Below are 117,451 nucleotides of genomic sequence, written 5' to 3'. Positions count from 1 at the left end.
GGTCTTTACGCACTGTTCACTTGCGCAGAAATTGTGCCTGGCGCGAAATGTTTACCGCTCTAGTACAATCACCCATTGTGTTAAAGAATGATACTCACCGTGTTTTGTAAGTACAAGTGCTTTGGACAGCTTGAAGTCGAAATCGCTGTTTGTATACTCTCGAGAAATGATTCTGCTTGTCCTCTCCTGGTCCTTTATTCCTAGGTTCGCAAAGTCAGGAGCCTTTTTTTTCAATTCCTTTCTTCCTTTATTTCTTTATTTTCACATCAGATATACAAAACGTTTGCAAAAACTGCTGGGACAATAGCCGAAGCTAGTATAGGCCTAATATACACATTTGTTATTAAAGCAACAGAAGATACGAACATGAAACTCGGTTATAGATGATCAGTGAAAAAACCCATAAAAAAGACATAAAAATATTAACAAACATAACCCTCAATCTTCGAAAAGTAGAAGCGCTTTACTGAAAACAGGAAATTGTTAGAAATTTTAATTTCAAGTGGTACACTATTCCATACTTTCGCCCCACAATATTGAATTAGGCGCTGACCATAGGCGTTTCGGGTTACAGGGTAATTAAAATTAATATTGCTTGCAGTTCTAGTGCTTCTATAAGGCAACACGAAAATATTAATTGAAAGCGGGTAATTATTTTGTATAATGTTATTTACTACCATCGCGATTCTCATTTCATATAACAAAGGAAACTGCAAAATCTGTAACCTATTGAACTTCTTTTACTGTCGAGTGGGCTACTGTAAGGCTGGTCGAAACAGAACAATGGAGAGGCTTTTACGTCAGTAGTTTTCGCTTTCGATCAGTTACAAGTGTCTTTTGGAAACGAGGCAACGAGGGAAGAAGTTGTAATTGAATATGCTAATCCTGCAAGCCAGTTCGCGCATTCAATATCCGAAAGCAGATATTATACATTGAAAGAAGAATGGTGGGCATGGTGCCATTCATAAGTGGAACATGTAGCAAATAACTTAAGAAAATTTTAATGGAAAGAAAAACTCGGTCTCTTAATGGACGTAGATGTATCACTCAAGCAGTCACAGTACTTTTATCTGTAAAAAACGCGTTAGGGCCATTCCATTGAGCTATGTGAATCTACACTGAAGGGTGAGGTGAATAAGATAGCTATTGCTTTTACTTTGCGGAAACAAAAAATTACAGTTTCTATCCTTTGCTTTAAATGTACATGCGTAGCAGGGTTTAACAGTTTTCAACCTTGATACTTATCTAGCAAAAAACTTACTGCCTTCAAAAAATTTAAAAAAATATATATTCATCAAATAACTATGAAAGCGCTACCAAATCAATGCACTACGGAAGAGCTGGAAACAGTAGCCCTTAACTAGTGCTTGTAATTAAAAAGACTACAACAAAGAAGCATGGTAGGTCAAATCAATGTTTTCCAATAACATGACTGCTTGCGATAACTCGCGGTATTCACAAGAGGGGTGCCATTGTGACTTACCTTGGCTCTTCGAAGAACACGTTTGCTGGAAGCGCTCGATGTCCTGGCTTGATCTTCTGGTTTCTGCGCATAAATGTGTGGTAGCAAGTAAACATCGATAAGTTTTTTATACTGTACTTGCCTGCCAAATACTTTTCAGCAACCTGAAACTGCGAACAATTTAACAGACAATTGTGAAATAGCGTCGATGACTCAAAGCAGCTGTTGCGGGCCCAGCTGTATTCATTTATGGGAAATGAATGAGCTGGGAATGGAGTAAAGTTCTGTAATGTCGGACAATACTGAAGCTGAACGTTCAAAAATGGATCGGGCGCGAAGCGATATTGTCTGGTCCGAGGTATATACTGCTCACTACCGTTTCACATCTCTCTGAAAATATTCAGGGTTGAATTCGCAGCATGAAATTGCAAGGCATCTTTGTCCCTCTTCTTTACTGCTTGTTTCACGTGCATGGTGAGTTAAAATATTTCTTGTACTGAACGTTTTCTTTGTGGGCAAAGTTCCTGTCGTAATCTTTTGAGATGCGCCAAGAACGAGTTCGCGCCCTACTGAATATTTCCATAATTTCATGTGATTAGATTTGGACCACAGAGTGTCCACAAGAAGGACGTGGAGTCAATATAGACTATGTGGAAAGTGCATATAGAAGTTTACGGGGTCCGTATGCAGTCGTGCACGCGATATGGAAGACATATAAAATCGTATCGAAAGTTTATGGGCACTATATATAAATATATATAAGCATATAAATGTGTACATACTTCCCACTTCATATGGACTCCATGTTCCCATAATTCCTTATAAGCGACTCATATGAAATGTTTCAGTTGGGTGGAGAAAAAAAAACATTAACAGCTTGTTAGCTACATAGAGAGAAATCAACAGTTTAATCTACGACAACTCGTTCTTTTCAAGGCTGATAATTTGCCCTTCTAGACTTCATATGCCTTCATACTCGGTAGGTTCTACACTTGAGGCTGCTAACATCTAGGAACACCGTGAAAAAAATATAGAAGTTTACTCTCTTTCACACGGTGATCTCGCTTATGGCAATGCCAGTTCACACCGAGGCAGAAACACCTCTACTACTCACCTGCTGCACCTTTCATGAGCCAGCCACAGTTTCTTTATCGATCTTCCGTATTGGCGCAAATTCTCTTTCCGCATCGCAGCGGCCAAATTCTGTTTGCCCTTCGTTGCTCTTTCTTGTCTTAGGTGACTGCGTTCTCAGTCTAGTCTTGGACGCAATTTAAGGTCGATTGCGTCCATCGCGGTATACTGCTGAACGCCGTCATTGACCAACTGCTCATCCAAGGTGACATCGCTTCCTGCATTATCCGAGCCAGTTTGTCTCATTTCATTTTCCCACCTCGATCCGTACCTCTGACGCATCCACTTTTCCTTTCGAGGCCAATCTTTTGCTACATCTATTGGTCCTAGGCACTGCATATCCCACTGAACTCAATGTCTTCCCGTCGATTTCTACTCGTATGGCACTAACTGGACACAGTTCTCTCATGCATCCAGCTCTCTTTCTGTTGCAGCGACTTGAGTGATCAGTGCAGTCTACGCACCGTAGGAAATTATGGCACAAAAGACCATGGAGCTAAAGGAAAAGGATATGCGATCAACTAAAGATGTGGTTACGGTCGCTTTGTATACAACCTCCACACTGCATTGTGACGTAACGCTCCTTATTTACGTTTTTATCACATCACAGTGTAGAGCACTCACCGTGATTTTCTGACTCAAACCGCTGTCCTGAGATCAGCTTGTATAATACGTCGACCGGCTAGCAAATATAGGTACCGCGTATACGTCAAAAGTGAGCAGGCAGACATGAACGCCCCGAGTGCGGGAGCGTAGTGGTGAGGTGGCACTGCGTTCGCCGGTGCTTGCTGGCGACGAGCGCTTGCTCCGAGATTACAGCTTATAACGTTGCTTCCAGTCCTCACGCTCACTGCGTAGTGTTCCTCATCCACGCAGCAAGTGTGAGGGCGCAAAGCAACGCCACCAGCGGTAATTTCGGCGCAAACGCCGGCTCTCACTGTTGTGAATCTCGTGAGGCTCACAACGTCGCATATTCAATTAACTTATACCTGGAATCGTATGCTATCCTTCGCAGACTTAACCTCGCCCAAGTAACGTAAAAGTATCTAAATCCGAGTCACTGGCGTCGGTTAAAGGAAAGCCCTTTGTTAACAGCCGGGGGATTTTTTGTGTTACAATAGCATCCAACACGTAGCATTGTGTTCTTGCAGCCCTGCGTAGCATTGGCTGTTGAGCATGGCTGAACGGACTTCATGCTGGCCACGTGGCAGCATTTTAATCTAGGAGAAATTTGAAAAGCACCGAATGACACTATGTAGGTGCACGATAATGACTCCACGAGGCCGAAATCAGCCCAGAACTTGCTATTTACCACGTGTTTTATAATCCGGGATGTTGGTAGCACAAAAGAAGGTACATTCGTTAATTATACTTTGCGTTCACTTTTTCGCGCTTCCCAGTGAGACCTGTATGCTGTGTGATGTCAGTACAAGTTAACTTGGCTCTGCACGACCAACACTATAAAATGAAGCTTAAGAACGTGCTGCTTGCTCGAATTACACAAGCCTCAGAATGCCTTTTATCGTCATTTAGCTGCAGTCTTAGCACTTGCTGATACGTGTACCTGACTTATTTGATTTACCATTTTATTTTCACTTAGATTAAGTAGCTCCCACCAGGAACCCTTTGAAAGCTGCTTCTGCCATGACAGGCGCTGCAACGACAGTCAACGCCATGGGAAGTAGCATCACATCATATTGGCGATTTTCATGCACCGCCATCGACTAAAGATCGAAGTTGCAAAAAGGACTCCGTCTATGAGCAGCCTACGCACATTACCAAGTTTTTTTTATTGCAAAATTGAATCACGTTCTTTCATTTAAGGTGAGCGCTTCAGACTACAGCGCTTTGTTTTATTCGCTGTAAAAGACATAACCAATCAAAAACTAAAGATCATCATCAACCGGTGTCTTCAAAAATCCACCGTGCAAACACACCCGACTACTATCGTCGCCCGCATCCAGGACGTTTCTAGCGATGTCGAGATCAGAAGCGATGAAATTCTATATACAGCGAGAAAGTCAGGAAAATGCAAGTATGTCTTGGGTTTGCTGTTTATTATTATGGGTAAGCAGGGCTCTCTGAAATCGTTCCACCCTTCCAAAATTTTTTTAGCCTATAGACTGACTTCTGTCTATAAAATTTATAGACTCTCTATAGACAGGTCCTAGAGACGTCTATAGACAATACAAATTCTATAGAAAGTTTATAGACAATTTATGGTCATACACTTTACTAATTTATCGACTTTTGTATATAGACAGCCTATAGATAATGAATCGACAAAATATATGTCTATAAGAAAACAATAGTCTCTAAGAAGTCTATAGATTGTCTAAAACGGTTCGCGATGGTTTAACCGTCGTGCGCTTAGATTTCAGTCCAGCAAGCTGAACCCCAGTAGCATTTGCGTGTGGCTGTCACTTCAGTCGAGCAAGGAGCGTCGTTGTTTGCACACTGGTGAGCAGACTTGTTTACAGCGCAGGAGCGGTGTGCTACGGATCAAATCTTAGCGCGCAAGTGCTCTGTTAAGGGCAATATGCTCGTTCTTTATCTTCTTGTAGCTTCGCTTCACCGCAAGTACTTGCAGTGAAACACAGGACCTGGTGGCGGTGGTGGTAAAAACGTTTATTTCCTCTGAAAAGAGGGAGTTACATGCAGGTTGCTCTGGGGTCAGGCTTAGTGCCCTTCCCCTCACAAACACTAGGTGGAGTCCCTAGTACGGGACCCCAGTGGCTTCCGCTGCCGCCGTTGCTCGTTCTACCATCGCCTTTAGGGCTTTCAGGTCGGAACAGGCGAGTAGGGTCGCCTCCCAGTCCTCCCGGGTGGAGTTTGGGTTGGGAGAAAAGGCAAGGTTGGAGGGGCACGCCCACAGCATGTGGTAGAGGTCCGAGGACCTCTCCCCAAAGTGCGGGCACTCCCCGGAGAAGGCAGGGTCAAAGTGCTTTAGCGAGGCCGAGCACATCATGGTGTTCGTGACGCGGCGGAGGAACAGGCGTTCTTCCACTCTCGTTAATTCTTTGCACGGGTTGGGGTACAGCTTATGTCTATCTTGGTATAGTTGAGTTATTTCCCTGAAAGTGTAGGCAGGCGTGGCTTCCGCTAATTCGGCAGAGGAGGAGGGGGACGAGGTTGCCCGGTTAGAGAGCGCGCGGGAGGCTGCGTCTGCTGCCTCGTTTCTTCCTAGCCCCGAGTGGGCCGGAGCCCAAACTATGAAGCGGTGGGATAGACCTCCTGCGTACGAGCTGTTTTGCAGTAGCCGCTAGGCCAGGTGTGGGACCTAGCCCTGTTGGACGTTCCGACACGCCCTTCGCGAGTCGGTTATGATTGTCTCTGCTGCTTGGGTTACGTTTCGGGATTTAAAGGAATCCTGCAAAATTTCGCATCGTTTGCGCTGAGGGAACCGCTCGAGTACTCCAATACAAACTGCTCACGTTCATGCGCTCCGGCGTTAACTAGATGCCATCGAGTCAAGGAGCTCCCTGGGAAGCGCAATGGCCCAGTTAGTAGATGCAGGCTCTTGTTCCTAGTTTTGTAGCGAAAGAACCACGAACTTGCGATTTCGCTGTGGTGGTGCTCCGAGGAGGCACAGAGACCGACCTTGAGCCGTTGCCTAGCAACCGCTGCAGCTGGCGGACGCCGCGCGCTCGCCGCGCCATCTGGCATGACGTCACACCGCGCGTCTCGCCGTGGAGCCGCCGCCACCGTTTGGTACGAAGTCACACCGCTTGCCTCGTCGTTGCGCTCGCCTCCGCTCGCTTCGCCAGCTGTGTCGCATGCCCGATAACATGTCGGAGGATTGAAAAGGAGAGCTCGCGTGCACCGCAACTACAGTTGAGGCATTTCGCTACGTATATCCTGGCATAGCCGAGCTAAGCCACTGCCAATGTTTTTACTTCCCGGTAGTCATTTCCGAGACGTAAAACAGATGAATTTCATTTTACTGATCGGATCTAAAGTGCAGACCTACCTCTTACCGGCGAGTTAACTCGACTGCATAGCCACTTGATTTTTTTTTTCCCGTTGGCTCTTACTTTCGCAAATGAGCTTGTCTCTCACCGCTTCGGTCTCTTCAAATGTATGTTTGATTTGGCGGACAGTGAAACACCGACGTTTAGAATGAGCAGACGCCAATGCGAAAATAAAAAAAAACGCAGAGAGGAAAAAACATAACGCCTCCGCTTAAACTGCACCTTGTCTTACGGCCAGGTACAATTCTGCAAGTATTGCGATTTCACTGCGACCGCAGTTAAAATTAAAACCAGCCATTCAATTAAAACATTTAATTAAAACCAAAGTAAGCTATAAGGGCACAGAGTCCTTACTTGTAAGAAATAAGTCTCTCTAAAAATAGCGCGAACAAACAGGGGTTGGCGAGTGGGCAGGAGTGGATTTTACAGGAAATCTGCCCTCAAAGAAAAAATGGGTGCGAGGTCAATTAGCTAAAGCATAGAATTTCATTTTTTGCGCATAAAAACACCATTATTGCATCGCAAAAGCATGAAAGGCGGCCGGGACACCAGCTATGATTTTCTCAATATTGTTCCCCGGAAGATAAAAAATTTGATATGCTTGGTCTTATACAAAATGCCTTGTGATCATTAAAATAAAACGTAAGAATGCCTAGTAAACGACGCGAAACACGAACACAACAAAAACGGCGAAAGCACTTACTACACCGGGCTTCAGACCTGTATGGGACGTAACTTCGCAGCGCTTCGGTTCCAGAGAGAACGCTTCCTTACAGGCGCAGTGAGATACCATTCGAGCGTCATATATATGGGGTTTCACCTTGCCTGAAACCCACAGGTTTCTAATTTTATTTCGCATTGCATCAAGCCCGCCTCCCGAGCGTTGTGCTCAAGCTTGGCGTGAACTGCATCTCTTTCTTAGTTTTTGTTTGACGAGAAAAAAAACAAAGTTGATATTTTGGTGCCAAGCAGTATAATATCTGTGCGTCACAAGTGGATACTACACGACTTAATAGATGGCGGCAATGCACGCCAATGTTCGTGAAGTCGCCTTTTCCTTCTGGCATGAACCATCCGCACTGCCTAGATGTCGTCCCGATCGACGATGAGAGCCATCGCATGGTCGATGAAACGCAACGTCTGACAATGGTAATGACAAAGCAGCGCGTCAAAGAAGGAAAAAATAAGCTTCTTCCCGCTACACTGGTTGAAGGGATGATAGCGAATTGCTCACTTTGTCAGTAGCCGAAGGCTGCAGTGCATAGACTTGACGAGATTTAGGAAGCTGACTTTTCACCTGTATGCGGCTTCTAACGTCGATAGGGTCAGGCGCCATGGCGTCAAAGTCGCAAAGCCATTTCGTCGTAGCTGCTGGGCTGTCTTCTCTTCTGGTTTAGCCTTGAGACGGGACGGGGCTCAATGGTGAGGTTCGGTTGGATCTGAAAGTTCTGGTGAGGTGCCCGGAGCCGCAGTTCAAGAATTATCAACCGGTGACCAAGGTAGACGTAAGGTGCCGAAGCTTTAGAGCCCGGAAACTGCTGGACGCCAAGGCCGAAAGATACAACGCCGTCGCAAAAATAGACTGCAGCATTCGCGGTTCACACTGTGCCACTGTCCGTGTCGTCGTCCTCTCTCGTAACATCGCTCTATTGCCGTACAGCAGGAACTATGTTGCAGAACTGTGCAGAGGGTTTACAGGTTAAGAACGAAAGCTAGACCTCGAGCGGGAATTTTGGTGCTTCTTAAATCGAGAGTGCCATAGCAATTCACACACCAGTGCTCCGAGTGCAACGGCAGAGCCTCCCAAATAGACGCCGAAGAACAGCATTACGTTGCCTGATACTTCCTCTTTGACGCTGGTTTCCTGCGGACGATACTGACTCTTCCGATGTGGCATTACAAGGCCAGCTTCAGCAATGGCGGAGACAATCCATGCGTGGTGGTGCCTGCATAAAGATGAGTGCGAACCTTCAGATTTTTGTCGTGGTTTAACGTGCATCCCAATTATTAACACTCCTTGTTGACAAACACCATGGCTTTTAGGTCCATGGGCTAGTGGGGACAGAAAGGTTTCCAGTGCATGTTTGGTGTCAATCTCGGTAACTCAGGCTGTGGAAATGGTGTTAATAATGCCTCAATTGCGTTTTTGATGTTTTGTTTTGCTCTTATTGGTTTTTGTGTCCTTGATTTGTTCAGTGACGTCATGACTTGGGAGTAGTGAAATCCAGGGAGTAGCTAGACCATCCCTATTACGGTAAGATAAGGAAATATATCTTGTCCACGCAGCCTCTACTATTCCACCAATACTCATTTGTGCACAACGAATGCATTCGCACTGCCCATCTCAGCCCCAGGCCGTATCATACTTACCTCTCTGGATTAGTTTTGAGGATGGCCGACATTCGAGCCACCAGGCCACTCTGGTCCCCGGGCACCAGGTTCCACATCGCTGCGGCTGCTATCTCGTCCTCGGGGCAAATCGAGAGTGTCACATAGGACCCGTTGCGCGAAGTCTTGTAGCACTCAGAAGGCAATTTGTACACACCACACTTGTCCCCGCAGTTGGAGAGAGCTTGAATAATCAACTCGTTTTCGGCCACGCAGTTTGCGTGCTTGCAGGGAGCCGCGATTGGGCCCTTCCAGAAGGCAGTAAGGCATAGCTTCACTTTTCCCTCTCCAACCTGGGTCCTGAGAGTCGCCAAGTCGCGAACGCCGCTGCTAAAAACAGGGACGCTATGGATTGCGATGACGGTGGTCTGTACGTAGTTTCCGAGAAATAACATGCCCATCGCCCAGGAAGCGAGCACAAACGCATGGTAGATCGACTCGTATCGTGCAGAGTAAGCGGGACTGCGTCCCAGAAGTGTGCTTATTAGGAACATCACAACACGGGACATCCAAAAGCGATGACTGTTAGATGCAACTTTGCTCTCTCGCCATAGAATGAGTAAGATGGAGGCTCCGAGAAATATGAGCGCAAACACAAGACACAAGAAGGATGTCCAAGAGTCAATGAATGTCACGCGGGTAGCAGTTCCTCGTAAGCTGAAGATGCAGAGCTGCGCTGGTAAGTACTGGGCCGCGACAAAGAACGTAGAGGTGTAGTTAAAGAGAGTTGGGTAAGGAAAAGGCATAACGTCAGCACTCTTGTTTACAATAACCATCCAGGGAACGTTTCCGGGGCGAACAACCACTGATATGTTCCTTGTTCGGTACGCCTCTAGAAGAGCGAAAACTTCAGGACGGATGTCAGAGGCCTCCTTCGTTGGTACGCGGAGGTCTAGTTTCTTGTATGTTTTGGAATAAATAGGAGCGGGGATGACGAAAACCATTTTCTTATTTCTCCTTTGAGCGGATTTGTTGAATGCCTCTTTCACAAACAGTTGAGAAGCTGAGACTGTCTTCCTAACGTGACAACGACGGAAACGGTCTGCGGAAGTGTTAAAGCCGTCCGAAGTGACGATGACTACCTGACAGAGGTATGGGCGCATTTTTTGGAGCGTCTGTTCTGCTGACTTGGATGGAATGAACAACTGCAGTTGATGGCGGGAGGCTAAACCCAAAAGCCTCTGTTGGGTGTCAATAGAGTGATCCCAGTACCGAGGTACAAACAGAACCTTTTCCGCTGACAGAAACTCTGTTGTTGGTGGCAGTGTTGGAGACATCGAGTTACCAAATTCCCTGTGAATTGCTTCTGGAGTAACTTTGATCAGCCTTAGTGGGACGGCCGAGAGCTGCATAAAAGAAGCGATATCAGATGTCATAGACACCGGCCAGACGACGATGCATATAGTAGAGGAACCATTCGAGGCCGCAAGTGCTGAAAGCATCGCTATGTCCAATAGTGTCATGGCACTCGATAGACAGGTGAAGGCGCTTAGGAAAATTAAAGGATGGCGCATCATGTAACTCTGAGAAAGTGAAGTGAGAGCACTGCTTAATGATTCTCGGTAATTGTTACAACTGTCTATTTTTTTAGCAGAGGTTGGTACAAACAGTGAGAACTAAGAAATATATGTAACACGGAGCCCTCTGAACTGCTTACATCGAAATATTTTCCTTAGACAGCAAGGATTTGGGGCGCTCATACCCTGAAGTTTCCCTTACCGGCGTCCCTTTCTTACTCACGCCGCAACGGTCGCCAAGCGAGTGTCTGAAAGTGAACCCGTTGCCTGAAAAGAGCTAATCGTGTAGAGCTTTGTGGTGACTAGAAGCTTAACTCTTCGACCAAAATCAATACAATTGTTATTTGCAGACTTGAAAAGTGCGTGCTCAATGTTCTCCCCGAGCGGGGCTTCTGGCACAGTTTACAGTGCACATTCGCAAACTGTAATGTCTGCAAACTATCGGAAGGATAGCATTGACGAAAAAAGGCAAATTCAACGCTGCTATTTGTCTGACAAACTTACAGGTGGCGTTATTCTGTGAAAAGGGGTATCCCGGCGTTCCTTTCTTACTCACGCCGCAACGGCCGCCAAGCGAGTGTCTAAAAATGAAACCCGTTGCCTCAAGCGAGCTAATGGTATAGAGCTTCGCGGTGACATGCAGCTTAACTCTATGACCAAAATCGATAGAATCGTTATTTGCACACTTGAAAAGTTCGTGCTCAATGTTCTCCCCGAGCGGGGCTTCTGGCACAGTTTACAGTGCACATTCGCAAACTGTAATGTCTGCAAACTATCGGAAAGATAGCATTGAAGAAAAAAGGCAAATTCAACGCTGCTATTTGTCTGACAAACTTACAGGTGGCGTTATTCTGGGAAAAGGGGTATCCCGGCGTTCCTTTCTTACTCACGCCGCAACGGCCGCCAAGCGAGTGTCTAAAAATGAAACCCGTTGCCTCAAGCGAGCTAATGGTATAGAGCTTCGCGGTGACATGCAGCTTAATTCTATGACCAAAATCGATACAATCGTTATTTGCACACTTGAAAAGTGCATGCTCAATGTTCTCCCCGAGCGGAGCTTCTGGCACAGTTTACAATGCACAGATTTTTACACTACACTTAATGTTGCGGCATTTACATTGCCGCCTTTCTTTTCTTGCATTTCCTCCACGCCTCTCCCCCTCCCCTCTAAACAAAAAAGATATCCCGGAAAAGAAACGCACGCTACCTACTCCGCTTCCTAAACGCCAAAGCCTTCCCAAGACCATCTTTTAAGTCCTTTCGCTCTCAAATCGAAACATCGGCTTTCATATCGCTGTAAAGCACGGCACTTAGTGGGCTGTAGGTGTTTGCAGCGCACACGAAACGAGGACGGACAGAAAAGGGAACGAAGCAGTTTCGTGCCCTTTTCTGTCCGTCCTTGTTTCGTGTGCGCTGCAAACACCTACAGCATGAAAAACCAACTAGCCCAAGAAAAGACGATTCACTTAGTGGGACTGAGGTTGAAGGAGCCACAGTGGAAGTTTTGCTCATTATTGAAGAAATCCTCGCGGAAGACGGCAAATAAGACAGAGATCCAGACAGCCTTAGAGAAGGTGCGTACGGGCGTTGTAAGTAAATGGTTTTCACGAAAAAAAGAGTACTTCGCAAGACCAAGCTCCATTAGACGATTGCGATGCCGTCATTCAGTACCAGCAGGGCGATAAAACAATCGATAATCTGGAATGAGCCAAACACGCGTGATACGAAGGCACGCACCCTACATTCGAGAAGGGACAGATGCAGTACCTAAAAAAAAAACACTTTACCGGAAGTTCCAAAACGCCGGCTACCAAGGAGACGCAAAGGACGCAAAGACCCCGTTTGTAACCTTTGTAGTCATTACGGTAGCGAATTTCAGAGAGGATGAACACGAAGAAAGCCTTACAGGAACTCTTCCATCGTAAATGTCATCGATGAGGTCATGTTTGTTACAAGCCCGTAAGCCTCCGCGCGGACAGCCTAGATTAAGAGTGTGCAGTCTCAAGTCCATGACCTCGCTCATTATCTCGTCGGAGTTGGCCTTGGCGAAGACACCTTGAGTGAGCAGGCTAAGGAAGGAGGCCTTAATGAAACCAAAGCTATTGTCGCTGTGTCTCCGCCCCTTCGATTGGATTAAAGCTGGGGTATTTTTGTTTACCTCCGCGAAATAAATTTCAGTTTTCATTATTATTAAAACCCGCCGCAGTGGTTGAGTGGTTACGGCGCTCGGCTGCTGACCCGAAAGACGCGGGTTCGATCCCGGCCGCGGCGGCTGAATTTCGATGAAGGCGAAATTCTAGAGGCCCGTGTGCTGCGCGATGTCAGTGCACGTTAAAGAACCCCAGGTGGTCGAAATTTCAGGAGCCCTTCACTACGGCGTCCCTCATAGCCTTAGTTGCTTCGGGACGTTAAACCCCAACAAACCAAACCATCCTTATTATTAAAGATTATGCCAGTAGACTCATTTGTGTGCATGGATTTCAGGAGTAACTAAAATTTGCCCCCGTGTTGCAAAGAAACAACAGCTTTGGGCATGCAGATCGGCAATATCATCTGCATCTGATCGTGTGTTTCACATCGACGTGACTTTCACACGAATAGTTGAAAACAGAATAATTTCGTGCAAGGCGAGTGGCAGCAATTCAAAGTACTAGTGACAGCAGAATTGGGTAACGAAGTTCCCAACGCCACAAGTTACGACCCGCTAAAAGAAGACAACCAAGTTGAATTCATCCAAACTTCACGTTCGAACTCTAAGATATGAGGTGCGAAATTTTAGTACGAGTCTACGAGGTAATTTACTGCGGCAGCATACAGTGAACATAATGCTAAGTGCGAGAAACCTAATATATGCCAGCAATACAAGGCGAGACACGAGCGTATAATCATGGAACGTTATCAAAGGTAACCGAGCGGGGAATAAGCTTTGCGGAACGAGATCCTATCTGATGAATCGTCTGGCTGAAGGTTGGTTGCTGCGAGATTGACGCTCCCTCTCAAATTCGGGTGAGTTTCGGCTGGTTTCTAGCCACATCAAGGTCGCAGTGGCAGTACTGTTAATTACTATTCATTCTATAGCTTTTCGCACTCCGACAACTACCCTTGGATTGGCTCATACATAGGCCCCACGTTAGGTCCACGTTAAGGCATACATAGGTCCACGTTAAGGCTGCGCCGTGCGCCCCAGGGCTTGGAATTTTTCTCGTCGCGCTGTTTTATTACATGCACACGCGGCTGTCCCGCAAGTGTTCTAGAACGTTTATGGTCACAGATTTTTGAGAAGCATTACCCGCGCCGGGCATACATGAAGATGATTATGACTTTGAAGACAACTCCGAGCATTCAGTAAAGGTACTGCGACAGTGCACCTATTCAAGTGCTTACCTTTTGTCGCTAGGGTCCCAGCGACGCTTGCGGCTTTTACACTCCCGTTGTGGTTTTTGCAGAGAAATTGCGACAGTGAGTAGCGGTGGTTATTCTCGTTATTTATTCGGCTCGAGCCTCCCGTGCCCAATTTCCCCATGATTTGTCTGTGAAATATATGTGCTGCACGAGAATGCACGCCAAGTAAGGGAACGTAAGAGAGGGAACGTAGAACCTGGTCTTTCTGGCGAAACATTTATATAACGTTACCATAACTCTTCATCTAATCGCAATTACTGACACGTGCTGGCTTTGGCCTCCGCGCCCGGTAGACGCCGTAAATGATTCGGTCGAGCTCAGCGAGCGCAATTACGGTTGGCCAAGCTCGAAATTTGTGAAAAGCAGCGAGAGGGTGATCAGTCATCTGACAATTGGGAGAAAAACTAGGGGGGGGGGGGGGGGGGGGGGGGGGGCCTTTTTAGCGACATTCTCTAAGAAGAAACTGCGGTAGCATTTAGGTTGCCTGATGTGATGTCTGTTGTTCTGTTGTTCACCGACATTCGCCTCCTGCAAAATGGTATTGATGCAATAGCTGCATGATGTGACGGAAGGCTCATGCCTTTAAACCTTGAAAAATGACAACTCGTCATTCTCTCGGTCACGGTTCCGGTTGCCCCAACAACATCCTACAAGTACATTTTGTTACATCTGACACCGTCACTGCCTTGGTTAACTCACGCCTAAACAATACGTTGCGATGCTTCACGTGTCTTGGGTTATCTCCACCGAAACCTGAAATCAGCATCTCCAGATGGAAAAAAACTGGCTTATCAAACATCTAATCAAATATGTAATCTATCTGGCATCCATCTCAAGCATACCTTTCCGCCGAAATCGAGGCCATCCAAAATCGCGCGGCCAGATTTATCACCTCAGAGTGTTTAAAAAAAATCGTTATCGCTACACTCAAACGGTCTCTTTCCCTCCCATCGCTTGAATCACGCCGCATCATCTCACGTCTTTGCCTGCTTCACCACTTTTTCCACCGTCCAGCTTCAAGACACCCACTCCTAAAATCCCCGATAAGTACTTCAAGTCGCCTTAGCCACAGCCACCCAATAGCCGGTATCAAGACCCGTACATTAGTAATGAATAGTTCTTTTTTCCTCAAAGCATTACCGTCTGGAATGCCCTACCTAACGGCATAGTTGTATGCTATGATTTAAAGTCCTTTCGCATGAAAACACCTGTCATCTTCAGAATATGTGAACACTCAAATTCAAATTCTTTATTTCTGCCTTGTAAACATACAGACAGCGGAGGCGCAGAAAAAGCTGAGAAAACAGCTTGACTAAGCCGCAGCCCCCTTTCGCTTGGCAGCAGCTTGACAGCAAGACTTTTAATACAGAAGGTGATAACAAGTATACAATACACTCTGTCATTTTACCGTGTATTGTCCAATGACTTTCTTTTGCGCTCACTGCCACAAGCGCATTTTTTTCTTTGTATGCTTTCACTGCACTTGTACACCCTTTCTCCTTTTTCTTTGTTTTTTTTTCTCTTTAGCTTTTGTAGTTTGTAGTGTGTGTTCATTGTATGTGCATTTTTTATGCTTGTTTTATACCAACTTTAGCCCCTCCTTATGTAATGCCCTTGGGCATTTAAGGATGAAATAAATGAAATTAAATAAGTGTCTAAATGTTATCGCAATTTTCCCGCCAAAACTCTGGTTCACACCGCCTCCATTGCCCTTGTATGGCACGCATGAGTCATCACCTCAAATCGATTATCATACGGCATCATAATAACCCAACCCACTAATCCGTCTCAACAATCTTGTTGGGTGGGACTACTTTCAAAATTTTGAGGTTCTTAGGAATCTTGAGGAGAGGCCAATTTCCAAATTATGGGGTCCTCATTTTTTCAAATTTGGCGGTGCCCTATGATTGGTTCACTCATAGTCACGCGGTGTTGATGAGGTCACGATCCTCCCAGTCGCATTTATAGATCGCGGGGAGCTCTCATATCCCTACAAGCGCAGTGGTACAGTGGTAATGCAATGAGCCCCGGAAGGAAGCTGTTTCAAACACAACCCCCGGTGGGGCCTGTAAGACCCACGTTGTCCTTCCCGAACTGTCGTCAGGCTCATGCGCTGCACCGGGGCGGGCCGGTGGCAACTGCTTTGAATTTGGGTATACGGTAGGCAGTTTGCTTACAATCCGTGACCTCTCCTCCTCTTGCTCTCATTAAAATTCCTTTCTCTCTCTCTCCGTGGCCAGGTTACAACCTTCCACAGTGGGGACGTTGTGATTACGGCAAAAGGTCACGTCACCTCTCTCGACTAATCAGATAGTTTTGTGAGAAATTTAAAATTTCGGAGTGCTCTCTGGCAGGTAAATTGGAGCGACGAGACCTTGATGACGTCATCAAGGGAATTGAACAATGAAGTAATTCTGTTAATGAGAAGCCGCTAATTTTTTTTCTGAAACAGCAGCCAAACTGCAGTCACATTAAAACTGTAACAGCGTAGAGGTAAAGTAGCCCTTTTTTCTGATTTCAGTTCGAACCGGCTTGTGGGAGGAGCTAGCTCAAAATCACTTCAATGAGCTAAAGGTAATTCAACCTTTAAAAAGCAACAACCACCTCCTACCCTGCGCCTTTCCTCGATGGTCGTCCTTTCCACTGGACTAACACCGTCACATGTCTTGGGGCTTTTTCTTTCTTGCTTGTTTTATTTTCCTTCTCCCCCACGGCTCGCAAATGCGATATCTATTGCGATCGCTCCGGAAGGCGTCTCTGCTAGTTCAGCACCGCGTAGTGGTAGCCACGGTAGAGAGGGAGATAGTAAGCGGCGGTGCATGAGGAGGAGAGGTGAGATGCTTTTACATTTAGATTATTCAGGGACTTTAATTAGCCCGCCTTCGCTGGGAATAATGCTCCGATTTAAAGCTCTGAATCCTCCCAACCTAACTGACCCGCCACTCCAGCCTAATGCCAGCTTAGAACTCGACCTCTTCCAATGCCCTTACTGCTCTGGCTATTGCCCTAGTTCACTGATTCCTCTATTCCACCTGGGCGTGCACTGACTGGCTGACCATCTTGCGCTGGTGGAACGTGCCCAAGAATAGCTCGCCGTGCAATTTGTTGCCGAATGAGAATGCTATTTCCTATTTGCAGATTGGCGATGGGTTCCTCTTTTCACTAATTCGCCATTGCTATTGTGACTGCTCTGATAACGGCAACCCCCATAGTGCCACGTACTTGAGTATATCTTGAGTATATTGATAAAATGACGAAGCAGTGCATAAGGAGTCTGGGGATGGTTTCTGTTGAGGTTGCGGTGGGTTTATGGTAAACTATTAAAGGTCTAGAACAACCATTACTGCGTTTGGCCGCGGAGTATATTGGACCTGTCCCGTTTTCGTTCCTTCAATCCAGATTGGCCTTCTGCGTGGCCAGGGAAGTGTTTGGTTTATGGCTTGTGTGAGTTTAACGTCTCAAAGCGACTCAGGCTATGAGGGACGCCGTAGTGAAGGGCTACGGAAATTTCGACCGCCTATAGTTATTTAACGTGCACTGACATCGCACAGTACACGGGCATCTAGAATTTCGCCTCCATCGAAATTCATCCGCCGCGGCAGTGATCGAACCAAAGTGTGTGGATGTGCGCGTAATAAATTTTACGCTCCACTACCTATTGACCTGCTGATCGATGCACGTATTTCGTAGATCATTCTCTTCCAAAAACAAGCGGCGAAGCACGGTTGAAACCTGTGGGAGAAAACCTGAGACGAACTTCATGCTCTTGCTTTGAGGCATCTCGATGTCTTCTGTGGTGTGCTGTTGGCACCGTCTGCCCAGCCCAATAGCGACGAAGGTAGGAGTAACGTGTGCCATATGCCTGTGCATGACGGCGGTTGCACCTACACAAAAGCTTAGGCCACGTTACACGAAAAAATAGTAGCTAGAATTTCTCTCGTTTATTAACCTCATAAACTAGCTGCGGTTTAACTACTGTTGACCCGGGTTAGAGAGCGAAAGCTGTGGTAACTGTGGCAGCTGTGGCAACTAGACACGACTTGGCGTCTGCAACGCTAAGTGCGTTCCAGACAACTTAGCTACTCGCTTAATTGGAACATCTGTAATTTACGCGCTCATAATTAAACTATTCATGACCGCACATGGCGCGTTGGGATTTAAGTGGGTGCCGCGTGATGGCGTTACGACTGCATTCCATGCACGAATAAGATTCAAAGGAAATGTACTTCGCTACTAGCTTAATTGAGATATCTGCAATTTGCATGCCCATAATTGATTTATTCATGCACGCCTCAGTGCATGTCTGGAAGATATGTTTCTTAGACATCTGTTCATTCATTAGACGCGCCTTCATTCGCTTCCAAGAATCGAACAGTCCGCCACGACTGTTCGACTCTTGGAAGCGAATGAAGGCGCGTCTAATGAATGAACAGATGTCTAAGAAACGTATCGTCTTGATGTACTGAGGCTTGCGTGAATAACTTAATTATGTCGAAAGTCATATTAGCTGATCAAGCTGGTGGTGTGCTGCCACTAGCTAAGTTATTTGTAAATAATCTGTATATAGCCCCTTGTGTACATACAAAACATCTTATAGTAAATACCATGTTGGAATAAAAGAAAAAGCAGTCGGGGCGGTGGGGCTGTCTCTCCGTCTCGCATTTTCTTCAGTTTTTTTTTATTAATTGAGGCCACTTCCAGGTCATATCTGCGCCGTAACATGAGCTTTTAAGTTTGTACGCGAGAAGTGAAGCTTTCGCTCCAAAAAAAAAAAAAATATTCGGCAAGCTAGGCGTTCTATTTCGAAGCATACACTGTCCTTTGTATGCCAGCGTGATTTTATTTCTTTTATGTTCATTTGTTTCAAGGCCTCTGCTTTTTTTATTTTCTCTTGTCGTTCAAGGAAACCATCAATTTTGTGTTCGTGTTTGCTTGTTGACTGTCTGCTTGACGCACGAGCGAGTACGTGGACAAGTGCCACCATGTGCTCGGACAAATTGTGAAGTTATTGTCCTGTGCCGCAGCCTGCCTAATTATGTCTTTTTAAGTCAACTGTCTTTATTAGCAGCACCTTGATCATTGCTTATTGCGGCGTTCTTAAGTCGTTGACTGTTTTGTATTGTTCATTTATGGCGTTATTTGATTGCTTAGCATTCAGTTATTACGCTTTATCTTTATTTTGCATGTCACGTTAGCATTTTTGACCACTTCACTGTGTTCTGAATTTTTTGTACTTTGTATTGTGTGTTTCAGTTGCGTCGTGTTGTGCTGAGTATTTGTTCAGTCAGTTGTAGTGACTCCTTCTTGTGAAAAGGATTAGCCGGTGCCTCTCTCTAACACCAACGTCTCCTTTCATGTACGCGTAAACAAACAAACAAACAACAAAACTCCGTGTTAATCACTCCTGCATTTTCGGTCAACCGCACTGGAAAATTAACAGACACTAGTCACGTTAGGCAAACGTTACAACATCAAGTATGTTGCCCAGTTTTGAGGTAAGCGCGTCATCCCAGAATTCATTCATAATTTGCGGAAACAACTTTCCCAGCACCGCCGCCACCGTGGCCATGACGTCACCAGCACCATCCAGGAAGAGAGACGCTTTGTTGACAGACACGATGGTAGGTCCACTGTTGTAGGTGAGCACTGGACCGGATACACCAGGGCGGTTAAACCGGGGATTCACGACCTTTACAAGAAAGAAGTAGACGGACGAAAACGCAATGTCAGCAGTATAAATTTACGACTACTCAATACCTTTTTCTATACTTTTTTTTTTTTAAACAATAAAGTCACACTAACGTTATCACCCAACGTTTTAGTTTATTTTTTGCTCTACTGGTCATGTAGCACCGCTGATAACAGTAGGCCTTGACAGTACTAGACAAAGAACGTTTCCGCGCAAAGAATGGAAAACTTTTGCACGGATAATGTTCGCGTCATAGCTCACATGATCAACGAAAGTTTTGTAGTCACTGCATGTGCACCTCTTATTAGTTGTGTTATTTGGGCCTTTTACTAAGGAAGAGCTCAACGGCTAGGAGCCCCACCCCCTTTCGAGAGGCACTGAACAATGAACTGCCTAACAGTTATTTTTCCTTGACTACTGAATGCGAGGCAGGGTGATCAAACAGCCGCAAACTGTTACGAATTTAAAAAATTTGTAAACTTGAACGCACTTGAATGCACTCGAAAATCCGAACCGCTATTTAATCACGCCAGAGTGACGCTCATACTACCACATCGCCTGCAGGCTCTCCACTTGTGCCTTTTATGCAGAAGTACACCGGGCCGCCGAGCTTAAAGGCTAGAAATGCAATTTTCTCATTGGATTTGTACCGACAAGCACAAATGATTGTAATGATTGTAAAAATGTCTTTACTGCAGCCCATTGAGCCTTTTTACAGCATGTTGACCTAATGAACAAATTTGTTTGCTTCTTTCGGTATTGTATAGGAGTGGTCGCTATTTTCAAAACGCATACATCGAACAGACTACCCTGCACTACGTAACTTATCCGTACTTTTGAGCCTAAGCCTTCCTTAATTGTTGAGTGGTGTCTCACTCTGATGCAGAAAAACACTAATATCCATTGTCGCCTCTGCAGCGTCTTTGCAGCCTTTATGCGTGTTTTCAAACTACTACTGTTTTGGTCAAAAAAGAAATACTGAAGAGCTCACACTTTCAAGTCCTATAAATCAGGTAATAATTTGTCATATAGCTACCATATGCGTTATTACTACAATTGAAGTCTGTGGCATATAACTACCTCGTTATTGCAAGCTATACAACGCTTTCTTACGTAGTTTACACATGAAAAAAAGGCTGTAGAATTCTCTAACTACTAAACAGTTATTTCTCTGACAGACTACTAGCTTCTAAGCAACAGAAGACAGTAAAAGTAGAACTAGCGACAGCTACTACCTTAAGAAGTGAGGGAACAGCACTGCAGTAATAAAAAATGCAGTATGTTCACTGAGAATATAGGTAGCAGTTGTTTGTCGCATGTGTTCCTATACTCGTAGTTCGCTGTGTTGACGTGGCGTGACGCGGCATATGTTCAGTATGATGATGCCTGAGTATGCCTGTGCAGTTCCACTCCCCGTAAATGTCAAATAGACATTGAGCACAAAAGCCTTCATTTTTGGGATCTTGGTAAAAAGTAGCGTTAATCTCTTTGCGACAAAATTGTTCGGCAGCAAAGGCGCGATTTATGACAGTTTTGGCAGTTCTGCCAGCCACTCAGTTAAAACTCGTCATAAAGATAGCAAATATGTTGTCGGAAGACTACATAAGATATGTACCTTTAAAAGTATCCAGAACCATCACATTTATGGCACGTTTCAGAAGTTGCCTCCGGAAAAAAGTAAAACTCTTGCTTTTTCATGCATTGTTTGCTCCCATTTAAACTACTGTCCATTACTGCCCACTGTCCCCTTAATAAATTAAGTTTTTAATTTTATTTTCCAAGTTATTAAATTTCCGCAAATGGATGTTTTTTTTTTATATTGCTGCACTAAAAGAGCTAATAGCAACGAAATACTTGACGTTCAGAGCTTTTATCTGTCGTTCTCACTGGTCAGCCTCTACAGGGCCGACGCTACGGTGCTGAAAGTCGGTAGGAGGAAAAAAGAACCGCCACTACATCGAATTTCGTCAACAAAAAAATTAAAGACCTCATGTGGTGTCAGGACCGGTTTCAATTGAATTGAAGACTACCCGGGGCCACATAGACTCGGTTGGCAACATGTTCTCAAGAAATTTTCCAGGGTAAGGACGGGGTAAGGACGTTAGTGATAAAAAAAGATCAAATAAAGAAGATTCTAGCCTAGAGCAGACGTGCTTTTCCTCATGTCAGCGATGACCTTGCAAAATGTCCGCAAACCGAAGTTGGCCGCTCCAGCTTACCTCGAACGTGGCCGTTACTCTAGCTCCTGCTAGGGTGCCGAACGTTCCGTTCTGGACGGAGCACGTCTTCCAACGCGCCCAGGCTTTAATCTGCTCGTCCTTCGGCGTAGCCAGGTCGAACTGCACGAGCCTCGAGCCATTGTTGCAGTACGGCAGCGGAGGACCGTAGGGCCGTAGTTTGTTCAGTCCACTGAAGATTATGCTCGAGGACACCAAGCCGCCGATGTAGGCTTCCGGCCACGACTCGTGCTCGGCGTAATCCACGGGAAGGTGGCTGACGACTTCGTTCACCATGCTGCCGATATCCAGGCCGGAGAAATCGCACGCCTCTGGAAGGCAGGAAAACGGTTCACAAAACAAAATTCGACAAGGGCGGCAATGCTGGGGGAGCAAACGAGGTCAGCTTACGCAAAATCATAATTACAAGGAAAAAGACTTGCTGTCTGGAGACCGCAACATATATTTTCTTTCGAATTAAAATGCAGGAATGGTCGTGCAGCTAATGCAAGCTGAATACAACAGGCAATAATAGCTTGTTTAGGTCATTAAGAATCTAGGGCCCAGATTTATTGTATCTCATGCTATATTGTCAAAATAAATATTCGAACTAAAATGGAAATTAGTTATTTTTTATGCAAATCAAACAAGCGGACTCCTATTCTGCGCTGTGCTCTGCGCTGATCTGCCACGTAATGAATTCGCGATAGCTAATTTCATGGCGTATTCAGCAGGTGATGGACAAAATTTACCTCAAACCCAAAGGCCCACGCAGTTAATTTCTGCTTTTGGAGCCCTCGAAGAAAAGTAAACAAAACAAGTGTCTTTAATGCTATCGTCCCAGTAAATGCAAAACATGCGCTATAAATTCCGGCGCAGTACTTCCACCGCGTTCAATTTTTATTGACACTTTTTGCACCTTACTCTTCATAATATTTGCATGCCATTAAAAGACTGCTGATGTTCTACGTGCAGCTCTGAAGGCGGCCGCAATCGCGCTCCACAGGAACACCTTGGTTAATCTTCCTAGCGCTTTTTACGGCGGTTGAAGCAATATGATCGAGAGGGCTACGCTTGAAGGTCGCCACCGTCCGCTTTCCTCCGGCCTCCCATCAATGCAAGTCTAGCGCCCTTGAGTGGATGACAGCCAAGCGCACTGCGCTGTGAACGTAATACAAGTCGTTGCTTGAAACCGTCAGGGCCCCAGGGCCTGCAGCGCTTCTCGAGCATGTGTGCGCGCTGCCTCTGTGTGCTCTGTGCTAAAGACCTCGATGCATGTGCGTTCCCGTATTCTAGATTAGACTTACAGGCGTCACTTAATTTTGTTATTGCATCCTCAAGTTCCACTGCGTCTCTCATAGCCTTAGTCGCTTTGGGACGTTAAACCCCGTAAACCAATCAAGTTCCACTCCTTTCTTTTTCTGCGGTTGCCTTTTTCTGCGTTCCCAACGTGACAATGCAGACGTGAGGAATGCTCCTCGCGCTGACCATCGCGCCCTGCCTCACAACAAGCTATTCCATTTATGTGTGTATATGTGAAGGCACATTTCTTTATCCCAACGAAAGAGCTAAATTATGTATATGCGATAAACGCAATACGTCCTGAGGAAGTAGACAAACCCTAACGCACCATTCACCAACAACAGAATCTTTCACTCAAACCCTTATATCATTCCATGCAGCATTCGAATACAAATCCTGCCATTGTCCCTAATATTTTCTGTGCTCATGCGCATAAATGCGCCGGAGAAGATCGGTAATATCCGTCCTATAACAGCATAGAATGGTACGGCCGCCTGCGTGAAAAGCATTACGCTGTAGCCTGAATAAAATCAGCGCAAGAACTCGCACTGTACTCACGTGGTGACGTCTTCTCTTGTGACCAAACACAGGGCAGTGTGATATAGGGTAAAATCAAAGCAGTGAGTCCGGTTAGTTTCATTTTGTTTTTTTTCTGTGTGAAAAAAGAGGATTGATACTAATTAGTGCAGATATGAGTGCACAAAGGATAAAATTAATTATACAGATATAATGAAAATGTAACTTCAAAATGACCAAACATTTGTGGCTTCCAGTAAGCACGGGACATATAATGTTTTCATACCTATCATATCTCAACTAAAATTTGTTCTCTGTGAAAACAGCAAATTTTCCAGTCGAACCTTGCGATGTTTTATTACATCGCGTGAATGAAATGCTACCCTTGATGCCTCTGTCTGCGCAAGTTACTTCCTATGAATGCACAAATTGATCACTAACATCGTTACAATACAAAATAGAGAAGTTTATATGCTTTTGGATTATTTTTGGGATGTTTGCTGTTGAGCATGAAAGTTACTACATCGGGTGATAGATTCCTCGGGCCCTCGTTCTGATATGTTGACACGCCACTGCCACATTACGGTTGGGCACATCGGGAGAGGTCCTCCTACGATGTACGATTGTTATGATCTGTCGAGAATGCATGATTACAGAAACAGGGAGAAAAATTGTAATGGTCTTTCTCGCTGCTCTACAAATATCCCTGGCATTTCCCCGACAAAGTACTCGGCTTCCTCACTTCGCTGAAAGAATAACCTTGTCCTTTCATGGCAAATACACTCGCTCATGCAAAACTCCTTTTTTTAGTTCTTTAGAAATATCAAGAAGGTAAATGGGCATGAGTGCACACTTCATATCAGCTGTTCACCCGGGTTCATTATTTTGCTAGTCTACCATTGGTTAACCTTGACCTTTGCACCACAACCGGCGCCTGAAGCCCTTCGCAATTACATCACAGTAGACAGCTTGCATTAGTAATGCCTAAAACAATGTATATCTAAAAAGAATCAGCACAAAATGTAACCGCTGAAAGACGTAATAACTTCCATAACAGGGGCATCAACGACAAAAGGAAAGCACCAAGCTGCACACTCTAAGGTAAGGAAAATTGCGTCTCACGTAAGTAAGCAAGGCCACACGAGCGTTGGTGTACGTTCATCTGCCGGCAGCGCCTGACTTGCTCCGAGGCCAGTGTACCTCGAGCATTTATCGTCGCCCGAGCGGAAGGACCGACACGTGCTAAGGATGGGCGCCTCTGCTCCACGTGTGCGATGCGCCAGACTTGCTCTATCGGCGTCGAGGACGCGGCTACCGGTGAGAGGTCGGGGTGCGCCGCGCTTATTACTCGACACGCTCGGTTCCTGCTTCCTACAGCGGCTGTAACGCAGCGCCTCTGTCTTGCCAGACACTTGTCGATCGCTGCTAGCCGTAGCGGGAGACACCAGTTTTATTTCCTTCGAAGGCTGGGGTTTCCCTGCGATTAGCACTTTATTTCATCGATCAAAAACGCGTATCCTTGGAAAGGCATTTTCATCCTAGAAAGGAAGTTCGGAGACATATGAACGATTTGAGCAATGCCTGCAGTAGCTGCGGTATTCTCAGTACACTCAACGTTAAAACCTTTCCTACCTTAGGCAGTTCAGCAATACCCGAACCACTCCTGGATTTGTCTTTCTTACGTATTTTCATCAGGCTGTTAGGATACCATTGAAAGGTTTATTGGTTTATTGAGGTTTAACGTCCCAAAGCAACTCAGACTATGAGGGACGCCGTAGTGAAGGCCTCCGGAAATTTCGACCACCTGGGGTCCTTTAACGTACACTGACATCGCACAGTACACGGGTCTCTAGAATCTCTCCTTCATCAAAATTCGGCCGCCGCGGCCGCGATCGAACCCGCGTCTTTCGGGTCAGCAGCCGAGTGCCGTAACCACTGAGCCACCGCGGCGGGGCACTATTCATCATCATCATCATCAGCCTGACTACACCCACTGCAGGACAAAGGCCTCTCCCATGTCTCTCCAATTAACCCTGTCATTTGTCAGTTGCCGCCACTGGGGCACTATTGGAAGGAGACTAAATGGAGCTACTCTCGAATTTCCGAGTGTTATGTTTAATACCATAATGACTTCTAAAAAAAACAGCCACTGCTCTTACTGGCCCCTGTGTATTGCATGAAAAAAAATAGTCAACAAAAAAAAAACAAATTCGCATTAAAGGCCATAAAGAGTACCTGTAGTGAAAAACTTGGTAGGTCTTTAACGTAGGGGAAACTAGTAGACTTGCGATAGCATGCGTTTAGCCTTGTTGGATCACGGCTTTGCTGCTGTGTCGCCGCATGTCTGGCGGCAATATTAGACTAGGGCTAAGCTCTGACAGAGGATAAGCTGACCTGATCTGTTCTCGCCGCAGATGAAAGTTGATGAAGACGACGATGCGCAATACACAGCATGAGAGGATGTTGCAGTTGCAGTGCTCATACGCAAGTATTGCCCGCACGACCACTGCTGATGTGGAGGCAGCCTTAACTAAGTCCGTTGTTGCTGCGGTGGAGAAGGCTGTTGCTGGCGTACTTGACCGCATGATCAGTACGTTCAGCGATGCCTTGTCCCAGGTCATTTCCGCGCAGGCTGCTTCATCGGCTTTAAGTAACCTCAACTCGTCTACCTGTCCTCCCTCCTCTGCCACTGCTGCTATTCAGCCCACCACCCCTTCTGCCTCCACGTCCGTGGGTGTAAATGACTCTGACCAAGTCCCCCTCTCTAACGCTTGTGAGTCAGATGTTGAAATGACTACTCCATCTCAGAAGCGTCGTGCTTCCTTTTCTCCTTCGAAATCTGACCATCATCATGGTAAGACTAAGAAAAGTTCGCCTGGAATTTCAAAGAAAACAGATGTGTTGAAAGAGGCTGTTGCGGCTACGTTTTTAAAGCAATAATCACGCTCTATATCATCTTCTTTCCCCGATTTACAGCAGCTTATACTTATAGTCCAGACATTATTTTAATACAGGAGTCGTGGCTCAATCCTAATCGCCCATTTCCAATTAAAAATTTCTCTGTTTTTAGAAATGATCCCCCAAACGGCAGGGGTGGGGGCTTACTAACGTTGGTTTCAACAAAACTGTATCATCGTGCTAAAGTGTCTCACAAAATTATGAGACCTGATTGTGAGATACTTGCCGTTGAAATCATTATTCCGCAGTGCGCCCCTGTTACGGTGGCAAATATCTACTTCCCCGCAGGAGTCCGTAGGACGGATGAGCTCGATGCGTTACTGCGCAACAGCAGACGAGTAGTTCTAGCTGGCGACTTCAATTCTCATCATGTAATTTGGGGTTTCAGATCAGACTTTAGCGGGAAATTACTTTGGTCTTGGATGTCAGCAAACGGCGTGTGCTGTTACAATAGTCGCGCCATAACTTACATGAGGGCTAATTCTCGATCAGCTATTGATTTAACGCTAGCAGTTAATGGTACAGCGGTATCTTCGTGGTGTACAGTTGACTGCGGTACGTCCAGTGACCACTCCCCAATCACTTTCACTATTGCGTGCAGTCCAGTCAGGGCGACTGGTTCGCCACAAAAATTTATAAATACTACACTGTTCAAGAACCTCCTAGGTGAGGCCCTCTCGTCTGTTGCCCCCTCCGATAAATCGGACGGGGGCCCTCAAGTATTAAATTCTGTGTTAGACGCCTCTCGGCGAGCAGTCTTTACAGTCCGGTCAGGCGTTGAAAATAATACTCCTTCCAGTTAGTGGAATGACGACTGCGAAAAAGCCTATCGTCAAAGGAAAGCTGCATGGAAGAGTCTAACGCACAACCAGTGCCCAAAGAACTGGATAAATAACAAATTCTTTGCAGCCTCTTTTAAAAGAACAATATCTAAGGCTAAGGATGATTACAATGCCAGCCTGAACACCTATCTGTCTAATCCTGTCAACCGGAAATCTCTTTATAGAATCATGGAACGTACTCATGTGCTGCCCTCTTCTCACATCTCTCAGTCCTCAGTATTGCCACCTCGGGACGAAAAAGATAAACTAGAGTCCATAGCTCAAGGCCTTGCTGTGCGTTTTCGAGCTCGCACTACCTTTCCATCAACCCCGTTTCGTTTGGGTGGAGACTTCACTAAGGTATCTGTATCTGATTTAGCGTCTGTAGTTAATTGCCTGCTATCTGCTGCCCCTGGGATTGACGGAGTAACAGTTGGCATGCTTAAAATCCTAATGCAAGACTTTGCCCCGTACCTTTTGCAGATTGTGAACTGGTCTTTGGAAAAAGCCTGGATTCCACAAAATTGGAAAACAGCGAAAATTATTTTACTGCTGAAAGAGCAGGGGAAGGATTTTGGTCTCGACAATATTCGGCCGATTGCTCTCACATCAAATTTGGTTAAGCTTGTAGAGCGGGTAGTCTTCAGCCGCCTCACGAGTCATATTCTGAGTCTTCAAGGTTTTAGCGAGGCTCAGATTGGCTTCCGCCGGGGGTGTTCGATTTGGACCGCGCACATAGACTTGGAGAGCCGTATTAAGGTTGCTATGAGGCAAAATGAGGTATCAGCTCTGGTTACTTTAGATATTGCAAAGGCTTACGACAGCGTTGAACACAGCATTTTGCTTCATAAACTGGCTAATGTACAACCTCCTTTGTACCTCTTTGCGTGGATAGGAGAGTTCTTAAAGAATAGAGCGTTCTTTTGTTCTAAGGGTACGTTAACTTCTACAACATACGCCCAGTCTAGAGGTGTCCCACAAGGCTCCGTTCTTTCTCCGTTATTGTTTAACATACTAATGCGTGATATCCCTATTCACCCAGCCGTAAAAGTTTATGTGTATGCGGATGATATTGCTTTTTTCGCTTCTGCCAAAGACATTCATATCCTGTACCAATTACTGCAAGAGTATTTAAATGCTCTGGAAGTTTGGCTAGACAGCATAAAGTTAACTTTAAATGTGAACAAGTGTGCCGTCCTTGTTTTCCCACAAGCAACCCCTCTTTACATCTCTCTGTCGTATCACTCTATCCTCATCACGCAAGTCGATTCAACAAAATACTTGGGTATAATATATGACCCGCATTTAGACTGGCGGCCACACATTAGAAGCATTGCGCTTAAGGGTGAGCGTGCCCTTGGCCGGTTGGTGAGGATCAGCAACAAAAAATTCGGTATGCGACGAGACACTCTACTAGTTCTTTATAAGACCTATGTACGGCCAATCCTTGAATTCGGCTCCGTTCTCTTTTCTGGGTGCCCAAAGTACAAGCGTGAACCCCTGTTTGTTATGGAGCGGCGCGCTCTGCGCCTTTGCTTAGGTCTGCCTAAATCAGTAGCTAATGCTGTGCTGTACTTGGAGGCGCGAATACCTGATCTCAATTCCCGGTTTGAGCTTATCACTGTGCGGACATTTTTAAGGTCTTTGGAGCCTTTTCCTGGATTGGCTAACCCTATATTTACAACGAACCCAACTCTCTTCTTTGGTACTCCCTGGCCTCGGTATAAGCTCCCTCAGGTGGTGTTCACTAACTCCCTGCTGTCAAATATTTCTGTATCAATGAGATCTTTAGTACTAGTCAACCACAGGCGGACTGACACGGCAGTCTTCTTTGACAACACCCTCCCAAGGAATGCTAAGAACCTGCCCGCCAATATGTTAAATGGGCTCATAGAGGAGTACCTAGACACTTTTCCTAACCATATTGCCGTCTAGCCGCCGCGGTGGTTCAGCGGTCATGGTGCTCGGCTGCTGTCCCGAAAGACGCGGGTTCGATCCCGGCCGCGGCGGCTAGAATTTCTTTGGAGGAGAAATTCTAGAGGCCCGTGTACTGTGCGATGTCAGTGCACGTTAAAGAACCCCAGGTGGTCGAAATTTCCGGAGCCCTCCACTACGGCGTCTCTCATAGCCTTAGTCGCTTTGGGACGTTAAACCCCATAAACTAACTATATTGCCGTCTATACAGATGCCTCCCAGCAAAATGAAAAGGCCGCTATTGGTATTTACTCAAGGGCTCTTGATTGGAGCTACTCATTTCGGGCCCCTGACTATACCCCTATTTTTGTAGCTGAGTTTCTGGCCATTGAGTTGGCCTTAATAAGGATTCCCTGCAGTATCACTCGGGTTATTATACTCTCAGTCAACCTTTCTGTTTTGGCAGCGCTCGAAACCTCGAGTGATACTCCTATGAGCCGTTCCCTTCAATTTTTTATTCCTCCACATGTTTCAGAAGTTCGCTTTCACTGGGTCCCTGGGCACTGTGGCATTGTTTCTAATGAGAGGGCTGATTTTTTAGCAAAGCCTTCCCTTGATGATCCTATTGTCCCTTTCGTCCCAAATACTGTTCACTTGACTCTAGCACGCTTTCAGCGATTCCAGCGTTTCCACACCTTGAGCCATGAGCCTCTCCTCGCTGCAGCGGATTTTCAACACCTGGCATTTCCTTGCAGTGTGAGGTGTCCAGGCAATGTGAGGTGTCCATGACCCTTTTGCGCTGCAGGATACCGCGGCTAAATCTTTATTTATGCCGATCAGGGCTTTCGATATCCAACCTTTGTGATTCTTGTGGCGAAATTGAGTCTATAGAACATTTTTTCCTCTCCTGCCGGCGGCTCGCTGCTCTCCGTAGAATTTACTTGGAGATCCCCCTCGCTCGGCTTGGGCTTCCTCTATCTATTCCGATTCTCTTATCCTTCGGGGCAAGCGCCAAGGGATATGCCCTGAAACCAGTGTTCGATTCTATTCACGATTATATAATTTCATCTGGTAGATTCCTCTGCTAGAATGTGAATTCAAACTTTTCTTTCTCCGTATTTTTTGTTTTGTACAAATTCTAGCCCTGCGTCCCAAAATTTTAGATTTAAATATACTCCACTCCCTGTACATGAGTGTGTTTGTATCCGCTATGCACCCTGGCCAATCCCCCGCCGTGGGTATGTGCCATTCAGCCCGAGGACATCATCATCATCATCATCATCGTGTTGCAGTTTAGCACGAGGTGTGTTCGGCTGCGGCGATAGCACAGTGCTGTCGTGCAGTGGCCAGCGAAGCTGATCTGTTCGCTCCACCGCGGGTCGAAACCCGGTAATACTTTAGTTTCACCACGTTGCCCAAGGTCACCTTCCCATTCGCTACCGCTGTCGCGACTCTCCTCCGAACCAGAGCTTGCCCGAGTTGTTCGGATGCTTCACACAATTTTTTTCTTTCAGTGCGAAGTTCTAGGCTATGTCGACGGGGTCGTGGCATCAAAAAGTATCCGCGGAACCTGTCCGCAGCAGTTGTGACGTTCTCAGAAGAGGTAGCATTAAACGAATGGCTATGATCGGTACAGGATGGTGTGAGCATGCTGCGCAAGAAAAAATATGTCGATGAGATGATTAGTTAAAACATTAAATCCAGAAATTTAGAAAAAACGTTGAAATAGCGCGGACGTCGTTATAGTGAGTGGACGGGAAAACAGCCATGGACGGCGAAATAGTGGAAAAATCGGCAATGACTGAAAATAAAGTCAGAAATTAATTGAAATATGTTTGACGAGTAATAACTAATCGATCAAAATGTGTCATTAACATGCAATAATTGTTTAATTATCAGCAAAAACCACTGGACGGTTGAATAGGCTGGACGGGGATACAGTAAGTGAATGGGAAACCAACCACGGCTTCAAATTTTAAAAACCAAAATGATTGATCGAGATAAAATAATGTATAATCAGAGTAAATAAATCGATATTTAATTAAAGCATAAGATAATTCCACTACTTCAGTAGCTAGATTAATTAACAAACAAAACGAAAATGACAAACACAGCCAAAGAGAGGCGACGAGTGCGAGGAGGCGCAAATGCTTTCATATTTTCCCAATGCGGGTCGCCGCAGTGACATCTAATTTTTTGTTGCAACCATTAGAAGTAGTGTTTTCGCAACAAAAGACCCCAACGTTGCATTGCCGCACGACTTGTTTCGTCATGAGGGCACTGCACACAAAGGTTACACGAAACCATCGGCTCGAAAGAACTCCATGTGGTCGAAATTTCCGGAACCCTTCACGGCGGTGTCTCTCATAGCCTGAGCCTCTTTGGGACGTTAAACACCATAAACGAAACCAAGCCGAAATCGCAAGCTAACTTTCGCACGGCACCTGAGTTTTTTGTTGTTTTTTTTAAGGATCAGCCGCTTTTAGCCCATCTTGGCAAAATATTGAACATTGTCCCAAAATGCTCACGAAGTCGATGTCCAAATCAGTGCATCAACTCAAACCGAAATCGGAGCAGAAAATACAGCCTTCTCTATCTTAATGTGCGTAACATTCCTTGCTTCGCCATGAAGCTGCTTTGGACGCCTCTATTTCTTGCTTCGTCGCCGATAGGCGCCGATAGTCAGCAAGCGGCGAAATACTTCATAGTGCAAGCTGCTAGCATCGCTGCCGAACGCCGTGCTAAGACCACCGGCACGAAACGCTTGTTCGGCCGTTTAAGTGGTATATTTCCATAAAAGTATCTTACAAGTTTCCAATATTCAAAATTTTTGTCCCAGAATGTAGGACATGGCATTTTTCTGGCACCCAAATATATGTCGTCGTCATCTCCCGCGGGTCCAGTGCTTCCAGATGGTCGCCTCCAAAACTAATGCAGCCTTCGAGCGGTTAACAACGTCGCCTATGTCAAGAATGGCGCCTTTTTGTAGCTCCAGACAAAGGTTATCGTAGCCAAGCCCTGCCCATACCATCGCTAAGGTCGTAACCGACAGGCCAAGCGCTGCGTCACACGAACCGCCAAAAACCTGTAAGGCATCCAATTGACCTATAATATACACAGCGCATCGATCACCCTCAATGAATTTCTTGCGCCCCCCCCCCTCCCCCTTCCGCAAAAAAAAAGTAATAGCTGTTATTTCGGGATGTATTTGTAAAACGTTTTTCCTGTATATTTCTCGTAACTCCTCTCGCACAAAGAAGCCATGTGAAGTTTTCAAAGTTTGTTTGCTTTGCCGCCGCTCTATGTTTTGAAAAATAAACCTTGAGGCGACGAATGTCTGAAGGCATTTTATCGCGCATGATAAACAGGAACAACTTCCTAGAGCCGCACATAAGAGCTTCGTTCGATCTTACGGTGGCAGCAGAAGCGCCTGGATTCGAGGAGTACATTTCGATCCATGTTTACAGGTGCTACACGATCCGTTCTTGTTCTTATCAGTCATGTCACGCTACACACCGTTATATTTGCGCCGCTGGCACGTTCCCCCTGTATCAGCGGAGTCCACAACAATCTGAACAAGCCGACCCTTTTCTCAGATTTTTGCATTGATCACCTGGAGAAAAACACCTGCACGAATCGCTGAGTCGTAGTGCAACTTTGTCCACTATAAGGCCGATACGTTGCGTAGCAAGCCATCAACGAGTTTGCAGGAAACAATTACCGCCACGTAAGTTGTGTGCAGCTTCATCTGGGCTACCAACAAGAACTTAGAGATATTTAAGTCTTGCGGCAGTTCTTAATGCATATTAATGCCGTTCATTAATTAACAATGAGTAATTACAAAAGGAACTTGCGTCAGTCAGAGCGTACATGAAGTACTGGATGCCTTAAATCTAATTAGTTAACAGGCACAAGGGATGACAAATATTTCTCCTGCGTAGACACAGCGGTATTGCTTATTTTTCAGATGTATAGATTGTCTGCTAAGGAAGAGTACTTATTTTCTTCAAGCAGGCAGTAAGGTGGGCGCCGGAGACGGGACGGCCACCTTTATCTGCACTACAGCTTAGAAAGTTCCTTATCCTGCGAAAAAAACTTCCAGGAAGCTGACTAGAGCATGTCGGATTAGTACGTCGGATCAGCTAATACATATTAGTGTTGGCAGATGAAAAAATGCCCGCAGAGTAAAGCTTTAGGTGGCGTTCCGTTTATCTGCACTTCGGCAACAGAGGAACGTCACTGCTTTGGGTCAGTTGAATGATTATTTTTCCTGCAGTGTTTTCAAATTTCCCTCGCAGGGCTGCAAACGACGGGCGCTTGGAACCACACCAAAGCTTCCTCACTGCTGCTTACCAGACGCCGGTTATCATTTCTGAAACGCTTCCCGACGACCTTCGAACTTGTCTACTTCTTGCTGGTCAACGTTGGGAGGGGAAGGCAACACCGGCTTAGGAACAACTTCAATCTCACTGAAGCGGCAAAACCGCCTGCGTTAAAACAGTCGACGTCCATCTTCCATTGGCGATAAAAAGAAGCCGGTGATCCGTTCTCTTTAACAGCAATATCGCCAATATTCATTCTTGTTCAGTAGTACCATGAGCCCCTTTCTGCACTTTGAACTCAATGTGGAATTCACAGGAGCAAGTAGTTCCGTTCGACACATTTACTGATGACGTAATCATAGTTCGCTGCCAGAGCTCTTCCTGCTTCCTCCATTGAGGGGAACTTCTCTTAAGTGTTACCTTTAAGTCCACAACGTAACAGTAGATACGGCAAAACTCCAAGTTAATTTGGCAGAAATCATGCGCTCCGCGTAGGTTTTGTGAAGCGAACTCTGCTTCGACTCTGGACAGCGCCATTAGGCGGTGCTTAATGCTACATTCTCACCATATCTATTCACCGCGGGTTGGACAGAAAATAAAGGAGCCCCTTAAACAGTGAGCAAGCAGGCTTCTTAGACCGCGCTAACACACTGACGGGGTAAATAAAGACTTAAGCACCGCATGTGAAAAAATTATGTAAACCAATTAGAAGTTCCTGCGGCCTCATAATGGTGACACCATCATGGTCGATCGTGCTTGCATCAACAGCACTGGTCTTACATCATCTTTTGGTTTTAGAGGCAGCTTCAACATACATTGAGCCTGTGATTCCAGCCCTCCGTTCTCGAATTGGAAGAAATGCCCACGTAGCCTTAGCAACTTGCAAAGGCTTCTGGGACTCCACAGACATTCGCTGGATGCAGCAGCTCCTATGGCTATCGAGTCGGTGGGCGCTGTCAAATCAGAAATTTCACGCCATGCTTAGGTGGAATGTCTTGCACAGCGTCAAGACCAGCGTCATAGTACCGACACATGGCAGGCACAGTTCTACCTGTCTCGAAGCAATCTTCATGGACGAAGGCTCTTTTTACCTGGTCGACTGGATTGTGATCGGCGATGGTGAACACGATAGCAGAAGACTGAATCATTCGTCGCCGCTCCCTCAGGGACATAGGTTCGAGTGCATGGGGGCTGCTTACAACGGCTACAGCGACGGAGAGCCTAATGATGTCGTCCACGTGTCCAACGAAATAACTGCAGCATCATTTTTCTCCCAGGAGTGCCTCACACTTTATCACTTGCAACAAAGAGGGAAAAAACTCGCGACATCCCTCAAGAATCACGTTATTCGTATTGGCTGCTATAACAAAATTTTGTACCAAATAAGTTATCCCTGCACCCATGTGAAATCTCAAGTCATTAAGAGTGCTTTGCATTTTTATAACGTTACTATTGAGGTGATCTTGTACCGCGATCTCGCAAACATAATGAGAGATATGACCAGAGGGAACGTAGACGTCCTGTTGGATTTGTTCGATATGTCGAAAGGGAACGGAGACACCATGTCGGATACTTTTGGAGCGGCGGACGGCAGCCTGTCGACATTCAGCATTCCACCTGTGGTCGATTACTCGTACGAAACGTTTTATTCCCGACGCGGTAAAATGCAAGCTACAAGTTTGTATGAAATCATCATAGAATCTAAACGTGCTTCATACCTAGTCCTCACAATCTTAGTGACCGCCCTGCTTGCGCTTGGTATAGCGGATATTGTGGAATTCCGATTCACTAAGATCAGCACAACTCTAGACTCCGCGATGTTCCTCGTGGCGTCATTCTTTGCCACATCATCGCCCATGCCTGCGACTAAGCGCTGGCCTCTTAGCAGACACCTGGTGTACGGATTCTGGCTACTCGCCATTCTACCACTCTCGAACTACATTAGAAGCGAGTTAACATCCCGGATGAGCATCCGGTTCCCTCTAGAGGGTCTCGACACGACTGAAGAATTGGAGGGTGGCCTCGATGGAGGAAGTATCCACTTGTGCTTGATTTCAAATTCTGTGAGTGAGGCGTACCTAGCAGCAAATATGACTTCGAACGCCCTTTATAGCAAGTTGACCTCACTCTACTGGAAACAGAAGCAAGAAAATACGTTGAAGAGGGACACCATGGCAGACTGCCTCACGTGCTCCCAACAAGAGGCCCACATTTGCTTGACACAACACTTGCCCGAATTGTACGTCAAAATGGTGGAGCCAAGAGCTGTACAGTCGGTGGACAATTTGAGGCCCCTCTTTGGCATTACGCCTGTTCGAAAGAACTTCCCCTTTGCAAATGACTATGCGTTTTTACTGCACAGGATCTTTGAAACGTCACTGCGTGATCATACCGATGAAGACGCACACATCAAGCATCGGCTTGGCCAACTCTACGATATGTTGACAAGCAATCCGCGCTCAGAGCAGATTGAGGATTTCAGCCGCTTTTTTTCTTGCTTCTCAGCCATTCTAGGAGCTGCTGCAGTTCTGCTTGTGGTTGAAGTCCTTGTTGGCCGGCATCTGAATAATAAGAAGGTGAGTAATGTTTCTGTAATGTTTCAGAATGACTTTCTTCGTCATACAAAAGCGCAATCATTTGATTGTTTTTTCAGCAGACAGCTCACTTTCCACCATTAGTGCTTGTTCCTCTTGAGTGCACGCTAGTGATGGGGTTTCCGCAGTTTGTAAAGTCGCCGAGAGTCATTTTGATTGTTGCATTTTCTTTCTTTCCATAACGTACCCATCATAGCGAAACTGCCGGAGTTTACGTCAAGACCATCTGCTCACGCATGCCACCAGTGAGCCTCATGTTCGTGCGCTTGGCCAAAGGAGCCCACGTATGACGTCCAAGAGAGATGTTCGCAGGAAAGAAGCCGCGAGAACTCCCGGCAGTTCCGGCTGCGTGATATCCACTCAAGCCAGGTCACAAGGAGCCATAATACGACTAAGCAGTTTTACCTCAGAGCAGAGCAGAAGCCTGAAGACGGGCCGAACAGCAGGGAGCAGATCGAGCGCGACGAGGCGTCGTGCCTACTTTCAAGTACGTCGACCAGTATCAGATTAGCAGAGGCAATCAGGGGGTATCTTACCAGCCTACAGACCAAGAAGCTCTTAAGCGGCGGGACATAAAGGCCACGCGGCATGAAAGCATTGCAGACTCCTTGCCAGAGGAGAGGCAAGAACGAAATGGCGGTTGCACTTGCCATTACATGAGTAATTATTTTGCTGCTCGTCGGAATCCGTAGCGACCGCTTCTTTTTAGATTTTTATGCGTGATGCAAATGATTTTAAGTAGGAGAACAGCTCCGGGCGTGGAAGTCGTGGGGAGAGCACACAGAGGCAGCTGTTTCATGCAGTCAGGACCAGAGCGAGAGTCGAGGGAATCTCCAGACGCATGTAAGTTGGCTGTACGCCGGCTAGAAGACCTTTAGAAAATCCCTCCTTTTAGGATTCCGTGTGATAGATAAATTTTTAAACCTAGCGGAACAGCTTGGGACATGAGTGTGGACACGAATACACGGAGGCTTTAGCTATCTCATTTAGCCACTTCTATTCAAAGAGAAGACCGTACCTAGAAAGACGTACGGGACTGTGAAATTGCAGGTATTGGTGCGAAAAGGACGAAAAAAATCTGCGAAGCAGTTTAGGCAAGAGCCCGCGTACGGGTCTTGAAAAGTTTGTGAAATTTTCATGTCTTGCTTTCTTGAACAAAAATTCTCAATATTAGAATATTGTAAGGAACTTTTATGGAAATATCCAGTGTACATTCTTTCAATGCTTAGCGAAATCTTTCACCATCACTTCAGCGCTCGCATTCAATAGTGAAGGCTGCAATATAAAACCAACGAGGAATGTTTTTGGGGGTAGCGAAAATGTTAAGAACAAAAGAAAATGCAAGCCCGCCGACGGGAGCTCTGCGGAGATATGAATTGTTATAGCGAAATCTCTTATTACATGAAAAATTGCTGTTAATAAAATCTCACTCCTTGGAAAATACTTTTATCCTGAATAGTTGGGTGCGTAGGTCCTCGAAGAGATTTTGCGGCACTTCCGGCTTATTTATATTGGCAAATATAGGTAGACTGCAAAAACATTTTAGGTTTCTAGGACGCTAATAGCGATCTCATTGTACCTTTGGCAAGAAGTTCATCACCATTAGCCTTGCTGTGCACCCTATGGCACAAAGGCTTCTCCCATATCTCTCCAAATAACCCTCTCCTGAGCAATCCGCGGTCACATTTCCCCGCAAACAAAATATCTCATCCGCCCATCGCACTTCCACCCTCCCTCTCCTACTTTTGCGTTCTCTCGCAGTACACTCAGTTGCCGCTAACAACCATCAGCTATAATGCTTGAAATTTCATGCGGCGCTCATCCCCATTTTTTCCTGCTTTTTTTAGACTAGAATACCAATTCCTTGTGATTGTTCCTTGACCTCAACTGTTGTCTTCCTCTCACTTTTCCTTACACAATATCATTGTCCTTTCTGTAACACGCTGCGCTGTTCTCAAGTTAACTTCAACCGTTTTCGTTAAGCTTCATATTTAGTTTATCTTCTTAGAGCTGATTTCAGTGTGTTCGTGGTTTTTGGGCCGTTTGTGTTTCGTGTGTATTCGCCTCATCATATTATAGCTGTTTACGTAACTCACACACGCAATATCGTCATGTATTATGGCAAAATAGCGATTGATTTTTTTGTTCATTGTGTACCATCCGGATGTCAAAGATGTCAAAGCCATCAAAACTAGAGCTGGACAGTCGAACGCGGTAACGAAAGACGCGGGTTCGATCCCGGCCGCGGCCGTCGAATTTCGATGGAGGTGAAATTGTAGATGCGCGTGTACTGTGCGATGTCAGCACACGTTAGAAAAAAAAACAGGCAGTATGAATTTCCAGAACCCTTCACTGGGGGGTCGCTCATAGCCCGAGTCGCCTTGAGGCGTTAAACCCCATAAACCAACTGAACGCGGTAAAAAAAGCACCCGAGTGCTGTGGGATGTCAGTGAACGTAAAGATCCCCAGGTGGTCGAAATTATTCCCGAGCTCTTCACTGCGGCGCTCTTTTGAAGCGAAAGCTACATTGGCCACGAACTTGCGACCGACCTTGAGCCGTTGCATAGCAACCGCCGCAGCTGACGGAGGCTGCGCCATCTGGCATCACGTCACACCACGCGCGTCGCCGCAGAGCCGCCGTTTGGTATGACGTCACACCGCTTGCCTCGTCGCTGCAGTCACCTCCGCTCGCATCGCCAGCTGTGTAGCATGCTTTCGCTACGTATATCCTGGCATAGCCAAGCTAAACCACTGCCAATTTTTTTTTCTTGTTTCGCTTTCACTTTCCTCCATTCCATGACTGCTAGCGTATCCACCTTGAACCATCCGTTACTGCACCATATCATCTCCAGTGAAGAGAATTTTATTTGGACCATAGAGCATACAAGGGACAGCCGTCCCTCTACAAAACAGAAGAAACACTACGGCGACCGATGTCGCCCGATGCAAGGCACATACATACACTCACAAACAACGCAAGTGTCCGAAACACAAAGTGTCCAAAGTAAAACGTTCAGGAGGGTCCATACGCGCGGGAAAGCACGCGGGAGGAAGACCGCGCACCAATTCCGCGCACAACACTAGCGCGCAACACTTAGTATGGCAGGAGCCGCACTTGCGAAGAAACACAGTGAATGACCGCCACAAATATACCGAATGTTCCCGGCGATACATAGTCTATGCCACTATTCCGAACGCTCAAAAGCGCACTGCCCCTTTTACCGAGACTAATGATTTTTTTTCTCAACTTCTCAGTGGTCGAGACAGCTTTTATGAGATACTGCTGCATGTTATATCCTGCGTTAACCTTTATTGATTAGGTGACAGTTAATAGAAACGTAGCGAAATGTACAAAATTAACGCATACAATTTTATGCCCGCACTCCAGAAAACAGCTCCGCTTTACCAAAACTAATGGATTGCACTTGACTGCCTAGAAGCGGGAACGCGAAAGTCAGGTGTCCACCGAGAAATGCGAGTCAGTTACTGCGCCATTTCCTTTCCCCAAAAACAATTTATTATTTTTTCCTGCGCTTTCTCCCCCATTTTGCTCATTATTTTTATTTTGTTTTTATCACTTTTATTTTTCTTTTTGGTTTGCTTTTATTCCTATTTCTTTGTTTTTCAGTTTCATTTATTGATTATTTATTTCGTTCTTTTTTATTTTTTATGAGCCATGAAAGGACTGTTTAGCAAGTTAAGTAAATTGGTAAATTGGTTTTTGAGGAAAGGAAATGGTTTAGTATCTACGTCACATATCTCGGTGGACACTTGAACCGCGCCGTAAGGAAAGGGAGGAAGGTGGGAGTGAAAGAAGAGAGAAAGAGGTGCCGTAGTGGAGGTCTCCGGAATAATTTCGACCACATGGGGATCTTTAACGTGCACTGACATCGCACAGCACACGGAGTATCTGTCCTCGCTTCGGCGAGCGCGGCTACGGCCGCTTATCTGTTTTTTCAGCAGCGTCCGCTCCGGCGGACGCAGTTGTTGCTGCAACGCGTGTCTTTTCTTTCCTTTTTCTCTTTCCTCTCATCTTTTAACTCTCCTCTATCTGCACGTGGCAGCGGTGGTGGCTTGGCTGGAGCCAGTAGGCAGGCCCGTGCAATTTCCGTGCATCCTTCTCTCCCGTGCATCCTTCTCTCAGTCACAACAACAACTACAACAGCACACGGCCGCCTCTTGCGTTTCGCCTCCATCGAAACGCGGCTGCCGTGGTTGGGTTCGAATCCGGGTACTCCGGCTCGGTAGACACTCTAAATTATATATGTAAATTGGTTTTTGAGGAAAGGAAATGGCGCAGTAACTGTCTCACATATCTCGGCGGACACCTGAACCGCGCCGTAAGGGAAGGGAGGAAGGTGGGAGTGAAAGAAGAAAGAGAGAAAGAGGTGCCGTAGTGGAGGTCTCCGGAATAATTTCGACCACCTGGGGATCTTTAACGTGCACTGACATCGCACAGCACACGGGCGCCTCTTGCGTTTCGCCTCCATCGAAACGCGGCCGCCGCGGTCGGGTTCGAACCCGGGTACTCCGGCTCGGTAGACGAGCGCCTTACCACTGAGCCACCGCGGCGGGTACTCCAATGTATGGATTGTTATCTGACTAGTGTTGGATTGGCTGTGGATCTGTCTTGTCGGACGAATGCCACTGATGAGCCAAGAAGTGCTTTGGTAACAACTTTATTCATAGTCCTGCAGAGCTTTCGCCGACGGGGCCTTAGGTCTCCCACGTGGGGACGTCGAGGCGCTGCCTCGCCGTCGCCGTCGCATTAAAATTTGGTGAGGTTTAACCCTTCTACACCTAGTTATGTAAAGCCAAAGCTCTGTTCCATTGCTTCGCAAGTATAGCTTCTCGTCGCTCGTCGGTTTGGTTTGGTTTATGGGAGTTTAACGTACCAAAACAACTCAAGAATGAACGCGTTATGAAAAAAAATTACCGACGATTACGTTACTTCCTAATGCGAAATTTGAGCGCAGCAAATAAGCTGTTTCACCTTTTCGATACATTGAGGCAAAGAAATCGAGCAACACATGTATGCGCTATCACAGAATTTTTTTTTTTTTTTTTCACACGTATTCCTTTAACAAAGACTCCACTAACAGTTCTTGACAGTCATGAAGGAAGCTTTGTGGTCGGAGAAATAGACTGATATATGTTCGACTTGGTACACTAATGCTTGATTCTCAAAGACGAGATCTATACAAGTGCCTCGCGAGGTTGTCACAGCCGTGGGACGCGTTACGAGCGAGAGGAACGGGATGTTCTCCCGCATAAGTGTTAGGAAATTGCTGTTTGTCTTTATGTCAACATTAAAGTCCCCCACTACTAACATCGGTGTGGATCGATGGACGGTTAATGCGAGTTGCAGGAAGTGCACGACGTCTTTCGTGAGTGCGGTAGGGGCGAAGTAGGCAGCTACTACCAGCAAGCCGTTGGGCAACTTTGCGGCGCACAGTTCGCCAACTTCATGTGACGTGCCAAACATTTCGACTGGTTTTGCAGAGAGACCTGTGCGCAAGTAGATAGCGACTCCCGCCGCTCTGTTGTGGTCTCTGCGAGCACCACAGCAGTATAGGAAATCTATGATTTCGAGAGGCTCTTCGGGATCCATCCAGGTTTCAGCAAAGCAAAGTACAGAGGAATGGCGCAGAATGTGATCGTGGTGTACGTCCTTGGCATGTGCGGCAAGGGAGCGTACGTTAAGAATGTGGTTGTGAATGATGAATCAAGTGCTGCCAGCGAATGACGCGTCCATTGGCTGTCTGCGTGTGTTACTGATGTGTGGTTAACATGTTAAGCTTAGCCTGTAAGAGTGGAACGCGACAGCGTCTTGCAACGCTGCCAGGGAGTCCACAGAACGCCATCGCCAATTCGGCTGTACGCCTTGCTGGACGGTAAATTTATTTTTTGAGGAAAGGAAATGTATCTCTCTCGCATATCTGGGTGGACACCTGCACCTCGCCGTAAGGGAAAGGGGGAAGATGGGAGTGAACGAAGACGCCGTATTAGCTGGACGCGCCTTTGTTCATTCCAAACCATTCAGCTGGCATTACGGAGTGGCTAGCGTGCTCGTATCGCACTCCGGAGACCCTGGTTCGATTCCCCAACTCGACCAATTTCGTTCTCGGTTTTATTGATTTATGCGGTCTAACTAGAAAGGTTAATTAGGCTATTTCATATTTATATTCTTGCATTTCTATCCATCGTGTTCTGTCATTAACCTGTCAATTGTTGGAACTGTCTAGGATGTTCGACACAACGTATATGAAACGAGCAACGTCTTACTGAGTGGGGAAGTGCGTGGTGGTGGAGGGAACGCGGCTTCGTACTTATCTGTTTTTTTCAGCAGCGTCTCCTTCCGCGGACGCTGTTGTCGCTGCGGCGCGCGTCTTTCTTTTCTTTTCTTCTGACCTCTTCATTCTCCTCTGTATTAATTAGGCTAATTGATTAATTAATCAATTAACTAAACTCAGTCCAACTTAGTTGCAGCATCACTATACGATCCCTTTGATTGGTTGCATGGTTACTAGCCAAAGTACAATTGGCCCCATTTGAAATTCGCGCACTGTGACGTCACGAGCATTTCGACCAATTGAAAAGCGTGACATTGGGGGCGGAGCTGGTTACGAGGCCGACGCCGACGCCGACGACGACGCGAAACCCAGGAACGGACGCCAAAGAGCTGCGCTCTAAAAAATCGCTGTGGCTTAGCTTGGTTACGCCCGGTAATTGCGAAAGCAATATCCGTACCTACGCCATGGTACAGCTGGTAGTGTAGCTGGTGGTGGTGCTTGTGGTTAGACTTGTGGCGATGCATCGTTTATACAATCCAAACCAATGCAATCCAATCCAATCCACTGCTATCCAATCTAATCAAATCGAATCCAATCCAATGTAATCAACTCTTATCTAATGTAATCTAATCTAATCCAATCAAATCAAATCCAGTCCAATCTAATGTAATCCAATGTAATCCAATCTAATCCAACTAATGCAATCAAGGTCAAATGAAGGTCAATGGTGGTCACCGCCGCGGCATGATGGTGGTCACCCTGCAAAGTGCCAGTAGTATTACTTTCGCAATAATAGTCGAACTTGGGTCCGCGTGGCGCCCATTAAATCAGTGATCAAGTTGGTGTGAGTCCTTTTCGGCAACTTAAAAGTGTCTTCGTTGTATCAATGGCGACGGCAAACTAGCTAAAAAGCAACATGTTGTTGTTGCGACTGAGAGAAGGATGAAAAGGAAATTGCACAGGCCTGCTTACTAGCTCGAGCCGAGCCACCACCGCTGCCTCGTGCAGACAGAGAGTAGCAAGAACCGCGTCCGCCGAAGCGGACGCTGGCTGCAAAAAACAGATAAGCGGCCGAAGCCGCGCTCGCCAACGCCTTTCCGCAACATAAGCATGGGATCGTGGACACTCGATTCTGACAGCCACTACTACACGGAGGCTTGGTCCACACCTCTTCAGTGGCAATGCTGTATTACATATGCACTCAGCCAGCAGGTAACCGAGCCAGTTCCTGTTACGGCCTTTCTACTTGCCATTCTTTATATCAGCCTTGTTCGGAAAGTTGGAGCTCGGCAGAAGCCCAGTTCTTCCCTCCTTGATGATTAGGTAACGGCTCTACAATGTGTTTTTTTTTTTCTTGTTGGTGCTGCCACGCCAACAGCTGAAGCACCAATTTTTAACCTGCTTGCTGTCAGGAAAGTGACATTCCAATACGTAATGTTGCGAGGTGGCCACCTGAATAATGAGGCGTGATGAACGGTGGACAAGAGATTATTGAAAAAATTGAGGGGGCACATTGGCTCTCTAAAGTGCTGCAAGGTGTTTCCTGAAGCACTGCTTGTCTTTTATTTGTTTTTTTATTTTTCATGTTTTATTTTGTTATTTAGTTTCTTTTCTTATTTTGATTTTTTTTCTGATTTTTTTGTTTTTGTTTCTTTTCTTATTTTGAGTTTTATTATTTTTGTTTTTGTTTCTTTTCTTATTTTTTATTTATTTTCGTTTTTTATGAAACCCATGCATTCGCTAGACGCGCCTTTATTCATGCCCAAACCCTGAGCCTTCGTGGCGGAGTGGTAGCGTCTCCACTTCAAATGCCGAAGGCCCTGGTTCGATTCCCAGCCTCGACACAGTTTCTTTAAGTAGTGACGCCGAAACGCGGACACACTTGCTAACATTCCTTGGTCACGTCAGTATGAGGCATTAAAGGCTTTCGCCTTAATAACCGCTGACCTGCCGTTAGCCCTCCATCCCGCGCCACTGCCAGTTTCGTCTCCTTCGTCACAATACTCAGGGCCAACGAGTTATCGTACTGATCCTAAATGAAAGACACTGACGAAGTTGAGAGCAAGATGGTGGGCTTGAGATAACGGTAGAACAGAGGTGGCAAGGTAGTGTAGCGCTGGTAGCCACGGTGAAAGAGATAAGCGAATGTGTCCTGGTCAACGTAGCTTCCGAGCCGCTGGTCGCCAGGAGCCCGCGGCCTAGGCCCTCGGACGTTCTGAACGGCATAGGCAGGGGTACGGTGTCTTCACATGTGAGCGGCGTCTCGAGTCGGTGGAGTCGTTTGGTCTAGTCGGTCATTGCGTCGGTTCCAGTTCGTTGTGTCGAGTGGTCGGGGCGGGATAGCAAGGGCGAGGTCGGTTCGGGTCTGGCAGGCTGGAGCACAGCCGCATGGCGCCGAACAGGAACCTGTAGCCGACGGAAGGAGGCAGACAAAGCACGGTGACAAGGAGGATGTGATTTGGGCGTCACCCTGACCCTCAAGGAAATGTTACGTGGAGGCCAGCTAATTAATGAGGCGCGATGAATGATGGACGAGAGATGTTGTTCATCTCGTAGAATGGCGTATACCCACACAGGTTGAATGGCCGCTGGCCTAGCACGAGCGCTCCGTCCCGCGCAACTGCAGCTTCATCTTCATCATCACAATATTCTTTGCACTCACCGGCAGTACCGATGCCTCAATTTTTTTACTGTTTTAAGATTTTAAGAAATGCATTCTCTGTTTATCGTTCTGAGCCTTCACAGTGTCTTTGTTAGGTTTCTGAAGTGTTTGAACACGTGTTTCAGGCCCTTCTCGCATGTGAATATCACTCGTCACTACCTGCTTGTAGTGTTCGCGTTTGTCCTCTTGTTGCGTAATAGTGTTTTGTGTGCTTAGTTGTCTCGTGGCATGAATAAATATCTGTCCTAACGTGAACTCCGGTCTCGTCGTTCCTTATTACCGTTTTGCCCGCATCACCTGGAACACGTGACAACACCGGAAGAAAAAATCGACACCAAAATCAATGCTCGCGTCAAGACGACAGGAGCAAGGGAAGACACTAAGTAGACAACGCAGACACTTATGTCACTTATGTCACGCAGCGAGCGCGTAATGACAAAAATAAAAAATGGTGAAGCTTATTGGCTCAGGAAGTAATATATATTATTCAAGAAAACTTAACTATGGAAGAAAAAAAGAATATACATATTGTGTTTGTCGGTGCAAGCACCATGCCTGTAACAGTATCGCAGTTAGCAGCATCAATCTGTGAGCTGCAATCCTCGTTTGCCGTTATGTAGTTTCCAAGACCGCGAAATTTTTTATCACTATTCCGGCCATGCTTTGATTGCGGCCAAACGATAAAACACTCGAATTGCATGTGATCAGAGTGCACAATACTGAAGCCGGGCGGTTAAAATCAATGTGCATGTCTGTTATAGGTCACACGCAGGTTTTTGGCAGTAAACTCCACACAACATAGAATGAAATCCTAAAACATTTACTATGTCCGAAACCGTAAGCCATCTGTGTCGTGCAAAACAAAGGGGATGTTTACACTTAGTAAAAGTAAGAAATTAGTAAGCGTAGCATGACACAAAATTTCTTGTGTTTACTAGATCGACACATTCAGTGAATAACCATCTTCTATTTGGAGTACTCTGAATGCTTTCAACAATCACTGGAGCGTTGGCATCAAAGTTTATGTTCGAATGCAATTCTTATGTCTTCAGGTTGGGTCCCTGATTTCCAATACAAACAATACAATTTTCAATACAAACACCAAGCTGCAACAGAGCAAGTATGAGCAAATCAACATATACATGCAGCTACACCTTGGGTAATATACAGGGTCTGTTCTGAAAGTAGTAGGACTGGTTTTTTTCTGGGTGAACGGGCGGACGAGAGGTGGTCTGCGCGTGCAGGATCGTTGAAGGGGGATATTGGTAATGCTGGGGAAAATCGGCAGTCGGCTCTCGGCCGTTGAAGAGAGGAGGTCGCTTGTACTGTGAACCCCTGTCGAAACGTCTCGTCACGCAGAATCATCGAGCGTTTACTGGATCAGCGATACGCGATCAAATTTTGAGTAAATCTTGGTAAAACGGGCAAAAAGACTCACAACATGATTAAGGAGGCCTACGGTGACGCTTCCATGGGTAGATCAGGTGTTTTTTGAGTGGCACAAGCTTTTCCGAGAAGGTAAGGAAAGAGTGGAGGAAGACGACCGCTCCAGACGCCTTTCGACCAGCAAGACCAACGAAAATGTGTAGCGAGTGAAACATTTACTTAACAGTGATCGTCGAAGGAGCATCAGAGTGATTGCTGATGACTTGAGCATTCCTCAAACCCAAGTTTTTAAGATCGTGACAGAAAACTTATCCATGAGGAAAGCGTGCTCGAAGTTGGTGCCGGGAGTGTTGTCAGAGGAGGAAAAGGCCAACCGGTAGGCTCTTCTTCTTCATGTGAATGAGGACCCCGATTTTTTGCCCAGCATAAGGCGGCAACGCTGCCTCAGCCCCTCTACAGCCTCGACTTGGCCCCGCCAGACTTTTTTCTATTCCCGAGAATAAAATCTACGCTCGAGGGGAAACATCACGGATCGGTAGAGATGGTTCAACAGGCCGTGACGAGGGAGCTAAACAGCATTCCGGTCCAGGCGTTCCTGGAGGCGCACGAAAACTGTAAAACTCATTAGCAGCAGCGTGTAGGTGCGGAAGGGTGCTACCTTGAAAAATTGTAATCGTTTGTACTATTCTCTTGAATAAATTTTGTTTAAAAAAATGAGTCCTACTACTTTCAGAACAGACCATGTATTTCTTGAATGATTGGACCACTTAGAAAACATATCACTCTACAGCATTATGTGGCTGCTATTTGTTTCACTGTGCAGCTACTTCATGGAAAAATAAATGTCGGAAAGTGCAAGTTTCACAAAAAAAGTGGTAGGGTTTTAACGTAGCCAAACCCGGCAGACGTTCGAAAGAATGTGTGTAGCCTGGTTGGTTCATTCCTCGGTCCTTGGTACGTCTGTCGACGATATTTCACTGAGCGTAAGCCTTGATCGATGTTAGGCTGATCTGGTTTGTTCGCGCCGCAGGTGGAACTTGATCAAGACGACGATCTGCAAAGCACATTGCGAAAATGTGTAGGACTTTAGCTGGAGGCGTAAAAGGCTGCGGCAATGACATCGTGCTTTCGTGCCGTGGACAGCGAAGCTGGTCCGTTTACACCGCCGCGCGTTGTAGACCCAGTCGCTGCAAAATCTATATTAATTTTGCACGGGCTCTTGTTATTCTAGGTCTGGACAAGGTCACCCTCAACTCCATCCGCCCATTGGCTACACCTGGCGCGATGCTCCTCCGAACTTGCCCGAGCCTCCTTCCATTGGCTGCAGCTGGCGCAGCGCTCCTCCTAACAAGCTTACCCGACTTACTCCGGTGCTTCAAACAAGATTCTTAGTTGGTACCATGTTAAGTACTGATTTCGCATCAAAATCTTTCAAATGACAGCCGAATATTGTTTTGAATCTGGCTTTGCAGAATTAACACTTCTGAATTGGATATTTCGGCACTTATTTTCATGCACGAAGCTCATTGGATGCTATTCTATCGCTATTGCAACTGTCGTCATGACGAAGTGATTTTTATATGTCCTTCGGTAGAGTTTTCATCCTGTATCGGGGGCGCGCGGTGGTTCAGTGGTTATGGTGCTCGGCTGTACATCCTAAAATAAGCGGGTTCCATCCCAGCAGCAGCGGTCGCATTTCTATGAAGCCGAAATTCTAGACGCCCGTGTACTGTACGATGTCAGCGCACATTGAGGAATCCCAGGTGGTCGAAATTATCTGGAATCCTTCACTACGGCGTCCCTCATAGCAAGAGTTGTTTTGGGACGTTAAACGCGTTAAAGACGCTGGCTCGATCCCGGCGGCGGCGGTCTTATTTCGATTGAGGCGAAATGCTAGGGGCCTGTGTACTGTGTGATGTCAGTGCACGTTAAAGAGCCCCAGGAGGCTTAAATCATCCGGAGCCCTTCACTACGGCGTCCTGCATAGCACGAGTCACTTTCGGACGTTAAACTCCATTAACTTGCAAACCATCCTGCATCATGGGTATCATCATCGTCATCATCATCATCAGCCCGACTACGCCCACTGCAGGGCAAAGTCCTCTCCCATGTCTCTCCAATTAACCTTCTCCTTCGCCAACTGCGGCCACCGTATCCTCGCAGATTTCTTAATCTCATTCGCCCAACTAACTTTCTGCAGCCCACTACTAGGCTTGCCTTCTCTTGGAATGGGTATGAGCTCCACCTTGTTAATGCTAGTTTTGTAAGAGTGAGAATGTGTAATTTTTTGCGGGTGTTTATCACCTAATTTCTTTTTTTACGGCTAGAAGCCTACAGAGAAGCGTACCATGGAATCCTGTTTCAAGGTAAATGCCTCCAGCCAGCTCTTGGTGAGCCTCAACTTCGTACACGGAGACCAAAGACAGAGCAGAGCACACCCAGAGGTATCTTCGCCAAAAGAAAGCAGCGCGGAGCAGCTTCTGTTACGGTTGCACCTTTTGCCGGTTCTCGCGGGCGATAGCTGAGAACCAGTAACATTATCCAGCAGCGCCACTACAGTGATGTACGGAAGCTTTACCACTGCAACCCGGCGGGTTATACACCGAGCAAGCGGTTTCACCGCGTTGACGCGTATACACTTCGACCGCTTACGGAGACGGAGTACCGGTTAGCGCTCGGGGAGCTCTGGATCTGTAAATGGTCACGCAGAGACTGCAACACCAATCAACGCAGGGCAATGTTTTCTTCCTGACTACAAATCTTCTATTTCTTGCAGTCAAGCGCTAGAAGCTCCTCTTGCTGATGAGACCAAGTGTTCGCGTTACATCCACAGTGGCAATGGCGTCCGGAACAGGCGCGTTATCAATCACAGATAGTGCATGTATTACAGGATAACAGGGAAGCACAACGACGAAGCATCGCCTTGGATATAAAAATTTTTTCTCGATAGCGATTTTATAAGGGAGTATAAAAGACCAAGAGTGAAATCTGAGAGGAATCTTAGATAGTTTTTCGATGCATGACTTCACAAACCACACTACATTTCATAGTCAGCCCAGGAATCTGTGGCATATAGTTTATTGACTAGTTAACAAAAGGTAATTTTGCCAACGTAGGCTTCACCCTTTTGCCGTATCCGTGCATTCGGACCTTTTTGGAAACCGGCATTCCATTGCCAACAGCTTCCAACATTCCACATTCAGCATCAGCTTTTCTCTCCATTTTCTGAAATCACTTCCTTAACTCTTTTGGGGAGCATTGTTCGACACTTCAAAGTTTGCCAAGCAAGGACCTACTTCAAACCAGCTTGTCTCTGCATTTCGCAAGTAACCAATAAAGTTTTTCAAGCGTCAGTGTAACATGAACAAAAAGAAAAAGTCTTCTACATCAGTAAGTATGCTTGAGGTATTGTTAGACAGGCAGAGAGATAAACTGAACTAAAAATGAACTTAGTTTTATAGCCAGTACTCGAAGGCACTCAAGGGTTTCCACAGAGCCACCATAGATAAAAATAGAAAGCTCGAACGTCATAAGCAAAGAGTGTTTGGTGCGATCTACACATTCCTTGTTTACTATTCCACACTGGGGGAATTAAGAGATGAAAGAATAGTGGTAATCGAAATTTTAGTTGACGGTGTTAGAATTAGTGAGCTACATTCCATGCGTCCACTGCACATCCACAAAAAAAAACAGCACATATCATCCGCAGCACACAGAGCCTTAACACACGCTTCAGGTTGTTTGTCATGACTTTGTACGCACACATGCGAGTGGTGTCTCTCCTTTTGAATTGCTTCTTTCTATTTTGCTTGACTTGCACTAATGTGTTTCTTTCTGGAAATGCTCCAATAAGGATATACATAAGCGATCTCTTCCATATAAGTTCGTGTTCCGCGATGAATTAGTGGCGAGGCCAAGGTCCTGTTCTATCGACCTCAACCTGAGGTCTGTCTGTCATTATTTGTTAACCGCGAAACACTAGATACAGGTGACCCTCCTTTCTCTGTGCCTCAATCTGCGCTCTGTCGTTGCATGTCGTGTTTTCTCCTGTGTACCAATTGCGTCCTGCAGAGCTCCTGTAAGAAGGAATTCTCAAAGTTATGTAAAAAGGCAAAGCCAATGACAGGGTCTTCGTAGTAAATCTGAGCAGTCAAGCCGCCGATGTTGGCTATTGAAACATCGTGCCGCGATTGTTACATTTCTCAAACATTTTACAACAAAACCCTTTAAAGACGACCCTTGCACTTTCAGCCATTCTTGACTCGCTAAAGGTAAATATTGGATGATATATTTTTTCCAGGGATTTCATACCTAGTAAACGCTTTCTCAAATGTCCCGAAGTGTTTGATCAGCCCACGAAAACCTCTTTTTATGCAGCCGATCTACAGCCTCCTTCAATCTTGAAAATGAATCAGAATTCGCTCGTGATTTAGGCCCGCTTGTGCATCTTTGATAACAGACTGCTTTCAGTGTTGGAATTTAAATATCTTGGTGTATATTTAACAAGTTCAATGTCTTGGCTTCGTCACGTGGATTTCGTTACTGCCAAAGCCTGTCGTGTTTTAGGCTTCCTGCGACGTAACGCTAAACTTTTCCCTTTAAAGACAAAAGAACTGCTGTATAATACAAATGTGAGAAGCATACTTGAGTATGCTTGCACAGTCTGCGATCCGAAATCCTTTCTTGACGTTCAAAAGCTAGAAAGAGTTCAGAATTTCGCCGTTCGTTTTGTTTTCAACAACTATGGGCGATATTTTAGTGTAACGAGCGCGAAAAAATCTTTGGGTTGGGACTCCCTTCAAAAACGTAAAAAAGTTCTGCGTTTAAAATTATTTCATTACATATTTCATTCTAGAACTGGAATAGACAGAGCCAAAAATATAGCCAACCCTGATTACGTGTCTTTACGAAGAGATCATCCACTTAAAGTTAAAGGATACAGATGCCGGACTGACCTTTTTAAAATGTCTTTTTTCCCCAAAACGGTTTCGGAATGGAACAAGCTGCCTGAGGATGCAGTGTCCATATTATCAAATGATTCATTTTCTTCCATGCTGTGACATTTTTATGTATAATAATTTTGTGTTCTTACTATCTCATTGTTATCTTTTTTTTGTAACCACCTGCATGAGGTAGCATTTGAGTACTTTTTTTCAACCCCCCCCCCCCCCACTGTAATGCCAGACGATGGCGCTGTGGGTATGATGATAAATAAAATAAATAAATAAATTTGACCCCTAATATTCGATACTGAAAAACCTTTTCACCTTAGAAGGATCTGTAGTCCAATAACTTCTCGTGCATTTTTCGCGGCAATTTTTTTATCATCGGAACTCGTGTACAGTTATTCGTACAAAGCAAGAGCTGCACGCGAATTTCTTAGCACTACGTTTTAAAAGCAGCAATCGCATTTGAAACACGAAACGCCCACTGCAGAGCTGGAACCAGTTGGCTTCAGGATAATAGTAATAAACACAGAAACAAAACAAAAGCGTCTTTGAGCCCGCGACGATTCCGGGCGGACTGAAAAAAATCAGAGCTATGCTTTACCACACGGCCTGTCTCGTTATGGAGCTGCTCCAGAGAGATCCACTTTAAATACCAAGCTACCTTTCGCGAAATCAGCTGCTATTTTTTTTAGGCACAAAGGTTTTGAACCACTATAATCGGCCAAATAAGTGAACATCATCCCGAAATGCATGATTAAGCCGGTGCCGAAATTGTTGTTGAAGTTCCAGCCCAACCTCAAGCGGAAAATGAAGCCTTCTCTATCTCAATGTGAGCAACGTTCCTCTCTTAGCACTAGGGCTCCTAGAACGTCTCGATTTTTTGCTTATTCGCTGAGAGGCGCCAACATTCGGAGCCGTTGAAATACCTCAAATTTCGAGCTCCTGGCACTGTTGCAGAACCCTCCTCTGAGACCGCCGGCACGAAAAGTTTCTTCCACTCATTTTCTTGGTATGAAGCGCAGCAGTAGTCAAGAGTAGCTAAAGAGAGAGGCAGTGAATGAACCTGAGAGTGAGCTTGCCCAAACCGGGTGATATCATTGGCGTTCAGTAAAGGAAAGCGTTGTGGAAAGGTTCTAAAACACTCCGAAACTTTCTATTGCAATGTTACCCTGCTGGAAAGAACCCTCCTACCCGAGCGCCCATAAACGATTTAGACGAAAGCCTGAGAGAACAGCTCAGATTCGATTCCCAGTGCACCATACCAAACGATCCTCGGCACAACGGCTCACACTGCGTATCGTAATTGGCTCTACATTTTTCCTCCACCCAAGTAGATTTCGTCGTCATCGGCCGTAAGTGCGTACAGGGCGCTCAAATAGTCACCTGTAATATTGATGCATCCATGGACATTCGAGTGTACCGACTGTGTGAAGAGGTAAACGAGGTCGCCTATATCTAGAACGGCAACTTTAAGTAGCCACACACAAAACACGAATTAGCCTACATGGGAGTAAAAAAAGAGTATGGTGTGCGTCTAGTGCGCTGCCACTTAGGGTTAGGAAATTTCACCTAAGTCCTGGGGCAGAATCATAAAAGGTTTAGCGCCAAGACTTAGACACGGGTAGAAAACAACACGGGCACTTACTCGAAACTGTTTAATGAGTTGAAAACGGTCGACATATATAGCCCTCCATAAAAACCTTGCGCATTGTTATGCGTCCAAGGCCGCAAGATGTGCACAAAAAACCCTGGCCAGAAGAGGAGTGAAAGGAATTTCTTCTCAGCCTCATAAAGCAAAACTGATGTGTCACTGACACAGCTCGAACCCGCATTTTAATGTAAAAGGCTGTTTATTGTCTCCCTCTACCTAGATTCTACACATTGTGGAACCCCGGTACACAACTGTGGCAAGCTCCGCAGTGCTCTACTACCTCGCTCACCCTCATTATTTTCTTTTTTTTTCATGTTCCCTAGGTCGATCATGCAGGCAACGCCTCGTCGGTCCAACGCTGGAATTTCTGCAGGACAAGGGAACCTTGTTGACGGTGTTGGTACCACACTTTACGAAACGCTTACCATGCCTCTTTTGAATGCCAACAGTTTATTTTTCGCAAGTAATGTGGCACCTTAGCTGAGCAAGCTTTTCGGGGGCATGGAACACCACCGGTACAGTAAACCAGTAAGACACTTGTTTTCAGGCTGTATGTGACTTTGTGGATGTAGGATACCACACAGGCCTCTCTTTGCTCTTCGATCCATTTCTCCTGGCGCCACCCTTCATCTTTTATGCGAAGCATATTAACGTAGGTTTCGGGCCTTCGCGCGACGCCCGGCGGTGGCCACCATTGACACTGAAGTGGGGTCACATGACATGACGTCACGTGATGACGTCACACCGGCTGCAGATGAGGCCTCATATCGCGCCGTCGGTCGCCTCCCGGCGGTGGCCACCATTGGCCTTCAAGTGACCTTCAAGTAGGTCACGTGACATGACTTGGCGCCGTCGCGCGCGACGCGGCGGCGGCGCCCCCATCGCTGCATCACGTGATATGTGACCTCACGCCAGGGATGAAGCGGCGCGCGCCCGCCGTCGCGTCAGTCTCTGTGCCCGCAACCGCGCCAGCGTCTTTGCGCCGGGCGTGTATGCGGTCAAGATGCCTCCAAACGCTAAGTACGACGATTAACCTAAAACCAACCACGTCTCCGTTACTTAGCCCCATCCACACTGAGGCAGCTGCTTAACATGCTTCGCATCCACTGGGCTTAACCTTGATAAGCCTCCAATTTTTTTCAGAAGATTTTCCACCACGGGGACCAAGTCCGGCTCATGGTAGCCGGCGACAACGTGACAGCCCAACGAATTTGATTTTATGGGTTTTAACGTACCAAAGCGACCCAGCTATAACGGACGCCATAGTTGAAGGCTCCAGAAAATTTCGACTACCTGGGGTTCTCTAGCGTGCACTGACATCGCACAGTACACACGCATCTAGCATTTTGCCTCCATTGAAATCCGACCGCTTCTTTCCGGTTAGCAGCCGAGAACAATAACAATTCAGCCACCGTGGCGGCTCCAGCCCAACTGATTGTTAAACCTATCTTCTACCTCCTTTACACACGCCATCCTCTCAGAGGACTCCAGGGAGAGGCTTGCGATGCCGCTTTTCACTATATCTGAGAGGGCATAATTATACAGCAAGAAAGTATTCTGCGCACGACGGAAATGAGCCCAGCAAATGTTCCCATATACAAGCTTTAAACGAAAATACAAAACTGCAGCAGCCCGTTATCCGGCAGTTAAAAGATAAAAGTTAGCCCGTTTCCATGTTTTCTAAAACCATCTAAACACTCTCAACTGCACCTTTATTCCAAATGGTGCGTTTCTTGTCTTCAAAACTGAAAAGTTGTCCATGCAACCTACACTTTAAGGACTTTTCATGAATGCAGTGATTAAAATAATTGCGCATAGAGTGATCAATTAATGAGAAAAATTTTTTTCGATGTATGGGGCCATGCAAGACCTGATGCAAATACATTTGTTTTGCAAGTAAGATTGAACGCCGAAAAAGATAAAGGTGTTACAAAGACAAAAATCTGAGAGGGTAAAAAATTATATGCCGTGTACCACTGGAGCTTTGGAAAGATACACGGCCACTTTCGTTGAGGAAAATAGTTTAGGATGCGGCACTAAAAAAAATGGCTGAGGCTTAGCTAAGGTTAAGCCTAGTCAGATGCGAAGCATATTGATGGCTAGGCTTGGTAAAGTTCCTCGCTTTGTTCTTCAGTTGTTGTAGAACGTTTCCGCCGAGCCGCATATTGAGCACGCCGCTTAGCCAGACGTTCATCCCGCTCTTCATCGGTCTCTGTGGCACGCTGAAGCTTTCGCTTCTCGTTCAAATCAGCCCTGCTTCTAGGCGGCATCCCAACACCTGGCCGCCTCGTAAGTGCCCGGAGAGCGAGGCAAGCTCAGCTTTATACCGCTGCTGTAGCGTCACGTGGTCAGCTGCAGCGCCTCTGATGTGGAGCCTCCACCGCCGCGGCCGACCGCGCGAGCCGGCAGCCCATCTCTCCTCTGCTGTGACGTCATGTTGTCGCGTGGTGTCACGTGGTCACGCTAAAGGTCAATGGTAGCTCCACCGCCGCGCTCGACGGGCTGTAGTGTATCTCTAGTAATATGCTTCACATAAAAATATATCTTCCATCTCAGCAGAAAACGTATAAACTGTCTTTTTCCTCCTCGAAAAAATAGGCTACATGTCGTGAAAGCGGCGATCACTTACACTGATTACAAGGGCATTAAGACTTTCCTCAAAGAACCTACTGACGCAGTTTTGCCAGGTAGACCCTCACTCACACTTATACGGAATGTGGCTTCATGTCAACCACCTAAAAGTGATGATGCATCCAATCATCCTATAGTACACACCTTTCATCGATAGAATTCAATGCATTCAAGCTGAACAAAAAAGCCAGCGTAATTTCTTGATCTCGTCGTTTTGTGTGACACATTTATATAATATTCCCTCAAGCAGAGAAAGAAAGAGAAGGGCTAGGAGCCGCCTCAAGTTTTCAAGGGGAGTTTCTGTTGCCTGTCGCTCCAAGTTTGCAACGATCAAGCTCTAGGCGACGACTGCCCCAGAGATCATTTTGCGTGCACGATCTACAACAACAACTCTTCACAGCCCCTCATAAGAGCTTTCTTCAATAACAAGGTGGCAGCAGAAGCACCTCAGTTCAAGGAGTATATTTCGATACTTGCTTACCGGCGCCGCAAGATCCCTTCCTCTGATCCCTGATGTCACGCCACACGCCGTTCTATTTGCGCCGCATGCATCGCCTGTCGCTGTCAGCGTAGTCTGAAATCTATCTAAACAAACTGACCCATTTTGCAGATTTTTGTATTGATCCCCACGTGAAAGACACCTGCACCAGTAGCTGATTCGTAGCGTCACCCAGGAACACTCTGTTCACTTTGCGCCGGACGCATCGCGTACCAGAAAGCAAGGACATCAAACAGTTTCCAGGAAACTTTCCGCTCCAAGTACCTCGCTTGTAAATAGTATAAATCAATGTTTTGCACCCCCACCACCATCCCGAGCCCGATTCAGAAAAAAGCTCAAAGAAAAAAGAGCTCAACTTCGATTCTAAATGCGTCAGACCATTCTATCGTAGGCGCAACGCCTCGCATTACGTCTCCTAATGGGCGTATAGACTTTTCTGGCAATCAAACGTATCTCATCATCATCTCCCATATGCGCGTGCCCTCCTTCCAAGTGGTCGTCTGCAATACCGATGCAGCAGTGTCCATTCGAGTGGGCCGGCTATGTCAACAGGTAAACAAGGTCGTCTAGGCCAAGAACGGCAGCTTTGTGCAGTCGCATGCAAAGGTGTTGACAGTCAAGCCATCCGGATTCGTCGCTAAGGCCGTAGCCGAGAGGGAGAGCGCTTTTTGGTGTCAACCGCCAAAAAGCGGTAAGGCATCTAATCGGTGTATATTCTGCACCGTGCATCGATCGACCTCAATCAAATGCGGCTAAAAAAACAGCTGTTATTTTCATATCTGTTTGTAAAACTTTTTGCTGCATGTTTCTCGAAATTTCTTTCTCACAGGGAAATTGAGATAAGCGCTTGGAGCTATGCGAACTTCTTATAGTGTGTTTAATTAGCACGCGGCTCAATGTTTTCAATAATAAGCATCCAAGCGAGCCCTCCCCCAAGTCTATTTTTTCTGCAAGATCACCAGGAACAAGTCCTCAGAGCCACGCAGAAGAGCTTCGCTCGGTCTCAACGTGGCAAGAGAAAAGAACCTAAATTCCGGGAGTAAATGTCGATGTATGTTTACAGGTGTCGCAAGGTCCTTTGTTGTTACAGACAATGTCACGCTACACGCGCTTTTATTTGCGCCGCCTGCACGAACTGTCGCCATCAGCGCTGTCTGCAGTGTATCTAAACAAACAGACCCTTTTCGCAGCTTTTATTATTGATCACCTGGGGAAAGATGCCTTCACGAGTTGCTGACTCATAGCGTCACCAAGGAACTCTCTGTCCACTTTGTGGCCGATACACCGCGAAACAGACGGCAAAACCCTCAACGAGCTTGCAGAAAATTATTCCCTCCACGTAGGTGGTGTGCCGAGGCATGTAGGTCACCACCGCGAGTTTGCAGTCATTCAAGTCCTGCGGGAATTTCGGATGCCAATTAGCACCAGTCATTACCCGAGAGTGAACATTTACTAGACGAACTTGCGTCCCTCATAGGGAACACGCATGTTTGCAGCTTTAAACCCCCTTACTTACGGAACAAGCACTTAGGATGCGAAATATTATTTCTGCCGTGTAGACAGAGCGGTACCGTTTTTTACTAGATGCATAGATTATTCGCTACGGAAGAGTAATCTTTCTGCTCGTTTTTGTTCAAGCAGCTGCCAGGTAGGCTGAGTAAATCTTGGATGACCAGAGACGTGATTACGATCTTCATGAGCACTACAGCATAGAAAGTTGCTCATCCTGCTAAGAAACGTCCAAGAAACTGATTATGGTAGAAAGAATAATTTTCGCATCGCCCATTGCAGTGCGATTCGTTTAAAACAAACCCACTGAATAACGTCCTGGCTTGCTTTTAATTTCTCTGCATTTTATTTCTTTGCAAAATATTCAGGTCATTTTGGCGTCTTCAACGAACGATTTTTTGGCTGCTACAGTTGATCAATGGGTCATGTTCAAACTTTTAAATATGAAACCTGAATATTATGCCAAATTATGACGGGATTCTGTGGTATGGATAAGAAGCATTCGAAATTTCACCAAGCTTTGCCACTCTCTCTCACTGCGCAGCACCTATATTCGACGTCGGCGCTCTATAAGTTGGATATAATCCCTAATACTTCATTCTGAAAAGCTCACTGATAACATTATATATCATTCACTGTGCTGCTTCTCTCAATACGAGACCATGGCAAGTGGGTAATAAGTGCAACAGAAAGCTCAAAATAAAATTTATTTCAACAAATATTTCCTGTTTGCGCTAGCACTGAGCCCGGCGCTAAGCATTCGGAATGCAAGCACCACTCGCAACCAGCGTAAACCGGTTATAAGCAAGTACTGAGAAATTTTTTATGCCTTTTTATTTAGACTACTTCCGCACCACCTCAACTGAATCCCGTAAACATGGAAAGTTAGATACAAACGCTTTTTTTTTTTCAAAGTCTTCTTCTGCCTTAGTGGCATCTCGATGCAGAGAAGATTGTCTAGACCTTGTGATACCAGAGCCAGGAGGCAATCCAAACTCATCAGCAAGCAAAAACAAGAAAAGGAAAGTTGAAAATTCAAATTTTCTCAATATCTTCAACATAGGCCAAAATAAAAGGACAATAAATCGTTCAAATTTCCACAAGCTACACAAGACGACGATGAAAACATCGGAATAGCCTTTTTTTTTCTCGCATTCCTATTAATTTTTGTCAATTCCCCTTCTTTTTCGTAAAGCATAAGGTTTACAGAAAAATAAAATAGTTTACACTCGTTTTTTGTGACACTTTCTGGCGATTTATTTTTACGATAATCGTTTTTCTTGCCTACCAAGTGGTACTTCACCACGCATTACAAACTGCATCGTCATCGCTATGAGAAATGGCCACAAAGACGCAGGGAGAATCATGCAGGAAGCAGCGGCCCTCACGTTCGAGGTCAGTCGTACTAGAACCGCCATTTATGGACTTAGATTCCCTCTCGTTCAGTGTTCTCATCAACAAGCCCACGACATACTGTTTCAAATAGGCGTGAGAGTCAGCACAGTGGGCGTATCGTAGTTCTCAATTCGCGAGGTGCTTGTCCCGCCCCATTGAATACTGGGCTCGAAGGAGGGCTTCGACAACTTCATTTCAGATGGTAGAAGTGCTTTGCATAGCATAGACGTTAGATTGGCGTAACTGGTTATTTATAGAGAAACTGGTCACCTAGTATACGCAATGCCTCACGACCTCGAGTGAACTGGAATCGTGGAAAAAAGGGAACAGAATCTCAGTCCACAACAAAGGGGATGTTAAGAACTTTGATAATTACTGACCGATGAGCTTTCTCTTCGTTTCCCACAAGGTGCTCACAACAGTTATTGCTAATACAATCGGACCACTTTGGACTTTAACCAACTAAGGAACCAGGTAGAATTTTATGAACAGTACTCGACAATAGACCATTATCACAGTATCACTCAGATGATAAAGTAAGGCTCAGAATATAAAAACCCAGTCGGAAAAAGGACTTATTGCTCATCTGAATATTTTTGCTCATCTTTCTGCCTGAAGTCCGGATATATCTTGGTACTACTCACTCTTCAGTATGCGCTATCTCTGAATGAAAAATTATGTCAGAGTAATGTGTACACACACCATGTTGTCGGACAGAAACATGTCAGCCGTACTTTTCAATTATTTTTTTTCTAGTGTAAGGACAGCTGTTTTCCAGCTATGGTATAACCTCAGGTAATATAGTGTCTCCCGCCCATTTTCGTCTGCTATTCCAATACAACCAGAGATATGCTTACTCTTGCAATTTTCCCCTTTCTATACTCCAATCTGTATTAACGTTCCTTCGTTACGATTTCATTAGCCTCCGTGCCAACTCTTTTAGACGAATTCACTCACTCGAATTCATTCTCCTCCAGACACCGCATTTATCGCCTTTTTATTTTTGTTCTCCAGATTTTTACTAGGTTCTTTGTTACCGGCACATAATTTACCTATTTTCCTTCCCCTCTAGATCTCGTCCAGACATATCGCGAGCACTGACAGACTCTGTTCTCACCTTTTCTGTCCAACTCTACAAGCAACTGCAAACGGAAAACAAGCAGAGGGAAAACATCTTCTGCTCGCCATTCAGCATTGCAGTGGCCCTCTCAATGGTTCTCGTCGGAGCACGCAAAAATACAGCCGATGAAATCTCCGCTTTGCTTGACGTCAAAGGCAACAAGGACAAAGTTCACGAAAATTTCTCCAAATTCCTAGCTAACCTGTCAAGTTTCGCGCCGCATGTAGTCTTTCACGTCGCTAACCGGATTTACAGTGCTCAAGAGTTCTCGGTGCAGACGTCGTACCGAACGCTTCTAGAAAATTCGTACGGGGCAACTATAAAGTCTGCTGACTTTAAGAGCGGCCACGAAGCTGTTAGGCTTGAAGCCAATGCATGGGTGTCTGAACAGACCGCGTCTAAGATCCAAGATCTTCTAGCCCCGGGGAGCGTAGACGCTACAACTGTGATGATTCTGCTGAATGCCATCTACTTCAAAGGATTTTGGGAGACGCCTTTCGAGGCAAACGACACGAGGCCGCAGGACTTCCATTTAGACTCCAAGAAAACCGTTCGAATAGACATGATGTACCAAGAACGTGAGAGCTACAAGATAGGCCACTCCAAGGAGTTGAAGGCCAGAGCTTTGGAGATGCCGTACATGGGTCTGAAGATGTCCATGGTCTTACTCCTTCCAGATGAGGTTGAAGGTCTTTCTTTTCTCGAGAAGCAACTCTCCCAACGCAGACTGAGCGAGCTTTTTGGAAGCATGAAGATAGACAGCAGTATTGAGCTCACTGTTCCTAAGTTTAAGCTCGAACACAGCATCGGTCTGAACAACATGCTAAAGGCCCTCGGAATTAGGGACATGTTCACACCTGACAGTGCAGACCTCTCAGGGATCTTCGAGAGCGGCAGCCCGGCGGTCTCGGACGTTGTCCACAAGGCGTTTGTAGAAGTTGACGAAGAGGGCACGGAGGCAGCGGCCGCGACAGGGATGGCATTAATGATGTGCTGCGCCATGGTTGGTCCTCCTCCTACCCGATTCATAGTAGACCATCCATTCATGTTTTTTATCAAGACCAATGAACCAGAAGTGGTTCTATTTGTTGGTTCTGTGCGGAAGTTGTGAACTCTGCAGGTGATACTTCTAAACTGTACAGCGAGGGACCAACTTTTTGCTCCGTGAAACAAACAGCGTTTTTTCTCCAGTGGCAGTTTCTTGCGTCCCATTTTGCCTTCAAGAACAATAAATCAATCACATCGCAAGCTCCTAAACTGTGAACCAAAGTCTTTCTCAAAAACATAGTGATTTGTTTCTTTAAATTTCGGTACGTATATGTTTTGCTGAGAGTGAAGATAGTGCAACTGTCACCATTGTTTTCTGCACACATATACTGCTAGTCTGAATTGTATTCAAGAAGGAAATTTTTCCAGTAATAAATAATCACATATTTCTCGATTCCTTCTGCTTTCTCCCTAGCTCTAGAATGTCAAGAAACACGTCGTGGGGGGAACATCGGTTTTGAGGTCGTTGGTTAGCCAGGACTCAAAGCCTCGACAAATTTTCCGTCGCAATCAGGTTGCAGTTTTTTCTTTTCGGGGCGCCAGCGTCAAATTTGCGATAAAAAAAACATTGACGTATGGTCTCAAAAGCCAGAGCAAATCACCACAAGGTCGCGCTTGAAACCAGATTTTAAGCTGCAAAACAGAGGCTCTGTATATAGACGCAAAAATTCTCCTCTGCGCTGCCGCGTGTGCCTCTCGCTTTCCTATGTCCGCATACCGAACGGGGTTGCTGAAGCACCGGAAGATGACATACACTACCAGTGGCGCGAAGATATAACTAGTCGAAAAGGCTGCTGTTAACAACCAGGAGCGCAGAAAACTGCTCTATGCATCTTCATTCGAAGCTCTGGTACTTACGCTCCGACAGTTCACAGTGCTATCTGATAAAGCGATGGCATCAGGGACTCAGTTTGCTCGTCAGCATCTGTAACAAGCTTGAAGAAGGGGTATGATGACGCATAGATTGTCCTCAGTGCTGAAGCTTAAATGTCCAATGTGCGGTGAAGATGTTCAGTCCTTAAACTGAACATTTGGATGGCTACTGCTGTCTGTCACAGTTAAAGGTTGTTATTCAGAAGCGCTTACGCTTATATTAGGTGTCAACAAATATAACCCGTGTTCACATACCACATATTGGCACAGAGACAGAAGCAAGCGCCTACAGATCAAGACATCCAAGCAGGGACCTTCGGTACAGAGTATTTTCCAGTGTAGGCAACGTTAGCAGTTAAGCAGGACTTACATTTAGCTTACATTTACTAAATTTACCTACGCATAAACAGGCTTTGAGAACCGAAGAGGAGAAAGAAGAAGAAAAGACTTTATTGGACACCAATAGGGCGTTTGGTGGAGGGCCTAACAAATCTCTTGTGTGCTTTCTTCTCCTGAACCTTTTTCCCGTTTTCATCTTTATTAAAATTTATTTCCTTCTCTTTTTCATGCTATGCCCCTTTCTCTCGATTTTAATTAAGTTTTCATTATCACGCAAGGCAAGAAGGTAAGGTCCTCTTCTATCGCCCTTATTCTGCAGTATTAGTAGGTGGTGGCAAAAATATTTTTAAAAACATCCGTCCGTGATTAGCGCAGTCCTCAATGCAGGACCCCGATGGCTGAGGCGGTAAGGCGCGCCCGCTCGATCAGTGATTGAGGGTCGCCCGGGTCTCAGCCGTACAGGGCAGCCTCCATGAAAGATAATGAAGGGTGGGAGACAGGTGTTTCCTCTCCTGGTCGGTTCAGGAACTACCACGCTGAGTTGGTTTTCGATTGCTCCACTGCAGACAGCATTCTGGGTATTGCGAGTGGGAGAAAAGGTAGTTGTGAAAAAAGTTAGGTACGTCAGAGTCTGGAGCCCCATTGATGGTTTTGTGGGGTGGTGGAAGTGCTCTTCATTTGATTTGTAGTACTAGGTTAAGTTCATGTGAGTGGTTCTGAGCTTCGATGCCCCGCAGGAGGGTCTGTGACCCCTTATTGTTTTCTTTGTCTGCAGTCCGGCTTATGCAAGCTGCTCAATCCTCTTCCTCCGCTGATGCTTGGCTGGTCAGATCTCGGGCGAACGTGTCTGCGCGCTCATTGTTACAGAGACGGGCATTGCCCGGGGCCCAAACATTGTGAACAAGGGGAAGGTTGCTGGCGTGGCGGTAGAGTTTAATGTGCCTTGCCTGTGCGGATAGGGTACCCGATGCATATATGCGGCATGCTGCTGGCCAGTCGGTGATGACGGTTTCTATAGCGTAATTTTATTGCGCATTTCTTTCTCCGCTTCAGTAGCGTGATTTTGGTACAGTTGTCGCATCGCAAGTGCAGTGGGGGCCTCTTTCATGGTTTATGTCGAGTTCGAACCCCTGATGAAGCCATTGACTTGAATTCCGCCTGTTTCGTCCGACACCTCGACTCTGATGGCGTCTGGTTGTGTAGGGTGCCACATACGTATACAAGACGTGAGGGTCCACCCCTAATTCCTGAGTAAGTTCTTGGAATTGCGCGCGCCGCTTGGACATGATCTGTTCTTGGTGCATGTTAATTTTTTTTTTAAATAGAGCTACCAGTATTATGGCCCGTTTTGTAAGTGGCAGTGCTACGGTTTTCTGCGTTAAGTGGGTGTCTGACACGGGCTGGCGTAGAAGATTGAGAAGGGCTCGTCCAGCTCCCGTGTTTCGGTGGCGAATCAAATGTCCAGCTTTCTGTGCTTCGCTCAGTTCCTACAGCGAACTGTGCACACCCAGTGGAGATGCTTTCGAGTGTATGTGTGTGCGAGCATGAGTATGTCGAAGACAACGTGTTTAATATGTTATTCTGGGCATTTCCTGTAGTAGCATGCTAGGGTAACAACCAGGCAGACCTCTTCGCTATTCCTTAAAGCCTCTCTCTCACTTTCTCTCTCTCTTTCGGGGCATTTCTACTGGATGTTACACTGAGCTCAAGTTGTTACCTGCATTCGATGGCTTGTTTCTTTCTCAAATTTAATATTTCTAGTTTTTATTTTGTGCCTGAAAAAAGATGCTTTGTTAGAGCTTTTCCGCCTCTTCTTGATAAAGAACCGAATGTCATTGCATTCTACTATTCATGCAGTGATCATCATTCTGATCAATAGTCATCCCAGATATACAGAAGAAGAAGAAGCATGGTTGAAGAGGCGGTTGCGGTGCAGGATTCCCAGTTTAAATTTATATCTATACAGATGTGGGTGGTCACCGACTAGCCTGTGCGACTCATGCGGGGACATTGAATCTGTAGGCCATTTCCTTCTCTACTGTCCAAAGTTCGCACATCAGGGAAAGATTTACATGGAGGTCCCTCTCTCCAGGTTAGGGCTTTCGTTATCTCTGCCGGTATTATTATCGTTTGGGGCGAGCGGTAAAGAATTTGCATCGGGTTCAATTTGTGGGATTTTCCATGATTACATAATTCAACTCTTAGGTTGATTTTCTAACTATTTTAAAATTCTTGGAGCTTTTTTTTTCACCAAAATGTTATTGGTTATTTAACTTTAAATATTCTTCTGTCGTTTTTTCATCGATACATTTTTCAGAATTCACGCTTGACTCCAATATTATGTCGCAATCGTGTATAAAAATTTCCTTGTTTATGCCACTACACCTTAACCGATCCCCCCATGTGGGTATGTGCCATTCTTAAGAGGATGAAGAAGAACAAGAAGAAGAGGTGACCACCGCTTTCAGTCGCTGTCCCTTGTATGTAATTGATTGTCCTCGCATGCAGCTCCCCTTCCCAGTTGGAGCATCACTGATCTCTTTAAGAGAACTCGCATCCAATGCTGCAGAACCTGCTCTTGCTGATTCATTGCGGAGTGCCCTCAATGTCGGCCGGTGACTGCAGCGAGGTCCGGCCCGTGAGGCCATCGCAGGGAGAGCTGCAGCCACCCGCGACATCAGGCCACCGGGGTCTCAAACTGATTTTGCGGATGCACAGCCCGCCCTTGCATCATTTCTCACCCAGAGAAGGTAAGCCCGAAAGAGTGGCGCTACTCAACGCACTGTCATTTTACTAGCCGACACCCGACTCTGTACATGTGAACTTCGCCGCAGATCTAGAGAATTTACCGCTACTATGCTCTCATTAAAAAGCAAACGTAAAGGCAACTTGAGTATCTTCCTCTGACGGGGGCGTAAAGTGTCAGCGGGTGCTTCGCCACTCGTCAACCCGCCCGCATGATGGCGCCCACTTTGGGACCCAGCATGACCATATCAGAGAAGGCCATATCAGAGATGATAACCTTAAAAACATTGTTTTTGGACAAGTTGTCGGAACAAGAATTTTAGATTCCAACATAAAGCAGAACGTTTACATTAGTGTGCTGCGGTTTTTTTTTTATATGTAATAGGACACTAGGGCCTGCCCCGTCAACAGAAAAATATTTGGCCCCATGTGAAACTTTTTACCTTATCTGGGGCTCACAAATGCTCTTATGCAGAACAAATTGTTCTCATTTGACAACTCAAGCAGAGCGAAACAGTGGAGACGCCTCTCGCCGCAAGTCATCTAGCGCTCGGAAGCGGTTTGCATCCAATTCCCTGATGCAACATCAGCTGCGACATAGAAACTCAAATGCCATGTTTCGTAGAACGTGACATAGGCAGAAGGGAATTACGCCTTCAACAAATCGAACAGCGCATTTATTAGCGTGTTCGTTCGTCCTATTAGCCTATACCACAGGTGCCAGTTACAATTAAATGCACCGGTGGAATAGACGCGTTGCAAGCATTTTCTGCGAACAAAGCTGCGTTTTTTTTTTTCACCGAAAACAATGCGTTCAGCAGTGAACGTTAGCCGGTATCCCCGGTGCTTATTATTTTTCATCAGAGCATGTGATGCCATTTCACTCTTGGTCGAAAATACAACGTCATTCCTAATGGACGTGACCATTCGCAGCTGCGCAAAATCCTGAGTTCGCAACGTTCACGGCGTACCCGCACCCTCCTCGCTATGCCAAGGCTGCAGATTACGCGCTGTCATCGCCGGCACAGGCGTCTAGAAAGCGGCAGCAGGTGCCCACGCGCTCCTTGAGCTCCTCGCCCATGAGCGGACATCCGAAGGAGATCTCCACGACCACCATCTACGATGTCAGCGCCGTCTACCTGTTGCCTCTCTGCGTCTGCAATTTCCTCCTAATTGTCGGTATGTTTGCTCTGTCTCGCACAATACTGCCAGTTTCAAATCTCTAACGCATGTTTATTTATGTTAGTAGAAGGAAGTGGCAGAAAATATACCCGGAAATGGCGATGTATTGATACATCGTAGCGGCATATTACAAAGTACAGCCCCTGATAAGATTCTTATGTGTCTCCTTAGCAGTTGAAAGTTTCGAAAGTTTTATTTCAGGCAGACGAGACACAAATGTGCAGGTCTGTCTAAGAGGCTGTCAAAAAGGCATGGATGCCTGACGAGTGTCAGCCTCTCAATACACACAACACCTCAGCATACGGTGAAGGGAAAAAAAAAGAAAATGCGGACATGAAAACGGTTGCAGGCACTGAAGGATAGGTGAAAAAAAAAAACGAAAAACATGCAGCGATACAAAACGTCATGCGAAGGTGAGAAACTGGCACTCAAAAAGCAAGAAATGTACCAAATCAAGTCCTTTCAACTATAACATTAAGTAGGAATTCAACTTCTTTTTGAAAACCCCTATGGACGATGATTGATTTACAATTGTCATGATGGCTGGGTGACGATTTAACAAATCTGGTGTAACAAAGGATTGCTTTTGCATGCCATAATTTGTGCGTATTTTGCATGTGTGGTAAGCTGTCCACCTTGTGTTGTAGCTGTGTTCCTTTAGCAGATATGTCTGGAAAAATTCAGTTTCAATAAGCTGGACTGCGCGGAATATGGCAATTGCAGTTTTTCTGTTTACCAGGTTTTCGATTGTTAGCACATTGTTAATCGTGAAAAGTGGGGCAGAATAAGTCCTGTAAGGTGCATTTTCTATAATGCGTACTATTCGTTTCTGTAATGTATATAACCTATCTAAGTTGGTTTTCGTTGTAGTTCCCCAAACGGATAAACAGTATTGAAGGCGTGAATGCACTAGACTGTAATACAGCTGTATTTTCAGTTGTTGGCGTAGTAGGTTTCTTAACTTATTAATAATACCGATAGATCTCACAATACTGGTTTTTAGGCTGTCGATATGATTTGACCAGTTCAAGTTTTCTTTGAACAAAACTCCCAGAAATTTATGAGAAATGGAGCGCTGGATGGTTTCACCGTTATATTTTAGAGCTATTTTTTCATCAATATGCTTAAATGTAAAATGGTAAGCAGAAACTCATAGATACTCAGTGTGGAGTAGTAAACGGAGATGTTGATCGACAACTGCCCTTTTGGTGTCCAGGTTCCGCCGTGGTATTCTTGGCCAGCCTGTACGCCACATTCGAGAAGGACGAGACCGAGGTGCCCTCGTCGGCGCGCAGCTCGTTCCTAGCCACGCTGCTGCTGAACTTGGACACCGTGCTCATGGTTGTCTCGGGCTCGCTCTTCCTCACGGCCACGCTGGGCCTCCTGGGCGCACTCCGGCAGAACATCTGCCTGCTAAAGGCCTACTCCGTTGTGATGAATGGGCTCACGGTGCTGGCCCTCTTCGCCGCTGTGCTGGTCGCCGGCATTCCCTTCATGGCTCGAAGCATGCTCACTGCGCATGTCACCGAGGACTTCGTCGTTCACTACAGAGACAAGGCGGACTACCATCAGGTGATTGTGCGTTACCCGCTAAGCTTGAGACATCTGTCATAAATGCGTAAATAGTTCGATGAAATCACTGAGAGTGCCGCCGTGGTGGCTCAGTGGTTATGGTGCTCGGCTGCTGACCCGAAAGACGCAGGTTCGATCCCGGCCGCGGAGGTCGAATTTCGATGGAGGCGAAATTCTAGAGGCCCGTGTACTGTGCGATGTCAGTGCACGTTAAAAGAACTCCAGGTGGTCAAAATTTCCGGGGCCCTTCACTACGGCGTCTCTCATAGCCTGAGTTGCTTTGGGACGTTAAACCCTAATAAACCAAACCAAATCACTGAGTGCAGAGTATTAAACGTGCATGACCCCATTTCGTATCAGTTGGAGACGCGGGGTTAAATCGTCATTGCCTAAGTCACCTAGCGATTTCAGTCCCTTGGGGATCAGCAATGGCTTGGAGATAAATCGTCAGTGCTTTCGGTGGGAGCCAGCTTTCCGCTTTCCTCGTACCCCACACCTCTGGGCTTTAATGCTCGTGGCCAGTTGCGTCTGCAAACCATCCGAGCTGCCAACAAATTCAGCCGCAACACTCCTTGGCGAAACTGCAGCTTTGGTTCTCAAAAATTAAATCATTATCATCCTACAAAAACACTCGCTGAAACAGGAAACGACTTGTTTTCATTTGGTACCCCATGTGAATATTCGGGCAGCCGAAGGTTGTATTGACGCGTAATTTCAGCAAAAAAAATGCAGAAAGTACGAAAGTACAGGTGCTGATCGCACTTGCGGGAAAAGGTGCTGCGTTTCTGATTAAATTAGTGCTGTGAAGCGATTGAGTCCGCAAGAAAAAAAATTGCTTTTAAGACTATGCTTTTCTCATTACAGCGTGTTACTGGAGCAGTTTTTGTGCTCTCGCTTCTGGTGATGAAATGAAGACGCTCCACATGTGCGAAGCGCGCTCGCAGGGCCCCTCGCTGCCGGTGACATCACTGATCACGTGACCCTGCAGTAGTGGTCACGTGGTCACGTATTACTGGTCATGTGACGGCGGCGTAACGTCTACGTATTGTAATGTGACTACGAGATGAACGCCTGATGTGTTCACCCAACGATAGCGACGCCATTCTCGCCACAAGTGACGGACTAAATATTTCGCGGGAAAATATGCACGGTCCGTGCTTAAGATTTTGTGCCGAGTGGACAACTTCTATACTGCGTAAGTCAAGCAGGAAGCTTCTCTACATCTAGTGGAAACCTTCTGACAGCATTTCAAGGTCGTTAAGAACTTTTTGTGGGGCGAGTTGGTGCATATTGTTGTAGGTACGAATTGCGCACAAAAGACACACACACAGGAAAAAAAAAACACACGAGGGAGACTGAAAGTCTCCCTCGTGTCTCCCCTTTCAGTCTCCCTCGTGTGTTTTCTTTTTTTCATGTGTGTGTGTCTCTTGTGCGCAATTCGTACCTACAGCATTTCAAGGTCCTTTGGTCTTTTATAGTGCCATAATGGCTCTATTATGGGGTTGAAGAGAAAAGCCTTTGGCCTTAAGACTTTTGACCAAAACTGTACGTACTGCGGGCGCGAACAATGACACTACCGTCTGGTATCCTTTCAGGGCTCATGTACAGCCCTTAGGTTCACTCAAAGCCCAAAGAAAGTGTTCCGAAATGATAAGCGAGTGCACATCTGTTGAGAGCAAAACATTTAGGAGAATTTCCCAATGTGGTATAGATTTCAATCAAAGGAGTGACTCCTCAATAGCATCCATACGGCTTCGAAAAAAAGACAGTAAAGTTTATTCACAAACTCTGCATTCGAAGTTCCGGGCCGCCTCGACTTTGTCCTAACGTCTGATAGCCGTCCGGATTATTTTAGTTGGTAGAGCGACGCTGCCAGAAACACTGCTGTGGTCCTGGGTTCGAGCCGCGGACCAGGACGAATTCTTCCTCGACCGCCGTTTTGACAAATCTTTAAACTTTTCTTTCAAGTCTTCTTTCTCTCCTCCGACGGATGCTAATGATTAATTACAAGCTAATAGTTCAGAAATTCGCCTTAAACCTAGACGCGTACAATACTTCACGCACCGCCACTTTGTGCGCAGGTCATCGACTACTTGCAGAAGTCTTTGCAATGCTGCGGCATGTCTACAGACGGCTACCGAGACTGGCACGCAAACCCATACTTCGCCTGCAACAGCAGCAACCCCAGCGCGGAAAGGTGCAGCGTACCGTACTCGTGCTGCAAGCAAGTCTCCTCAGACGGGGCCCTGCATGGAAGTGTAGACGAGCACGGCACCACCACGGAGCTTCCCGTGCCTCTTCTGGCGCACAGCCGACTCTGCGGGCGCGGAGTGCTGAAAATGGCAGAAAGGGACGCATGGAAGGTGCGAGGATTTTGTTTAGGAGTTAGAAAAATTAAATCCAAATCCTTCATGGCTTTCCAAATTGGCGTTGCTCTATAGACTATAGACTTATAGACCTTTTAGGTCACCTTAAGAGGGCAATGCGATAGCGGTGTGTTCTGGATCCCCTGCGCAAGGATGAAAGTTCATGAAGACGACATCCAAAGCACATCTAGAGAGACTGCCAGTTAAAGACGCGAGCCGTTTGGCTGCGGCAGTAGCTAGTGACGCAATGCAGCCGACAGCCCAGCTGCTCCGTTTGCCCTTATAAAAATGGTCTATAGACTTCTTATAGACTCTATTGCCTTCCTATAGATATTTATTTTTGTCTATTCATAGTCTATAGGCTGTCTATGGACAGACATCTACTAAAAGTGTACGGCCATAGATCTACTGATTGTCTATAGTCTGTCTATAGCATTTGTATTGCCCATGGACTAGTCTATAGGATTTTCTGTTGAGAGTGTATAGACTGCAGACAGAAGTGGGACAATCTGTAGACTGTCTAAAAAAAAATTTTTAAGGGTGCTCCGCCACGGCCTCGATTCCCTCTCGCGACTGTAGAGTTTTCATTCATTCATTCATTCATTCATTCATTCATTCATTCATTCATTCATTCATTCATTCATTCATTGCTTCATCCTGCCACCCGACACACTGGCGCGCCTGCTACGCTTGCTGAATTTTCCAGTGTCTCTAGCTTGCTCTCCGGCAGCGATGACGATACTGTCGCCACCTCACCGCTCCTCCAGCCATAATCGTTTTTCAAACTGGTATTGCTCTGTTGTTGTTGTTTTTTTTACGTTGAATCGTGTCATTGACTTTTGAATCCTCTCCCTGGGGGCACATATAGAGGAAAGTTATGTGAGAGAGAGTAACATTGTAACTCAAATTTAAAAGCTTATTTTAGTTCAAGGACTCCAAAACTTTGTGCTAGTGAGATAGCTCGTGTTAAGCGCCTTCCTACCGAAGTTTTGCCAGAAGTTGTTTTCGATTAAACGAAGTGGCCTTTTGCTGCCCCTTGCAAGCGCTTTGATCTTAGTTTTCGTGAAAGGGCCACGCATGACTTCTCGAGGACTCTCCTGTGATAGTGTCATAAGCTAGAAAGCGAAACGAACATCTGCGCAGTTTTAATGCTGTCTTCAGTAAAAACAATATCGCCTGGAATTAGTGGCCACTTTATCAATGTGGCAATACTTTAGGTTGTGGGTTATCCCCATTCCAAGGGTTTGCATTACCTTGTTTGAGATATAAAATTGGTTTTAGCTCATAAATTGAATCTGAGCTAATTTTTCAAGTGAGTAAGGAACATGAGTTTGTTTTTAAAATTAACCGAATTTGCAAATCCTCACATCAGCCAACAACCTTCTGAAATGTATTATATAACAATATTTCCTCCAACGCACTTTCTATTTAAGAGTACAGCTGATAGTCGTCTACAAATAGGATTTTTACGAAAATATCTTGCTCAATATCAGTATGTGAAGTAGGAAACGACGCCTAAGAACCGAGCCCTGGGTAACGCTAGTCAGCACATGACTTGAAACCTGGGGCGTTAATTAGGCATGAAAAGTAGTATCAAAACCTCATGACGTTACTATGGTCTCTCTTGTAATCGACAGTAGACCTTAAAGCAGTAATTGTTGGTCATAGGCAATGAAGCAACGACTAGCCACGACAATAGGGATAATTAGTGATAATGATAGTTATAGTGATAATGGTAGCTTTGAAACGGTAGGGGAAATTACTAAATTTTTATAAGGGTCAATAATCACAATTGTGATAAAGGCCTTTAGATAAGACGCGTTCAGAGTGAAAGCCTAAGAGGTAAATTCATTTAGTGTAAAGGTCTTTGGGTTAAAGGTTTTTGGGTCAATGTCATGTAGGTTAAATGCCTTTAAGGTGAAGCCCTTCAAGGTAAATGCCTTCCGGTTAAAGGTTTTTTAGATTGAAGGCATCTATTGTTAAGTTCTTTACGTTAAAGGATGCTTTCGCATTCCTAGCACTTAACGACCTTAAGTGCTCACCATAACTGTTTATTCAAAGATTTATTAGAATTTTTATTTCCCCATTAACGCTTCATCCTTCTAAAAACATGTAGTGGCAATGCAGGGATTTAGAGCACTGTCATGGATTCCAAGCGCAGATAAACGTGGTAGCGGGGCGAAGTCGGGTATAGGGAGATATAATTAGGAATTCAAGTAATGCAGAAACTTGGTCGAGTTGGTTACTCACCTTTGAAAGTGACCACCATCACGAGGGCCGAAGATATGGAAACGCAGAAATTATCTCATGTGCTTCCATTTATTCCTATAGGCCCGTGCTAAGTTTCTAAAGCATACTGAAGTCATCCTGGACAGGGTCGGCCGGATGTGGCGCAGGAAGGATTTGTAGGAGATTTATTAAGCATGAAATGCTTTTAGCCCCCGTTGTCGGCAGTGTGGTGACGTCACGCCGAGACCGAGATCCACTCATCCGGTCATTGAAATCCACTCATCCGGGCATTGAAATCCACTCATCCGGGCACTGAATTCCAGTCATCCGGGCACTGAATTCCAGTCATCCGGGCTCTGAAACGAGAACATCCGGGCACCGTACGAGACTTAACGAGAATTAACGAGACTCTGTAAGCCCTCCTACGCGACCGGTATGCAAGCGCCGGTTGGTCTCCAAAGGAGTCACAAAAAATAACTGCTGCCAGTGCCTTCTCAATGTTTATCAAGATATCAGTCGCTGTGCGTTTGATAATGCACGGAATTATAATTTCCGATTTCTAATAACGCGTGCAAAAAGCACATAAATGCCACGATACACTTCGTTGTCGTACGTGATCTCCTAGGGGCTTCGCGCATCGAAGCAAAGCTGCGCAGGCGGACAGGGGCCCGGGGGAGAAGCGCTGCGTTCAAAGGGCAAGGCATCGCGCCGAACGGGTGGTGGCGTTCCTCCCTTCCTTTACGGTGCGGTTCGGGTGTCCACCGAGATGGCAGAGAATTACTCCGCCTTTTCCTTTCCTCAAAAAAACCTTGCGTTCAAATGGCAAGGCATCGCGCTGAACGGGTGGTGGCGTTCCTCCCTTCCTGTACGGTGCGGTTCGGGTGTCCACCGAGATGACATTAGGCCCGTAAACATTTCATGCTTACAGTCTACTCTCGGTTACGGGAGAGGCAGAGATTTTTATTTATTTATTTATTTATTTATTTATTTATTTATTTATTTATTTATTTATTTATTTATGGGCAATACATGGTACTGCCCGTGTGGAAGGACAAAAGGAGGTAATTAGTCTCCTGACGAGGCCCTGACCCTACTGGGAGCAACAGCAGCGGTTGCAAAATACATGTAGACAGTACACATACAATGGGATATAATAATCATCACCGTACAAAAATGCACAGCAAGCATGTGACAAGTTCAAAAAGAAACACATGTTATTGTTAACACTTTGTACACAAACATAAATCCGGGCACAATAACTTTGCAATTAGAAATCATTATGCATGCGTGTTTGGCCTTCGATTTGGAGTGAAGAGAGGTTGTATTCTGTGTTTGAAAGTTCTCAGACGTCTACATGTTTTTGCGATCTCGAGAATGTCTGGATAATTGTTACATAGTTTCCTAATTTCATGATGTCATACGCAAATTGTGACCAGTATGTCTATTTATATAGCGACTAACAAATGGGCTGTAATTGCTTGGTACTTCAGAGAATCTGTATGTATATTTCGTGAAGAGGTCGGATATTTTGTGTTCCCATTAAGATTAGAGGGTGTACATTTTCTTCATGTAGTGTTCTAATCGCCCTTCGCTGCAGTGTAGATAGATGGGGGAAGCCTTTCTCCTGCAGTAGACGTGAGCCCGCTGGTGGAGGTGAGACTGATTATGATTAAGTAGTCATCGAGTTTAGATGGCTTGAAGAACATCTGAGAAAGATAAACTAGAGAAAGTTGGCCCGTCTAAAGTGTCACAGTTGCTGGCGGTCCGCCGGGTCTTTTACCTTGTTAGTGAGCACCGCTAAGCAGCATCTTTAACTGGGGACCTTTGCAGATTGCGTCTTGATGTCCGTAAACTCAGTCGTTTTACCCTGACCGCAAGCGAGCAGGTCATACACTTGCGGGGGTGCGCAGACTCCATGTTCACGACGCTGCGAGCCCACAACGTCGAGATAATGGCGGCCGTCGTGCTCCTGGCCCTGTTCATCCTGCTCCTTTCATCGCTCGCCGGCTCCGTGCGGTCGCAGATCAAGACACTCACCAAGATATACGACAAATACTACAAGTGCGTGCGATTTACCAGCGGCGTGTACTTTGACGTACGCGTTCGTAGCCACCGCAAAGCTCTTCGCTCTTAATTTTAACGCTCACAATGTTTTGTTGTATTTCCTAGCTTGTTCCACCTACATTGTAGATTTAGCTGATCATGAAGTTGTACTGGTGGTGGTGGTGAAAACTTTTAATTACTGAAATAGAGTTTGGGAGCCACAGAGTGACCCCGCTACATGGTCGGCGTCCCTAGTCCGGGACACCGCATGACAATGCCCCGTCTCTAGCCCGTTTCACCAGAGCCCTTTGGGACTCAAGCGAGGAGCAGTTGAGAAGGGCAGTCTCCCATGCCTCTCTGGAAGGGGTAGGGGAAGGGGGGAGGTGGGGATTTTGAGTACATGCCCACACCATGTGGAAGATATCACAGGTCTCCCCACAGTGTGGGCATCGCCCATCCGTGTTAGGATCGTAATGCTTTAAGATTGCAGGACAGAGTAGAGTACCTGTCTGCAGGCGCTCCTCCGTCTTACTCAGCCCCTTTGCAGGGGCCGGGAAAAGGCGGTGGATGTCGCTATAATGCGTTATAATTTCCTTGAATCGCAGCAGCGGCTGGTTAGTCTCCGAGCCAGAAGAGCTGGGATGAGGAGCCCGGTGAGTAAGCGCTCGGGCAGCCGCGTCAGCGGCCTCATTACCTCGTAAGCCCTGGTGGCCAGGAGCCCAAATGATTCTTTTGGGTGTTGGATCAGTGGCAGTCCGTCTTAGAATGCAAGCAGCTAAGGGGGAGATATCCCCTGCCAAGTAATGATCACATGCTTTTCGGGAGTCCGTAATGATGATTCTCGAATTGGCGTGGGCGGCAGCAAGCGCTATCGCTACTTCCTCGGCTCGCATTGAATTCGGGGCTCGAAAAGAGAGTCCATCAACGTGCATTTCCTGGTGAACGACAGCGGCCGTGTAAAATCCCGTGGGCGATGGGCCTGCTACGTCTACATAATGTGGTAGGTTGCAGGTGGAACCTGACAGATTTCGGAGGCGTAAAAGTGTAAGTTGAATTAGGTTGGATTAGTTTGAATACGGGATATTCAAAATTCCGCAAGTGCGCTTTTCCACATAACTATGTTGCCAAACACAAGATGGCCGAATTCTCTATAAAAAAGTAACGAGGGCTACAGGACAGGTGCTAAGGGTGTGGATAGAATGTGAGAAACATATTTTTGAAGAATCAAACGAAAAACTATTCTTTCTTGCTTTGTTTAAGCTGGAAATGCATGGTCAGCCATCTTGTTTTGGGCAACGTTATGCGGGAATGCACACTTGCGGAATTTTGAATATCCCCTATTGCGGTGGGTTAAAAGTGAATTCTGCTGGATCGCGGTGAACTGTGAGGGATTAAGTTGGATTACGTGGATTAGGATAAATTAAAGATGGATAGAGTGAATTTGTGGATTATTAAAAAGAAGTCAGCGCCTTCGCATTCACAGCTTGTCTTCAGTGCCCTCTATATAACTGTTTGGACCCCTTAAAAGATATGCAAGCTCAGTGTCTTTCATCAATTCGTCAATTGCTTTACAGCGAAAACTGTCGCAGCTTTGTACAAGCAATTCAGTAGAAGAAATTTAGGGGGTACAATGGGGTTGGCGTTGGCAGCATCGTGGCATAAATGCGGCACTGGAGTAATAGGCCGCCGGCGTTCATTGGGTTCACTGGCGTTGGCGTTGAGAACGTTGTTGTAGTCTCAGTTGAATTTTGAGAAGAGGAAAGGCGCAAAACTGGTTCCCTGGGCACCACAATCGCGCTTTGAGGTACGTGACGGTGGTTTCCGCCTGAAAAAAATCGTGGTTTCCGCACATTTCGTGCTCAGCAATGCTAAACTACCCAGAAATTCCTTTTCCTTCCTGATGATGCAGAGGTCGCGTGGGATTTTGGACCGTCTGGCGTGAACAACTTGAACAACAACTCCAGATTTTTCTCCTCATAGCCTATATAAAGCTCTCGCATTAATAATTTTGACCATCTGGGGACCTTTAACGTGCACTGACATCGCACAGCACACGGGCGCTTCTTGCATATCGCTTCCATTGAAACGCGGCCGCTACGGTCGCGTTCGAACCCGGGTACCCCGGCTCAGTAGACGAGCACCCTAACCACTGAGCCACAGCCGTGGGTGGTTCCCTCTCATACGGGATGGTTGAACGGGTTGATGTGCATTGAGAAGGGGGAGAGTTACCGTTGCCTTTCCTTTCTTAAAACAAATTCAGACGGCGCGTTTGAGAAAGTACACCCAAAAGTGAGACGGAACCATTGTTTTTTTTTTTTTTAATGCGGAAGCATCATATAGCTCATCAGCAAAGAACCTCGGCAGCTTTGACCAAGTGGTACTAAAGCCTCATGACGTCACCATGGTCTCGCATGCCGTCAGCAGCAGGCCATAAGATAGCCATTGGTGATCACAGACAAAGAAGCGAAGGCATTACACGAGGCAGTAGTAGTCAGATAGTTATAGTTAATGATAGTGAGAGCGGTAGACTTTGGAATGATAAATAATATTACTAAATAATTAGAGGGTCATTAATGAAAACGTCAATGAAAGCATCCATGTCAAAGGCCATTAGGTTGAAGGCCTTCAGAGTAAATGTCTTCTGTGCAAAACACTTTAGGCCAAAGGCCTTTAGGTCAAAAGATGCTTTCGCATTCACGGGATTCTTAAGCGGCCACCGTAATTTTTTTTTGCACGACGAGTAAGCTGCGGGTTACGTGTAGGTGGGGTCGGAGTTTTCACCCCTCTCCCCATACCTTCCGCGCTGGTTCGTTGTGCAAGGTAGTGTCAATTTTTTCCGCGATTCTAGTGCAAGGTTGTGCGTCTCGAAGCTTTGGCAATGCGGGAATCCGAATGACGGGGAGTTTTGGTGGATGTTTTGCATAAGCAGTCACCGCTGCAAAAAACTGGCGGGGGTTTAGCTTTGGTTAAGCCTGGTAGGTTGCGAAAGCAAAAGCGCAGCCCCTCCAACTGAAGGAACGCAGTGCGCCGCGTCTGCAGGTCACGCGTGGCTACCGGCCGCCGCTGCGCGACGACTCAAAGCGTCTTCGGTAATCTTTTTATATTTTGTTTTTGATGATGTTGCGACTGAGAGAAAGAAAACAATCTACACCTGGTATGACGTCACAGTGGCAGTAGCGCCACAGGTGCGCAGCGCGGCAAACACACACCGTAACTGCAGCCGGGCTGTCTGAAGGAGCGAGTTGGTCGCCCACAATCTACAGCTGGTATGACGTCAAAGTGGCAGTAGCGCCACAGGTGCGCGGAGCGGCGTAACTGAAGCCGGGCTATCTGAAGGAGCGAGTTGGTCGCCCATATTAACTCCGCTAAAGGTCAAACGTAACTGCGGCCGGGTCACGCGAAGGCTTGAATGTGCAAGTAGTATTGCTTTCGCAATAAAATGGTGCGTGTCCCTAAAGAGCATACGATTCCTTCCAGAACTGTGTACCGCGGCCAAGAATCCATGCGCCGCGCCCACGAGCGCGCCCTGAGGCGTGCGACTGCTAAACGAGCTGGTGTTGTGGCGGTCCCGCATCAGCGCGTTGCCTACCCAGCCAACGCGGGTGGCATCGGCTCGCCTACAAGTTACCCTGCCTCCTTGGGGACCACGGCCTCGCCACGTTAGTTGAGAACGCTAGTGTCGCTTAAATGACCGCACTCGCAGAGGTCTGGCCTTTGCTGCTTTTGTAGCGAAAGCTACAACACTACTACAGCTGGGACGCATACCGCCGTGAGCCTCCGGATTACCTTGAAACAACCTTGAGATAAGTCATGGCTAGTGTTGCTATCCACATGTACCTAACCGTGTGTGGTCCACTTAAGGAACCACCTTTGACCTTGAACTTTGACGTTCAACTCTGACCTTGTTCTTTGACCTTGATATCTGCGCTTGAAATTTGATCTCGAACTTTGACATTGACATTGCAAGTTGTCAGAGGCAGTAAGAAAGCCACGTGGTAATCACGTTGTGTCACGTGATTCAATTCGCAGTCGTGACGTCAGGTATGGGGTATATATAACCAGAGCTGTGCGCTACTGACCATCGATCAGTCTTTGTCTCCATCAAGACAATCAATGAAGATGAATAAGCGGCTGTGAAGTGGGGGGGGGGGGATTAAGAAACAATGAAAGGTGTACCAAAGATACGCTATGTTTAATCATGCCTATGTAGCTTTACCTGCATGAAACTCGGTTCCGCAAAGTTCAACTGCTGCCTGACTTTTGTTTTAAAGCTTGTCCGCAGGCATAAAAATCTGACTGGCTATGATGACTGGCTTGGTGACTGGCTATGTAATGCATGTGATTAGTCCAATGCTTATCGTCAGTGATTGCCGCAAAACTGAAAAAACTCCTCGCCCTTCCTCCGGGACAAAATAGCAACGGCTACACTCACGCGAAGTCATGGCATTGGGTCCGTGAAAGCGCCCACTTCGGGCTCTGCTGCATTACATATCCATTCTGGATATGCTCTCGAGAACCCCTCATACCGGTCAGCACAGTTTACATTGCGCCGCCGCGGTGGCTCAGTGGCTATGGTGCTCGGCTGCTGGCCCGAAAGACGCGGGTTCGATCCCGGCCGCGGCGGCTGAATTTCTTTGGAGGAGAAATTCGAGGCCCGTGTACTGTGCGATGTCAGTGCACGTTAAAGAACCCCGGGTGGTCGAAATTTCCGGAGCCCTCCACTACGGCGTCTCTCATAGCCTTAGTCGCTTTGGGACGTTAAACCCCATAAAACCAAAACCAAACCAGTTTATATTGCTCATGTTCCTTCCCATACCCCTCCGCAAAAAGAAAGCGAAAAGTCAGGAAGTTTTCCGCAGTAAATCTTTCGAAGGATATAGATGTAAAGTAAGTATAAACCGGGAGCTTAATGCAGTCATTGAGAACGAATAATACCGATAATTTCAGTATTTCATGCTGATAAGCGCTTCTCTAGTAATTTGCTCAAAAGTGCTGTACCGTTTAGTCCAGCGGTGTGAAGACCCAAGTAGGAGTAAGGCCAGCCTTTAGTTCACCTCAAGGAAGGCTTGATATGTCCGTGGCTTCATGAAGGAAAGCAACCTGGCTTGAATTATTCGATTTGTTGTTTCTCCTGATAACGTTACAAACACGAGAGACAAATTTCACCGATTCTCTTCTCTGACTTTTTCCTTCCCGCAGCTTCATCCAGGGATGGCTCATCAAGCGGCTCATAAGACTGTGCTGCGGCTTCGGCGCCGTAGTCTTCCCTTTGAACTTACTGCCCAGGTCTTTCGTTGTGATCCACCTGCTTCCATGGCTGTCAGGACTCTACTAGTACAAATATTCTTCAAACGTATTTAAATATTGCTCAATTTTGTGGCGTGTTTACAATACAAAATGTAATGAGAAAAATACACGTCAACTGCTGCTGACCGGGTCATACCATTCCAGTGTCAAAAGTGGCTCAGCCGCATGGAGCCAAGCGAGACATGTACACGGCAGTGCACAAACTCGGCCACAAAGTGCACAAAAAAGGCCCAACCACAAAGCAGCGTCTCTTAAGCGTCACGTCCGAGTCTCTGCTACCGGCGTCACCGGAAGCGTCTGCGTTTGGAGCGACGAAGCATAGAAGATGCAGGTACCTGGCGATTCATCGCCGACACCTGAAAGGCCTCTCAAATGGAGGACCAATGACAAGCCGCGCATCGGCTTTGACTTCTGGATTAAATCGCCCTTCCCTACGCGCCACAGCTGGAGACCGTTTATCAGAAGCCCTGCTTCCGTCTCCGTAAGTTGAAAATTGGTTTTTGAGGAAAGTAAATGGCGATTAACTGTCTCAATTCTTGATGGCACCTTAACCGCGCCGTGAGGGAAGGGAGGAAGGTGGGAGTGAAAGAAGAAAAAAAAACAATGAGGTGCCGTAGGAGAGGGATAATTGCGGCCACCAGAAACTCGAGAAATGCTAGTAATGTAAACTTCAATTTACCTGTCACTCGCAATTTTTGCGCTCAGCGCCTGATACAGTACAATGGGAGAAAAACGTGGAATTTTGTTCCTCTTGAAAGTAAAATGGCCAGTAAGTTTATATATTCTATAAAGATATTTTACTTTTGAAAAACTGTTTCATAATTACAATGTGTAAAAGAAAACGGTAATGCTAAAATTTTGTTTCCTGATCTAACATGTTTGCTTGCATTTTTCTCATTCAGCATGGTACTTCTGCTGCGTTGAGTTTCTTAATAATGAATGAATGAATGAATGAATGAATGAATGAATGAATGAATGAATGAATGAATGAATGAATGAATGAATGAATGAATGAATGAATGAAACTTTTATTGATCCGCCGAGAAGGTGCCCTCCGATCCCCGGTCCCGGCAAGCAGGCCTGGTACGCGGGTAGGGGTGCACCGCAGACTAAGGACTAGTGAAGTTACAATGTTGCTTCACGGCCTCAGCCGCCAGGCGGGTGACTTGTTGCTGGATGGCGGGGTCTTCGCTCCGCAGCAAAACTTCCCAGGCTTCTCTACTGTTAATGTTTATGCCGGCGCCCGGGGAATCGACGCATTCCCAAATTTTGTGATCAAGAGTGCCCCTTTTTTCGCATTTCTTACATTTCGCGTCGTTTTCATCCCTGGTCTGTGTCAAGTAGACCCAGACTGGGCAGATGTATTTTCCAGCTTGTAACCTCCTTCAGATACGCACCTCATGTTGGGGAGAGACCGATCCGGGGGTGGAAATGTCCTTCTATGTGATTTATATTGTTCAGTAGGCTCGTTATATGCGGCTATGCTATCTTTTAAATCTTCTGCATTCGGGTTGCCATACGGCCGCTCGGTAGTAGAGATCTCGTGCGCAGCCTCGTTGCCAGGTCAGGATGCGCTTGGCTTCCTCTGAAATTCTGCCTCTTGCAAAACTTCGTAAGGCTGTTTTGCTGTCGCTAATAACTATATGCGCTCGGGTACCGACGCAAGCGAGCGCTATAGCAACTTCTTCGGCCGTCGTTGCGTCTCGGGTGTGCAACGAGGCCGTGATTTTGGGGGTGCAATCTCCACCTACCACTGCCGATACTGCCGCTCCATGCTTCCCGCTTGTTGCGTCCACATAGGCTACATCATCGGCTTTCTGCTTTTCATATTTTTAGCCAAGACCTTGGCCCTGTGTTCGCGGGGTTCTTGGCGTCGACAACGTTTTACATTCTGATCGTTTTAAGGAAAGGAAGTGCGCATAATGGCTCCCTCGTTCAGTGGACGTTGTTGTTGTTGCGACTGAGAGAAGGATGAAAAGGAAATTGCACGGGCCTGCCTACTGGCTCTTGCCGAGCCACCACCGCTGCACGTGCAGATAGAGGGGAGTTAAAATATCAGAGAAAAGAGAAAAAGAAAAGATTAGACGCGCGTCGCAGCAACAACCGCGTCCGCCGAAGCGGACGCTGGCTGAAAAAACAGATAAGCGGCCGAAGCCGCGGTCGCTTCACCTCCTCCTGGCTCATTGGACGCCTGAATCGTGCTTATAAGTACGTGGGGTGATATGAGAGAGACATGTGGCTGCAGGCATTGACAAGGTTGTGCCAGAAACGCGCGCTGAAGCCATAGGCCGTCGGCGTTCGTTGTGTTCATTGCCGTTGGCGTTTTTCCTCCGTGGAACCGGCGCAGTAGCCTCCTCGCGCATGCGCAGTAGCACGCAGCGGCGAGCGCGCGGCGAGGAACGCCAGCTATCCGTAGTGATGTTACTTGCTCCTCGCGCATGCGCTCTATGGTCGAGCAAGAGCGCACGCGAAACGGCGAGACTGTGGCCAACGAAGCTCACGCTACAAAATCGACAAAGAAGCGCGAGCATGCGATCACGTGGCACGTGCACTGAGAAAGGACATGGAACGCACCGCCTCTCTCACACACACGTAGCACATACGTGGCAATAACAGGCTTCCCTTCATTTTGCTCGTGAAAAGACCCAGAGCACGACCAATACCGAGAAGGCCTGCGTCGATCTTTCCAACCTGCGAGCGACTTCGGTATCGGACAGAAGCCCCGTCACTGCAGCCATGCTGGCTTCCTGCTCCTTGGACTCTGGTACGACTGCCTTTGGTGCGTCCTCCGCTTCGTCGTTGCTCCTTGAGCCCAGGCCGGACCCCGATCGCACCGAGACTCAAATGACTACCATGGACGCCATGACCCCCTGCACCTCCGACGCCACCATGTCGCCGCTGGACCACATCTTCATCTTCGGCCTCGGCGTGTTCCAGAGGCTCGTCCTGCTAGGCACCCAGCTGGCCGTATCCTACGAGGTCGTGAACGCTGCACTGTCGACGAGCCTGGAGCGGCCCATGGACCACTGGTGCAGCCCCATAGCCTCGTAGGGAGGCAGCTGAGAAGTGGGGCAACACCAACGCCTCACTCTGCGCGGACGGGGCCTACAAGGGTCGCATTTATTGCGAGGTTGCTTCGTATCGTGGCTGCTGGCCTCAACGACGTCACCGAGACTCCGTGCTTTCACGTCTTCTGCTTGCCTTTAGACCTCAAGCGGCAAAAAGGGACAGGTGTGGCGTCCGGAAGCGCGTTTTAGTCCGCAACGAATTTTTTCGGGGGTGTTTTTCTTGCGCCATGGGTATTTCGGGGGATATTATGCCGGTTTCTTCAATTATGGTAAATTGATATTTGGGATCAATGGCAATTAAAATTGCTGTAGTCAAACGCCAAATTGTCTACTCTGTCTATTTAATAGGAAGAAAGAACCCCATGTGGTCGAAATTTACGGAGCCCTCCACTACGGCGTCTCTCATAGCCTTAGTCGCTTTGGGACGTTAAACCCCATAAAACCAAACCAACCAACCCTCTTCGTAACTGGGCCAAGGTAAGGTCTTTTGAATCTTTGGCATGGCGTCACCTTTACCACCACCTGTTTTTCGAGCTGGTGTGATGCGAGCGCGCGTTAAAGTTCCCCCAGGCTGTCAAATTATTCCGGAGCCCTTCACTACGCGTCACATGAACTGACATCGCCACAGTACACGGGCTTCTAGAATTTCGCCTTCATCGAAATTCAATACCGGCCGCGGCGGTCGAATTTCGATCAAGGCGAAATTCTAGAAGCCCTGTACTGCACGTTAAGGAACCCTATAGGTGGTAGAAATTTCCGGAGCCCTTCACTACAGCGTCCATAGCCTTAGTTGCTTTCGGACGTTAAACCCCAATAAACCAAACCAAACCTCTTTCTTCCTTCTCTCAATGCCTCCTTACTCCCTTGCCTCACGGCGCGGATCGGGTGTCCACCGAGATATGTGAGACAGTTACTGCGCCATTTTCTTTAATCAAAAACCAATCGCTCCGGAGAAATTTCGATCACTTGGGGGATCTTTAACGTGCACTGACATCACAGATCATACAGGCGCCTGCGAACACACCACCGCGGCGGCTCATTGGTTAGGGCGCTCATATATTGAGCCGGACTACCCGCGGGCTCAATTCTGGCCGCGGTGGCACCGTTTCGATCGAGGCGAAACGCAAAATGTGCTAGCGTGGTGTGCGTTGTTAGTGCCCGTTTATGATCGCCGGGTAGTCGACCCACCACTACGGCAAAGGCAGCTGACCCGAAAGACGCGGGTTCGATACCGGCTGCGGCGGTCGACTTTAGTTGGAGGCGAAATTCTAGATGCCCGTGTACTGTGCGATCTCAGAGCACGTTAAAGAACCCCAGGCGGTCGAAATTTCCGGAGCCCGCTGCGGTGGCTCAGTGGTTATAGTGCTCGGCTGCTGACCCGAAGGACGCGGGTTCGATCCCGGCCGCGGCGGTCGAATTTCGATGGAGGCGAAATTCTAGAGGCTCGTGTACAGTGCGGCATCAGTGTACTACGTCAGTGCATAAGTGGGCATCAGACGGGGTCTGTGATGATTGGTTTATGGTTTAAGGGGGTTTAACGTCCCAAAGCGACTTAGGCTATGAGGAACGCCGTAGTGAAGGGCTCCGGAAATTTCTACCACCAGGGGTTATGTGATGAGTGAAGGACTAGAATAGCTAAGGATCGAGTGTTTCTGCAACCTGCGGAGCATGTAACTCTGTGCGACGAACGGTTGCATCCCAATTTCTATACGGAAATTGGTTTTTGATGAAAGGAAACGGCGTAGTAACTGCCTCACAGGGAAGGCATACAATTGAAGTTGCATATGTCGTCAGTTCAAATCCCCGTCACAAGCTAGCCTCCGACTTCACTAGCACATGCAAGTTACATGCAACGAGAAATCGTATGACACCACCTGGAAAGCTGTACGACAAACGGTTGCGTCTCAATTTTCGTACGAATGTAGTCGGGAAAACTGGTGCCTCATTGAGGTCGGCCAGTGAGGAGCATGTATAGACGAACGATATAGACGAACGATATGTATATGATTGCCTGAAATGGCGGGGTTCAACTTGCTGCTTGCGTCCTACGGCCCCTTTATGTCGTCTCCCTACTTTTCTTGTCACCGCTGGGATTTTCACTACCATCTGCGACTACCCACAGTAACACACGCCGCCGGCTTTTCTCGTAATGGGACTAGTAATGCTTTCGCGTTAAAAAAAGGACTGTGGTTTGTGCGGCAATAATATTTTTCAACGCTCATCCACTGACGCCAAGCTAAAAGTGTTAATGACTGCAGTCCAAAGGGGATATCATGACGCTTAGAATTGGGAACTGTGAAGTTAAAAAACGGGTACTTCTCAGCAGCACTGGATCGTCGATTTTCCGTCGTTATGGTTGTTTCTCATTGCAGGGACGAGGTACAAAAGTGGCCGTTGCTGAAACGCATCCGAACTTGAGTGCAACCTAAAACGAAAGATGTAATGTGTTACATAAAACCAGACAACTTTTCGCCTCTCCTCCGGCCCCGTGCCTGCCCACTGCTGTCGCACCACGATGTAGATGGTGAGTTACGGTTTTTGGCAACTTCCTCCGAGCTTACAGAGAGAGAACAACTTTAATTTCAGGAAGATTGGGGTCGCGAAAAGGTTTAGCCCTACCATCTCTGTGGTAGACCTCTTCCTAGGCCGGACGCCAGGTGGCCGACCGGCGATGGCGTCCGGCGACCACTTCAGTCCATGGAGGAAGTTCTTTCCTTCCTCCATGACTTCAGTCATAGCTGTTTCTTTGGCTCTTCTCGTGACACGGAGTTAGCATCCGGGTACGATCTGAACAGCGCGGCCTCCCACTGTATGTCGCATTGGGAGTGGCCGGAGAGTTGCAGGCCGTACGGTGGTTTATTTCGATTTCCGAGCTTATCTGTTGAAACCCCGCTACATTCAAATTACAGTGTTCTTGACGGCTTCGTCCTAGAATGCCTTCAAAAAACACTGGAATTCAAATTACGCGCGGGTCAACCTCGTCACGTGGCCACACGACGATTGGGATTCAGCCTGACGATAAATTCCGCTAACTTTCAAATGTGCAACTCAAGAAAAACAGAGCAAAAAAGTACTGTAAAAAAATAAAAAGCGTTTTCTTCCTATTTTACGTGTTGATTATTACATTGACGCCAAAGTTAATATTAGCGCAGTTGTCAATTGAAGCGATTGTTAAAAAACAAGTCGGAAATTGTTTTACTCATAATTCAAAACTACGAACAATATTTAAAAATAAACAATAATTGTCAATTTTTTTGTTTTTGTTAGAGCATGTTATATTTGAACAGTATGCAGCGTCGTTTATTAAGAAAAGAAGTGCTTGTGAAGTCCTGGGTAAGCGCGCTAAGCTCTGGCACACATGGCGGCGCCCAGGCGCATCGCATGGAGAGAGCATGGAGGTGCCCGCGGCGTGCGTCAAGTCCATCTCTCGACGCCTGTGCCTGTCCGGAGCTGGGTATGTCTTGGCCTACGGCGGCAGAAGACGTCCCTGCGTGCTCTACAGGCTCGGTGGCTGCGCCAGGCACGCTCACGGAGCGTCCGCACTCGGTGAACATCGGACCGAGGTTCAGCTCTCCAACGAGTGAGTTGCGCGGTTACGAGCCGTGCTCGCCGAGCGGCCTCAGGCGCATATTTGCTTGCTTCACCTAATGTGACGCCGCCTTTCATATATTTGCTGTCTCTTTTCGGGACCGGTTAGGTCTAGGGATTGCCAGGACGCTGTAACCATTCTGATCGCTTTACTGTTCAGTGGAGAAGGCCTTCAGTGAGAGCTAGTTTGTTACCTACAGGGTGCATATCGGTGAGATGCGTAGTAGCGCCTCAAATAGATTCGGGAGTATCTACTTCTGTGTGTTGTCTGTACGTTCCTAAGCTATGTGAGGTGTGACTGCGCAGCGCATGAAATGCACCCTTTGGTCACTGGTAACTTTGGTGTCAAATTTTCAATCCAAATCGCAGACCGTAATTGATTTGGCGGTAACTACAGAATGCCGGCCTTACTAGCATTGTTTGTGCACTGAGAGCAAACTTCAGCATTAGGGGTTTACAGGTGCCTCCGAGCATCGTAGGAATTTCGCTTTTGCTGTATGACGCAACAACTGTGTTGCACCGTCGTTTCTATGTTTATATCTTTCAGTATTTGCATTCCAGCTAAGACGCGTCCCATTACAACACGCAGATCATGTCATTATGTGATTTACCAATGTCGAGTCATGTCTCGCAGGTCATTTACGTGTTTGCACTTTCGCTTTCGTATTTGCACGGCTTGGTTTTACGTTTGTACTTTCCGTTTGTACATTCGTTTTGCTATCGATGGCGTTCAATAAGAATCTAAGCGTGAGCCGATCAGCCTTGTATGCTTACTGAGAACCGAAAAAGGAAAAGTTGTGTCACTTTTCTGGTCCCACTTAACTCCTGCGGTATGCAGCACAATCCTACACTCCCTTGTTGCTCACAAAAAGTCGCTTGTGAATAATAAAATAGGGCGTGTTCCTGGTTACCTCATTACTCACACATATAATGTTTTCATGTAGGAGTAGGCAATAGTATGTGTGTGTGTAAATGTTTTCTTTGCTATATTGAGTTTGAAATTGTTGAATATCGTGTACTCAGTAACATTCCAAACAGGCTGTTTTACTTCTTACACGTGACACTGCTTTTCCTTGTGTTCATAAATCTTGCAGTCAAACACTGCAGCTGTCATCGGGGCGCCTGGCCAAGTTTGCTGATGGCTCCGCAGTCGCGCAGATTGGTGACACATCAGTTATGGTCACTGTAGTCAGCAAGCGCAAGCCTTCCTCGTCAGCATCTTTCTTACCACTTGTGGTAAGTAAACACTTTAGCATTCCTGCTCGCCAAAAAGAATTGGTGACTTGTGAGGCGTTTATCATGGAAAAGAATGACTCTAAACAATGAGTGAAGAGAATTGAGATGGTTGCAGACACCCTAATATTGTCGCTCCACCGGTGCTTGTACTAACCTCAACTGTGAATCCTTTCCGTTGGTGTTAATTGTGTCACTTTAAAGCTGCAGTTTCCAAACTACAGCCCGGAAGCCAATGCAAATGTGGATGGGTCGATGAAGATGCACTGCTGACACAATGACTGCCGTGTTCTGGGTGCTATGTCATTTGTAGACTTTCCAGTTAATTGAAAAAGTGTTAAGGACAGTTTAGTTGCTCATAATGTTAAATACCGTCTCCAGTGCATTTCTTCAAAAAGCCTCAATTTACTTTTTATTACTTTTACATGCAGCCACCATATCTGTGCACCCATATTGCAAGTGTATGTGGAAAAAAAGTGACTAGCATTATGAGGAAAGCTATTTCGACTTTTAAAGTTGCACAGAGAAGGAAGGACTTTTTAAAATGCAGTTGCTTGTTACATGGACCACTCAGCCAACAGCATAAGGCAACTCTCCTTTTTTGACTTTTGAGTGTTATGCAGAAGAAATGGTTCTTTTTTTTCTTTTTAGGGCGTGCTCTGATCTGTCTTATTTACACCGGTCTTTCGAGTATTGAGCTGCTTTCTCTCATTTGTGTTGGCTCACATCATACTATTGATTTCTGCGTTGTGCTTTCTTTTCTCTTGTTTTTTCTTCCCTTTTTTCCAGGTTGACTACAGACAAAAGGCTGCTGCAGCTGGCCGAATACCCACCAACTTCCTACGCAGAGAGCTGGGTCCCACAGAAAAGGAGATCCTGACGAGCCGAGTGATTGGTGCGTCTGGAGTCATGCTTCCTTTGGGCTAGCCAGTGATTAGCATGCACATGTGCTTTGATGAAGGTTTTTACGAGAGGGTAACTAGGGTTCTTGACGACACTGGGTATGTGTTGAGGAACGGTAATTCCTCGAAGACATTAAACTCTCATCATTGGCCCTAATCTGAAGGAGTATAACCAAATGCTACAGAAAAACGAAAGTGTAGTGACAGGCACACATTCTGGTGTTGCTAATTCAATGCCATGTAATTTGTGGGGTTTCATACAAAAACGACCGAAATAGCCCACATTTCTTGGCTTCCATCTCTTTTTGCCTAATATGCATGCAAAAAAAAATTGCAGACATCAGGGTTCTTAAAAAAAATCATCATCAGGAGCAGCAGCCTGACTATGCCAAAGGCCTCTCCAAAATCTTTGCTATTAACCCTGTACTATCCCCTAAATTAACCGGGTGAAAGAAAGGCTGAAGTTGAGGCATGCATGTACTATTTTGGTGCTTGGGGAACACAAAAAGTACCCAAAGGAACCCTCAGGCTCCACAGAATCCGGCTTGAAAATCTTAACCCCAGAGGGAGTGTTGGTGCTGAGATTGTTCATTGGCCACAGAAATGCCAGGAAGTGTGATATTCACGTGCCATCTGACTTGGACAGTAATTTAGCAAAAAAACGTGGATTCAGCTGCAGGGATATGATTCTATTTTTTTGCTGCAAATGTTCAGTCCGTGCATGCCGTGCTTGCGTTGTACACACACACACTGGGCACCCACCAGTCGCTCCACCTATCTATCACCCACCACGCACCCTCGTGGACCCCATGGTGAAATCAAGTTTGAATACACTTGCAAACAGTTTTAAAGTTGTAATATATACAACCAATACTGCTAACGCAGATTTCTCATATCGCATCATACACTCACTTGTGCATTTCGTTTCTGTTTAAAATTTGCAGACCGCTCACTGAGGCCTCTTTTCCCTGCTGGTTATTTCTATGAAACACAGGTGAGTACTAGTTGTGTGCACCTCTCATCTAGTGCAACTGTTGCATGGAATAGGAAGGAGCGCTGAGGAGAAATTGAAGACAACCTGTATAATTTAGATTCACGCCTTCTTTTGACAAAGGTACTACTTTCACTGAAAACAGAGCTCTTAAAAAACAGAAAACGTGGGAAAATCAAGCGCAGATATCGCCGCTGCTCGGTATTTTCTCAAGCAATCTGTGGTTTATTAAGGTAGCTTTCTTTCACATCGATCTCCGAGACTAGGCCACATCGCCATTCACCTTCAAATAGTGATTGTGAAGTCGTCTTTGGCATTGAAATCGCAAGTTTCAATTGATGTCTTTTGCTGCCGAATAAAGCAGCCATATAATTGGCTGTTTCTAACAATGAATACAGTAGAACTCCGTTAATATGTTCCCGGCTGATATGATTTCCCGGTTCGTTCGCTCAAATCGAAGACATTAAAAATGTCTTATAGAGTTACACTATATTTCTCCTTGTTAATGTGTTCCCGGAAAACATGATCTCCTGGCTGCTGTGTTTAAAATTTTCGACAGTTTGTGCTCATATAATACATTTATTTACCAACTGCACATGTGGAAACATACAAATGGCCCAGACGGGAGTGCACGCGGCATGAACTGCTGGAATGCAGCTGCTGTCACCTGCCGTGCTGGCTTCTCTGCGGTGCCGAGGTGTGTTGAGGCAAAGCACAACCACAGTCAAGAACAACAACAACAAAAATTTAAAAAGGCGCATTGGCACTTGAGAGAGCCGTTCTTGCGGGGACACGACATGAATAGCAGAAACGCTGAGGTTTGTTCACGGTGCATAATGGCAAGGGGCGAAGCATCTGTGAACTACATCGATGCGCTTGCATATGAGCGGGCCGTGTCTGGGGAACGCAGCTTAATTAAAAAGCCGAAACTTTGCGACAGTGAGCCGCCGCAGTGGCTTCCCCACAGTACTTAGGTACAAAGGGCGAAGCATCCCAAAATGACAGTCGAGAGATATTGGTTACTTTCGTCATTCCCGTTGACGGACTGGATGCGTTACGAAGTTCCTTCCGCACTTAAGACAGCGCGAACGCGGTCTGAATTCTGTGAGCACTAGAAAAGGATCTGTTGAGACCTTGCGCCAGGAAATGCTAATCGACACTTTTATGAAGTAAAATTACCAGGTAATATCTTTGTACCTCATTCAACAGTTACGTTTTTTTCAAAATTATCCAGTTTGCATCATACGTTTTCGCGAATAACGTTTTTTTCCGGAACTTATTTTTAACATCCCAAAAGTACGCATGGTTGTCCAGGATGCCATAGTAGAAGGCTGTGGGTTAATTTCGACTTCCTGGAGTTTTTAGCATTCTCTGCCATCGCACAGCATTCAAGCGTGTTTTGCATCTCGGCCTCCATTGAAAAGGGGGCCTCTTTAGCTGGGATTCCATCCCACAGCCTTGCTGTCGCCACAGCCATAGCGATATGATGTAGACACTGAGCTACAGCGGCAGGCTCCACTGCGACTATGAGAGCATATGAATCTTCGAGTATTTACCCTGTGGAGATAGTGAAAACGCAAACAATACTTGAACATTGTGTTTTTAAGGCAGTGCGAGTGCCAAATACAATTGCATAAGGGTGGTGCTCTTTTTCTGAGGCTAAGCTGTGGGCAACAGTGCATGTTTGAAACCATGTTTTACGTAGCGTATATGAAAGACTCCTCGCAGATTTGCAAGGAACTTTGAGCGCTGTTATGAAGGATCATTATGCTGAAGTGGGTTGTAAAAAGCCCATGGCTACTTTTCAATTGCTTCCATTGCATTTCAGCTCGTATGCAACCTGCTTGCAGTAGATGGCGTCAACGACCCCGACATTGTGAGCATCAACGCAGGTAAGTGCTAGCCAAAAGCCGAGGAGTGTAAATGGAGAGTGCCGTTATTATTTGTTGGATTTAATGGCCACTAGTATATCTGCTTATTGAAATAGCATGTCATGACAGTGCCCAATAATTCACTGAAGCAGCATGCAGGTGAAGTTATTGATGCCCCCTCCCCCCCCCCCCCCCCTTTTCTAAATGTAAAAGATTTCATCAGAACTGGTTGTCCCTGTGGACTCTAAATCAGATTTTACTGCAGTGGCAGTCGTAACTGCTCCCGAGACACATTTGTGGGAAATTGAGCTGGCAGGCTTGACAGCTCTAAATGGAGGTATAGTGCTATAAGAAAGCTCTTTCTCGGCTACTTTTAGGTCCTTTACTGCCATCTAGTGGATATCTTTATATTTCTATCACTTCGCTCCTCCTAAGGAGCTCAAAAGGTTGGAGCTAAAAACATAAATAGTGTTTCATACAAATGAAGCTTAATTAACAGGACTCCTGAGAAGTAGCAGTGATTCTAGTGCGTTTCAACGAGCGGTAATGCACTTTTAGGCACTTGGCTCTCGTAACAGTTCAAGCAGGACATAGCACATGTTTAAGCGATGTACCCTCAAACTTTCCTCTGTGCTTTCGTATATAGTATTTCATAATTTTCTCAATGGTGGACATTTCCCAGCACACAACTAAAAGTTTGGCATGCAGCAAAAGAAATCTGAGTTGTTGTCTGGGCCCAAATTATGTATATATGCTGAACGTTTGAACAAAACCGATCACTCAGGTGATTATGTGGGTCTTGGGCGGGTGTTGAAAATACTGACAGGGCCTTGAATGGAACGTGTGGTCATACAGACATTAATTTAACTCTTTCAACTTCTCTTTATTCCAGCGTCGGCTGCGCTGTCCCTCTCCGACGTGCCCTGGAATGGACCCATTGGGGCAGTCCGCGTGGGTCTCATAGATGGCGACGTGGTCATCAACCCAACGAGACGGCAGATGACGCAGAGTGCGCTGAACCTCGTTGTGGCTGGAGCTGACCATAACCAGGTTGGTGAGTATCCATTTGCTGTTACTTGCGTTGCTTGTTGCCTTCTTGTCTTTGTAAACAACAATCAGAAAGAGGAATTGTTGCTTGTGGCTTTCAATACCCCTCCCCTTCCATTGTTCGCGGCTTAATCAGAAATGCTACGAGAAGCTGCGAACAAACTCTTCTGTATATCATACTGACTGGAGCTTCTCATTTGCTGGAATCCTGTATTTTCTGGAAAGCTTAACTCCCACATTACCACTTTAGAGCAGTAGCTACGGGAATAGTGCCGTCATCGGCGTCAGATGCTACGACTGAAAACTCACTCATGTTCACCAACTGGCCATTAGTAGCGTTCTCAAGACGGGCTTGTGCCATAATGTTCCTGTGGACCAATCTGTAGACATAAGTGAGCATTTTGTCGAAGGATACAACACGGTTGCAATTTCGGACTGCCCCCATTTCTCTCGGAATGCACTCAGCTTTTCGCGTAGTACCGGCAACTAGGTACTAGTTACCTTCTGCAGGATTAGAGAACTATCTCTTCTTACGCGGTTCTGTGCATCTCGGCTGGGCTAAGCACCTTGAGTGCTTTTGTTCTTTCTTATGCCGAGAGCTTTAGAGTGCGAACAATGGATGTTGACAGCAAAGGCACCTATAGCATTCTCAAAAATTCACATCATACTCATACGCTGTCCAAATCTATTGTACTTAGCCATTTCAACTAATCTCTTACCTCACCTTAAGCCACCACGGTGGCTTAGTGGTTATGGCACTCAGCTGCTGACCCGAAAGACGTGAGTTCGATCTCAGCCGCGGTGGTTGCATTTCGATGAAGGCGAAATTCTAGCAGCCCGTGTGCTGTGCGATGTCAGTGCACGTTAAAGAACCTCAGGTGGTCGAAATTTCCAGAGCTCTTCACTACGACGTTCCTCCTAGCCCGAGTCGCTTTGGGACATTAAACCCCCATAAACTAAACTAATTTCTTACCTTAAGTTTGTGTCACTGCAAGTCTGGTTGCTTTAAGAAGTGCCAGGTTTCAAAACAGTTAGAAATGCAAAAGCAGAATGCAGGAGAGCGCTTGCTCTGCCATTTTTATCGCCTTTGGTTTCTTGTGCCCTGCTTTGCGCTTTCAACTTGCAAATTGCGGGTCATCAACTGGCCCTGCAAACTGCTGGTTTTAGCCGGGCAGGCAGTCGATCTCATAAACTTCCTTGGGGCATCTCAGAAACATTCGTGGGACCTGTGTGCCCTTTACTGCAGTCATGCTGGAGGCATCGGCAGACAACGTCCTCATCCAGGACTTCCAGAAGGCCGTCCGGTGTGGCGTGAAGGAGACACAGCACATCGTGCGCCAGATCAAGGAGTTCCAGGAGGCCTGCGGGCATCCCAAGCGCACCGTGGAGCGGTACTTTGTGCCGTCACAGGAGCTGATCGATGCAGCCAGGCTGTGAGTTGGTTTATCTCTCATGTCACGCATCATGTGTTGCTCAGTTGCGCTTAGCACTGAAGAAGAGCGCTCAAAGGAGCATTGAAACACTTCTCTGGTTCTCTCATTTGTTCAGTTTTTTAATTTCTTTTGGCTTCCGTTGAATAAGCCTTTCATGCGCATGTTGCAACTAGACCAGGAGTTCTCAAACTAGGTTCCACGGAACCCTTTGATTCCTCTGAGTGCTTTTCTGGTTCCCCGAGCACTTAAAGGGCAGTTCCGGGGGGTTTTTCAAAGTTACTACTATATTCTAATAAACTTGTAGTATAGTTTCTTGTCTTGTTCCTGGTTATTTCCCCCAAGTTTTGCAGCCCTGTGATATTTTGTTCTGGTTACCGCTCTCTCTTTCTTCTTTCTCTCCCACCTTCGTCCCTTCCCTTACAGTGCAGTTGAGGTGTCCACCAGATATGTGAGACAGATACCATTTCCTTTCCTCAAAAATCAATTTACTTTTTTTTACAAATTTATATTAAAGTTCGCCTTTTCTGAGGCCTCAGTTCAGATGCTTTCTGTAGGCAACGCTGCATTTTCGACATCAGAACATTCCCTCCATGTTATTACCTGCTCCCTGCTTCAGTAACAAGATTAGATGTTGAAGCTTCTATTATGTTACATGAGGCATTTTATGGAGGGACTCATCGTTTTCAGTTGCTGTTTGAGCCTTTCAGTGCGCATACAAGTGTGTTTTCTTGTATAATGTTGGTGACGTCATGGCTGCATCATGCGAACCATCGCCCCTGGCTGCTAACTCAGTTTCGGTTTGCTGTTTTCGCTGTTTTAAAATGGTTTCTCTCAGTATATTGTTAACCAGCTTGTTGCAGTGGAGAGGGGCAGCTTTAAGGAATGTGGTGTGACTATGGGCTCAGAGTGCTTGCGAAAATCCTCGGAATTCCCACTTCATTTTGGGGCTGACCACGGTTTAAATACTTATAGCAGGCTGTTTTACTGTGCTGCCAGTCATTAATAATTGAACTAGAGCTTTTTTCTTTTTGAGAGAACCTGTGTCTGTATGCTCCTTTCTTCGTGCATATTAGGGAGGGAAGGATGGAAGCTAAGGGATGCCGCTGGCTGGCTTTCTCGGTCTGGAAATGAGAGCGGCATTTGTTCGTGAAGGTTTCGTAAGAGCAATTTCTTTGCGAAATGAGCTGTGCATAGTACAGCCAGCCATTGCGCTCCTCACGCTTTCACTGAGTCATCTATGGATTAAAAAATAATTAACCTACGTACGGTTTTAACTTTCCTCTCTTTGCAGTTATTGAATGTGTCCAAATGTCACTGTATAGACACACGAGCAAAAGCCACTAGGTGTGTTGGGTTTGCAGACACAAATCTATTTGTTCAGAACCTCAAAGTCTTGGAGAGCCAATTATCCCTTGCTTAGATCTGAGGAAAACATGGAACAGCCAGGATTAGACCACTATCATGTGCCAGTTGCACTGGTTCTTTATTGGAAGGAAAATCATACAAACACAAATGCTGGACAAGCAGACTTCTTGAATATTCTGTTATTTCTTAACATGTATGCTTAGTGCCTGTGTCTTAAATTTTGTTCTTAATGAAGAGGAAGAAATTGTATTGTTACTACACATTTTTCTTGATTCCTCATCATGCCATGTGTTGGCAGGGCCACAGTTCTTAAGCACGTCAATTTTGTTTCACTTTGTTTTCAGGCTGGCTGGAATTCGTGTTCGGGACATCCTGTCGGATGTGAACCATGACAAGGTAGGGCCTGTAACGTTTGCATTTCGTATACAGTCTAGCCCACTTATGGGCTTCACTTATAATGAACACTCACCTGGTACAAACAAAGATGACGCGGCGATCACAGTTTGCTAGGGCTGTGGTGCTGAATCTCAGAGTGAACATGTGTGGACACAAAATTTACAGCAAACATGCAGGCACTAGGAACTCGCTTACCGGGGCATGCTACGCGGTCTTCCATCATGGTCCTAATTGAACATTTCACATGAAAAACCTAAACAGAGTGCGGGTTGTGTGAACAAAAAAACAAAAAAGAATGTTTGCTGGTGGTACGCAACATCACCACAGCTTCCACGCACTCAAACAGGGAAATCACCTCATGGCAGGGTAGGAGTGACACTCGTGAATTGTCAGCGATACCTCGTCTGCCCCTCCAAACGCAGACCCAACAAATCCTACAGCAGGTCATAAAAGAAAAGATCTTGTCGTGACTGATCAGAACTATGGGAAGAGAGGCAAACTCATTCTGCATTGGGGCGCATTCGTTAGTTGTGCCAGTTGTCGCCTGCGCTGAATGCACTGATCACCGATTCCCTAGCAGGCAAATTAAACATTACAAGTTGAAAGAGCTTGACCGCCTACTTGGTCAAATCTGTGCACCAATCTGTCCAGCCAAGAGCAGATAGGCGGTTGCGCTTTGCAGACTTCTGCACTTCATATGAGCTTCCAATTAAGGCCCTTTCTCCAGCACTGCTTCCTTTTTAAGCTTACCAACTGCCTGTATGCCTTATGATGCACCCTTACAAAGTCTAAGCACTGAAGATGCATTAATGACCACATCTTCAGGCACGAATTTCGCATCTGGCTGGTACATACCCCATGATAAAAAGTGACCTTTCATTGCGTGACACAGTATGTGTAAATGCACAGTGCCGACTACCCTGCTGACCGCGGCACACAAATGTGTACCTGCCGGCACCCAAGCTTGCCAACTGGATGGCTACTGGTGGATAACGCATGTGCAACGTGCCACAGAAGTCTGCTTTGCTGTTGTCATATACATTAGGACCATTCCACTTACTGTGAACATCCAGATACTGTAACAAACAAATGGCTCACCTTAAAACCAGCCAAGTGTTACAGCACAGGAAGAGAGAAGAAAACAGGCTGTACTATCTGTACTATCTATACTAGCTATACTAGCTGTGCTATCAACTGAAATTTTACCGAAGGAAAGGGGCAAAAGAAGACTCGCACAAAGATGCATGCGTGCGTGTGACCCAAACCAGTGAAAGGGCGGAGACCAAATGACTGTCACCTTTGTACTAGCGCAACGAATGACGCGTGATGGTCATTTTCATTATTAGTAGGCTTGATATTTTTGCTGCGGTTATGTTTATCGCAAAAAAAGGGGAGCTTAGGCAAGCAAAGGCGCAAAGCTGTGGCTGCTTTGAGTGGTTACATTGCCCTAAGTGCTCATTTCAGCTTGAACAGCTGAGTATCGATGTCAGGCTTACGGCTTGTGCAGTACTGTGGCAGTCAATCTTGTAGTAGTGCCTTGACTTGGCCCAACCACTCCAATTCTTTCGTTACTTGAATTTGCACTTCTACGAGTACGTGGGAATGACATGTAATGAGAGCTCATAGCTCACAAGATGAAAGCTCTGTCACACTTCTAGACTTGGAACTTTTTTAGCCATGGTAAATCATTTTGGGGAGAAAAGTGGAAACGGACGAAAGACAGGAAAGGAACAAGAGACCTTTTTTGTCTTTCATCCGTTTGTGCCGTTCCACCCAAGATGAACCTTTACCAACTAGCCCACCCCACTACATGGTGAGAAAGAGTGATGAACGGAAAGGCAGGGAGGTTAACTATGCGATGCTGTTGCATGGTGAATTACAAGGAATCACTGTGTCCTGACCAGTTTGTCTCTTGTTGCCTGTTGGCTTAGGTTTCCAGAGACGAGGCCCTGAGTGCAGTGAAGGAGGACGTGGTGGAGAAACTTCAAGGTGAGTGCAAGCATATCTGTCGAATAGAAAAAAAATAATGGATTACCAATTAGCCTTATGTGCGCTGATGTAGCTTGATGCTGCATTTTTCGCGGCGTTTGCGGTACTTATGTGCAAGTGTTTTGTAGCTTCTGCAAAGACGTCAGTGCGTTGCTGCTATTGGTGTCCACCAGTGAAGTGGTGCAACATGATTGGTGTGCCGTCCACTAATGTGGTATGCATGACTCTACATATATATGCTTCATTTTATTCGATATTAAATGCCACTCTCAGTTACTTGCTTTTTTTTTTTTAAGTTGGAACATTTAGGAAGATGCTGGAAGTCACTTTTTTGGTGTCCTGAATGGTTCAGTCTCTCTGAACACTACCGATTTGACTGTCAGGTCTGACCCTGAAGTTCAGTTACATTTGACTCCAAATTTTTCTTGCTTGACGAAGAAATTGTAATCTCTGAACATGTAGCCATGAAGTTTTTCTTACTTTTGTCACTTAATGAAATTTCCAGTTCTTTCACCTAATTGATGCACAACAGCATTGTGGCTTCTTATTTTTGGTTTGGGTCAGTGTTGCAGTCTAAACTCATCTTCTCTCTTCTCAAAGTAACTGGATCTGCATTGCTTTCTGCTGAATATCTCTCTGTGGCAAGTTGATGCAGAATTTTTGCCGTTCACGTTTATTTTCGACTCCAGAGAGCTTCCCAGGAACTGAAGCCTACCTCCTGAACGAAGCGTTCACAGCAGTCGTCAAGGAAGTCTTCAGGAAGCAGGTTCTCACAGAGGAGCAGAGGTGGGTGCACACTTTAGGGTTCATATCTCCTTGGTGCCATTGCCACAATGACCTTTTAGAAGGCCTTTGACCTGATTGCCTGTTGACCTAAGTGCCTGTTGCCTGCCGTGACAATCATGGGTCCAATGGCCATTTTTGTCAGCGTTCGTTCGATTCGATGGAGCTGCTTCTCTATTGGATATGGTGTGCTCAAAACTACTAATGCATGATAAAAATGAACATTTGTCTCCTGATCTTATCAAATAGAGTGGACGTTCATTACATTGAACTTCGTTGATTCAAACTTCTGGTTTATTTGATCTGATACTGTGGTCCTGTCAACTTGAAGTGTATTAATAAGGCTTTCCTAAATTTGACCTGTGCATAATTAAGACACATTATCGCTTTCTTTCTATAGATAAAGGTGGTAGGAAGCGTATCTATGTTGCGTGCTGGTTGCAGATTGTCATAGCTGTTGGTGGCTTGACATAAGTGGCATAGTATATTGGGGAAGTGCTGTGTGCCTGATATGCTGGGTGCCAAAACTGAGCTTTCGTGTGTGTTCCTGAGTTTGCGAAACTTGTCTCTGTGCGATGCAGGTTTGATGGACGAAGCCTGACTGCCCTCCGGAACATTGCGTGCCAGATCGACCTGTTCCAGCCGCTTCATGGGTCGGCCTTGTTCCAGCGTGGGCAGACGCAGGTGATTGCTCCATGGGATTTCCTTTTGGGGTTGGTTTTAACGCGAGAGCGTTAGTACCCCCATGCCGGAAAAAATTGTCTGGCGTCAGCGTTGGCGACTGTTTGAAGCCTCACATCACAGAGTGGCCAGAGCACGCAGATGGAATGTAGTGCCTGCCAAATAGGTCGTCGCAATTTGCCCACTGTGGCAGGTGGCAGCTAAATGAATGATTGGTGATGAGAGGTTGCTCAGGAAGAGCAACGTGGTTCGCGCAAGACCCACCAATGGTAGCACCTGCCATTGCAGGGCAGTGGCCCATCACTTACCCGCTGTACCACTGTGCCAGGAGTGGTATGAGGACTCCCAGGGATCTGTGAATGTGAAGTAGCGAATGAACAATTCCGCATATATGTACAGGTGCCGTCAAAAGTAAATGGAAGGCAATATTAATGAAAAAATTTAATCATTGGCCTCCCAATTAATGCATCCTTGAATACATAGTATGCGCAGCCCGATTTTGATTGTGCGAATTGCACTGTGCACCAAAAAGCGTGGACCACTATGCTTTAGATTTAAAGAAATTAAATTTTTTTTACAAAGTCGCCTTCCATTTACTTTTGACGGCGAGTGTACATTAACTCATTAACACTATTGCATCATAGTGTGCATCATAAGTGGAGCTTAAGTATCCCCTCCATTTTTTTTTGTACTTCAGTATACCCAGTGGGCACTGAAACTCCCTTGGATGTCCCACAGATGTCCTAAACGTCCACAGAACGTCCAAGGGAGTTTCAGTACCCCTTGGGGTAGTCTTAATACTGTCTTCCTTTGCATTAAGTGCTTCAGCCATGGGGCCTCTCGAATACTATAACTTCCCGTGTTCAGTGTTTGTTTAGCATTCAGTAAATTCAAACTTCAACTTGAGGAAGCCTGTTTTTTTTTTTATCCGTGTGAAGGTGCATTACGACAAATATGAACTTCTAAAGTTCAGTGAAACTTTGGAGGCTCACTTTGTTGCCTTGTTGTACTTAAAGAAAAAAAATTGGATGGGACAGTTAAGCTTGGCCTTTAGGTCATGACGTGATAGGGTTTAAAGGGTAATGCCCATTTAGGCGGTAGCGGACACTCTGTTGTTTACATTCATAGATTGCTGGGAGTCCTCATACCACTCCTGGTGCAGTGGTTAAGTGATGCGCCACTGCCCTGTGATGGCAGGTGCTACCATTAGTGGGACTTGTGAGGCTGAGGTTGGTCTTCCTGAGCAACCTCCCCGAGCCAATAGTTAATTTTAACTGCCTGGTGCCATTTTGGTCAGGTATTGATGTGTTCACAAGGTCATGTGACCTAGGGGGCTCACCTGGGATGGTTCTGTGAGAATTTTTGGCTCATGCTGCCGCCACTGCCGCCGAGCCTTCTGCTCAATGGGGTCCTTAATGCTATCACGTTTAAAGATCTTTTATACTTGTAAGAGCACAATGGCATTTATAGGGGCCCTACTGCCTCTGCCCCGTGTGACCAGCAATGTAGTGGTATATGTGTTGACTTTGGAGGGACGTGCAGAACAATAAGGTATGGTAGGGGAAAACAAGAGCAGCATGATCACAATGTGCCATGTTCACCACGCACCATTGTCAGTCGTACAGAGTCTACAGTAAGATCACACTTTCCTTGTGTTTTCGTTTTTACCGAAAGAAATTGCTCCCTTTACTTTCTGTGCCAGCAATTTGGCCATAATCTCACTGGTTCTTAAAGGGACCATGCAAAGAATTAAAAACCGCTTGTAAATGTTAGAAGTGATGCTCAGAAGCATTGACACCAAGTATGAGTGTTCGAAACTGAGCCGGCAATTTATTATGAATTTTTAAAAATCGTGTTTTTTAAAATTCGCGGGCCGTTTGGTGTCTTCGTAGGGAGCCATTCTGAAACCAAAATCGGGAAAATAGACGTCACTAGTCCCATGACGTCGGCTGGCCACCACACGCTGTCATTCGCTCGAGCCGCGGCAGCTATGACGTCACGGGTACACTTCCGGTAGCGGTTAAAATCGTCTGCTCGAGCCGCCACGCGGCCCCCTCGGGCAAGCGCGAGCCAGGGCATTGCCTTCACGCATACGTTTTCAGTTTACCTCTGCCGCCTCTTTCTGTCGCGAGTTCGGGAGCCAAGAAAGCGCAGAGACCGGAGAGACGCTGCCGACGCACGCTGCTCCTCGGGAGTGGGACAACCGGAAGTCGTAAACCGAACGTCAGCGAATGACGTATTCATGGGCGGAGCCCAGTCCCGGAGATGTTTTCTTTATTTTTTTATGGTGCCCCGAGCGTACGAGTTGAGGGGGGAGAGGAGGAGCGTGATTTTTAATCGTCTATAACTTCGTTGTTATTGATGCTAGCTCAAAAATTCTTGCGCTGGGGTGACGAGTGATGGATTGCCTATCTTTACATAATCTCAATTAATTTATTGCATAGTCCCTTTAAAGGATGGACGCTTTTCTGAGATGCTTTTTAATTTTCTCAACTGCCTTGGTTATGGCTGCAGGTTTTCTGCACTGTCGCTTTTGACTCCCTGCACTCGGCCTTGAGGTCAGACCCCATTTCTGTGATTACTGGGTGAGTTGCTTTTTCTCCCTTCCTTTGTTTACTGATAAATTATAGGGGTCCATGAATACTGAAATTTCTCATTTGCATATATTAGGAAGTGTTCTAACTCGTTTCCTTTTGACGATTCTTCTTTCTTCTCGCATTCATTTCTGCCAGTGGGATCAAGGAAAAGAACTTTATGCTTCATTATGAGGTACGTAAAAAACATTGGTATGCTTTTTTTGCATTCCTGTCTTGCAGAGTGCATGTTTACAATGTTTGACGGATTCTGTGTACAAAGCTTTTTCTTGCTGCGCATTTGAATGCGGTATCTTTATGGGAGCAGTACATGTCATTGGACCCATTTGAAAGTGAAGTTGCAGGATGGGCTTCATTTCTTTATGATGGCTCCTAGGCAATGGTCTTAGTATTTTTTCCTGCAAGGTTAATTGCTTTCTGCATGTAGTATGCCGTGTTTCTTAGAATGAGGGCTTCTGTAAAGCTGTGCTTAAGGTCGTTATTTCACAGAATGGGAGTTTTTGCCATGTTACTCGTAAAGTTGTCTTGTCATGACAGTTTTTTCGGTTAAAGAGAGAGTTTTCGGCTCATCTTGTCTAATCTATCTCCACAAGGCATAGAAAGGGTTAAAAATAGTGTTAATGTATAAGAACAGAATGTGAGTGAACTGTCAGTGGTGACTCACTGAAAAGCATGTAATCCATTTGTATGGGGATGAAATTTGGAGTGAGCACAAATTCGCAGTGACAGATGTACTAGAACTGTGCAGATAGAGTGAAGTCACATGCCAGATGTGGTGAAATTTTTGCAATGGTTACATCTCCCAGCTCTAGAGGGATGAAAATTAAATTTCTGTGATCTCCGAGTAGCTTGGGCATCCTGCTGAGGACTAGGTTGTGGGTTCAGTACCAGTGGCATTTTGATAGAGGCAAAAATCTGCTCTTACTGATTTCTGAAAATGTGCCATGCATATTTATTTCGTGCTGATTGTCAGTGTGAAATTTATTGGTGGTCAGTGAGGGATTTCAAAACAGGTTGGCGATAAGCAGTGGGAACCAACTTGTCTACAGCTTCCTCAATACAGCTACAAGTGTCTTGTGGGATAAAACCTACTGGAATATCGCACTGAGTGCCGGACCTCCGCCAATCAAAACAGGGAATGTGTTGAGTATTGGTTTAAATGATCTGAGACACTCACGCAGGTACATTTAGAAGTATTATGATGGCAAAAGATAACCTTCTCACTACTAATTGGGCTTGTTTTTCATGAACTGTGCACAACAAAAACTGTTGAAGATTTGTTGTGCTTGGCCATAGTGCTAACCTTATCATGCCTTGACACACTGCAAACACTGAGGTTTTACAAAATTTGCTTAGGTGTGAGTTTATGTACTTTAACATTTAACAAGGACATGCTGGTTTGTTGGGTCTTGATGTTATACAAGGAATTTAACGGACGACGCCCATTGGAAAGTTTTTCACTACTGCACAGGGCAGCTGCTAGTCAACTGGCAACACTGGAGGTGTTTTCATAGTATTCCTCACTTTGAGCTGCTTAAATGTCTGGGCTGAATGCATTGCATTTTTTTTTTCCAGGCATTAAAATGCCTCACACACATTTCACCTAGAAGCCTTTGACAAAGCTCTTTCGGTTGTCTAGTATGAAGCAGAACACCCAGGAACAAAATCGCCACTCTTGAGAAGTTGCTGCTTTGGAGTCTGGGCTGAATGCGCCTGATGATGAGTGCATGGCAGAATGTGTTTAAGGGTGTGTTATTTTTAAAATGCTGCAGAATGGGTTGGTAGATCAATATGTATGTTGGTGATTGATGAAGGGACTGATGTTTAGATGGATGCACTTGTTTTTTTTTATGTGCATGTCAATTTGTTTTATCCAGATGTATATCAACAAGGTTATGGTACACACAAAGATGTGTAGTTGTGCAGGTAGATGGAGAGAGGTAGGGATATGCATCGACAGATATGTGTATGCGTAGGTATTAGGTTTCTTCCCTTTTCTAGCAGGGTGGGTATAGTTGACATATTGCTCATATGACTAGCTGTCTTAAAGGGGCTGCGAAACACTGCCTGGGGGAATACCGGCTATACTTCAGCTGGGTTCTTTATGTCACACACATGCTGACTTAAAAAGAATTACAGGAATCGATGCACAGGAACGGGAGTTATTCAGTGAAGAAATTTCAAAACACAAGCAAACAAAACGCTGCCCTCAACTCGATTTTGGCGGGGCTTCCCACTCCTATTTCGCTCTCCCAATGACGGCACCTGGCGCAACCAATCAAAACAGCCAGCCAGAGCACATCGCGGAAGTTTGTACTCCATGGTTGCCTGCTCTCTAACTCGTTCTTGCTGAGCCTGGCAGCGTTGTTTCCATGCCAGAGCACCCCTGGGGGTGTATTTTTATTTTACTTGCATTACAGGGCTTTTATCTAAGACAAACAAATTGTTTTTGTTGATGTAATATAAAACGCAGACAGGTGACAAAATGTGTCTATTTATTCACAGTATATTTATGTTTGTCCGGTCATCAAGCTCGCGCCAGGTGATGTCATATCCGCTGCTAAAAACCCGCCACTGTGTGGCGACACCATCAGAGCCATGAAGTTGTTTTTGGGAGGACATTAAAATATTAAAAAACGGAATGTACGCGGTATTACCGACGCTATTAGCACCATTATAACTCACTGTATGCAATCAACAGGCAAAACAGTTAACTAAGCTTGTGTTTCTGGGCCCCTTTAAGGTGCAGCAGTTCTCTTTGCATACACAGGTGAATAATATTTGTCAGCATTCCCTTTGAATCGGGACAGCGGAGAAGTGCCCCCTAGTGCCCTAATGTGCAACATGTCATGTTTCGCTTTCTTTTTGCCTACAGTTCCCGTCATATGCCACCAACGAGATTGGCCGGACGGGGCCCATTGGAAGACGGGAGCTCGGCCATGGAGCGCTCGCCGAAAATGCCCTCCGGCCACTCATACCAAAGGATTTTCCCTTCACTATCAGGCTCACCTCTGAGGTGCTCGAATCCAATGGTGGGTTGTCGCTCGTGCTCACTGCTTTTGCTAAAGGTATACCTAGAGAGAGATTGAAGAGTGATGAACTTTGTGCAAAGGAACTTGTGAGAAGGAAAATATATGGTGTGGTTCTGTTCTTATCTTATGAATACATTAGATAAGTTCAGTGCAGACAAAAGTTTAGTTTAGTCACATCACTAATCTTTGAATGCCGTGCTTGCAGTTTTGATTGATTGGTCACAGTCTTGGAACCCCAATTATAAGCTACAAGCGGCCATAATAAAGTGACGATAACTGGTTACTCTTCCTGATGGCAAAGTGTGATCTTGTTTGTTATGGGCTTAACTAGTATCTCTTGTGTTGCCCTTTGTGAAGTTTGTCAAGAAGAGTCAATAACGATGTGTCATGCTACACTATTCATCCGGCGGCCATGAGTTATGTTCACTTGTTTACTCATTCAGTTTGCTGCACATTCGTTGCCCTTCAGGATCGTCGTCCATGGCGAGCGTCTGTGGTGGGAGCCTGGCCCTGATGGATGCTGGAGTGCCCATCTCGGCAGCTGCTGCCGGTGTCGCCGTTGGCCTCGTGACAGTTCCAGATCCCGAGTGCTCTTACGAGCTGTCGGATTATCGGCTGCTCACTGACATCTTGGTGAGGAGCTTGCACTTTCTGGACCAAGAGTTTTCAAACTTCCTTGCCCCAGGGAACCCCAATAACCTTCAGTATGTGCCATGGAACCCCCTCATTCTTTGTGACAGTGCTCACACAGGCGAAGCGGCACAATTGGTTGGTGTTGCTTGTGAATGGACTCTTAGTGATTTTTTACCGTTTTGTTCTTTTTTGTAAGTGTTTTTGTTTTCTTGCTTTCGGCTATCAGTTTTTCATGCTCATCTCTGACTCATGCTCGGACCTTTATTGAAGACAAGAACGCAGAAAACTACAGTCATAAGACAAGCGCTTTACCGCATTCACACGCTCGACTGGCTGAGCAGCACACAGGGTATCATGACGTCATGCTTGGCTTTCATTGGCCAGGCGCTCCCCACTGCTGCGACAGTGCGGCGTCTACATTTTTTTTTCTATTGTGGCAGATACTGGCTTGAATACAGGGTTGAATACAGGGAACGGGTTGAATACAGGGAGCATGCATTTGGGATGCAGCCAATGCCGTGCTGCGTAGTGCAGGGAACTTGCAGGGAACCACTGAACGCTGTTGTGCTTGTCTTATTTAGTAGAAAAGCCATGGAGTAGCACAGGTTTAGCGGAGACAGTAGCAATGCTAACTGAATCGAAAATAAACTGAATCGCTGTTGAACTGTCTCTTCATGATTTGTAATGAATGTTTTCCTCACTCTTCATTGCAGGGCATTGAAGACTACCTGGGAGACATGGACTTCAAGATGGCTGGCACTAAGAAGGGAATCACAGCCCTGCAGGTTTGTTGGCGAAACCTTCTTTCCTTATACAGATGGCTGCATGGCAGTGTTACTGATCTGTTCATGTCTGTTCACCGTGGGACCTCGATAATTTGAACTCCGTTAATTCAAAATCCCAGATAATTTCAAGAATTTCTGCGGGCCCCATAATTTTCAGCGTAAATATTAACAGATAATTTGAACTGGCAGCCTGAGCCAGCACTGTTAATGGAAGATGAAGGGTTCTGTGCTGCAGTAATGCCCAATCCCAATTTGACCAAAAACCTTTGCAAAGTGATGGCCGTTTGGAGACACCAGGCACAAAAACCAGCCCATGGTACTGCTCATCCCCAGGTCCCCATTCGCCAACCCGCCAGTCCGCTCGCCCATTCATCCATCATCACCAAACGCGCACGGTCAACAAGTTGTGTTCTGCATCACCTGTGATTTTTTTGGACAGTGTTTACCATCATTCACTTCAAAAGGTGTTGCGATAGTCTACGGCATTGACCAATCGCGGCGAGATAAGCCGAACACGCTAAACACCAGCCTTGATGGTCAGGTGCACGTTTTTGACATGAAGCTAAAAAAAAAACAAGACAGTAAATTCTCATCGGCAAAAGTGGGGTGATTGGGTACATACGACTGAATACGGTATTTTACTATTTTTTACCTGTTCGCTGTAACGAACTTCAGTTGTATGTGTTAGCCTATAATGTACCTGTTAAGAGGATGTGGCTGTTAGCAAGGTCATCGCTGTTTTAATTTCCTATAGTTTCTTTTTTCATACCTTTCTCTTTTTTTCCTCTTGATGGTGCACAGGCTGACATCAAGATCCCTGGGCTTCCCCTGAAAGTAGTCATGGAAGCCATTCAGCAAGCCACTGGTGAGTCCACTTCTGGGAGCCTTCGATGCTTTAGTGCTAAAAAAATAGGCAGCAATCATGAAAGTAAAATGAATAGGGTCATTCTTTTCAAGAAAAGGATGCCCCGATAGGGATTCCCTTAACCCTTTCCGGTCATCTGTCGGGTACTGCCTGACCTCGGGAAAGCCTACACATGGTCAGTGGTCAGGCATGGCTGACACAAAATTTCAACAGCCATTTCTGTGTTAAAAGGACATGCCGTCTGATGGGAACGGTTGTAGCCTGTAGATTAGCTATTTCTTTTTCTCCCGAGGGATGGGAGCATCATACCAATGTAGGAATATATTTCGATCACGTGGTTTTTGGAAGCCGTGACATGGTACGAATACACTGCGGCATTGCTTCTATTTTTGCCAGTTGCGGTTTACAGAAAGTTGTCAAACAAATTTGTAGAAAGTAAAGGCAGCTTCAGTGGTGAAGAAAACCGTGTACCTGCTTCAACCAAGCTGCTAATGTCAGCAGCAAGTTCAGACAGTGAAACTGAGGAGGAGCGCGGTATAGTGCAACCTGCAAGGATGAAGACATGCAGGAGAGTGCTTCGAGAAGTACCACACTCTGAAGAAGTTCTGCTGAAGACATAGCAAAGCAGAAAAAAATTATCTAAATAAACGTTTGTATCCAAGTCGTGGTATGGCGCTCTTTCCTTATGATGAGATAGAAGGCCTTAAAGAATGCTGACTGGTGCTGTGGTCAGTGGGGGAACTACGTCATAATCATCATCATCATCAACAACCTGACTAATCCCACTGCAGGGCAAAGGCCTCTTCCATGTTTCTCCAATTAACCCTGTCCCGTGCCAGTTGCGGACACCGTACTCCCGCAAATTTCTTAATCTTATCTGCCCACCTAACTTTCTTCCATCCCCTGCTACGCTTGCCTTCTCTTGGAATCCACTCCGTTACCCTTAAGGACCAGTGGTTATCTTCGCATTACATGCCCTGCCAAAGCCCATTTCTTCCTCTTTATTTCAACTAGGATGTCATTAATAACTCGTGTTTGTTCCCTCACCCACTTCTCCCGCTTCCGACCTCTGAGCATTACACCTATCATTTTTCTTTCCGTAGCTCGCTGCGTTGTCCTTGACTTAAGCTGAACCCTCTTTGTTAGCCTCCACGTTTCTTCCTGACCGGAAAGTGTTAAGGACAAAACAGTGATGATAAAAAGTTAAGAAAATAAACAAACATGAAACTGAGAGCCATGTGCAATGTTCCTTTTTCATTCTCTTCCAATTTTCAGAAGGGAAGTCTGAAATTCTCAAGATCATGAATGAAACCATCAGCAAGCCGAGGGCACAGAAGAAAGACAACTGGCCTGTGTCCGGTGGGTTTGTTCACACATTTATCCTTTAAGTGTAACACTGTTCCATTTGTCATTTCAGCTCATGTATTGATTGCTGTAACTGCTGGTGTTTAAAGTATCATTGCACCTGACGTGTTGGTGACCTCTGGTTAGCTTGTGTTGGGTGCAAAAGTATTAAGTCGACATTATTGCTTGCCCAATTTTTCAAATAATGAACTATCAATGGTGAGTTGTAGGCAGAATTTTAGATTGTCACCACGAAAACAACCACAATTGCACCTTGCGACAGATGAACCGAAACTTACCATAGGTGGAGGGTGTCAATGTCAGCCACAAACAATAGTGACAGTTAACCTGCCACTTGTTTTGGAGCCACCATTAACAGTGAACCACTTTTACCAATTTGCTCATTAACTATGTTATCAGTCGTCAATAATTAATGAATCATTAAGGTGAGACCATGGTGCCGAAACACTTTTTTTATTTACAGACTGATTTGCACCAAATTCTTGCTGGGCATGTTGATGCGCTGATTCAAAAAGTGCAAACATTATTCTGCTGAAGCAAGCCGTATTAGATTTATTAAAAAATGTAATGTCTTGTTTGGAGCCTTGTTTAGTTAACAAAAGGTGTTGTGGAAAAGATATCTGTGTAGAAATAATCAAGTCTTCTTAGTGCACAACAAGACACACGAGAGCGTATTCTCGGATAATTTGGACAAAAGTTACAGCTTGTCAAACTTTATCCAACGAAAAGCTTTTAGCTGTTGAGACAAGTGATTGATTTCTAAAGTTTTCTTAGATAAGCAGCGACTTAAAATTGCTCTTACTGCAGAACTTGTGAGCTTATCTTTGAAAAAAAAAAGGAGGGGGGGGGGGGGTATAGTAATAGCTCGTACAAAACTGAAGATATTGCTCCTCCAAAATTTCACATGTATCAAAACTGCAGTTGTAAGGTATCAAGAAACACATTTTTTGCCTTTTCTACAGCAGTAAGGTAAGCAGAACATCACTGAAATGAGTTCAATTGGTTTCTGGTGTGAATGTGCCATTCCCAGTCAATGTGCTCGTGCATGCAACAAGGAAATTTCTAGCGACGGGACTGGATCGTCTGGTGGCTAGAACCCGAGATGAGCTCTGCCACATCGCGACATTGCCGAAGTTTTGGTGCATGCATGTTAATCTCACAATGATGGCATAATTGCAGTTAGCCTCCAACTGACTATATGCAGTCTTTGTCAAAAGTAACCAGGCTGCACGTTTTTTTCTTCTCAGTCTCATATTAAAGCTATTATATGCCAGCCCTCAAACTCTAAATCTCTCTATGGTAAGAAGAACCCCTGTTCTCACCTTCAAATTACTTTTTGATCTTTAGGGAAGCCGTGAGGGCTCTGTTATACGAATGAGAAGCAAAGCATAGAGCCTGGTTACTTTCGACAAAGGCTGTACATGTCCATCAGACCTAATTCTTAAGCTAGCTGGTTGTGCACATGGAGACTGTTAACTGCTGTAGACCGCGCACTTCTTGGATGCGCACCACGCTTTGTTCATGTGAAACTATGCGCGTGAGATTCTCCCCATCTGGCACCGTGCCTTTGTGTCTCCCGCTGCCTCAAGACTGAGTGCAACTTCCGCATGTGCTTCACGGACTTGCACGATTCATCCATGCAGAGAGGCTGGAAGTCCCGGTGCATCAGCGGGCACGATTCATTGGACTCGGAGGGCACAACCTGAAGAAGCTGACGGCTGAGACAGGTAGGACTCTGCTCTCCTGCAATTAGTATTCTCCAGAATTCAGCTTGGTTCTTAATATGCCATCAACGGGACAGTTTGAAAAGGTGAGTGCAGGATTATTGTTGATGACCCTGTTCTTAAAGAGTCTTTCGTAGGGTGAGCCTCGATTACCTGGTCATCATGGAGCATTAAATGCTTTCGAGCATGTTTCATTTATTGCTAGTGCCGCACACCCTATCCTGTTTACTCCATTACTCCATTTAGTGAGTACCACTAATCAGGCCTTGCTTAAAGCGGAGCACTCTTGTGCACAGATTTTTAGGTACATAAGGGCCCTTTCTGATTTTGTTCTTGTCTGCATTGGCCCTATAACGTTTGAGGGCAACATGCTTTGCAGGATGCTAAGCTAACCTCATTGTCCTGGGCGGCACTAATTACGTGATTGTTCTTTAGTGATGGCCTTGTACATTTATGCTTATGTTCTTGCCAACAGACATTCATCAAATGTTATACGATCTACACTGCACAGACACTTGGCAGCTCCAGCTTTTCACACACACAATGACAGGTGTGGTCTTTTTATGCAGGTCATGTAATGTGAACACGGGGCAACAGAGTATAGATTCCAAGGGGAGGAAAATGTAGTTGGAGATGATAGAAAGTTATATACCGCATTTACTCATCTAATGCACCCAATCACATAATGAGCCTACCCACCACTTTTGACGCCATCATCTAGTGCAGTCAATGCAGTGTAAAGAAACTGGAAAGCAGGATTTCGTGGATAAAGTGGCTAGTGATCGGTAAGAGACGGCAATAATTGAAGAAAGCAAAAGGCCTGCCATTGATGTAGCCAGGCCGGTGATGATTTTGGTGCAGTCTAGCCCGGATATACAGTCGGAACCTCATTATAACGAAGTCGAAGGGGCCCAGACTATTTCACGATCCTTCTCGAGTTTGATATGTCCGTGTTCAACTGTACGTCATACAAGATATTTTCTCGAATTTGTATTCACAGTGCAGTGAGAGCTTGTTTGGGGAATGCTCCTCTTCATGCAGGTGTTCAGCTGTCGGCCATCGACGACACGTGCTTTGAGATCTTTGCGCCGAACCAGGATGCCATGAATGAGGCCAAGGAGATGGTGGAGCAGTTCCTCAAGGAAGAAGTGAGCTTGCTACTCGTGTCTTTTTTTTTAATTTTTTTTCAGTGTCACGTCAACCTTGAAAGGGGAAAACTATGAGTTTCTCACATTAAACCCTATTTCTGCATACTGCATTTTGTTGAATGGAGATGGGTGACATACCGCCAGGCGGATGGACAATGCACCTAGTAGAGCTCTTTGCAGTTCACTTGCATTCTGTTGAAATTCAGGAGAGCTAAAAATTGACTCAATGTGCTGAAAAGTTTGTCAAAATGGGAGAATGGGACTGAATGGCTCCTCACAAGGAAGTCCTTAGGGCAAGTGCCCAGGTTTTGAAATTCGACAAGCTCGAAGAGATCAAATGGTTGAAACTCGCAAATAAAGCATACAAAGCCTTTTTGTGCTAGCATTTGGTATGGTGACTTGATCTCCAGTTAAAGGTGCACTGACATTCAGGTTTCCTTGCACCACACAGAGGTGCATTTCGATGGAGTTTAAATTCTAGAGGCCCGTGTGCTCTGCGATGCCGGTGCATTTTAAAGGATCCCAGGTGGTTGAAATTATCCGGAGCCGTCCACTATGGCGTCCCTCATAGCCTCAATGGCTTTGGGATGTTAAACTCACATAAAGCATAAACCATCAAGGGTTGATTGTGGTAGTCTATCTTTTGCAATTGAATTGCTCCTTGACATCTAGGGCTGCTAAACTTAAGGGCTGCTGGCTTGAGGTAATTTAGTGGATGTGCAGTGAATTGCAAGCCACTGCACCGATTTTAATGAAGCTTCAACTACTAAGCCTTAATACTTCCGTTCTGAAAGTAGTCTGCATCATGAAAGGTCGCAAGGGACATTGCGAACAAAGGAATTGATTCCTCCATTTCTGTTCTTGAAGCAGCTGTGCTTGTAAGTGCAGTATTGTTCATATTTACATCTTTGTTCATAGCTGATGTTTTGTCCAATGTCTTGTTTAATAGCCGCTAGAGTGCTGTCTGTAAATGCAGTCATCATGTGGAAGGCACTAAGAGGATCTTGCCTTTCTTAAAACCTACTACTATTGCCTATGGACTAAGGGTGGCCAAGTTGGGGTTGAAAAGGCATCTTATGTTCTTGATGCTTTGAAGGGTTTTGAACTTGTGCGCAACTGACTGTCTCTTGCCTCTTCCTTGTCAGCGGGAGCCAACCCTAGAGTTTGGAGCAGTGTACACAGCCAAGATTGTCGAGATCAGGTGAGTGCTGGTCACGTTTGTTATTTGCTTTCCCAGTTTCACAGAAACGGAACATACCATGAGGGGCATGGTTACTCAGAATGCAGGTCAGGAAATGGCACAAGGAGTAAAAAGTAAAACAAAATGTAAGCAATAATGTGAAATTCTGAGCTGCACAAACTAGAAAAGCCGGTAGCAGCACTTATCATTTAAAACACTTGTAAAGATATGTACTACATAAGTTAGCATCTTAGCATGGAATGAACCGGTACGTAGTAAATGCATTGTACTGTGACTGCTGTGACCGCTTGCAACTGACTCCTGATGTGAGAACACTCCCGAGACTTTTAGGTATGAAATAAATAATAAAGCGTGGCTCCTTCTACAGTTCAGTGGAAAAGTTTGTTGCCATTGAAACAAAAACTTCTTTAGCTGTTTTCAGCTGAGAAGCACATTCACTCATCTTTGGCTGCATGCTGAAAGTCAGAAACATGGCTGTGAGTGTAAGGCCATGATAAGTATACTAGTCGTGGTGAGGTGATTGTGGCAGGACAGGCGTTAGGCCTTAAGTTTTGAAAAGCGCTACCTGCATGGAAGGAACGGACACTTACACATGTCCTTTACGTTTTTCCAAAATGGAAGGGTGGTATACCAACTAGCCTTAGTAGTAGCTCTTCAGGCATTTAGCATTCAGGATGCACTTGCAACTGAAAGCAAGGCATACTTAAACAGCTGAAAGAGTGAAGCATCCTGTCTAGGTCCTTCTGAAAGAAGGCGTGAGTTTGTCCTCCAGCACTGAACCCTTGGTAAACTTTTTCGTGTACATTTTTCGGTTGTAGCTGTTAATCAGGTGTAGTTCTGGATGGCTTATGTAACTGGGATATAGGGATTTAGGGATATCCCTATGTATAGATATCCCCTATATCAATCAATCAATCAGCCTTTTATTTTCTCTATATTAGAGAAGGAGACAGGACTAAAAGCTCGAAAGCTTGACAGAGGTCCTGCCCCCTTTTTTCACGCTGGCATTGCAACAGACAAGCGGCAATAAATTCTGCGCTATACATTATAGCACAAAAGAAAATAACACACCTTGAAAAAAAAAGCAAAAAGTACCAACATAAAAATACATGCAGCGTCATGACACAAACTTGTTCAGAAAAAATTTCTTAATAACGGTATTTGAATGCTGGAAAGGGTCAAACATTTCTTTGTTTAAGTTATTTAATAGCACTGGCAGCGTATACGAGATAGATTGTTGTGAGTAATATGCTCTAGGTGTAGGAACTAGCCACATTTCTTTATTTCTGGTTTGTGGAATATGGGTGTTTTTTGCAAGTTCTGCCAAATTACCAACATAATTTTCATTGCTCCGCGAAGCACTTTTGAAACTCATTAAAAGTCTATATGGGGGGATATGGGGGGATATAGGGACCAGGGAGTTTTGAAGCATGCATTCGTGGCTGAAAGTCGCTTGTCTGCAAAACTGCAGGGAGTCAGGTGTGATGGTGACGCTGTACCCGACTATGACGCCAACGCTTCTTCACATCTCGCAGCTCGACCAAAGAAAGGTCAGTGTCTTTTTGTGTGTGCGTTTGAACAGCCCACTACAACTCTGTGTGCCATTCTATCATTGTTCGTATGTGTCTTGGCTGCTTTGGTGACAACAGTGTCCTATAAGCACCAAAGCTTGGTGAATCCTTGAGCAGCATTTAAAATGCTATTAGCATATGCGGGATGTTGAGGTTGGTGTGAGAGAGTGATCATTTTTCACAAAGCCCATACATTTGTATAGAACATGCTTGTCATGGGCAATATGCACCCCACACTTAACCTTGTCATGCATAAGTGATCCATTCTGGAATTGATTACTTCCACACACCCTTTAAAGCTGGATGGAGCTTCTCTTATGCCGAGTGTCAAACTGTGTTCAGAGAAACACTCTCATTAATTGATATTGGCCCTCCTATGGCAAATGTTGAACTGTATTAGAGGCAACTGCATTAAGTAATTGATAATAATTAACCACTTTGCCCCTGCGGTTGTGGATTTCTATAGTTATATCCGAGTCAAGAAATACAGTAAAAGCTTTGTGTTGTTGTGGTTTGCAAAATTGCCTTGCATAAGGCTGCTGTTTTTCTCATTTAATAATATATTATCTTTGCAGAACATGTTCTAGTAACTTGCAGTTGTCGCTAACAACTGATTCTCTATATTTCAGACTCGAAGGAGAGTGAAAATTCATTTGAATTATGCAGAGCTTGAAATAAGATGAGCCAATTTATTTCACATGTTGCAGTGAGGATCAGATTGTCACTTCAAGAAAACTAGAAATTCAAATTAAGTGAGTTTGAATTAACAAGATCCGGCCGTACTTCCTTGCTGTAACTGAGACGCTTGCAGTACCAGTATCAGTAGCTGCGTCAGCTATGCTTTGACTCAAGTGCTTAACACTTTCCTAACAGTCCACAAATTTGGGCATGGATTCGGATTCTACCTCTGATGCCATGCACCAACTTTGCTTTGGCTCCTAAGAAAACTAAACCATTGCAGTGGGTTTGGTGTACACAAATGCCAAAGCAGTTAAGTAATTTGTCATGTCTACCTAGCATACAAAGGGTTTGGTTGGTGTAGCGATAACATATATACTAGAGAGCGCAGCATCAGTGGCTTTATACAATGCAAAGCACTTGTTGAAATGTGTGCCTGTCTGCTCACATCTGTAGTCTTTGCAAGAGTCCTGGTCTGTGTAAAAGCTCTACCAGTGCAGGATTCCAAGAAGGTGCATGCAACATCAGGTGCCAGCTAATGTCTAGATCATTAGTAGACAGTGGGCTTTTCACGCACCAAGTGGATACATTCTGTGTCTAGAACCTGCCACGACTTTTGTCAGTAGTGAAAATGGCGCCCATTTAGTGAAACCATGGAAAACCAACTCCATGTTAGAAAGTGCAGGCATCATAATTGTAGTAGGTTAGTCTTGCAACTGCTGCTGAAAGGGGTCAGCCAGGAGGGATCCCTGGTCTCGTTAGCACGCGAGTGTGTCTTTAAATTCTCTCTCATAGTCATCCCACCACGGGTTGTGTGCTTAAAATGCAACTTGCCTTTTCTGAATATGCAGGGCACAGTGATTCGTTGTGAGTGCTGTCATCTCTCAGAATTGACAGGAACTATGTCTACCTGAGTGTGGATCTGATTATTCGGTTTAGCTATTTAGAGAAATCAAATCTTTTTATTGCGTCCCTCATAGCCTAAGTCGCTTTGGGGCATTGAACCCTCATAAAACCAAAATCTTTTATCGGGAAAGTCAAGGTTGCTTCATGGCTGCTTGAAAGTCGCATGCGATTTTAATGGCATGAAAGTCGAAGCCCTGCTTGACAAAGGTGATCGTGACTCTGGCTCCAATAGGAATTCTTTGTCGGATAGCGAGGGCTGCTCTTATGATGGTGATGTAGGCGATGGAGGTTCGATAATGCCAAACCAACCTGTCTTCCATTGGGCTAGAAAAAGTGTCAGGATATGACAGTGTGTGATTTCAACATATGATGTACAAGCCTTGAATTCTAGGCAAGTAGGAAGTGGGTTGTGTAATGGGTTTATGCGATTAGCTTAACATTTTTAACGAAAAAATTCCCCAGGCCATGATAGCTTATGTAAAAAAGAACTTCCTAGTTAAGGGTTTAATGAAGTGTCATCAGTGGACCCGCCGCGGTGGCTGAGTGGTTACGGCGCTCGGCTGCTGACCCGAAAGACGCGGGTTAGATCCCGGCCGCGGCGGCTGAATTTCTTGAAGGCGAAATTCTAGAGGCCCATGTGCTGTACGATGTCAATGCACGTTAAAGAACCCCAGGTGGTCGAAATTTCTGGAGCCCTTCACTACGGCATCTCTCACAGCCTCAGCCGCTTTGGGACGTTAAACTTCAATGAACCAAACCATCATCAGTGGTGTTTGCTGGCAGGCATGGCAGGTTTTAAAACATAATCTTTATCTCACTCTGCTTCAGCCTCTATGTTTATGCTGTAGTAGGTGATGTCTGATATTGGCACTCATATGCATATGCATGCAAACACGCTAAAGGAAACAACATTGATGATCTTAAAAAAAGCAAGGGAACTGACACAGCCCATCTTCAATCTGCAGGTGAGCCACCCAAGTGCCTTGGGACTAGAAGAAGGCCAGGAGATCACCGTCAAGTACTTTGGCCGGGACCCTGTGAGTGGCAAGATGCGCCTGTCGCGCAAGGTGCTTCAAGCCATCCCAACAAATGTCATACGGAACCTGTCTTGAGCCAGCTGTCTGGTAACGTGGCATAGGTCACCCCCCCCCCCAGTGCATTTTATTCTGTTCATCCCCACCAGACCCGGTTGCCACACACCTATTTGTAAATTGACCCTTCGGTATAGATGTACATAAAGTGCCATCATAAAGAAGTATTTGTATAGAAAATAAAAATTGTGACACATTTTGTGCAGAGTTCTTGCTTCCTTGGAACTGTCAGTGGCGTTCACATTGAGGACATATCGAGCTCGTGTATGCCGAGATTGCTTGGTAATATGTTTCAAAAACCTCAACAAACTTCGTGGCTATTGCCTGAAAGGTGTGAAGTACAGCAGCCTGTGGAGCTGAAACATGATGGTACTGTTGAGACTCCTTTTATGCTTAGTTGATTTTGCCTGTGTGGTCTTGGTAACTGTTTACCATTTTGCTTTGTCATCATGAATGTTGAAGACAACTTACTGCGATGTGGAGGCTTATACCCGTGCCACACGCGCGCAA

The 117,451-nt window shown here is 45.9% G+C and overlaps 4 protein-coding genes across 4 annotated transcripts; 3 read left to right on the top strand and 1 right to left on the bottom strand.

The window, feature by feature from the left end:
- Positions 1–19,287: 19,287 nt before the first annotated feature.
- Positions 19,288–24,770, bottom strand: LOC149331308 (uncharacterized). Its single transcript, XM_089555451.1, has 4 exons — positions 24,717–24,770; positions 23,637–23,730; positions 21,780–22,108; positions 19,288–19,560 (listed from the first exon to the last, which is right to left on the bottom strand). The coding sequence occupies exons 2-4, from the start codon at positions 23,716–23,718 to the stop codon at positions 19,324–19,326; spliced, it is 648 nt and encodes a 215-aa protein (XP_089411577.1). The 5' UTR covers positions 23,719–23,730; positions 24,717–24,770; the 3' UTR covers positions 19,288–19,323.
- A 34,352-nt stretch (positions 24,771–59,122) lies between these two features.
- Positions 59,123–61,409, top strand: LOC149331307 (iris-like). The gene is made up of 2 exons (XM_089555449.1): positions 59,123–59,178; positions 60,251–61,409. Exons 1-2 carry the CDS (start codon positions 59,123–59,125, stop codon positions 61,407–61,409), a joined length of 1,215 nt encoding a protein of 404 aa, XP_089411575.1.
- A 3,708-nt stretch (positions 61,410–65,117) lies between these two features.
- Positions 65,118–80,476, top strand: LOC149331306 (uncharacterized). The gene is made up of 6 exons (XM_089556445.1): positions 65,118–65,307; positions 66,236–66,481; positions 67,701–68,056; positions 70,138–70,419; positions 74,537–74,712; positions 78,172–80,476. Exons 1-6 carry the CDS (start codon positions 65,118–65,120, stop codon positions 78,356–78,358), a joined length of 1,437 nt encoding a protein of 478 aa, XP_089412571.1. The 3' UTR covers positions 78,359–80,476.
- A 4,223-nt stretch (positions 80,477–84,699) lies between these two features.
- Positions 84,700–117,140, top strand: PNPase (polyribonucleotide nucleotidyltransferase 1). The gene is made up of 24 exons (XM_089556444.1): positions 84,700–85,593; positions 86,442–86,649; positions 87,752–87,893; positions 88,680–88,785; positions 89,737–89,786; positions 91,612–91,675; positions 92,547–92,708; positions 93,948–94,134; positions 95,844–95,895; positions 97,827–97,884; positions 98,574–98,670; positions 99,249–99,351; positions 101,863–101,933; positions 102,081–102,117; positions 104,818–104,974; positions 105,444–105,607; positions 106,321–106,392; positions 107,194–107,257; positions 108,533–108,616; positions 110,266–110,349; positions 111,388–111,494; positions 112,640–112,695; positions 114,167–114,245; positions 116,816–117,140. Exons 1-24 carry the CDS (start codon positions 85,512–85,514, stop codon positions 116,960–116,962), a joined length of 2,433 nt encoding a protein of 810 aa, XP_089412570.1. The 5' UTR covers positions 84,700–85,511; the 3' UTR covers positions 116,963–117,140.
- Positions 117,141–117,451: the final 311 nt, after the last annotated feature.

The sequence above is a fragment of the Amblyomma mixtum genome, chromosome 8 (assembly GCF_055824585.1).
Source record: "Amblyomma mixtum isolate Tamu chromosome 8, ASM5582458v1, whole genome shotgun sequence".
NCBI lineage: Eukaryota > Metazoa > Arthropoda > Arachnida > Ixodida > Ixodidae > Amblyomma > Amblyomma mixtum.
This window is presented reverse-complemented; position numbering and strand designations above follow the sequence as displayed.

Coding starts and splice junctions, on each gene's coding strand:
- LOC149331308 (XM_089555451.1), bottom strand. CDS start 23,718: ATGAAACTAACCGGACTCACTGCTTTGATTTTACCCTATATCACACTG. Junction 22,109..23,636: donor ACAAGAGAAGACGTCACCAC/GTGAGTACAGTG, acceptor CCTGCCTTCCAG/AGGCGTGCGATTTCTCCGGC. Junction 19,561..21,779: donor GAGTAACGGCCACGTTCGAG/GTAAGCTGGAGC, acceptor TTTCTTGTAAAG/GTCGTGAATCCCCGGTTTAA.
- LOC149331307 (XM_089555449.1), top strand. CDS start 59,123: ATGGCCACAAAGACGCAGGGAGAATCATGCAGGAAGCAGCGGCCCTCA. Junction 59,179..60,250: donor CAGCGGCCCTCACGTTCGAG/GTCAGTCGTACT, acceptor CTTCCCCTCTAG/ATCTCGTCCAGACATATCGC.
- LOC149331306 (XM_089556445.1), top strand. CDS start 65,118: ATGCTGCAGAACCTGCTCTTGCTGATTCATTGCGGAGTGCCCTCAATG. Junction 66,482..67,700: donor CAATTTCCTCCTAATTGTCG/GTATGTTTGCTC, acceptor TTTGGTGTCCAG/GTTCCGCCGTGGTATTCTTG. Junction 68,057..70,137: donor ACAAGGCGGACTACCATCAG/GTGATTGTGCGT, acceptor CTTTGTGCGCAG/GTCATCGACTACTTGCAGAA.
- PNPase (XM_089556444.1), top strand. CDS start 85,512: ATGTGTTACATAAAACCAGACAACTTTTCGCCTCTCCTCCGGCCCCGT. Junction 86,650..87,751: donor GAGGTTCAGCTCTCCAACGA/GTGAGTTGCGCG, acceptor TAAATCTTGCAG/TCAAACACTGCAGCTGTCAT. Junction 92,709..93,947: donor AGCTGACCATAACCAGGTTG/GTGAGTATCCAT, acceptor CCTTTACTGCAG/TCATGCTGGAGGCATCGGCA.